The sequence below is a fragment of the Chiloscyllium plagiosum genome, unplaced genomic scaffold (genome assembly GCF_037043375.1).
Source record: "Chiloscyllium plagiosum isolate Xiang-an unplaced genomic scaffold, Cpla_swu_hap1 HiC_scaffold_35, whole genome shotgun sequence".
Lineage (NCBI taxonomy): Eukaryota > Metazoa > Chordata > Chondrichthyes > Orectolobiformes > Hemiscylliidae > Chiloscyllium > Chiloscyllium plagiosum.
The window spans coordinates 57,669,327-57,808,089 of record NW_028270173.1 but is presented as its reverse complement, the minus strand read 5'-3'; the positions used below and the strand labels follow the sequence as shown (position 1 = coordinate 57,808,089).

General features: G+C 48.3%; 1 protein-coding gene across 1 annotated transcript; it reads right to left on the bottom strand.

Moving 5' to 3' along the window:
* Window positions 1-22,533: 22,533 nt before the first annotated feature.
* LOC122541155 (RLA class II histocompatibility antigen, DP alpha-1 chain-like) lies at window positions 22,534-119,054 on the bottom strand. The gene is made up of 5 exons (XM_087979719.1): window positions 118,895-119,054; window positions 103,010-103,258; window positions 56,936-57,217; window positions 54,977-55,124; window positions 22,534-22,918 (listed from the first exon to the last, which is right to left on the bottom strand). The coding sequence occupies exons 1-4, from the start codon at window positions 118,959-118,961 to the stop codon at window positions 54,979-54,981; spliced, it is 744 nt and encodes a 247-aa protein (XP_087835845.1). The 5' UTR covers window positions 118,962-119,054; the 3' UTR covers window positions 22,534-22,918; window positions 54,977-54,978.
* Between the last annotated feature and the right edge of the window lie 19,709 nt (window positions 119,055-138,763).

Here is a 138,763-nt window from a genome sequence, read left to right as displayed (position 1 = left end):
ATATCTGATTGGCCTTATACGTCACTACCTAATTAGTGATTGGACATTTCCTGCACGATGTTGATTGGTTTCCGCAACTCCCTCGTTAGGTCCATATACCCCACCAACTTCTCCACAACTGGAACATTATCTGCGGCCGCAGGAGGTGCAAAACCTGACCCCCACAACTCCGTCCAAGGTCCCAAACAATCATTCGAAGTCCAGGAGAGATTCACATGCATTTCTTCCAACCTAATTTATTGCAGCTATTCCTCCAGATGTGGTCTCTTCTACATTGGAGAGACCGAACACAAACTCGGGAACTTGTTCAGGGAGCGTTTATGGTCCTTACGCTCCATTCAACCCTACCATCCATCCATGTGTCATCCACTTCAACTGCCCCAATGTCCAAGCTGGGCCTCCTCCACCATCAAAATAAGGCCATACACAAACTTTCACCTAGGAGCTTACAACCACATGACCTTAACATAGAAATCACTAGTTCCCAAATCTTCCCAGGTCCAGCCCTCCTTCTTGGTCTACCAGCTCAACCCGACCCTAACTGTCTATTCACACCACCCAACACACTGACCCACCACAATCACCTACTACCTATACCTACCTATCACTCTTCCAGCCCCACCTCCTCCCTCTTTATTTTGGAGCCCCCTTGCCAGTCCTGATGAAAGGTTCTGGCCTGACATGTCAACCCTCCTGCTCAACCTACTTTGTTTTCTCTAGCTCCACATTTTATTGACTCCTGACTTTCTAGCATCTGCAGTCCTCACTATCTCCAAGTTCTTAAAGCTCCAGTTTGATTGGGCAGTCTATTCTCCTCTCTGAGTTATGAAGAAGTGGCTCTGGACCCAAAATGTTAATTCTCTCAGAAATCATTAACTGTTACTAGACACCTCATTGGTTATTTTTTTTTCTTTTTTTTCTTTTTTTTTGCTTTAGGGGATACTCCTGTTTCTTTTTTTTTCTTTTCTCCCCCACACTACCACCTAAGTGCGGTAAACCTCATTGGTTATTAACTTAAGTAATAAAGGAAATTAAGTACACAGAAAACAAGCATTTAGTGGTCCATCCAATGGCATTGAAACGTGTGGAAGTGGAGTCATTGAATAAGACCCTATGAGAAGTGTAGAACATTCAGCCCATTGAGTCTGCTCCACTATTTAATGCAATCATGGCTGATCTGATTTCATTTAGATCTTTAATTTCATTTTCATGATATTTCCCAATAACCCTTTGTGGGATCGTGTTCAGATAGCTACTAGAATTGGTGACTGGTGAAAATAGCCTCTTTATTCAGCAATCACAGCACAAGTCTGAGGCAGCAGTAGCGTCCTGAAATGCAGTTTTTACAAGAGCCCCTTTATATCCAGTTCTTACATATCATTACTAAAGTATTACATTTTTCATCCATAGTACACAAAGGTTTGAAGGCCTTCTGTCCTGGGAGACAGGAGGTGGGTTAAAAATGTGCTAACTGCTGGTTGCTACTTCTGATGGGATGTCTGTCAGGTCTGCTTGCATAATTAGAGGTGTTAGTTATTTTGTCTTTTAAATTAGTAAATGTTAGTAAAAATACTAGGCCTATATGCTCTAAATAAGTTAGAAATTGTAATAAAAGAATAATGGATATTAAACTGATTGCTGCAGCTGTGTGGTGAGATTTATTTACTATTTACTGGTATGAGTTTCATTCATTCACGCAAGCACTGTTTTGTCAGTTAGTTTCTTAAAGGGATAATGGCCCAGTTAAAGGGTATTTAACAGTAATGTTCCATGGAGACTTGATGGGGATAGTATGGTTCTGTATGCTAAGATAAATTCTGCTTGCAGCAGGGGCTGATAAGGTGTGGAAATTCAGTAATGGGTTTGAAAGGGCTGTTCTTAAATTTGGATACTGCAAAATTGCAGTTTTAAGAATGAATGAAAGAAACCATGTTATGGTAAATAATGGTTAGTAAAGGGTTATGAATGAATGAACAGGAACCCTGTATTAATGAATACAGGGAGGTGGTGAGTGAGTTATGTTATGACATGGTGTAAACCCTTCTAATTTAAACCCGACACACAGAAAAGCTCACCTCGCCTTGTAATCTGTTAAAGTATGAGTGACAAAGAACTACCCAAATTCCACTATTTTAAAAAAAAACATTTATTCATTAACTCCAAAAATAAGAACATTAAACAACAACTATCTACACTGTCATCCTCCTTTGTCTGGTCAATTTATCTACCTCCCACTCTACGACAATATACTGATCCGATAAAATCCCCAGATTAAGTTTCACAAAACATTCAAATTTCAAAACCAGTCAGCTGTGTTGATTGTCCTGTATCTTTCTGTATTCTTTTCTTTGGTCATCTGCTTTACAAATTTCATGTGTAAAGGTACCTTTCAGAGAGAAAGGCTTTGCAGGCTATTTGGTGCTCTTTGCCATTCTGGCTAATTGTTCAAAATACCCAATTTTTTTTATTTTCCAAAACATTGGACTGTATCTTTGGTTTGATGTCATTAAAACAATAACATTTAAATTCGATTGGATTTTGGTATCTTGGGGCATAATTTAAACTGATTGGCTGAATTCAAATTTGTTCTGTAGCATAACAACTCAACTCAGCTATTTGTTTCACAAACAAATAGTCATAGAGATGTGGAAACAGACCCTTCCTATTCATATACCCATCCAAATGCCTCTTTAATGTTTCAATTGTACCAGCCTCCACCACTTCCTCTGGCAGCTCATTCCATACCTGTACTATCCTTTCTGTGAAAAAGTTGCCTCTTAGGTCTCTTTTATATCTTTCCCCTCTCATTCTAAAGCTATGCCCTCTAGTTCTGGACTCCCTGACAAAGGGAAAAGACTTTGCCTATTTACTCTATCCATACCCCTCATAATTTTGTAAACCTCTATAAGGTCACCCCTCAGCCTCTGACGCTCCAGGGAAAACAGCCCCAGCCTGTTCAGACTCTCCCTGTAGCTCAAGCCCTCCAACCCTGGCAACATCCTTGTAAATCTTTTCTGAACCCTTTCAAGTTTCACAACATCTTTCTGGTAGGAAGGAAACCAGAATTGCACGCAATATTCCAACAGTGGCCTAACCAATGTCCTGTATAGCCGCAACATGACCTCCCAACTCCTGTACTCAATACTCTGACCAATAAAGGAAAACATACCAAATGCCTTCTTCACTATCCTATCTACCAGCGACTCCACTTTCAAGGAGCTATGAACCTGCACTCCAAGGTCTCTTTGTTCAGCAACACTCCCTAGGACCTTACCATTAAGGTGTATAGTCCTGCTAAGATTTGCTTTCCCAAAATGCAGCACCTCGCATTTATCTGAATTAAACTCCATCTGCCACTTCTCAGCCCATTGGCCCATCTGGTCCAGATCCTGTTGTAATCTGAGGTAACCCTCTTCGCTGTCCACTACACCTCCAATTTTGGTGTCATCTGCAAACTTACTAACTGTACCTCTTATGCTCACATCCAAATCGTTTATGTAAATGACAAAAAGTAGAGGGCCAAGCACCGATCCTTGTGGCACTCCACTGGTCACAGGCCTCCAGTCAGAAAAACAACCCTCCACCACCACCCTCTGTCTTCTATCTTTGAGCCAGTTCTGTATCCAAATGGCTAGTTCTCCCTGTATTCCATGAGATCCAACCTTGCTAATCAGTCACCCATGGGGAACCTTGTCGAATGCCTTATGAAGGCCATATAGATCATATCTACAGCTCTGCCCTCATCACTCCTCTTTGTTATTTCTTCAAAAAACTCAATCAAGCTTGTGAGATTTCCCACGCACAAATCCATATTGTCTATCCCTAATCAGTCCTTGTCTTTCCAAATACATATACAGCTTGTCCCTCAGGATTCCCTCCAACAACTTGCCCACCACAGACGTCAGGCTCACTGATCTATAGTTCCCTGGCTTGTCCTTACCCACCCTTCTTAAACAGTGGCACCACATTAGCCAACCTCCAGTCGTCCGGCACCTCACCTGTGACTATCGATGATACAAATATCTCAGCAAGAGGCCCAGCAATCACTTCTCTAGCTTCCAACAGAGTTCTAGGGTACACCTGATCAGGTCTTGGGGATTTATCCACCTTTACCCATTTCAAAACATCAAGCACTTCCTCCTCTGTAATCTGGACATTCTGTGCCTTTCCTGGTCCGTGCCAGCTTCCACACTCTCTTAAAGGTACAGTACACATCTATACCTTCATAACACCTCCCCATTTCAGAAAAAAAATGAACCATCATAATGAGAAGATGGCTTCATTTTCTCTATTCTTTAACCATATTACCATGACATACATATGACTTTAATCTAAGTTCATATTAACTCCTTTCCACACATATATATAACATTGAATAGATACCAATCTCATCTATACTTTATCAGACATCATGATAATGCATCTGCTGTTGCATTCTTATGACTCGCAACATGTATGATTTGTAAATTAACAGTCTGTAACATAAGACTCCAATGAAATAGTCTCATATTCTTTAAAGCGTTCCAAGAATGTAAGAGGATTGTGATCAGTGTACACAACTGTCTCCAACACATTGTTCGTGACATACACATTAAAATATTGTAAGGCCAATACCAAACTCAATAGTTCTTATTCAATCATAGAATATTTTCTTTGGTGGGTGTTGAGTTTCTTTGAAAAATAACCAACTTGCATTTCAATTCCATCATCATCTTTCTGTAGCAGTCCAGCTCCAACTCCAATGTCACTAATATCGATGGCAACTTTGAAGGGTTTCAAAAAGTTTGGTGTCGCTAAAACCGGTTTGATGGTTAACATTGCTTTTAAATTGTCAAATGCCTCCTGGCACTGTTCTGTCCACCAAAATTTTGTGTTCTTCTTCAGCAAATCTGTTAACGGTGCCACTACACTGCTGAAGTTTGGAACAAACTTCCAATAGAATCTGCTGAGTCCCAAAAATTGAAGTACCTCTTTCTTTGAGGTTGGTCATGGAAATTCCTCGGTGGTCTTTGTTTTTGCATTCCTTGAGGTCAACCTTCCATGACGGATGTTATGTCCCAAGAACATCACTTCTGCTTTTGTAAATTCAGTTTTGTTTAAGTTTACTACCAGTTTTGCTTTTCTTTATTGGTCAAAGAGCTCTGCCAACTGTACCATGTGATCTTTCCCAGGACTTATTAAAGATCACTATATTGTCCAAATGACTGCACAGTTTATTAATACAGCCACAACTCTGTTCATAAGTTTTTGAAATGTGGCGGGTGCATTCTTCATTCCAAAGGGCATCACTTTGAATTGATATGGTCCATTTGAGGTTACAAATGCAGAAATTTATTTTGCCTTCTCTGATAAAGGTACTTGCCAGTAACCATGTAGTAAGTCCAACTTTATGATGTAATTGGCCTGTCCAACTTTCTCGATACAGTCCTCTAATCTCGGTACTGGATATGAGTCTGATGTTGTTACAGCATTGACTTTCCAATAATCCATGCAAAATTATTGAGTCCCGTCAGGTTTGGGAACTAAGACAATTGGTGAACTCCACTTGCTCTGGCTTGGTTCAATGATATCTTCATTGAGCATGGTCTCCACTTCCTTCTGGACCTGTCTAGCATTGGAAGGACTAAGCCAATAGGGGTGTTGTTTTATTGGAACAGCATTCCCTACACCTACCTCATGCGCAATTGCATTAGTCCCCCCCATCTTATTCTTGCATATGTCTTCATACCACAGTAACAAATCTTTCAACTGTGTTCTTTGATCCTGAGACAGATAGTTTACGAACCTGTCCCACTCCTCAAGGACTTCCTCATTGTTTAATGTATTTTGAGGCACATCAAAATCCACAACATCTGGATTTAATTCCTCACTCTGCTAGGCAGGAACCAACACCTATATTTCCAGTTCTTTCTGTCTTCTAGTTCTCGGGAGGGGACTTACACAACCATTTATAACCTGCATGAAAGGGTCTTCGAATGCAGGAATTGGCAACAAAGGTGCTGGTTTTATTACCGCCTGTGGCTTACCTATCATTTGGCATGTCTGACACGAACGGCAAAACCTAACCATATCCTTGTGCATTCCAAGCCAATAAAAATGTTTTTGGGCCTTTGCCTGAATCTTTCATACACCTAGGTGACCCCCTACAGGTAGTTTATGTGCCATAACACTTCCTGTCTGTATGCTATCGGCAACACAATCTGGTGCACTTCAGCCCATTTCTCCTCTGCACTAACCTGCTGTGGTCTCCATTTTCATCTTAGAATTCTATCTTTCAAATAATAAGCCTCAGGAATATTCTCTGCCTCCTTTTCTGAGTACGTATCAACATACATATCTTTTATTGTTTCATCTTTCTGTTGTATGTCCCTTAGCCTTCAGGGCTAAACACTTCTGGCTGACCCTCTGCCTGTTCAGGTTTTTCCTGCACCATTACATCAAACATAGTGTCCGCTAACTGAAACTCAACTCCTTCATCTTTCTCTTTAGTTTTTGCTTCATGGTGTGACTTCTGATAGAGGCATCTTGTTACTACACAATCTGGGAAAATACCAGGATATCTTTCTTTTCACTCCTCAGTTTCCTGGTCTTCCTTGGGCTTTTCCACAACAAGGGGTGTCACTCCCACCTTGGACCCTACTAAATCATTGCCAAGAACAAACTGGATTCCTGGAACTGACACTCTGTCAATCACTCCCACTGTTACTTCCCTAGTCTTGAGTTGGCACTCCAACCTGACTGCTAAATTTCTGTCCATCTATCCCAAAAATTACCACTCTCTCACATAACAGGTCAGAAAGCGTGCATATTCGCTCACCTCTTACGATTAGAGACTGGTTAGATCCTGTATTTCTCAAAATTATAATTTAGTGTCCTTCTCCCACTGTTCCTTCTGAGTAAACTTTACCCACAGAGGCGAAGCCTTTGTAGAGATCAGGCACTAACTCGATACCCAGCCTCTGCCTCGGCTGTGCACTCTCCAGCAGCTCCTCAACTTTTCTTGGGGTCTCCTTTACTACGTTCACCAATGCCACTGGCTTAGCTTCTTTTACCACATCTTTTCCCACAGTGCCTTTCTTTAATGAACAGCACTGTGACTTTACATGTCCCAGATTCTGGATTAGCACAGCAATTCAGGCAGCATCCAAAGAGCAATTACTGCTCCTCGGATGCTGCCTGAACTGCTTTGCTCTTCCATCACCACTAATCCAGAATCTGGTTTCCAGCATCTGCAGTCATTGTTTTTACCTTTACATGTCCCACTTTACCATAGTGGAAACACCTTTTCTCAGTGCCCTTCTTAAACCACCGGCACAGTAATTTTCTGTGTCCTATTCCACTACAGTGGAGGCCTTTCACCTCCTTTCCACCTCTTGGGCTTCTTTAACATGTGGTAAACAATAACCAGTGCTCTCTATTCTTGGTTTAGTAATGTAGGATCTCCTCTTTTCCTAACTTCCATCCCTCACAGGATGAAATTCTGGCCAGAAGCTTATCTTATGCACCATCTGCTAATTCTGCTGCCCTTCTCACTTCCTGAACTTTCTGTTCCTCCGTGAATTCTTACCATCTCTGGAAGTAAGTTTTTAAACTCTTCTAGCAGAATAATATCTCTTAGAGCCTCATAGGTCTTATCTGTTTTAAAGGCCGGCATCCATCTATCAAAATGACTATGTTTAATTCTTTCGAACTCAACATAAGTCTGACCTGTTCCTTCTTTATATTTCTGAACCGCTGTTTATATGCTTCTGGAACCAATTCATAAGCACTTAAAATAGCCATGTGACCTCTTCATAATCTCTTGATCCCTCATCTGACAGTGCTGCAAATTCCTTACTAGCTCTGCCTACCAGTTTAGTCCAAACTAGCATTACTCGCAAGTCCTCAGACCATCCATCTGCCTAGCTAATTTTTCAAGTGAAATAAAGAAAGCTTCGACATATTTCTCATCATAATGTGACAGAGTTTTGACATATTTGCATATATCACTACCTTCTCTTTTAACTTCCATCCTGTTAACTTGAATTTGCTGACTAAGTCGCAATTTCTCAAGTTCAAATTCTCTCTCTTTTTATTTCTGCCTTTCTTCTCTCTCTCTTTCTCTTTCTCTCTCCCTCTCTCTTTCCTCACCTTCTAACTCCATTTTCCTCAATTGTAATTTAAGCTTTTCTACCTCTACTTCACTTGTCTGTTTCTCTGACACACCTAAGTGTTTGAGTAATTCCTTCGGAGTAAGTGATAACTGGAGATGCTGAAGATCGGAGTCGAGAGTGTGGTGCTGGAAAAGCACAGCAGATCAGGCAGCATCCGAGGAGCAGGAGAATCAACGTTTCAGGCATAATTCCTGATGAAGGGCTTATGCCCGAAACGTCGACTCTCCTGCTCCTCGGATCCTGCCTGACCTACTGTGCTTTTCCAGCAACACACTCTCGACTTTGAGTAAATCCCTTACAATTTCTGCTTTACTTTTGTCCTTGGTTTAACTCAATTCTAATCTCTTTTCTAATTCTAAGAGTCTGGTCTTTCCTTTACTTTCTAAATTTTCTTGGCAAATTTGGGAATCATCTTCAAACCCCAGAACCTCTTTAGCAATTTTAAGAACCATTTCTCTCACTTTTAATTTAACCAACCACAAGTCACCAAAAGTAAACAAATTGTCTCACCTAATTTTTATTTAAAGATCTAGGACATTAACCAGCAAGTGTTTAAATCTACTGGGCTTTTTCTTACCCCAAGTCTGTTCAAATCTGTCCAAATCTCAGATCTGTCTGAATGGTTCAAATCACGGACGTCAGCACCCAAATTGTTACGACATGGGATAAACTCTTCTGCTAATTTAAACCCGACACACAGAAAAGCTCACCTTGCCTTGTATTCTGTTAAAGTATGAGTGAGAAAGAACTACCCGAATCCCACTATTTAAAAAAATTAACAATTTATTTATTAACTCCAAAAAGAAAAGAACATTAAACAACAACTATCCACACTGTCATCCTCCTTTGTCTCATCAATTTATCTACCTCCCACTCTACAACAATATACTGATCTGGTAAAAACCCCCAAATAAGTTTTACAAAAAATTCAAATTTCAAAACCAGTTAGCTGTGTCGATTCTCCTGCACCTTCCTGTCTTCTTTGCTTCAGTTGTCTACTTCACAAATTTCAAGTGAAAAGGTACCTTTCAGAGAGAGGTTCTGAAGGCCGTATGGTTCTCTTTGCCTTTCTGGTGAACTGTTCAAAAAGTCTGATTTTTTTATACCCTAAAACATTGGGCCGTCTTATTGGTTTGATGTCATCAAAACAGTAAAATTCAAATTCAATTGGATTTTGGTATCTTGGGACATAATTTAAACTGATTGACTGAAATCAAATTTGTTGTGTAGCATAACAACTCAGCTTAGCTATTTGTTTCACAACCAAATGTTGCATTTTAAAATTTTTCAGCACGGTGGCACAGTGGTTGTGGGCAGCACGGTGGCACAGTGGTAGTGGGCGGCACAGTGGCACAGTGGTTAGCACTGCTGCCTCACAGCGCCAGAGACCCGGGTTCAATTCCCGCCTCAGGCGACTGACTGTGTGGAGTTTGCACATTCTCCCCGTGTCTGCGTGGGTTTCCTCCGGGTGCTCCGGTTTCCTCCCACAGTCCAAAGATGTGCAGGTCAGGTGAATTGGCCATGCTAAATTGCCCGTAGTGTTAGGTAAGGGGTAAATGTAGGGGTATAGGTGGGTTGCGCTTCGGCGGGGCGGTGTAGACTTGTTGGGCCGAAGGGCCTGTTACCACACTGTAAGTAATCTAATCTAATCTAAAAAAAACTCTGTGCCTTTCTATGTCCGTGCCAGCTTCCACTCTCTCTTAAAGGTACAGTACACACCTACACCTTCAGAACAGTTAATAAAGATAGGCGAAATTGGGTAAATTAACGAAGATAGCCTATAATGCAATATCTCACACCTTGTTAGTTAAAATATCTGCTGATCTCAACCTTGAATATCCTTAATGACCCAGCTATGACAACCCTCCATGGTAAAGAATTCCACAGATTTGCCATTCTCTGAGAAAATCCTTCTCATGCCTGTTTGAAATGTTATTCCGTGGCGATGCCTTTTGTTCCGAGGCTGTTCTACAAAGAGAAACAACCTTCCTCCATATACTCTGTCAAGCCCCTGAAGAAACTTATGAGATCTTCTCTCATTCTTCTAAACATCAATGAGCACAGGATCTATTGTCTTAACCTCTCCTTAACTATGCCAGAATTATCCTACTGAATCTTTGCTGGATTGTCTCCAGTGCTAGTATATCTTTCCCTAGATAAGGGGCGCAAAACTGTTCAGAGTATTCTAGCTGTGGTCTGACTAGTGTCTGCTGTATTTTTTAGCAAGAATTCCTCATTTTTATACACTGTTGTCTTTGAAATAAAGACCAGCATTTAATTTACTTTCCAGGTTATCCACTGAACCTGAAGAAGGGCTTATGCCCGAAACTTCGATTCTCCTGCTCCTTGGATGCTGCCTGACCTGCTGCGCTTTTCCAGCAACATATTTTTCAGCTCTGATCTCCAGCATCTGCAGTCCTCACTTTCTCCTATCCACTGAACCTGCATACTAGCTTTTCTTAAAAGTCACTTGTCGAACCTAGCCATCGTTAGTTGACCAACATTTATTGCCCTACTGCAGTCCATGTGCTGTAGGTAGACTCACAATGGCCCAGGGAGGGATTTCAAGGATCTTGACCCAGTGATAGTGAAGGAATGTGATATTAAAAAATCCAGATAAGGATGGTAAGTGGCTTAGAGGGGAATTTGCAGATGGTGGTGTTCCCATGTATCTGCAACCCTTGTCTTTCTAGATGGAAGTGGTCATCGGTTTGGCAGGTACTGTCTATAAATCTTTGGTGAATTTCTGCTGTGCAAATTGCAGGTAATACACATTGCTCCTACTGAGCATTGATGATTGAGGAAGTGGATGTTTGTGGATGTGATGCCAAATGTATGGGCTGCATTGTCCTGGATGGTGACTGCTGTTGGAGTTGCACCCATCTATGAAAGTGGTGATTGCTCCATCACACTCCTGACTTGTGCCTTCTGGATGGTGGACAGGCTTTGGGGAATCAGGTGGTAAATTACTTGCTGCAGTATTCCTAACCCCTGATTTGTCCTGGAGCTGAGATGACTGAGCTCCAACAACCATGACTATCTTCCTATGTATCAGGTATGATTCTAACCACTGGAGATTTGTCCTAGGATTCCCATTGGTTCCAGTTTTGCTCGGGGTCCTTGACGCCACACTTGTCAAGGGTTCTCAATTTCACCTCCCCTCTGGAGTTCAACTCTTTTGTCCATGTTTGAACCAAGGCTGTAATGAGGTCATTCATGACTGCATCAGCGCCACCTTGTGCTCTCATGAGGAGGTTGAACAGTTCATCAACTTCACCAACACATTCCACCCCAACTTTAAATTCACCTGCACCATCTCTGACATCTCTCTCCCCTTCCTGGACCTCTCCATCTTCATCAACAGTGACCGATTCAACACTAACATTTTCTACAAACCGACCAACTCCCACAGCAACCTGAATTACACCTCCTCCCACCCTGCCTCCTACAAAAATGCTACCCCTTATTCCCAATTCCTCCGTCTCTGCAGCATCGACTCCCAGGATGACCGGTTCCACCACAGAACACACCAGATGGTCTCCTTCCTTAAAAACGCATTTCCCCTCCCATGTGGTTGAAGATGCCCTCCACACCTCCGCCCTTGAACCCACCACCCCTCCAACCGCAACAAGGGCAGTAGCTCCCTCCCGCCCCACCCCGGTCCTCACCTTCCACCCCACCAATTTCCGTATATATCACATCATCCTCTGCCATTTCGCCACCTCCAAACGGACCCCACCACCAGGGATATATTTCCCTCCCCACCCCTATCCACTTTCCGTAAAGACCGTTCCCTCCGCGACTACCTCATCAGGTCTACGCCCCCCCAACAACTCACCCTCCCTTCATGGCACCCTCCCGTGCCACTGCAGGAATTGCAAAACCTGCGCCAACACCTCCCCCCTCACCTTCATCCAAGGCCCCAAAGAAGCCTTCCACATCCATCAAAGTTTTACCTGCACATCCACCAATATCATTTATTGTATCCATCGCTCCCGATTCAGTCTTCTCTACATTGTGGAGACTGGACGCCTTCTTACTGAGTGCTTTAGAGAACATCTCCAGGACCACCTGCACCAACCAACCCCACCGCTTTGTGGCCAAATATTTCAACTCCCCCTCCCACTCTGCCGAGGACATGCAGGTCCTGGGCCTCCTTCACCGCCGCTCCCTCACCACCAGACGCTTGGAGGAAGAATGCCTCATCTTCCACTTCGGAACTGCCCAACCCCATGGTATCAAGGTGGATTTCTCCAGTTTCCTCATTTCCCCTCCCCCGACCCTATTCCCAGTTCCAACCTTCATGACCTGTCCATCTTCCTTCCTACCTATCTGTTTCATCCTCCCCTCCAACCTATCACCTTTACCCCCACCTCCATCCACCTATTGCACTCTCAGCTACCTTCCTCCCAGCCCCACCCACCTCCCATTTGTCTCTCTACCAGTCAATAAACACTAGCAATTCCATCTGGTTCTGTAAGAGTTCGCACTTTATTGACGGCCGGGCACAGGTTGTCCAGTAACACAGAGGTTAAACACTATGTTCTCCTTGGAGAAACTGCACACATGGCTTAAGACAAAGACATTTTTATACCTTTTTTGAAGAGAAGTACAGCCATAATTACAGAACAAGTTCAAACAATTACCAAGCAAATTTAATAAAATGGCTTTACTGACAGCAACTTAGCCCGATGATATTTCCTGGGAACCAACCTTGCTTTCCAAAACTTAAGCTGAAAATGTGTTGCTGGAACAGCGCAGCAGGTCAGGCAGCATCCAGGGAACGGGAGAATCGACGTTTCGGGCATAAGCCCTTCTTCAGGAATTACTTAAGCCATTCTTATCTCATGAACCGAGTTTTTGCACCGACACTTGAAGGTCAGTTAGGATGACCAGTAATGTCTTATCTAGTCTAGTTATTTCTGTGCTGTAAAGGAAGCATTGTCTGCTAAACTTTGTTGAGACAGACTATGGTTAGTTCAGGAATGCAGCTTTAGCAGAATTAAAAGTTCTTTGAGAAGGTGACCAAACAGATAGATGAGAGTAAACCGGTTGATGTGGTGTATATGGACTTCAGCAAGGCGTTCGATAAGTTCCCCACAGTAGGCTATTGTACAAAACAAAATGCGGAAGAATGGGATTGTAGGAGATATAACAGTTTGGATCAGTAATTGGCTTGCTGAAAGAAGACAGAGAGTGGTGGTTGATGGGAAATGTTCATCCTGGAGTCCAGTTACTAGCGATGTACCGCAAGGGTCGGTGTTGGGTCCACTGCTGTTCGTCATTTTTATAAACGACCTGGATGAGGACGTAGAAGGGTGGGTTAGTAAATTTGCAGATGACACTAAGGTCGGTGGAGTTGTGGATAGTGACAAAGGATGTTGTAGGTTACAGAGAGACATAGATAAACTGCAGAGCTGGGCTGAGAGGTGGCAAATGGAGTTTAATGTGGACAAGTGTGAGGTGATTCAGTTTGTCTGGAGTAACCAGAATGCGAAGTACTGGGCTAATGGTAAGATTCTTGGTAGAGTAGATGAGCAGAGAGATCTCGGTGTCCAGGTACACAGATCCTTGAAAGTTGCCACCCAGGTTGACAGGGTTGTTAAGAAGGCATACAGCCTTTATTAATAGAGAGATTGAGTTCCGGAACTATGAGGTTATGCTACAGCTGTACAAAGCTCTGGTGCGGCCGCACTTGGTGTATTGTGTACAGTTCTGGTCACCGCATTATAAGAAGGATGTGGAAGCTTTGGAAAGGGTGCAGAGGAGATTTACTAGGATGGTGCCTGGTATGGAGGGAAGGTCTTACGAGGAAAGGCTGAGGGACTTGAGGATGTTTTTGTTGGAGAGAAGAAAGGTTGAGAGGTGACTTAATAGAGACATGTAAGATAATCAGAGGATTAGATAGGGTGGACAGGGAGAGCCTTTTTCCAAGTATGGTGATGGTGAGCATGAGGGGGCATAGCTTTAAATTGAGGGGTGATAGATATAGGACAGATGTCAGAGGTAGTTTCTTTACTCAGAGATTAGTAAGGTATGGAATGCTTTGCCTGCAACAGTAGTAGATTTGACAACTTTAAGTACATTTAAGTCATCATTGGACAAGCATATGGAGGTACATGGAATAGTGTAGGTTAGATGGACTTCAGATTAGTATGACAGGTCGGCGCAACATCGAGGGCCGAAAGACCTGTACTGTGCTGTAATGTTCTATGTTCTAAAAGCCATTTTATGCAGCTTTTAAGCACAATTGTCAATTTGCAGCTTGGAAACCATTTGTCATGTTACTTGCATTAAGAAGTCATTTTGTTGCTGCCCATGTTAGTAAGAGCATGTATTAAATGGTTGTTCCTGACAAAAACTAGTTACTTCAGTATTCAGATTTCAGATCCTCACTAGCAGTGGCAAGTTGTTGATGTGATCAAGTTTGAAAGCGTAGAATGGTTATAAGAAGTGTTAGAGTTGGAGCTGTTGTAAGGAGCTCACAAGGAGTCGCAGGGTGTTAGTGCCATCTTGTTCATGGATGGCACATTGTAGAACAGACAAGAGGGATGCCATTGGGATGGGGTATGTAGTTACTAAGGTGCCTGTAATATCTTGTCACTAGCTCTCATCCAACCACCCAAACCCCCTACATCACTAATCTTGTATGCCCTTTGTGTTCCCCACAGACTTGCTAGGGACACCTTGCCACCTACACCTTACAGCTGTGCCAGCCACTTTCAACTCACTCAATTCCTCTCTTTCCCTCCTCACAAGAGAAAGTGGCCCAATACAGGGCACAGGGAGTCAGGGTGAGTTGTAGGGGCACCCTGAGATTCAGATCTCCACCTCTAACAGGAGAGGATCCTGGGACAGGAAGGAGAGGACGGTGATTGGACCATGGGGATGTTGAGAGCTCCATGTCCCATCAACCAGGAAGGTACCACTCCTTATCCCAGTGCAATTTATGTCTATAAATTCTGTGTCTTACGATCTTATACTCCACAACCACCTGATGAAGAAGCAGCGCTCTGAAAGCTCGTGCTTCCAATTAAACCTGTTGGGCTATAACCTGGTGTATTGTGATTTTTAACTCGGTATTTATAGAGTCATAGAGTCATACAGCACAGAATCAGACTCTCTGGTTCAACTCGTTCACCCCAACCAGATATCCTAAATTAATCTAGTCCCATTTGCCAACATTTGGCCCATATTCCTCTAAACCTTTCCTATTCATATACCCATCCAGATATCTTTTAAATGTTGTAATTATACCAACTTCCACCACTTTCACTAGCACCTCATTCCATGTACGCACTACCCTCTGCATGGAAAAGTTTTAATATCTTTATTCTCTCACCTTAAACCTCTGCCCTCTAGTTATGGACTCCCTTACCCTGGGAAAATGATATTGGTTGTTCATCCTATCTGTGCCCCTCATGATTTTATAACTCTCTGTAAGGTCACCCCTCAGCCTCTGAAGCTCCAGGAAAAACAGCCTATTCAGCCTTTCCCTATAACTCAAATCCTCCAACTCTGGCAACATCCTTGGAAATCTTTTCTGAATCCTTTCAAGTTTCACAACATTCTTCAGATAGGAAGAAGACCAGAATTGTACAGAGTATTCTAAAAGTGGTCTAACCAATGTCCTCAACAGTTGCAACATGCCATCCCAACTCCTATACTCAATGTTATAATCAACGAAGTCAAACACCCTTCTTCACTATCCTATCTATCTGTGACTCCACTTTCATGCAACAGTGCACCTGCATCCCTAGGTCTCTTTATTCTGTAACACTCCTCAGGGCTCTACCATTAAGTGTATAAGTCCTGTCCTGATTTGCCTTTCCAAAATACAACACCTCACAATTGTCTAAAGTAAACTCCAACGGCCACTCCTCAACCCATCTGATTAAGATCCCATTGTACTCTGAAATAACCTTGTTCACTGTCCACTACACCACCAACTCACTAACTATGCCTTTGACATGTACATCCAAATTTATATAAATGATGAAAAGCAGTAGACCCAGCCCTAATCCTTGGGGCACCCCACTGATTACAGGCCTCCAGTCTGAAAAGCAATCCTCCAGCACCAACTATCATTTCTACTATCAAGGCAATTTTATATCCAATTGGCTAGCTCCTCCTGGATTCCTAGCCAGTCTAGCATGCGTAAGCTGTTGAACAGCTTGCTGAAGTCCATATAGACAATGTCTACCACTCTGCCTTCATCAATTTTCGTCATCACCTCTTGAGAAAACTTAATCAAGTTAGTGAGACACGATTTCGTACACACAAAGCCATTATGACTATCCATTATTATCTCTTGCCTATTTAAATACATGTAAATCCCAACTCTCAGAATCTCCTCCAACAACTTACCCATCACTGATGTCAGGCTCACTGGACTATAATTCCCTGGCTTTTCCATACAACCTTTCATACATAATTTTCCACACCTGGAATACTATGTACAGTTTTGGTGTGCTTGACTCAGGAAAGATATCGTTGTCGCAGAAGGAGTGCAAGAAAGGTTCACCAGATTTGTTCCTGGGATGGTACAACTGACGTATGCAGAGAGATTGAGCAAACTGAGGGTGCACATATGACCGCCTACAAAATTCTGTTTACAATGCAGTGTCACCCATGCCACCTATATGCCCTTCCATTCCGTCTAGGTTTGGACTTCGGGTCTGCAGCAGGTGTGGAGGGAGGCTGCTTTGTAGTGAAGCCTGTTGGCTTTGAAGATTTAGGCAGACAAAAACCCTGGATATTTGTGGCTGAAGAGCCTGAACATTCTGACAGTACCCTGCCCAGATGCAGGCACATCCTGCTTGTCTGAACTTCCAGAGGGTTGATGATTGCAGATAGTGGGGATGGTAAGGAGCTAGAGCTCATGAGCGTCCTGAGAAGAGACTTCTGGGATGGTCCTGTGTGCACTTCCTCCTCTGTGTGGACACCAGCTGACATCGTCATGTCTATCTGAGAGGAAGGTGAACCTGGAGTGAGAGTTGAGAAGCATCCAAGGAGCAGGAAATTGGACATAGAACATAGAACATAGAACATAGAAGAATACAGCGCAGTACAGGCCCTTGGGCCCTCGATGTTGCGCCGATCCAAGCCCACCTAAACTACACTAACCCACTATCCTCCATATACCTATCCAATGCCCTCTTAAATGCCCATAAAGAGGGAGAGTCCACCACTGTTACTGGCAGGGCATTCCATGAACTAACGACTCGCTGAGTGAAGAACCTACCCCTAACATCAGTCCTATATCTACCCCCCCTTAATTTAAAGCTATGCCCCCTTGTAATACCCGACTCCATACGCGGGAAAAGGTTCATACTGTCTACCCTATCTAACCCCCTAATCATCTTGTACACCTCAATCAAGTCACCCCTAAACCTTCTTTTCTCTAGTGAAAACAGCCCCAAGTGCCTCAGTCTTTCCTCATACGATTTTCCTTCCATACCAGGCAACATCCTGGTAAACCTCCTCTGCACCCGTTCCAATGCCTCCACATCCTTCCTATAGTATGGCGACCAAAACTGCACACAATATTCCAGATGCGGCCGTACCAGAGTCTTATACAACTGCATCATGACCTCAGGACTCCGGAACTCAATTCCTCTACCAATAAAAGCCAGTACGCCATATGCCTTCCTCACCGCACTATTTACCTGGGTGGCAACTTTCAGAGATCTGTGTACATGGACACCAAGATCCCTCTGTTCATCCACACTACCAAGTATCCGACCATTAGCCCAGTACCCCATCTTTTTGTTACTCTTCCCAAAGTGAATCACCTCGCACTTAGCTACATTGAATTCCATGACACTTCAGGCATAAGCCCTTCAGCAGGAATGTTTGGGGGGGTGGGGGGGTTGGGAGTGGCGAAAGTAGCTGGGAAGGCGACAGAAGGTGGGGTTGATGGTGATAGGTCAGAGGGAAGGGTGGTGCGGAGAGATTGGAAGGAAGATGCACAGGTATTTACCTATGAGAGACAGGGTAAGTGACAGAGGTGTTGATGGTGGAGCACTTTGGGGCCAGCACCATAATTCTATTAGTTTTAAAATAGTGATGGAAAAGAATAGACCGGATCTAAAAGTTAAAGTTATAAATAGGAGGAAGGCTGATTTTGATGGTTTTAGGCAAGAACCTTCAAAGGTTCTTTGGGCGCAAATGTTCGCAGGTGAAGGAATGACTGGAAAATGGGAAGCCTTCAGAAATGAGATAATGAGAATCCAGAGAAAGTATATTCATGTTAGGGTGAAAGGAAAGGCTGGTAGGTATAGGGAATGCTGGATGACTTGAGAAATTGAGGTTTTGGTTAAGAAAAAGAAGGAAACATATGTCAGGTACAGACAGGATAGATCAAGTGAATCCTGAGAAGAGTATAAAGGCAGTAGGAGTATACTTAAGAGGGAAATCAGAAGGGAAAAAATGGGACATGAGATAGCTTTGGCAAATAGGGTAAAGGAGAATCCAAAATGTTTTATAAATACATTAAGGACAAAAGGTTAACTAGGGAGAGAATAGGGCCTCAGCTGATAAAGGTGTTGCTGGAAAAGGGCAGCAGGTCAGGCAGCATCAAAGGAGCAGGAGAATCGATGTTTCGGGCATAAGCCCGAAATGTCGATTCTCCTGCTCCTTTGATGCTGCCTGACCTGCTGCGCTTTTCCAGCAACATATTTTTCAGCTCTGATCTCCAGCATCTGCAGTCCTCACTTTCTCCTAGAGAATAGGGCCCCTCAAAGATCAGCAAGGCAGCCTTTGTGTGGAGATGGGGGAGATACTAAATGAGTATTTTCCATCAGTATTTACTGTGGAGAACAATATGAAAGATATAGAATGTGGGGAAATAAACAGTGACATATAGAAAAATGTCCAGATTACAGAGGAGGAAGTGCTGGATTCTTGAAACGCATAAAAGTGGATAAATCCCCAGGACCTGATCAGATGTACCCTAGAACTCTGTGGGAAGCTAGGGAAGTGATTGCTGGGCCTCTTGCTGAAATATTTGTATGATTAGATTGGATTTCCTACAGTATGGAAACAGTCCCTTCGGCCTAACCAGTCCACAATGACCCTCTGAAGAGTAACCCATCTCTCTCTGACTAATGCACCTAACATTGTGGCAAGAACACAATGGCCAATTCACCTGACCTGAACATTTGGACTGTGGGAGGGAACACACACAGACACAAGGAAAACGTGCAAACTCCACACAGACAGTCACCCAAGGCTGGAATCGAACCTGAGATCCTAGTGCTGTGAGGCAGAAGTGCTAACCACTGAGCCATCATGCCGCCCATATCATTGATAGTCACAGGTGAGGTGCCCGAAGACTGGAGGTTGGCTAATATGGAACCATTATTTTAAAAAGGTGGTAAGAAAAAGACAGGGAACTATTGAATGGTGAGCCTGACAACGGTGGTGGGCAAGTTGTTGAAGAGAAATCCTGAGGGACAGGATTTACATGTATTTGGAAAGGCAAGGACTGATGAGGGAGAGTCAGCATGGCTTTGTGTGTGGGGAATCATATCTCATTATTATGACAGAGTCTTTTGAAGAAGTAATGAGGAGGTTTGATGAGGGCAGAGCAGTAGACATGATCTATGTGGACTTCAGTAAAGTGCTTGACAAGGTTCCTCATTGGAGACTGATTAGCAAGGTTAGATTGCATGGAATACAGGGAGAACTAGCCATTTGGATACAGAACTGGTTGAACGTAGAAGACAGAGGGTGCTGGTGGAGGGTTGTTTTTCAGACTGGAGGCCTGTGACCAGTGGAGTGCCACATGGATTGGTGCTGGGTACACTGCTTTTTGTCATTTATATAAATGATTTGGATGTGAACATAGGAGGTATAGTTAGTAAGTTTGCAGATGACACCAAAATTGGAGATGTAGTGGACAGCGAAGAGGTTAACCTCAGATTACAATGGGATCTTGATCAGATGGGCCAATGCGCTGAGTGGCAGATGGAGTTTAATTTAGATCAATATGAGGTGCTGCATTTTGGAAAGGCAAATCAGGATAGGACTAATACGCTTAACGGTAAGGTCCTGGGGAGTGTTGTTGAACAAAGAGACCTTGGAGTGCAGGTTCATAGCTCCTTGAAAGTGGAGTCGCAGGTAGATAGGATAGTGAAGAAGGCGTTTGGTATGCTTTCCTTTATTGGTCAGAGTATTGAGTACAGGAGTTGAGAGGTCATGTTGCGGCTGTACAGGACATTGGTTAGGCCACTGTTGGAATATTGCGTGCAATTCTGGTCTCCTTCCTATCGGAAAGATGTTGTGAAACTTGAAAGAGTTCAGAAAAGATTTACAAGGATGTTGCTGGGGTTGGAAGATTTAAGCTAAAGAGAAAGGCTGAGTAGGCTGAAGCTGTTTTCCCTGGAGCAGCCTGGAGGGGTGACCTTACAGAGGCTTATAAAATCATGAGGGGTCTGGATAGGGTATTTTGGCAAGGTCTTTTCCCTGGGTTGTGGGAGACCAGAACTAGAGGTTATAGGTTTACAATGAAAGGGGAAAGGTTTTAAAAGGGACCTAAGGGGCAACTATTTCATGCAGAGGGTGGTGCATGTATGGAATGAGCTGTCAGAGGAAGTGGTGGAGATAGTACAATTACAATATTTAAAAAAACATCTGGATGGGTATATGAATAGGAAGGATTTAGAGGGATATGGGCCAAGTACTGGCAAATGGAAATAGATTAATTCAGGATACCTGGTTGGCATGGACGAGTTGGACCAAGGGTCTGTTTCTGTATTGTACACCTCCAAGACTATTTGACTCTAAAAACAGGGCAGAACAAATCCCTCTTAAAGTCATATCTTACCTCACTGATTAGAGTCATACCTTGAACATAGGAGGGTGGTTATAGTTATTGGAGGTCAGTCATCTTAACTCTAGGACATTTCTGCAGGAGTTCCTCAAAATATTGTCCTGTGGCCAACTATCTTCAGCGGCTTCATCAATGACATTATGACCATCATAAGGCCAGAAGTGGGAATGTTCACTAATGATTACACGATGTTCAGCACCATTCCTGACTCCTTAGATACTGAAGCAGTCCATGTGCAAATACAACAAGATCTGGACAATATCCAGTCTTGGGCTGACAAGTGGCAAATAACATTAATGTCACACAAATACAATTACCAATAAGAGACAATCTAATCACTGCCACTTGACATTCAATGGTGTTACCATTATTGATTCCCCCACTATTAACATCTTGGAGATTACCATTGACCAAAAACTGAACTGAACTTGCCAGATAAGCACAGTGGCTACAATAGCAGGTCCGAAGCTTTGAATACAATAGTGAGTAACTCACCTCCTGTCTCCCCAGAGCCTGTCTACCATCTGCAACTAACAACTCAGGAGTGTGATGAAATACACCCCTCTTGGCTGGATGGGTGCAACTCCAACGACACTTCAGATGTTTGACAACCTCCAGGACAAAGCAGTCCACTTGACTGGCATCACATCAACAAGCATCCACCCCTTCCACCAGTGACACTCGGAAGTTCACCAAGGCTTCTTAAACTAACTCTTCCAAACCCACAATCACTTCCAACTAGAAGGAGAAGGAACACCAAGGAGAAGGAACACCAACACCTACAAATTCCCCTCCAAGCCATTTACCATCCATACTTGGAAATATATCACCGTTTCTTGACTGTCATTGAGTCAAAATCCTGGAATTCTCTCCCTACTGGCATTGTGGATCAACCCTCAGCAGGTGGATTGCAGTGGTTTAAGAAGGCAGCTCACCATCACCTTCTCAAGGGGCAACTAGGGACAGGAAATAAATGCTGGCCCAGTCAGAAATGGCCACATCCCACTAGTGAACAAAAAAAAACTTCCTCTGCAATAAGGACTGCCACATCTTCCCTAAGCTACCCATGTAACTGAAGTCCTTCATCCTTGGAAGCATTCTTGAGGGTTGCTTAGAAAAGGGACATGTTAACTGTTGAAGATTTTCATCTTATGTCATGAAGGCAGAATTAGAAGAATACCAAATCAGAGAGGGAACAACAATTTACGTTGTGTAAGAAAAAGTGTGCTGATTGGTTAGCAAGTAGATTTTGACTGATCAAGGATAAAGCACGAGGGAAGAGTTAATAACCAAGTTAAATTCAAATCAACAAGTCAACTCTGATTGATGAAAGCATTGTCATAAGGATTGCATCAAGGTATGGTTATTCTCCACGATTTTGTTCAGCTGAAAAATGTGACAAGTGAGTTCTTTCACATGTTCTTCATATTATGGTCTTCACAGTTATCCAATAATTCACTTACTTTAAAATCATTCATTACCAACATTTGACAATAATCGCATTATACTTTTCAAATGTTATAATGTAAAAAAAATTCACACAAAGTAATTAACAGTGTTTATTGTGAATAGAATGTAGAACAGGGATTTACAGAACAATGAGAATCAAACTGAGAAAGTGAACAAAATGCAGACCCTGATTATGTTTAAGTCAATCAGGATTCCACAACCAAATTATCAATTGCTCTATTATAAGACATGACTTGAATATTAACATTTAGGAAACAGGAGACATTGTACTTAAGACAATAATAGCTAATACAAATCTGAAGTTATTAGTAGATTTTCATTGTTAGGATAATTTCTATCAGACATTATCATAAGGTAGTTTTAACCAAGTTCACAAATAATTTCTAACTTGCTGCAGTTTCATCATGAATCCTTCAGTATCAAATTTCTACATCTTATTTTTGCACCACAATGAAGGTACCTGAGCAAAAAAAGAGATAAATCACAATGAATAAATCATAAGAACACTGACCTCAGTTTGTGGCTCATTCTCCTTGTTACATAGCTTACATATAGAGTATAATTAAAAATATCATTTAGTCATATTTGCTTCATGCATGGGACTGCCAGGAATTTAAATGAATGAAATCCCAAAAGTTTATCAAACAAGCCAACCCAACATTACTGAAAAAGAATGGATATCTTTGTAGAGCTATTGACTGTTGGTAGTGAGCTCCAGATAAATGTATCTAATTGCAGTTTGTGTATTTTCATACAACAGGATTTTCTGCTATTTCTATTGTTTTTTTTCCTAATTGACGATAAGACATATTAACAACAAATGTCATAAATAACAATTATATGGCAAAGTGATGTAAGAAGAGTGTTAGAAGAACGATATTTTATCAAAAGTATTTGGACAGTCAAGAAAAGCTTAGTGAGAGAAACTGGCAAACACTTTTACATAACACGCACATTTTATTTTCTATTGATTTTAATGGACAATTTTCTTAGAATTTAATGCAAAGGTTTACACCCCTTAAAACATTTCTTAAATACAGACTGTATTAGATTAGGTGCAAGTCTTGGTTCAGTAATAGTGCTCTCACTTCAAGGATGTAAGTCCAATAGACTTTGAGCACAAATTCCAGCCTGATGTTGAGCGTAATTTAGAGAGGAGTCCACATGAACAAAGGTTCAGTCTTTCAGATAGAAATTAAATACAGAATCAAACCTGGACTTTTGAGGAGTTGCAAAGACTCTGTGGATCTTTCAAAATGTTGGTGACCCATTTTTGAAAGATCCCATTGTCCTGAGTAGGGGAAAGGCTCTGGCATAAGGGTCTGTTTCTGTATTGTACACCTCCAAGACTATTTGACTAAAAACAGGGCAGAACAAATTCCTTTTAAAGTCATATCTTATCACACTGATTAGAGTCATTCCTTGAACATAGGAGGATGGTTATAGTTGTTGAAGGTCAGTCATCTCAACTCTAGGACATTTCTGCAGGAATTCCTCAAAATATTGTCCTTATACATACCCCCTCACACAAAAGAAAGGAAAATAGATTATTGGCAGAATTAGAAGAACTGTAAAGTCAAAGGGGGAAGACAGACAATAAGACAGTGAGCTCATGGTTAGAAGGGAAAGAGAGAGAGAGAGAAAAAGAGAGAGAGAGAAAGAAACCTACACTGCTAACTGACACAGCAATGAATCTGCACCGTTACTGTTTTGCTGTTTGAGTTCATGTACCTCTGGTCATCAAAGTGCGTCTAAGAAAAAATTAACAAAGAGCCAAATTCACAGCTGACCTTGGAGGAACCTGTGAGAGCTCACAGCACAGGAACAGATAAGTGCATGGTTGTTAACACGTAACCTCACTATAAGTCTACAGTAGTGAGTAGAGTGGGTTCTTTCTTGATTATATGTTTTATTGAGATCTGTCTCTTGATTAAAGTTTGAAAAATATAAACTGTAAGTACTAAGTTAGCCTGGAGCCCTGTTTTTTAAAGCAAAAAGACGGTGCTATTTTCTGGGTCTGTAGATTATGAAGTAGCAAAGATATGCTATTCCTGTCGGGTGTGGGAGTTTAGGAGAGTTTTAATGTTACTGATGATTATGTCTACAGTAAGTGTGTTTAATTGTGAATCCTTTCAGATCGCATGGATCGGCAGTTAGAGGCAATGAGGAATTTACAGGAGCTAAGGGGCTGTGATGGATGGCAGTTACAGGAAGGGAGAAAAGCCGCAGATACAGTCAGGTAGTTGGGTTAACTCAGGAGAGATAGGAGAGGGAGGCAGGGAATACAGGAGTCTTCTGTGGCTATCCCCATTTCAAACAAGTAAGCTGCTTTGGAAAATGTAAGGGGAATCCTGAGAGAATTAGAAGAACAGCCAAGTTTCTGGTATTGAGACTTACTCTAATGTAATGAGAGGTACATTGGGTTCCAAACGATCGATTGTGATAGGGGACTCTCTAGTCACAGGCACAAACAGATGTTTCTGTGACCAGCAGTGAAAAATCAGAATGGTGTGTTGCTTCCCTGGTGCCAGGATCAAGGATGTCTCAGAGAGGGTGCAGAATGTACTGAAAGGGTAGAGGGACTATCAGGAGGTCATTGTACACATTGGAACCAATGACATAGGAAGGGAAAAGGTTGAGATTCTGAAGGGAGATTACAGAGAATTAGGCAGGAATTTAAAAAGGAGGTCCTCGAGAGTAGTAATATCTGGATTACTCCCAGTGCTACGGGTTAGTGAGGATAGGAATAGGAGGATAGAGCAGTTGAATGCATGGCTGAGGAGCTGGTGTATGGGAGAAGGATTCACATTTTTGGATCATTGGAAGCTGTTTTGGGGTAGAAGTGACCTGTAAAAGAAGGACGGATTGCATCTAAATTGGAAGGGGACTAATATACTGGCAGGGACATTTGCGAGAGCTGCTTGGGAGGATTTAAACTAGTAAGTTGGGGTGGGGGAGGGGTGGAATGGGAATAGGACCCAGGGAGATAGTGAGGAAAGGGATCAATCTGAGACTGGAACAGTTGCAAAAGGGAGTGAGTCAAATACTCAAAGGCAGCCAGGAACAAAGCTGAGAAGGAGGTAGGAGTGATAAATTAAACTGCATTTACTTCAATGCAAGTGGCCTAACAGGGAAGACAGATGAACTCAGGGCATGGCTAGGAACATGGGACTGGGATATCAGAGCAATTACAGAAATATGGCTCAAGGATGGGCAGGACTGGCAGCTTAATGTTGCAGGATAGAAATGCTACACAAAGGATAGAAAGGGAGGCAAGAGAGGAGGGGGAATGGCATTTTTGACAAGGGATAGCATTACAGCTGTGCCCAGGGAGGATATTCCTGGGAATACATCCAGGGAAGGTATTTGAGTGAAACTGAGAAGTAAGAAAGGGATGATCACCTTATTAGGATTGTATTTTATACCTCCTCCACCCCACCCCCCCAGTAATCAGCAGGAAATTGAGAACCACATTTGTAAGGAGATCTCAGCTATCTGTAAGAATAACAGGGTAGTTATGGTAGGGGTTTTTAACTTTCCAAACATCGACAGGAACTGCCATAGTGTTAAAGGTTTAGATGGAGAGGAATTTGTTAAGTGTGTACAAGACAATTTTCTGATTCAGTATGTGGATGTACCTACTAGAGAAGGTGCAAAACTTGACCTACTCTTGGGAAATAAGGCAGGGCAGGTGACTGAGGTGTCAGTGGGGGAGCACTTTGGGGCCAGCGACCATAATTCTATTAGTTTTAAAATAGTGATGGAAAAGGATAGACCAGATCTAAAGTTGAAGTTCTAAATCAGACAAAGGCTAATTTTGATGATATTAGGCAAGAACTTTCAAAAGCTGTTTGGGCGCAGATGCTTGCAGGTAAAGGGACGGCTGGAAAGTGGGAAGCCTTCAGAAATGAGATAACGAGAGTCCAGAGAAAGTATATTCCTGTCAGGGTGAAAGAAAAGACTAGTAGGTGTAGGGAATGCTGGATGACTAGAGAAATTGAGGGTTTGATTAAGAAAAAGAAGGAAGCATATGTCAGGTATAGACAGGAGAAATCGAGTGAATCCTTAGAAGAGTATAAAGGCAGTAGGAGTATACTTAAGAGGGAAATCAGGAGGGCAAAAAGGGGACATGAGATAGTGTTGGCAAATAGAATTAAGGAGAATCCAAAGGGGTTTTATAAATACATTAAGGACAAAAGGGTAACTAGGGAGAGAATAGGGCCCCTCAAAGATCAGCATGGCGGCCACAATGTGGAGCCACAGGAGATGGGGGAGATACTAAATGAGTATTTTGCATCAGTATTTACTGTGAAGAACATTATGAAAGATGAACGAAATGTGGGGAAATAAACGGTGACATCTAGAAAAATGTCCAGATTACAGAGGAGGAAGTGCTGGCTGTCTTGAAACGCATAAAGATGGATAAATCCCCAGGACCTAATCAGGTTTAACCCAGAACTCTGTGGGAAGCTAGGGAAGTGATTGCTGGGCCTCTTGCTGAGATATTTATATCATTGATAGCCACAGGTGAGGTGCCAGAAGACTGGAGATAGGCTAATGTGGTGCCACTGCTTACGAAAGGTGGTAAGGACAAGACAGGGAACTGTAGACCAGTGAGCCTGTCGTTGGTGGTGGACAAGTTGTTGGAGAGAATCCTGAGGGACAGGATGTACATGTATTTGGAAAGGCATTGATTAGGGATAGTCAACATGGCTTTGTGCAGGAGAAATCATGACTCATGAACTTGATTGCGATTTTTGAAGAAGTAACAAAGATGATTGATGATGGGAAAGCGATGGACATGACCTATGTGGACTTCAGTAAGGCATTCGATAAGGTTCCTCATGGTAGACTGGTAAGCAAGGTTAGAGGTCATGGAATACACTGGCTCAAAGATAGAAGACAGAGGGTGTTGGTGGAGGGTTGCTTTTCAGAGTGGAGGCCTGTGATCAGTGGAGTGCCACAAGGATCGGTGCTGAGTCCACTGCTTTTTGTCACTTATACAAATAATTTGGATGTGAGCATAAAAGGTATACTTAGTAAGTTTGCAGATGGGCAGCACGGTGGCACAGTGGTTAGCACTGCTGCCTCACAGCGCCAGAGACCCGGGTTCAATTCCTGCCTCAGGCGACTGACTGTGTGGAGTTTGCATGTTCTTCCCGTGTCTGCGTGGGTTTCCTCCGGGTGCTCCGGTTTCCTCCCACAGTCCAAGGATGTGCAGGGTCAGGTGAATTGGCCATACTAAATTGCCCGTAGTGTTAGGTAAGGGGTAAATGTAGGGGTATGGGTGGGTTTCGCTTCGGCGGGTCGGTGTGGACTTGTTGGGCCGAAGGGCCTGTTTCCACACTGTAATCTAATCTAATGACACCAAAATTGGAGGTATAGTGGACAGCGAAGAAGGTTACCTCAGATTACAACGGGATCTTAATCAGATGGGCCAATGGGCTGAGAAGTGGCAGGTAGAGTTTCATTTAGATAAATGTGAGATGCTGTATTTTGGAAAAGCAAATCAGAACAGGATTTATACACTTAATGGTAAGGTCCTAGAGAGTGTTGCTGAACAGAGAGACCTTGGAGTGCAGGTTCATAGATCCTTGAAAGTGGAGTTGCAGGTAGATCTAAGGGGCAACTTTTTCACACAGAGGGTGGTACGTGTATGGAATGAGCTGCCTGAGGATGTAATGGAGGCTGGTACAATTGCAGCATTTAAGAGGCATTTGGATGGGTATATGGATAGGTAGGGTTTGGAGGGATATGGGCCAGGTGTTGGCAGGTGGGACTAGATTGGGTTGTGATATCTGGTCGGCATGGACGGGTTGGACCGAAGGGTCTGTTTCCATGCTGTACATTTCTATGACTATGACTCTATGAAGAAAGTGTTTGGTATGCTTTCCTTTATTGGTACAGGAGTTGGGAGGTCATGTTGCAGCTGTACAGGACATTGTTTTGGTCACTGTTGGAATATTGTGTGCAATTCTGGTCTCCTTCCTATCGGAAGGATGTTGTGAAACTTGAAAGGGTTCAGATAAGATTTACAAAGATGTTGCCGGATTTGGAAGATTTGAGCTACAGGGAGAGGCTGAACAGGCTGGGGCTGTTTTCCCTGGAGCGTCGGAGGCTGAGGGGTGACTTTATAGAGGTTTATAAAATCATGATGGACATGGATAGGTTAAATAGACAGTCTTTTCCCTGGGGTGGGTGGTCCGGAACTAGAGGGTGAGAGGAAAACATGTAAAAGGGACCTAAGGGGCAGCTTTTTCACACAGAGGGTGGTACGTGTATGGAATGAGCTGCCTGAGGAAGTGGTGGAGGCTGGTACAATTGCAACATTTAAGAGGCATCTGGATGGGTATATGAATAGAAAGGGTTTGGAGGGATATGGGCCAGGTGCTGGCAGGTGGGCCACGATTAGGTTCGGATATCTGGTCAGCAACTCAACTGGAGCAACCTCTGCAGTGGCATGAGAGGCAGTCCTATAATCAAACAGGAACCAGAACAGTTTGGTATCGAGTGAACCAGCAGGCTGCCTCATCAACTTGCCTTCAACATTTGGACTGCTCTTTCTGCCAGACCATTGGATGATGGATGGTATGGAGCTGTCCTTAGGTATTGAATGCCATTCGACCTCAGGAAATATTCAAATTCCCTGCTGGTCAATGATGGCCTACTCTCTGTGTCTGGATTAGAGGTGCTGGAAGAGCACAGCAGTTCAGGCAGCATCCGAGGAGCAGTAAAATCGACGTTTTGGGCAAAAGCCCTTCATCAAGGGCTCGATTTTACTGCTCGTCGGATGCTGCCTGAACTGCTGTGCTCTTCCAGCACCTCTAATCCAGACTCTGGTTTGCAGCATCTGCAGTCACTGTTTTTACCTCCTACTGTTTGTGATCAATACGTCCGGGAGTTCATGTATCATGAATGATGCTTGCAGCTTCTCAATCGTCACCCCTGAGTTTACTGAACAACCTTTATGCACAGGAGAAAGTGAGGTCTGCAGATGCTGGAGATCAGAGATGGAAATGTGTTGCTGGAAAAGCGCAGCAGGTCAGGCAGGATCTAGGGAACAGTAGAATCGACGTTTCGGGCATTAGCCCTTCTTCAGGAATGAGGAAAGTTGGTCCAGCAGGCTAAGATAAAAGATAGGGAGGAGGGACTTGGGGGAGGGGCGTCGGAAATGTGATAGGTGGAAAGAGGTCAAGGTGAGGGTGATAGGTCAGACTGGGGTGGGGGCGGAGAGGTCGGGAAGAAGATTGCAGGTTAGGAAGGCGGTGCTGAATTTGATGGATTTGACTGAGACAGGCTGGGGGGAGGGGAAATGAGGAAACTGGTGAAATCCGAGTTCATCCCTTGTGGTTGGAGGGTTCCTAGCCGGAAGATGAGGCGTTCTTCCTCCAACCGTCGTTTCGCTGTGGTCTGACGATGGAGGAGTCCAAAGACCTGCATATCCTTGGTGGAGTGGGAGGGGGAATTGAAATGTTGAGCTACAGGGTGGTTGGGTTGGTTGGTCCGGGTGTCCCAGAGGTGTTCTCTGAAACGCTCCGCAAGTAGGCGGCCTGTCTCCCCAATATAGAGGAGGCCACATCGGGTGCAAAGGATGCAATAGATGATGTGTGTGGAGGTACAGGTGAATCTGTGGTGGATATGGAAGTTTCCTTTGGGGCCTTGGAGGGAGGTGAGGGGGGAGGTGTGGGCGCAAGTCTTGCACCTCCTGCGGTTGCAGGGGAAGGTGCCGGGAGTGGAGGTTGGGTTGGTGGGGGGTGTGGATCTGACGAGGGAGTCACGGAGGGAGTGGTCTTTACGGAATGCTGATAGGGGAGGGGAGGGAAATATATCCTTGGTGGTGGGGTCCGTTTGGAGGTGGCGGAAATGACGGCGGATGATGCGCTGTACATGGAGGTTAGTGGGGTGGTAGGTGAGGACCAGTGGGGTTCTGTCCTGGTGGCGGGGTTCAAGGGCGGAGGATCGGGAAGTGGAAGAGATGCGGTGGAGGGCATCGTCGACCACGTCGGGGGGGAAATTGCGGTCCTTGAAGAAGGAGGCCATCTGGGATGTGCGTTTTTGGAACTGGTCCTCCTGGGAGCAGATGCGGCGGAGTCGAAGGAATTGGGAGAATGGGATGGCGTTTTTACAGGGGGCAGGATGGGAGGAGGTGTAGTCCAGGTGGGAGTCGGTTGGTTTGTAGTAGATGTCTTTATGCACATCCAACCACTTTGGATACACATCCACGATGACCAGGAACATTGAGCCCATGAAAGGACTGGTATAGTCGACACGTAATTAAATCCAGGGTTTACTCCCCTATACCCATGAATGTGAGGGAGTTGCTGGTGCCAATTTTTGTCCTTGTTGGCACTCTGGGCACTGCCACACCAACACACCTATGTCGGCATCCAATCCTGGTAACCAGGCATAACATCTCACCAACATATACATTTTGGATTGCCCTGGTAGAGGTCAGTCAGTATCTTGCAGTGACCTTAACTTGGGACAATCACCCTTGCTCCCTCACAGTAATACTCCCCATCTACACTACTCTGGTCTTGCCAGGTCCAAAAAGGTTCCAATCCTGGCTGTGATAGCCCTTCTGTTTTCCCCATTATCACCAGCTTTTTCAATTTCACTAGGATATGTTCTTTTTGTGTCCACAGTTGGATGTTGTCTGCGGTGACTGGGAGGGTGTCCAGGAATTTTAAAAGCAAAATGGACTGTTTTGGGGAGGTACCAGTGGTGGAGTATCAGCCAGTGGGAGGTAGCTCGAGGCATCCACATTAGCTGCTTGGTTTCGTGGATGGTGTTCTAACTTGTACTCACTGAGAATAAGGGCCCAATGCTAAATTCTACCGGATGCTATAGGTGTCACTGCCTTGTCTTCCTTCAGTAGTCCTAGCACGGGTTTGTGATCTGTGACTATGACAAATTTTCACCCATAAAGGTACTAGTGGAACTTCCTCACACCAAAGGTGACCACTAAACCTTCCTTCTTTATCTTGGCATACTGCATTTGGCATCAGCCAAAGTCCGGGAAGCATACGTTATCAGGTATTTCTCTCCAATGGGCCACTGGTGATTCAACACTACCCCGATAGCATATGGTGAGGCATCGCATGTCAGCAAAGTCTCTTGCTTCAGATAACAGTGGGATAACACCTTAGATGACGATAGCTGCTTTTTCACTTCGTTAAAGGCTGCTTCTTGGCTTTGTGACCATTTCCGAGGCTGACCCTTTTATAATACCAGGTGTAAGGGTGCCAAGATGGAGGCCAGGTTACTAATGAATTTTCTGTAATAATTCTCTAACCCAAGGAAAAACCTAAGCTCAGGTACAGTTATGGGAGCCAGGGTTCCTTTGATTGCCCTCGCTTACTCTTTCGGTTTTATCAATTCTGTACTGAAGTAGGAGTGCCTGGAAGACACACTTTTCCCTTCTAAGGTGAATGTCTGCCTGGGAGAAATGTTTACACACTATGTCCAAGTTCTCCAAGTGCTCTTTCTTGATCGTTCCTGTTAATAGCATGTCATCAAGATAAATGGCAGCCTGGGCTAGCCCTTACAAAATGCTCTGCATGGAAAAGGGGCAGGCACATGATACCCCAAATGGCTGTGTTGTATAATGGTATATACCCTTATCGGTATTAATCGTGGCATATTTCTGGGAGTCATGATCTAGTCGCAATTTCAGGTAAATGAGCCTCATGTCCAGCCCTTCGTTAAATACAGCCCCCACCCCGCCAATGGTGCATGCAAGTCCTCTATGCAGGGAACGGGTATTATCCATCTGTATAAAGGTGAACTGAGCTATCATGCCTCACAATCAGTGTGACCAGTGCGTTCTATTCCACACACTGCACGGTTTGATGATTCCTTCGTTTTTCAGCCTCCTGATTTCCTCCTTTACTTTTGCCACAAGGCAAATAGCATCAGGTGGGCTTACAAAATCTCGGAATTGCATCCGGGTCAACATGTAAAGTGGCTTTGGCCCTTTCGATGGTCCCAAGCCCTTCCTGAAAGGCTCCTGGATATTTCATTAGGATTTCACTGAGGCAGTCATTTTGTATTCAGAAAATGTTGAGCAATCAAGTTGAATCTTTCTCAACCAATTCTGCCCCAACAGGTTTGGGCCTAAGCCTTTTACTACAATCAATGGTAACTGCACCAACTGCTTCTCATAGAAGACTGGAATCAAGTCGTACCCTTAATCTGCAACGACTCTCAGTCTGGCTGAGGTCATTCAGAAACCTAAGGGTTGGAGTTCCATGTGAATCTTGTTAAAGGCAGATTCTGCAACCACAGATACAGCTGTACTGGTACCAACCTCCATGGGAACTGGGTAACCATTTAACCAAACATTAATTTTAATTGGTTCCGATTTAGATGTCGCTAAGCAACTTAATTGTTCCAACTCACATGTGGGGGACCTTCCAGAGTACGCATTTTCTTGCGTAGCGACGTATGAATTTTCTTACTCAAGTCAGGCTTTGAAGGACTCCTTTGCTGTCTCAAGTCCACATACTGGCAGCAACTACAATGGCTTCCCAGCCCAGATCCTGAAGAACGTTTTAGTCACTTGGCCGAGACTCGGCTTTGATGTGGGATTGTGCTGTAAGCTGGCCTAGGTTTTCTCTACTTGGGCTATGTCCTACCCTCAAGCAGTGTTCCCTAAGCTCATTCGGATGAGTGAGGGTGTCCACTTCCATTGGGATGCCCTGTAGATCCCATGCTCCACTTGCCACATTTTTTAAAAACAAAGCCACTTGTAGTTCCTGTTTGAAGTCTATTTGGGCTTCAGCTTCTGCATGGTTACATCATTAATCCCACATACCAAATGGTCCCTCAGCACCTGATTCAGGGTTAACCCAAAATCACATGCCTCTATCAGTCATCTTAACCTTGTCAAAAATCCCGATATGGATTCCCCCCATTCTCTAGCAGCCGAATTAAACTGATAGCATCTCACAATTAGAGGAGATTTGAGGTCATAACATTCCTTAACCAACTCTAGCTCTTGGAAAGTACCTGGTGTCTCTGGGAGAGTCAAGCCTCTTATAACTGAAAATGCTGTGCGTCCGCAAGCAGTCAGAAGGATTACTCATTGCTTTACATCTTCCCGAATGTCATTTGCCTGGGAAAACTCACCCATTCTTTCCACATACTGGGCCCAGTCTTCGATAGCAGGATCAAACAAGTCAAGCTTCCAAATTGAGGCATGATTAGATTAGATTAGATTAAATTAGATTAGATTCCCTACAGTGTGGAAACAGGCCCTTCGGCTCAACCAGTCCACACCAATCCTCCGAAGAGTAACCCACCCAGACCCATTTCCCCTCTGATGCCAGAAAGGCTTGCCCCAATCTAGGATGACTGTTGTGAGCAATCATTCTTCAGGCACGTATTGTTTTCTCCCATTGCCACTGAAATAACTAAACAGAGGCCAGTGTCGCTTCACCAAGTCACCCTTAACTTACTCGGAGTCAGTCACCTGAACTGAGGAGAGTGTAAATCTCCTGGGTATATATTTTTTAAATTTCTCCTCTTGTCTGATCTGAACCAACCCCACAGTCACTGACACCAATCTCCTCCTGTTTGTTAATGAAATAACTGCACAGAGGATGTCCTAGTTATTTTTTTTTCCAGGAGGAAAGGAAACAACTGAGTGGCCTGTGACAAACAGTGCCCTTCACATCAAAGGGCAGTGCTGTGTGATCAAACAGTGAAGGGGAGAGCAGGGATTAAATCAAAATAGAGTTGGAGAGGAAAATGATGCACTCCACTCCCTGCGCCGCCCACCTCTCCCTGAACAACTCCAGGGTGTGGGTGGACACCGCGTGCTCCTTCTCCAAGGACACCCGGGCTCTAACATAACCGCGGAAGAGGGGCAGGCAGTCGGCCCTAACGACCCCCTCCACGGCCCGCTGCCTGGACCTGTTTATGGCCAGTTTAGCCAGGCCCAGGAGCAGACCCACGAGGAGATCCTCTGACCTGCCCTCTCCCCTCCACATGGGTGCTCAAAGATCAGGAGCGTGGGACTGAAGTGCAACCAAAAGCAGAGAAAGAGGTTTTTGAGGAAACCAAAAAGGGAGTGCAAGCTCCCACACCCAATATACATGTGGTCCACGGATTCCAAAGTACCACAGAACAAGCAGTTGAGCTGGGAGTCCGTGAACCACCACAGTCTGCTGTTGCAGGGGACTGCTGTGTGAAGCACCCTCCACCCCAGATCCCCAAGAGAAAGGGGGAGGACTCCCACACAGAGAGCCCTCCACTGGGGATCCCCATCACCAGGTGGCAAATGGGCACGCCAAGGCGTGTCCGGGTGGTGGATGAGGGTAAAACGGTGGACGGTGTGCAGAAGCAGTCTGTACAGGGCCTGCTATGTCATGTCCCTAAAGGGGACAAAACTAAAACTCTAGAGGCATGTCCTAGTTATATTGGTCAGCCAGTGCTTTCCTGATTGGGTCCTGGTTAACAACCCCAATCACACACCTCGTAGTCAATGAGGCCATCTTGTTCCACTGCATCTTATTAATCAAGAACCCATCCACCTCTGTTTTAAATGCACTCAATGATTTAGCCTCCTGTGGCACTGAGTTCCATTGTAAATCACCTTCTGGTTCAAGAAATTCCACCTCATCTCAGTTCCAAAGGGTCGTCCTTTCACTCTGAGGCAGTGCTGTTAGATTCCAGTCTCTCCTACTAGTGGAACTATATTTTCCACATGCACTCCATCCAGGTCTCTCAGTATTCTGTAAGTTTGAATCAGATCCCTCTATATCCTTCTAAATTCCATCGAGTTCAGTCACAGAGTCCTGAACTGCTCCTCATTTGACAAGCCCTTCATCCTTAGGATCATTCTTGGAAACCTCCTCTGGACCCTCTCCAATGCTAGCACATCCTTTCTTAGATACGAGGCCCAAAACTGCTCCCAAATTCCAAATGCGATCTAACCATAGCTTTTTACACCCTCAGCAGTACATCTTTGCACTTCTATTCTAGCCCTCTTGAATTGAAAGTTAACATTGCATTTGTCTCCCTAACTGCCCAACTAAACCTACATGTCCATCTTAAGACAATCCTGAACTAAAGCTCCCAAGACATTTGTGCTTCAGTTTTTCAAAGAGAGATCCTCAAGGTAGCTTGGAAAGTGTTTGGTGGTCATTCACAGAAGTCCTTGTGAAAGTGAGATCTAGGAAACATTTTCTCCTGGAGCAAGGAGTTAGAAAATATGTTACCTTAATGTAAGGGTTTTATTTTGAAAGTTCCAGACCAAAAGTGTTTGAGATGAGAATAGTAAATCCATGGTTCAAAGCTCACTATGAGAGAAATGGGTTCTGATTCATGGGGCTCTAGTGTCAGTACTGGGGAAGGAGAGAGCTGTCGACTGAGATAGGCTTCATTTGAACCAGTGTCTTGGCAGATCGTATAACTAGGGTTGTAGATAGGACTTTAAGTTAATTAGTGGGGGCGAGGTTTCAACTGAAGAGAATTATAAAAAATAAAGAATTACAGGATAATGAAGATGTGAACTATATTGAAATCTCTATCTGAATGCAACACATTGATGAGTTGACAGCATAAATAGAAATGAATGTATATGACTTGATAGCTATTACTGATACATGGTGACTAGGAACTCATTATTAAGGGTATCTGATTTTCAGGAGAATAAGCAAAAGGGAGGTGAGTTAACTTCGTTGTTAAAGGTTGTATTAGTGTGGTAGTGAGAAATAAGAAAGGTACAATTGATCATGATACAGAATCAGTTTGATGGAATAGCAAGAGAAAGAAGTCACAGGACGGATTCATAAATAGGCCCCTAAAGAGCTGTCTCACTGTAGGACAAAATATAAATTTGTAATTAATGGTAGCATGCAAGTATGGCACTACAATTGTTGCGGATGATTTTACACATTTACTAGGCAAATCAGATGGGCAAAATTGACATGGAAGACAAATTTTTGGAGTCATTGAGGAATTGCTTCTTAGAGCAGTATGTTGCAGAATCAATCTGGGAACAGGCAATTTTAGACCTTGTAATGCATAATGAGGTAGGATTAATAAGCGATCTCAGTCAAGAATCCTCTAGAGGACAGGGATCACAACAGTTGAATTTCAAATTCAGTTTAAGGGAGAGACTCGGAATTCAAACCAGTGCCTTCAACTTAAATAAGAGCAATTACTGAAGTATGATGAAAGAGTTGTCTAAAATGCACTGGGAAAATAGATGGGGGAAGTTCAGTGGATGAGCAGTATCAGATAATTAAGCAGATATTTCATAACACACAGCAAAAATTATTTTGGTCATACAGGAGCATGAAATGAGAAAAATCAATCACCCATGGTTAACAAAGGTAGTAAAGGAGTGCTTTCAATAAAAAGCTAAGACATACGAAGCATCACAAACTAGTGGTGGGCCAGAGGTTTGGGAGGCTTTTAGAAACCAGCAGAAGATGACTTAAAAAGCTAATAGAAAGGGAGAAAATTGATGATAAAAGTAAATTAGCAAGAAATGTGAAAAAAGAGCTTCTAAAGGTCCGTAAAAATAGAGTAGCATCAGTCTTCACAGGACATTATTTAGATCCAAAAGATAACAGATAAGCGTAGTGCTAATGGGAGGAAAGATCTTGTAACAGTCTCTATCATGAGAGACAAAATACGTGACAAAATAATGGAGCTGAAGGTAAACACCTCACCAGGACCTGACGATCTGCATCCAAGGATTTTAAAGCAAGTGGCTGCAGTGATAGTGGAGGTGAGGGTGGGAATATTCTAGAACTCACAAGATTCCAAGAAGATAATTCAGTGAATTGAAAAAATATTAATATGACTTTTAGACCATAAGACATAGGAGCAAAAATTAGGCCATTCAGCCCATTAAGTCTGCTCTGCCATATGATCATGGCTGTTAAGTTTCTCAACCCCATTCTCCCAACTTCTTCCTGTAACCCTTGATCCCCTTAACAATCAAGAACTTATCTATTCCTGTTTTAAATATACTCAATGACCTGGCCTCCACAGCCTTCTGTGGCAATGAGTTCCACATATTCACCACTCTCTGGCTAAAGAAGTTTCTCCTTATATCTATTCGAAAGAGACTTCCCTATGGCTGTGCCCTAGGGTCCTAGTCTCTCCTGCCAATGGACACATCTTCCCAATGTCCACACTGTCTAGGCCATTCAGTATTCTGTAAATTTCATTTAGATCCCCCTCATCCTTCTAAACTCCATCAAGTATAGACCCAGAGTCTTCAAACATTCCTCATATGTTAAGCTTTTCATTCCTGGGACCATTCTCGTGAACCTCCTTGAACCTGCTCCAAGGCCAGTACATCCTTCCTGAGATATGGGGCTTAAAGTTGCTCAAAATCTGTTCAAGAAGAGCAGATGAATAAAGCAGGAACCTATAGGCTAGTTAGTCTAACATCTGTTGTCGTGAAAATTCTAGAGTCCATTATGGGGGAAGAAATAGCAGGATATTTTCAAAAGCTTAACACAATCAGACAGATTCAACATTTTTTTTGAAAGGGAAATCATGTCTGATAAATTTGCTGTAGTTCTTTGTAGGTTTAACAAAGGGGAGTCAGTAGATATAGTATATCTGGATTTTCAGAAGGCATTTGATAAAGTATCACATAAAAAGTTATTACACAAGAGCTCACAAAATTGAGGGGAATGGATTGAAGATTAGTTAATACACAGGAAACAGAGAATAAGTTTGTTTTTCAGGTTGGAAAGGCATAAGTAGTGGAGTGCCACCAGGATCAGTTCAGTGGGCCTCCTCAATTATTTATTATCCGTATTAATAAATTGGAGAAGGGTCAGAGTGAAATATATCTGAATGGCATGTTGTCCTGAGATTTTCTGAGAGTTCTGTTTCCTCTCCCACCTGATTACATGTCTGAGAGTTAGGAAGTGTTTGGTAATGTAGGTCCAGCCATCACAGTACATGGAGATGGACAAAGTGGTCATTTTCTGCCTACCATTATACATGCTCTCGCCTATCTGTCTTTTTCTTTTGCTTCAGGGTCTTGGGGATGGATGTTCATAACTGAGGCTAGAAGCTCGAGCCAGGAATTTTCTTGGCTTGTTATACCCAGCAGGTAAAAGACCTCCAAGTGGTGCAATCCTCTCTGAGATGGGCAGGGATGATTTAAGGGATAGATTTCAGCTGGTCACCCTGGAAGGAGATTGGAGTTGGCCACAGGGCGGTGAAGTGCTAAAGCAGATTGATTTAAAAAACCCATCTGGGTTCTCTGGGACTTCATGCTGCTGTCTCCTCTCGCCCTGACTATCACACCCCTTCACCCTCATCCATGTACCCATGACTCCTTATAGCTTGTAAATCAACTCATGGCCCATTGATGCCCTTTCCCCAAATGTATGCCACATAAAGAACCAATAACTCACAGTGGCAGTAGCAGTGTGGAACAGGCCAGAAAAAAAACAAAGCCACTTTTAATAAAAACAGCGCCTATCCAGGACTTGAAGTGTTTCCCAGGACATTGTGAGAAGCTAGGGAGGAAATTGCGGGGCACCTAGCAGATATATTTGTATCATTGATAGCCATGGGTGAGATGGCATTAGATTGGAGCATGGATAATGTTATGCCATTATTTAAGAACAGCTGCAAGGAAATGCCTGACAATGACAGACTGGTGAGCTTAACGTCAGTGATGGGTAAGTTATTAGAGAGAATTCTGAGAGACAGGATCTACAGGCATTTGGAAAGGCAAGGACTCATTTGGGACAGTCAGCATGGCTTTGACAATAGACAATAGACAATAGGTGCAGGAGTAGGCCATTCTGCCCTTCGAGCCTGCACCACCATTCAGTATGATCATGGCTGATCATCCTTAATCAGTATCCTGTTCCTGCCTTATCTCCATAACCCTTGATTCCACTTGAGAGCTCTATCCAACTCTTTCTTAAATGAATCCAGAGACTGGGCCTCCACTGCCCTCTGGGGCAGAGCATTCCACACAGTCACCACTCTCTGGGTGAAGAAGTTTCTCCTCATCTCTGTCCTAAATGGTCTACCCCGTATTTTTAAACTGTGTCCTCTGGTTCGGGACTCACCCATCAGCGGAAACATGTTTCCTACCTCCACAGTGTCCAATCCTTTAATAATCTTATACATCTCAATCAGATCCCTTCTCAGTCTTCTAAATCAAGGGTATACAAGCCCAGTCGCTCCAATCTTTCAACATAAGATAGTCCCCCTTTCCAGGAATTGACCTTGTGAACCTACACTGCACTCCCTCAATAGCCAGAATGTTTTTCCTCAAATTTGGAGACCAGAACTGCACACAGTACTCCAGGTGTGGTCTCACCATGGCCCTGTACAGCTGCAGAAGCACCTCTTTGCTTCTATACTCAATCCCTCTTGTTATGAAGGCCAGCATGCTATTAGCCTTTTTCACTACCTGCTGTACCTGCATGCTTACCTTCAGTGACTGGTGTACAAGAACACCCAGATCTCTCTGTACTGCCCCTTTACCTAAATTGATTCCATTGAGGTAGTAATCTGCCTTCCTGTTCTTGCCACCAAAGTGGATAACCATACATTTATCCACATTAAACTGCATCTGCCATGCATCTGACCACTCACCTAACCTGTCCAGGTCACCTTGTAATCTCCTAACATCCTCCTCACATTTCACCCTGCCACCCAGTTTTGTATCATCAGCAAATTTGCTAATGTTACTATTAATACCATCTTCTATATCATTAATATATATTGTAAAAAGCTGCGGTCCCAGCACTGATCCCTGCGGTACCCCACTGGTCACTGCCTGCCATTCCGAAATGGAGCCGTTTATCACTACACTTTGTTTCCTATCAGCCAACCAACTTTCAATCCAAGTTAGTACTTTGCCCCCAATACCATTCGCCCTAACTTTGCTCACTAACCTCCTATGTGGGACTTTATCAAAGGCTTTCTGAAAGTCCATGTACACTACATCCACTTGATCTCCCTTGTCCATCTTCAGAGTTACATCCTCAAAAAATTCCAGAAGATTAGTCAAGCATGATTTCCCCTTCATAGATCCATGCTGACTCTGACCTATCCTGCTATCCAGATGTGTCGTAATTTCATCCTTTGTGTGTGGGAAATCTCACATGTCTCATGAATTTGAATCCATTTTTGAAGGACTGACCAAGAGAGTACATGGGGAAGTGTGATGATGTTGCTTACATGGACTTTAGCAAGGCTTTTGACAAGTTACCACATGGTATGTTGTTGAGTCATCTTAAATCTCATGGGATGTAGGGAGAGCTAGCCAACTGGCCTTTAGTACAGTGATATGTACTTCTTGTCAGACATGGGAGTTTAAAGAGAGTTTAAGGGTTACTGTGGATTATATCTGCCATAAATGCTGTTGGATGCGAATCTTATCAGAGTGAGTGGATCAGTTGGAGAGACAGTTAGAAGCAATGAGGAATTTGCAATAGCAACAGTATGTGATGGATGGCAGTTATAGGAAGGGGAAAAGTCTCAGATACAGTCACATAGATGGGTTAACTCCAGGAAGGGTAAGAGAGGTAGGCAGCTAGTGCAGGAGTCTTTTGTGGATATACCCACTTCAAACAGGTTTGCTATTTTATAAAATGTAGGGGGTGATGGATTCTCAGGGGAACGTAGCACGAACAGCCAAGTTTCTGGTATTGAGACTGGCTCTAATGCAACGAGGGGTATGTTGGGTTCCAAGAGATCAACTGTGTTAGGGGATTCTCTAGTCTGAGGTACAGACAGACATTGCTGTGGCCAGCAGCGAAAAAGCAGAATGGTGTGCTGTTTCCCTGGTGCCCAGATCAAGGATGTTCTCAGAGAGGGTGCAGAATGTTCTCACAGGGGAGAGGGGCCAGCAGGGGGTCATTGTCCACACTGGAACCAATGACATAGGAAAGGAAAAGGTTGAGATTCTGAAGGGAGATTACAGAGAATTAGGTGGAAATTTAAAAGGAGGTCCTCGAGAGTAGTAATATCTTGATTACTCCCAGTGCTACGAGCTAGTGAGGGCAGGAATAGGAGGATAGAGCAGATGAACGCATGGCTGAGGAGCTGGTGTATGGGAGAAGGATTCACATTTTTGGATCATTGGAAGCTGTTTTGGGGTAGAAGTGACCTGTACAAGAAGGACGGATTGCATCTAAATTGGAAGGGGACTAATATACTGGCAGGGAAATTTGCGAGAGCTGCTCAGGAGGATTTAAACTAATAAGGTGGGGGTTGGGGGGTGGAACCCAGGGAGAAAGTGAGGAAAGAGATCAATCTGAGACAGGTACAGTTGAGAACAGAAGTGAGTCAAATAGTCAGGGCAGGCAGGGACAAGGTAGGACTAATAAATTAAACTGCATTTATTTCAATGCAAGGGGTGTAACAGGGAAGGCAGATGAACTCAGGACATGGTTAGGAACATGGGACTGGGATATCATAGCAATTACAGAAACATGGCTCAGGGATGGGCAGGACTGGCAGCTTAATGTTCCAGGATACAAATGCTACAGGAAGGATAGAAAGGGAGGCAAGAGAGGAGGGCGAGTGGCATTTTTGATAAGGGATAGCATCACATCTATGCTAAGGGAGGATATTCCCGGAAATACATCCAGGGAAGTTATTTGGGTGGAACTGAGAAATAAGAAAAAGGTTGATCACCTTATTGGGATTGTATTATAGCCCTCTTAATAGTCAGAGGGAAATTGAGAAACAAACTTGGAAGGAGATCTCAGCTATCTGTAAGAATAATAGGGTGGTTATGGGAGGGGATTTTAACTTTCCAAACATAGTGTTAAAGGTTTAAATGGAGAGAAATTTGTTAAGTGTGTACAAGACAATTTTCTGATTCAGTATGTGAATGTACCTACGAGAGAAGGTGCAAAATTTGACCTACTCTTGGGAAATAAGGCAGGGCAGGTGACTGGTGGAGCACTTTGGGGCCAGCGACCATAATTCTATTAGATTTAAAATAATGATGGAAAATGATAGACCAAATCTAAAAGTTGAAGTTATAAATTGGAGAAGGGCCAATTTTGATGGTATTAGGCAAGATCTTTCAAAAGCTGATTGGGGGCAGATATTTGCAGGTTGAGGGAGGCTGGAAAATGGGAAGCCATCAGAAATGAGATAACGAGAATCCAAAGAAAGTATATTCCTGTCAGGGTGAAAGGAAAGGTTGGTAGGTATAGGGAATGCTGGATGACTAGAGAAATTGAGGGTTTGGTTAAGAAAAAGGAAGCATATGTCAGGTATAGATAGGATAGATCGAGTGAATCCTTAGAAGAGTATAAAGGAAGTAGGAGTATACTTAAGAGGGAAATCAGGAGGGCAAAAAGGGACATGAGATAGCTTTGGTAAATAGAATTAAGGAGAATCCAAAGGGTTTTTACAAATACTTTAAGGATAAAAGGGTAACTAGGGAGAGAATAGGGCCCCTCAAAGATCAGCAAGGCGGCATTTGTGTGGATCCACAGAAAATGGGGGAGATACTAAATGAATATTTTGCATCAGTATTTACTGTGGAAAAGGATACGGAAGATATAGACTGTAGGGAAATAGATGCTGGCATCTAGAAAAATGTCCATATTACAGAAGAGGAAGTGCTGGATGTCTTGAAACGGATAAAGATGGATAAATCCCCAAGACCTGATCAGGTGTACCCGAGATCTCTGTAGGAAGCTAGAGAAGTGATTGCTGGGCCTCTTGCTGAGATATTTGTATCATCAATAGTCACAGGTGAGGTGCCGGAAGACTGGAGGTTGGCAAATGTGGTGCCATTGTTTAAGAAGGGTGGTAAGGACAAGCCAGGAAACGATAGACCAGTGAGCCTGACCTCGGTGGTGGGCAAGTTGTTGGAGGGAATCCTGAGGGACAGGGTGTACATGTATTTGGAAAGACAAGGTCTGATTAGGGATAGTCAACATGGCTTTGTGCGTGGGAAAGCATGTCTCACAAACTTGATTGAGTTTTTTGAATAAGTAACAAAGAGGATTAGGAGAGAGGTAGATGTGATTTATATGGACTTCAGTAAGGTGTTCGACAAGGTTCCCCATGGGAAACTGATTAGCAAGGTTAGATCTCATGGAATACAGGGAGAACTAGCCATTTGGATACAGAACTGGCTCAAAGGTAGAAGACAGAGGGTGGTGTTGGAGGGTTGTTTTTCAGACTGGAGGCCTGTGACCAGTGGGGTGCCACAAGAATCGGTGCTGGGTCCTCTACGTTTTGTTATTTACATAAATGATTTGGATGCGAGCATAACAGGTACAGTTAGTAAGTTTGCAGATGACACCAAAATTGGAGGTGTAATGGACAGCGAAGAGGGTTACCTCAGATTACAACAGGATCTTGACCAGATGGGCCAATGGGCTGAAAAGTGGCAGATGGAGTTTAATTCAGATAAATGTGAGGTGCTGCATTTTGGGAAAGCAAATCTTAGCAGGACTTATACACTTAATGGTAAGGTCCTAGGGATTGTTGCTGAACAAAGAGACCTTGGAGTGCAGGTTCATAGCTCCTTGAAAGTGGAGTCACAGGTAGATAGGATAGTGAAGAAGGCGTTTGGTATGCTTTCCTTTACTGGTCAGAGTATTGAGTACAGGAGTTGGGAGGTCATGTTGCAGCTGTACAGGACATTGGTTAGGCCACTGTTGGAATGTTGCGTGCAATTCTGGTCTCCTTCCTATCGGAATATGTTGTGAAACTTGAAAGGATTCAGAAAAGATTTCCAAGGATGTTGCCAGGGTTGGAGGATTTGAGCTATCGGGAGAGGCTGAAAAGGCTGGGGCTGTTTTCCCTGGAGCGTCGGAGGCTGAGGGGTGACCTTATAGAGGTTTACAAAATTATGAGGGGCATGGATAGGGTAAATAGACAAAGTCTGTTCCCTGGGGTTGGGGAGTCCAGCGCTCGAGGGCATAGGTTTAGGGTGAGAGGGGAAAGATACAGAAGAGACCTAAGGGGCAACTTTTTCTCACACAGGGTGATACGTGTATGGAATGAGCTGCCAGAGGAAGTGGTGGAGGCTGGTACAATTGCAACATTTAAGAGGCATCTGGATAGGTATATGAATAGGAAGGGTTTGGAGGGATATGTGCCAGGTACTGGCAGGTGGGACTAGATTGGGTTGGGATATCTGGTTGACATGGACGGGTTGGACCAAAGGGTCTGTTTCCATGCTGTACATCTCTATCATTCTATGACTCTATAAGTGGATACAAAATTGGCTTCATGGCAGAAGTTAGTGGGTGGTGGTAGAGGGTTTTTTTTCCAGACTGTGACCAGCAGTGTTTCACAGGGATTGGTGCTGGGTCCACTCTCATTCATCATTTATATAAATAATTTGGAGGAGAATTTAGGAGGTATGGTTAGTAAGTTTGCAGTTGACACCAAGATTGGCGGTAAGCGAAGAAGGTTATCTGGAAATGCAGCAATATCTTGATTAATTGGGCCAGTGATCTGAGGAATAGCAGATGGAGTTTGATTTAGATGTTGCATTTTGGTAAGGCAAGACTTACACAGTCAATGGTCGGACCCTTGGGTTCAGGTTCATAGCTCCTTAAAAATGGAGTCACAGGTGGACAGGGTAATGAAGGCAGCTTTCAGCATGCTTGCTTTCATCAGTCAGAGCACTGAGTCCAGGAGTTGGGATGTCTTGATGCAGCTGTAAAAGACATTGGTGAAGCCACATTTGGAGAACAGCGTGTAGTTCTGGTTGCCCCACTATAGAAAGGATCTTATTAAACTAGAAAGAATGCAGAGAAGGTTTACTAGGATGCTACCTGGACTGGAAGTTTTGAGTTATAAAGAGAGTTTGCATCGGCTGGTACTTTTTCCACTGGAATGTAGGACAGTGAAGGGTGACCTTATTGGAAGTCTATAAAATCATAACAGGCATAAGGTAGATAGCCGACAGCTTTCCCCACGGTAGAGGAGTCTAAAACTAGAGGGTGTAGGTTTAAGGTGAGAGGGGAGAGTTACAAAAGAGTCCAAAGGGGCAGTTTTTGTCTGGGATGGGCTGCCAGAGGTAGTTGTGGAAGTGAGTACAACTTTATCATTTAAGAAACGTATGAATAGGTACATGGATGGGATAGGTATGGAGGGATTTGGACCAGTGCAGGCAAATGGGATGAGATTAATTGTGAAAACTGGGCAGCATGGGCAAGTTGGGCCGAAGGGCCTGTTCCCATGCTGTAGATCTCAATGACTATATATAATGCTCTAAAATAATAAGACAGGAAAATTGAAGTTTTACTTCAAGAGGTTTCAAGCTCTTCGCACCACTTAGTCTGTGACATTAAACAATGAGACATTGACAAAATAAACCACAGACAGATTAATATATAATCATTTACATATTTTGATCAAGCAAAGTTAATATTTCTCTCCAGTTGTTAAAACATCCTCCAATGAAATAATCCTTCTGTGCATCTAGGTTATTAGTTATTGGCAGGTGGACAAGGTAGAATACTTCTTGTCATCTCATCAGTAACTCTGCTTCCCACCAATTCTTTCAGGAGAAAGTGAGGACTGCAGATGCTGGAGAGTCAGAGTCAAAAAGTGTGATGCTGAAAAAGCACAGCTGGTCAGGCAACATTCGAGGAAATGATGAAGAGCTTATGCAAAAATGTCGACTCACCTGCTCCTCGGATGCTGCCTGACCAGCTGTGCTTTTCCAGCACCACACTTTTTTGAAACCAATTCTTTCACTCACATCACTGGGCCCACTGACTGTACACTGAACACCTACCTTCTCTATACATATTAATTATTTCCCTCCAATACATGCTTTTTTCACAGGTCAAATGGAGGCGAGAGGTTCCCTCACTAACTGTGTGCTTCCTAAACTCTCCGAACTGTCTTTTTTAAAAATAAAATCATCCTCCGGATGTGATTTAGGATGCATTTATTGCCCATCCCTAATTGCCATGAGTGATGAGCTGCCTTGGTAGTGATGAACTTTAGTTCAGCAGCTTTCGTTCAGTATGAACAAACAAAGTGATTTGTTGAAAAAAGATTTTAAAAACTGCAGATGTTGGAAATCAGAATCAAAACCAGAAGTTGCTGGAAAAGCTCAGCAGGTCTGGAGCATCTGTGAACAGAAATCAAAGTTAATGTTTCAGGTCCAGTGACCCTTCCTCAGAACTGATGATAGCTAGGAAAATGTCGATTTATATGCAGTAGGTAGGGTGGGGGTGATGAGGGTAAGGAATAAACAATAGGTAGGGATAGAACCCAAAGAGAGAGAAGAACAGTTGGAATGACAAAGGAGTCATTAAAGATCTGGCTGGGAGTGTGAATAGCTGTTAATGGAGACTGTTAGTGGCTAACAATAGGTAGTGTGTAATGGCAGATTGTGGTAGGAAGGTCTGGTAAGTGTGGTTGGGGCCAGGACATAGGGGCATTCAGGCCCTAAAATTATTGAACTCAATATTGAGCCTGGAGGGCTGTAGGGTCCCCAAGCAGAAAATGAGCAAGCCTGAGTCAGAGATGTTGGCCAGGGGTCAGGGTGGTGTGTTAAAGTGGCAGACAACTAGAAGCTCAGTTCTTTTTTACAGGCAGAACGTAGGTCTTCTGCGAAGCAGTCACTCAGTCTAAGTTTTGTTTCCCCACTGTGGAGGAGACCACATTGTGAGCAGTGAATGCAGTAGACTAGATTGTGAGAAGTGCAGGTAAAGTGCTACTTCACCCAGAAGATATGTTTTGGCCCTTGGATACTGAGGAAGGGGGAGATAAATGGACCTTCGGCGATTGCAGAGCTGAGGGGGCTTTTTGGGAGTGAAAAAAGAGTGGACCAACATGTCCCAGTGGGAACAGTCCCCAGGGAAAATGGACAAAAGAGGAAAGGGAAATATGTGTATCGTGATGGCATCTTGCTGGAGCTGGTGGAAATGGTGGCTGATGATTTTCTGCGAGTGGATGCTGGTGGGATGGTAGGTAAGGACAAGGGGGAGAGAAGGAATGAAGGCGTAAATGCGGGAGAGGGATTGGAACCAGTTGAGCTCCTGTTAACAATGGTCCTGGGATTCCTCGGTTGAGGAAGAAGGCGGACATTTCGGAGACTCCCTTGTCAAAGTTGACTCATGGGAACTTATGCAATGGAGACAGAGGAACTGGGAGAATGGAATGGAGTCTTTACAGGAAACAGGGTGCATGAATGTATAGTCCACGTAGCTGTGGGAGTTGGTGTGTTTATAGTGGATATTAGTGACCAGTCTATCCCTAGAAATGGAAACAGAGATATTGAGGAAGGGAAGGGAGAAGTCAGAGATGACCAAGTGAAAGTGAGGACGAAGTGGAAATTGGAAGCTAAATAGATGAACGTTTCTAATTCTGAATGAGAAAGGGAAGCAGCACCAATACCATCAATGTACCTTAGAAAGAGTTATGGATGGGAGCTGGAAGCAGACTGGAACAGGAAATGTTCTATGTACCGCACAAAGAAATCAAGTGACTGATTGAGTTTACTTTAGTAACATCTGTAACAATTTACTTTTCCTGTGAATTTTCTTTATCAATGTCTCAATGTTTATTTGGACATGATTAAAAGATGGAAAATGTTTCATGCCTCTCTTGTGATAAGTTAATGATCAGTTTGATTAATATGTTTATGGAGTTGTGGGAACAGAAAGTTTTGTTTTCAAAAAAAGGAGTATTATTTTTCTCTCAGCTATTCCATACCCACCATTATTATATAGTGGCTCACTGGTTACGTATAGAGTGCACACTGGGTGAATAGGCAAGGAAGAGGTATGAGTTGGTATGGACAATATGAGGGCCATTGGGTGGCAACTGAGACCCAGGTTTCACTTCCTGTGCCCAATCTACCAAGTTACTCCATTACCTTTTTGACATGAGAGTTAATTCTTAGCTTTTACCATCTACTCTCAACTGTCTCCTTAAAATTATTTTTGAATAAGCTTCCACCACATTTTCAGAGAGGGCCTTCCTGGACACAATAACTCACTGCATAAAAATAAGACCATAAGACCATAAGACATAGGAGTGGAAGTAAGGCCATTCGGCCCATCAAGTCCACTCCGCCATTCAATCATGGCTGATGCGCATTTCAGCTCCACTTACCAGCATTCTCCCCGTAGCCCTTAATTCCTCGAGACAACAAGAATCTATCAATCTCAGCCTTGAAGACATTTAGCGTCCCGGCTTCCACTGCACTCCGTGGCAATGAATTCCACAGGCCCACCACTCTCTGGCTGAAGAAATGCCTCCGCATTTCTGTTCTGAAATGACCCCCTCTAATTCTAAGGCTGTGTCCACGGGTCCTAGTCTCCTCGTTTAACTGAAACAATTTCCTAGCATCCACCTTTTCCAAGCCATGTATTATTTTGTACGTCTCTATTAAGTCTCCCCTTAATCTTCTAAACTCCAACGAATACAATCCCAGTATCCTCAGCCGTTCCTCATATGTTAGACCTGTCATTCCAGGGATCATCCCGTGTGAATCTCCGCTGGACACGTTCCAGTGCCAGTATGTCCTTCCTGAGGTGTGGGGACCAAAACTGGACACAGTACTCCAAATGGGGCCTAACCAGAGCTTTATAAAGTCTTAGTAGTACATCTCTGCTTTTATATTCCAACCCTCTTGAGATAAGAGACAACATTGCATTCGCTTTCTTAATCACGGACTCAACCTGCATGTTTACCTTTAGAGAATCCTGGACTAGCACTCCCAGATCCCTTTGTGCTTTGGCTTTATTAATTTTCTCACCATTTAGAAAGTAGTCTATGCTTTTATTCTTTTTGCCAAAGTGCAAGACCTCGCACTTGCTCACGTTAAATTCCATCAGCCATTTCCTGGACCACTCTCCCAACCTGTCAAGATCCTTCTGCAGCCTCCCCACTTCCTCAGTACTACCTGCCTGTCCACCTAACTTCGTATCATCGGCAAACTTCGCTAGAATGCCCCCGGTTCCCTCATCCAAATCGTTAATATATAATGCGAACAGCTGTGGCCCCAGCACCGAACCCTGCAGGACACCGCTCGTCACCGGCTGCCATTCTGAAAAAGAACCTCTTATCCCAACTCTCTGCCTTCTGTTAGACAGCCAATCCTCAATCCATCCCAGCAGCTCACCTCGAACACCATGGGCCCTCACCTTGCTCAGCAGCCTCCCGTGTGGCACCTTATCAAAGGCCTTTTGAAAGTCTAGATAGACCACATCCACTGGGTTTCCCTGGTCTAACCTACTTGTTACCTCTTCAAAAAATTCCAACAGGTAAAAAAAAATAACTTTATCTTTGAGGGTTTGTCTACTGAGTCAGTATGGGTGGAAGTCAGTAACAGGAATGAAACAGTCACTTTATTAGGTGTTTCCTGTAGACCCCTCAATAGCAGCAGAAAGATGGAAGAACAGTTGGGCAGCAAATCATGGAAAGGTGCAGATGTATCAGAGTTGTTGTTATGGGTTACTTCAACTTCCCCAATATTGATTGGAACCTCCTTAGTGCAGATGGCATGGATGGAACCAATTTTGTCAAGTGTGTCCAGGAAGGATTCCTGACTTAATATATAGATAAGCTAACTAGGGGGAGGCCATATTGGATTTGATGCTAGGTAACGAACCAGGCGAGGTATCAGATCTCTCGGTGGGAGAACATTTCAGTGACAGTGACCACAACTGCCTCACCTTTAACATAGCCATGGAGAGGGATAGGGGCAGACTTTATTGGAAGGTATTTAATTGGGTGAGGAGAAATTATACTGCTATTAGATAGGAGCTGTGGAGTATAATTTGGGAACAATTGTTCTACAGGAAAGGCACAACAGAAATGTGGAGGCTGTGTAAGAAGCACATGTTTCGAGTGTTGGACGACTTTGTCCCACTGAGACAGGCAAGAAATGGTAAGGTGAAGGAGCCTTGGATGACAAGAGCAGAGGACCTTCTCATCAAAAGGAAGAAGGAAGCTTACTTAAGGTTGAGGAAGCAAGAACTCAAAAATGAACTGAGGAGAGCTAGGAGAAGACACAAAAAAGACTTGGCGGGAAGGATTAGGGAAAACCCAAAGGCATTCTACATGCAAGTGTGGAATAAAGAATGATCAGAGAGAGGGCAGGGCCAATCAGGGATAGTGGAGGGAACTTGTGCCTGGGAGTCGGAAGAGGTATGGTAGGCCCTAAATGAGTTTTTTGTTTCAGTATTCACTAGAGAGAGGGACATTGTTGATAGTGAGAAAACTGTGGACCATATTAATAGGCTTGAACAGATTGGTATTAAGGAAGTCGATGTGCTGGAAATTCTGGGAAGCATCAAGATAGATAAATCCCCAGGGCCAGACCAGATATATTCAAGATTACTACGGGAAATGAGGAATGAGATTGCTGCCCCTCTGGCAATGATCTTTGCATCCTCACTCTCCATGGGAGTATTACCAGATGATTAGAGGAAGGCAAATGTTCCTTTGTTCAAGAAAGGGAATGGGGAAATCCCTGGGAATTACAGTCAGTCTTACGTCTATGGTAAGCAAGGTACTGGAAAGGATTCTGAGAGATAAGATTTATGACTATTTGGAAAAACATAGTTTGATTAAAGATAGTCAGCATGGCTTTGTGAGGGGAAGCTTAAAGATGTGTTGCTTGAAAAGCGCAGCAGGTCAGGCAGCATCAAAGGAGCAGGAGAATGTCCCTTTGTGAGGGGCAGGTCATGCCTCACAAATCTTTTGAGTTCTTTGAGGATGTGACAAGACAAGTTGACAAAATTCAAGCAGTGGATGTGGTGTAAATGGGTTTCAGTAAGGCATTTGATAAGGTTCCCACAAGTAGGCTAATTCAGAAAGTTAGAAGGTATGGGATACAGAGAAATTTGGCTGTCTGGATACAGAATTGGCTGGCCAAAAGAAACAGTGAGTAGTAGTAGGTGGAAAGTATTCTGCCTGGAGGTCAGTGACCAGTGGTGTCCCGCAGGGATCTGTTCTTGGGCCTCTGCTCTTTGGAGTTTTTATAAATAACTTGGTTGAAGAAGTGGGAGGGTGGATTAGTAAATTTACCGATGACACAGAGGTCGATGGTGTTGTAGATAGTATTGAGGGTTGTTGCAGGCTACAACATTACATTGACAGGATGCAGAGCTGGGCTGAGAAGTGGCAGATGGAATTCAACCTGGATAAATGTGAAATGATTCATTTTAGAAGGTCAAATTTGAATGCTGAATACAGGATTAAAGATAAGATTCTTGGCACTGTGGAGGAACAGCGGGATCTTGGGGTCCTTGTATATAGATCCGTCAAAGTTGCCACCCAACTGATAGGGTTGTTAAGAAGGCATATGGTGATTTGGCTTTCATTAACAGGGGGATTGAGTTTAAGAGCCGTGAGGTTTTGCTGCAGTTCTATAAAACCCTGGTTAGACCATACTTGGAATATTGTGTCCAGTTCTGGTCGCCTCATTATACGAAGGATGTAGATGCTTTAGAGAGGGTGCAGAGGAGATTTACCCTCAGGCTGCTGCCTAGATTGGAAGGCTTGTCTTATGAAGAGAAGTTGAGTGAGCACAGGCTTTTCACACTGGAGAGAAGAAGGAAGCGAGGTGACTTGATAGAGGTGTACAAGGTAATGAGAGGCATAAATAGATAGCCAGAGACTTTTCCCCAGGGCAGAAATGGCTGTCACGAGGGGTCATAATTTTAAAGTGATTGGAGGAAGGTATAGGGGAGGTGTCAGAACTAGGTTCTTTATCCAGAGAATGGTGGGTGCGCGGAATGCACTGCCAATGGTGGTAGTAGAATTAGAGACACTAGGGACATTTAAGCGACTGCTGGACAAGCACATGGACGGCAGTAAATTGAGGGGTGTGTAGGCTAGGTTGACCTTAGATTAAGATAAATGCTCAGCACAACACTGTGGGCCAAAAGGGCCTGTACTGGGCTGTGCAGTATGTTCTATGTTCTTTCTAATTACTTTGCAAGTTATCTGAAAACTCTCTCTTTTGGATGGTCACCTTTCTGTAAATGGATTTTTTTCATTCAGGCGATATAGATGCTGCCTGCAGACCTCACTTTCTACACATAGAGTTATGACCTGGTTGGTTAATCGGAGGGATGAATCTGGTTGTAGTTGGAAGGAAGGATCAATGAGAGGAATGGAAAGGAAGGGGAGGGGCTGGGAAGGGAGTCGGAAGATGGGGATGGAGGTTATTTGAATGTGGAGAACTCAATGTTGAGTCCTCCAGGCTGTAGGCTGCCCAGGTGGAAGATGAGGTATTGTTCCTCCAACTTGTGCTGTGGTTCATTGTGGCAATGGAGGAGGCCAAGGATGGTCATGTCAGAAAGGGAGTGGGAAGGGGAATGAAAATGTGTGGTGACTGGGAGGTCTGGTTGGCCTCTGCGAGCGTGGCTGAGATGGTCAGCAAACCTTTCCCTCAGTCCCATCTTTCGCCTGGACAATCTACAGCCTGCAGGACTCAACACTGAGTTCTCTGATTTCAAATAACCTCCCTTCCCATCCCCGACTCCATTTCCAGCCCCTCCTCCTCCCTTCCATTCCTCTCATCGACCCTTCCTTCCAGCTAACAACTGGATGCATTCCTCCCATTAACCAACCAGGTCACACCCTCTATCTGCCTTCACCTATCCCCACTTCACTACCCTGCCCCTGCCTCCCCCTTATCTGCGCCTCCCTCCACACCCAGCCCCAGTCCTGAAGAAGAGTTACACACAAAACATTGACTTCTCCATCTCCTGATGTTGCCTGGCTTGCTGTATCCTTCCAGCCTCCTGGCAGGCATTATGGATTTTATACTGAAACCATTGGATTCAATGAAATTAGAACTGCCAAATCAAAGAATCTAGTGGGACAAAGAATTGAATGGCTGTGAGTTTTGTGTCTTGTTTGTTTTTTAAGTGCTATTAACTTCATCATGAAACACATTGTTGAATGACATTTCATATTTTTGAGGGGAGAAGCATATTAGAGACCTTGCTGATTTCCTTTATTTTTCTCACTTTTAGTTTGGAACTGTGAGCTGAAGTTGAAAGTTGAACTTTGGACCATGAGTACCAGCTTGGTTTAAAAAAAGGAAATAACAAACAAATTGACTTCTTCATGGAGCTGGCCTGGAAAGTTAATTACAAGATAATTATTGATCTGAGAATGCTGCAGATATTTCAGCACCTAAAATATATCATTCTCAAGGACATGCAGTTGTCTGGATGTTATAAGGGCAATCAAAGGGAGTCTGGTTCTGACCAGATAAACAAAGAGAATGTTGGGAAAAAAAGAAATGAACTGGCTCTGACAAAATTTTGTTAAGCAGAACACATTATGATTGTGAAAACTGTTACATGGAGCTTTGGTTGCTTTCTAGTTATTCTTCAGTGATTGACTGAGTAAAAGTTCTGAGAGAAGAATTCCAGTTTGTGGAACATAAGTAAAGCTCTCCAGTAGTCTGTGAAACTGTTTGCATTGATTGGTGAATTCAAGCAAGACACAGTTCCATGTGTCAGTAAGTCAACGCAATGCTCAAGGAATTTCAATAAAGACAACATACTCATTATTGAAACGGTTATCAAACCCAATGACAACATTTTATTTTCTTTTTAATTTATCCCTTAACTGTGTCATTCTGCCTATGGATGTGAATGGGGGTTAAGATTAAAGAAGTTAGCTTTAAATCACAGATATTATTTATATTACCTTGTTAGTTAATTTTATTCTGATGTTAATAATAAATCGTCATTTCTGTTTAAGTTAGAAATGTAGTCTCTTACATTTGTTCTTCATAAATTCTGGTTAGGAACAACTGGGCAATTTTGAAGGTCATTAAATATTTTAATATCACTGTATTGTATTATCTGGTGTTAGTAAGTCTGATTGGTTCTGGCTTGTTATCCATGTGTTGTAACAACCTGCATGAAGGGATGAATGGCTTTCTGTACTACAAGATTCTAAACCATCTTCACCACAAAGATCATCTCTGTAATAGTGTCAATCTTTCCCACGGTCTTAGTTAATCTAAGCACTCAACCATGCATTTCACTACCAATACACTTAGGTATTCCAATGCTATCCTGGTTAATCTCTATTTTCCAATTCAACCAAAAACTTAATTCAACCAAAACACTTTTGCCTGTATTCTAGTCGATATGTGGCTGAACCGAGAACTAGGGGCACTGTTTTAAAAGTAGGTATCAGATATTAGGGAAATTCTTTTGTCTCAGAGGGTTGTGCTACTTTGGAACTCTCTGCCTCAGAAGATGGTGGAGGGAGAGGTCTTAAATATTTTAAGGCAGATGTTGATAGATTCTTGTTAAATTATTTAACAATGAGATTGAAAGCCTTCATTGCCTTTTATTTAAAGGCCTAGATTAAAGGAACATCAATGTATTAATATTGATTGTTATAAGTCACTAATTTAAATGATAAATAACAAGTTGTGATGCTCCATCACTTGAAAACAGAAAATAGACCTTATGGAGTTATGGGAAGACAAATCCAACAGCTAAATAAATAGCTGATCCATTTTTAATTCAGTAATGCTAATGATACACACAGACAGGAATTTCTTGTGCCCTGTACTTACCCCTAGATGCCGTGTTGCTGAGCCTGCAGCCGCTGTCTCTCTTTAATCAGTAAGATGACTCCCACAACAGCACTGATAATTCCTAGGGTGAGTCCCAGAACACAGATCACTGTCCCAGGACCAGACTTTTCTTCAGGTACTCCCTGATCTGTGTAACAAGAAAGAAAGGAATAATACTACAAAAGTGATGGACTACGTTCCTGAATATCTATAGTATACATGGTGTTGTTAGGAACGTTCACAATTTGGACCCAGTGATGAGAATGGCATACTATATTTCCAAATTTGGATGTAGAGGGGAGACTTGAGGGGAACTTGCAAGTGAGGTTGTTCGAATGCATCCTTGTCTAAGTGGTACAGGTCACATATTTGCCAAAGAAGGCAGGTTGAATTCTTACATTATGCTACGTCTTGTAGATAGCACACACTGCTGCCACTGCGCCCTCGTGGTGAACAGAGTGAATATTGAAGATGACGGCTGGGGTACCAATCAAATGAGATGCTTTGCCCTGGATGGCATCAAGTTTCTGAAGTGTCATTGAAGGCATTTTTACAAGTATTCCATTAATCTCCTGACTTGTGTTGTATTGATGGTGGACAGATATTGACAGACAAGTAAGTTATTCATGATAGAATATCTAGCTTCCAGCCTGCTCTTGCAGGCACAATATTAATGAACCTGCTCCAGTCAATGGTAACTCCCAAAGATTTTGGTAGGAGGGGAATCTGAAAATGGTGGAGTCAAGGGTTGATTGCATATGTTCTTTTTTTTATGGAGATAGTTACTTGGCAGATTTGTGCACAAGTATTACTTACAACCTAGCAGTCCAAATCAGCATGCTGCTCAAACCTTGCTGCATGGGCTGATAATTTGTAGGTAATATTTCTACATGGACTGCTTCAGTATCTGAGAAGTCATGAATGGTGTTGAACGTTGTAAAACCATTGGAAAACATTCAACTTCTGACCTTATGCTGGAGGGAAGGTCATTGATGAAGCAGCTGAAGATGGTTGGGCCTTAGACACTACCCTGAAGATCTCCTGCAGAGATGTCCTGGAGCTAAGGTGACTGATGTCCAATAACCACAACCATCTTCCTATGTGTGAGGTATGACTCCAACCAGTGAGGAGCTTTCCCTGATTCCTAGTAATTTCAATTTTATTCAGTTTCCTAAGTACTCTACAGAGTCAAAGTTTGTTATGGAGACAGCAGCAATCACTTTTACTTCACCTTACATATACATTTGGACCAAGGTTGTTTGGTCAGAAGCCAAATGGCCATGGTGGAATGCACACTGTACAGCAATGAGTAGGTTACTGCTGTATGAGTGCCTTCTCATAGCATCGATGATGGTGCCTTCCATCACATTACTAACAAGGAAATAGAGTACTGAGACTGTAACTGGCTGAATTGGAGTTATCGTTGTGGACATGCCATACCTGGGCAGTTTCCCCATTGTTGATTACATGTAGTGTTGTAACTGGTACTGTTGGCTAGAGGTGCAACTAGTTCTGAATCATAAATCTTCAGTATTACGGATGGGATGGTGTCACGATCTATGGCCTTTGCTATATCCATTGTGCTTGGCATTTCTTGGAATTAAAAAGCTTATTTTATTTATAGTGACCACAAGACTATCACCAATTATAATAAAAGCCTACCTTATTCACTGTGCACATCAGTTGAGGAAAGCTATCATTCTTACCAGGTCTTACCTATATGCTACTCTGGATCTACAGGAATGCAGTTGACTGTCCTCGAAATGGGCTAGAAAACCACTCCATTCAAGGGCATTTAGAGATAGGCAACAAATACTGGTCGTCAACATGTTAAAAAAATGCAAGTCTGATATTTGTTGATTTTTCAGATACCTTGAATTTACATTTTTTAAATTTGAGACGGAAGCTAAAATGTTCAAGCAACGCTAATGCCAATTTAGAATCAAATCTCTCACTGACCCCAGAATACAGTTACTGCCTCCTGTAGGCTCGAATGTTCCACATGACAGGAATACATGTCTCCAGGACTCGGAACAATGCTCAGGTATGAAAATCTACGATATGTAAAATCCTCTTTAATATAGAACTCAGTAATGTTATCTCCATCAGTCATTGGCTCATTGTTCCTTCTCCACTTCATGGTGATGTGCGGAGGGTAGAATCCATCAGCAAAACAGATCAACATGTTGATCTGTCCCCATTCTACAAGGTCTTCAGAATACACAGAGACTTCAGGTCGAACTGTAAAAGAAAGGTGGAACACATAAGAATGCAATACAATTACATCCAAAATTAGGTAAGCACTGTACTGTACACTGTACTGAGAATCCTAGACACGATAATGAAAGTGTGAAAGAAAAAAAACTAAATCATAGAACATAGAACTTTACAGCGCAGTACAGGCCCTTCGGCCCTCGATGTTGTGCTGACCTGTGAAATTAATCTGATGCCCATCTAACCTACACCGTTCCATTATGATCCATCTGTGCGTCCAATGCCCATTTAAATGCCCTTAACATCAGCGCGTCTACTACTGTTGCAGGCCGTCCATTCCATGCCCCTACTATTCTCTGAGTGAAGAAACTACCCCGATAACTGTCATAAATCTATCCCCCCTCAATTTAAAGCTCTGTCCCCTCATGTTAGCCTTCACTATCCGAGGATAAGGGCTCTCACTGTCCACCCTATCTAACCCTCTGATTATCTTGTACGTCTCAATTAAGTCACTTCTCAACCTTCTCTCCAACGAAAACAGCCTTAGTTCCCTCAGCATTTCCTCGTAATACCTTCCTTGTATACCAGGCAACATCCTAGTAAATCTCCTCTGAACCCATTCCAAAGCTTCCACATCCTTCCTATAATGCGGTGACCAGAACTGTACACAATACTCCACGTGCGGCTTTACCAGTGTCTTGTACAACTGAAGCATGACATTGTGCCTCTGAAGCTCAATCCCCCTACCAATAAACACCAACACTCCATATGCCTTCTTAACAACCCTATCAACCTGGGTGGCAACTTTCAGGGATTTATGCACCTGGACACCGAGATCTCTCTGTTCATCTACACTGCCAAGAATTTTACCATTAGCCCAGTATTCTGTATTCCTGTTACTTTTTCCAAAGTGAGCTACCTCACACTAAGAGAAGAAAAAAATCTAAGAATCTTGCTGCCCTAGAACATGGATTATAATCTAGCTTGACCAGCTGAAATGCTTTGGGTGAGTTATCATTACAGGAAGAGTTAGTCCCTCCACCCAACAACAATTTAGCTCATTTGACAACAATATCAGAAGACCACTCCTCTCCAACGACACTGGTGTCTACTTTAAACGCGAGTCTGCAACTAATGACACAACTGTGTTACATCTATAATTCTATCATAGCAAAATGAAGGAACACCCAATATGATTGGAAAACTGACACAATATAAAAGAGTCAGGTAGAAGCTGCTCAGTGACTCATTTGATTCAATTCACAGATAATCCCCTGATTCCATATTGCTTTTTCACCACTTTTTCCCTCAATGTACTTCAGGAATATTTTGCTATAATTAGATGTGCTGTTATTGCCACATTTATCTTGTTTGCAAAGAGCAATAGCAGCCTCAAAAGCAATTCTCAGTGAGGCACCAGATGAAGTGAGTGTGTGTGTTTTTATATGATGAACATCACAGGCAGCACTACACTGGAAGCTCAGGTCCAGAGCCTCTTTTTGGAACTATCTGAAGATCTATCCAGGAAGGGGCTATGCTTCTCCAGGCAGACTGTCTCAAACCTCTGCAAATTCTGACAACAGTACCTGTGTGTCCAGGTATTCATATTTTACCAGCAGCTCTCTATTTCACCACAACTCTCACAGCTACAATTTCTTTCTAGTCTGCAACAAGGGGATATTGACAATATCTTCCAATCTGAAATGCACAGTTTCATTTTCACTTGACTTCAGGAGTTTATTAGAGACAAAATAAACTGCAGATGCTATAATCCAAATTAGACAAACAAGAGACTGGAAGGACACAACAATCCAGGCAGCATCAAGAGGTGGAGAAGTCAATGTTTCGAGTATAACCCTTCTTCAGGAGTGGAAGTGTGGGTAGGGGGAGCTAGTGATAAAGAGTGAGATGGGGGTTTGGGATAGGGAGAGTACCAGTAGGTGAGGTAGTGTCAGGAGTATATTATCTTCCCAGTGACCTTAATTGTTGTCAGGGAAAAGCTTGGTGATTTATAGATTCCCACGTATGATCGAAGCACACACCATCAGGGCAGAATGTCAACTGCAAACAGTACTCATTATCAGATAAAGCAATCAGTATGATTGAAGCAGCTTCAAACAAATCCCAGTAAGCTGTCATGATGTTGTTACCCTTGCACATGCAACTACGCCACCAATGATTGAACCACACAGAAACAGGACAGGTTACTTGTTGGAGGTCAAGAGAAAATCTGTACAATTTTTACTCATAACACCCTACTGAAACTCATCGCTTCAAACAATTCATGCTACAATAGAAACTGTGGAAATACCAGGGTCATTAAAAATTGGATGCTGAAGATATGTTTTAGGTGTCTCACTTCAGAGGAGTCCCTCCAGTGGTGTAATGAAGAGTCTCCTTATTTTTGCCATTGGGTGCTGCATATTTCACAACCTTGTCTTAGATATTACTAATCAACGAGTTTAGTGATGTTATTACACATTCATGGAGCAGGTGGGACTTGAACCCAGGCTCCTGATCCAGAAGTAGGAACTCTATCACTGCACCACAGCTGCCTCACAACCTTGCCTTACACTGAGGTTGGCAGCAGTCACATTCCTGATCAGTAAAAGAAGATAAAGGTAGAGAGGAGAAAGCAGCAGCAAAACAAGGGCTACCAAGGCACAGAGCCAGAGTCATACAGCATGGAAACCTTTGGTCTGAGTCATCCATGCTGACTAAGCTTCCCAAACTAAACTAATCCCACTTGCCTGTGTTTGGTGTAAACCTTTGATTAGATTAGATTAGATTAGATTACTTACAGTGTGGAAACAGGCCCTCCGGCCCAACAAGTCCACACCGCCCCGCCGAAGCGCAACCCACCCATACCCCTACATTTACCCCTTACCTAACACTACGGACAATGTAGCATGGCCAATTCACCTGACCTGCACATCTTTGGACTGTGGGAGGAAACCGGAGCACCCGGAGGAAACCCACGCAGACACGGGGAGAACGTGCAAACTCCACACAGTCAGTCGCCTGAGGCGGGAATTGAACCCGGGTCTCTGGCGCTGTGAGGCAGCAGTGCTAACCACTGTGCCACCGTGCCGCCCAACATTTCTCTCTAAACATTTCCTATTCATGTACCAACCAAATCTCTTTTAAATTTTGGAACTGTACTGCATCTCCCACTTCCTCTGACAGTTCAGTCCACATATGAACCATTCTTGGTGTGAAAATGTTGCCCCTCAGGTCCCTTTTAAATCTTTCTCCTCTCACCTTAAACCTACAGCCTCTAGTTTTGAAATCCCCTACCAGAGAGAATTCTTACAAGAGATACAAGACAGAAGTGGATAGTTACCTGTTTAATCATCAGGCTTCCTCAAAGTAACTTCCTTTATTATCAATCAAACTACATTCTAACATTCAGACAGCTCCAGTACTAATGTATACTGACTGTAGATGCAGAAATGTTAAATCACACCATAGACCAGAGTGTCAAAGGCAACAGAGGCTATTTAATACAAAAGTTATTGCTCTGGTTTCTCACCTAAGTGACAATGTGCATTCTGAAGATGATTTCCTATTCTAGCACCTTTAAGCTCTCTTAGTAGCTTTGTCAGGCTGGTAGAAGACTGCAATTTTGTTTTTAGTGGGGATTGTTGAGATGGTATTGGCTGGTGAAATCTGAGTGCTCAAACTAGGATCAAGAGTACGTGATGCACTTTTTGTACAAGAAGAACTTGGAGAGGACAATGGGAGGAGATAGGACAGGTAGGAATCAGAGAGAACGGAATAATCTTGGGAATGTTTAATTTGATGGAAAATTTGAAGGGAGGGATATAGAAGAGGAAGTGGAACAGATGGTCTCAAACTCAAAGACAATAGTGTTTCTTACACTTGCACTGTTCTCAGAAGGATCCTGGAAAGGCAACTCCTAAGGAAATACCTCAGTTTGCAACTCTACCCTTCATTGCCATCTTTTGTCCTTTCTCACCTTTTTTTCCATCCTTGTTATTGTTTTAAGTTCCTGTGAGTCTTATTGTGACTGCCTGTTAACTGTTAACTACAAGTTAACTGTTCATTTGAACTGAGCATGACTTACCCTTCAATATGCCTATTGTGCAATCCTTGACTGTGTCCACAGACCAACCCAAACATGCCACTGACTATCCATATACACCATCCATTTTTCATAACCTACCATAACCAATGAATGTAGCTCAACCACACCCACTATGTTTACTCTTCAGTTTCTTCAGTAAACACTGGATCTTCCTGAATTTGGCTTCCACATTCTTGAATATCTCTGCAGATCAAGCCATGCTGTGGAGGAGCCAGTGTTGGACTGGGGTGGACAAAGTTAAAAATCACACAACACCAAGTTGTAGTCCAACAGGTTTATTTGGAAGCACTAGCTTTCGGAGCGATGCTCCTTCATCAGGTGGTTGTGAAGCAGGACCATAAGACATACAATTTATCGCAAAAAATTACAGTGTCATGCAACTGAAACAATATATTGAACAAACTGAGATTGCTGTTAAGTTTTAGACTGGGTTGCAGTTTCAATTCATTAATATGTAAATCCCAGAACTTCTTTTGACTCACATTCTCAAGATAACTTAAGGTTTTGTTAAAAAAAAAGGTGACATCTCAGCTCAGACAATGCATTAAAGGTGTGAGGTTAGAGTCTGTCTGTATCCCAATCTTGAGTCAGACTGGTTCTGTTTTCAAAGTAGGAATTTATAAATTGTCACGTGGATTGACTGCCTGCATTGACTGCCTGCAGATTGTGTGTTTTTTATGCAAAATAGAATGAATCTGCAAATACAATTCTGCAAATACAAATTCACCCCAAAGACTCATAAGTGTGCGCTCGTGCATGTGGGAGAGAGAGAGAGAGAGAGTTTGTGCATGAGTGTGTGCATGTGTGTGTGTGCATGCATGTGTGCATGTGAGAGAGCATGTGTATGAGGGTCTGCCTGAGTACGTAAGAGTGTGCGTGTGTGTACGTGCATGCATGTGTGTGAGAGAGACAGAGTGTATAGTGCAGTAGGCTCACCTGTAGTGTGACATGAACCCAAGGCCTCGGTTGAGACCATCCCAATGGGTACCAAACTTTGCCATCTGCCTCTACTCGGACACTTTGCATTGTTGCCTGTCCCAAAGTCCGCCTTGGAGGATGGTCACCCGAAGGTCTGAAGCCAAAGGTCCCTGACCGCTGACGTATTCCCCGACAGAGTGTCCCATCGTATCAGGCAATGGGACCATGTGAGAACCTCTTTTGTGACATCAAAGGCATCGTGAAACCTATTGTATAGGGCTTCTGTCGCAACACTAGGGATTTCTTACAGACACTCAGCACCCACGGACTAGCTGGACCAGGAACATTCCTTGTCAGAATTGACCTTTCAGCACTCTACACCAGCATCCCCCACAATGACAGCATCGTGGCAACAGCCTCAGTACTCAATACCAACAACTGCCAATCTCTGAGCACCATCCTACAACTCATCCGCTTTATCCTTGATCACAACGTCTTCACCTTTGACAACCAGTTCTTCATCCAGACACATGGAACAGCCATGGGGACCAAATTTACACCCCAATATGCCAACATTTTCATGCACAGGTTCGAACAAGACTGCTTCTTTATGCAGGATCTCCAACCAACACTATACACCAGGTACACTGATGACATTTTCTTCCTCTGGACCCATTGTGAGGAGTCACTGAAACATCTAGTCAGTGATGTGAACGAGTTTCATCCCACCATTAAACTCACCATGGACCACTCTCAGCTGTCTGTCTCATTCTGACACATGCATCTCCATCAAGGATGGACACCTCAGTACCTCACCACCACAAACCCACGGATAATCTCACAACACTACACTTCTCTGGCTTCCACCTTAAACTCTTCCATTTAAAGCAGCCATCCCTGATGGACAAGCCCAACACATACACAGGATCTGTTCAGATGAGGAGGAAGTTGACGGACACCTGAAGGTACTGAAGGACGCCCTCATAAGTACAGAGTACGATACTCAACTCATCGATTGTCAGTTCCGAAATGCTACAGTGAGAAACTGTAATGACTTCCTCAGGAGACAGATACGGAATGCAACTAATAGGGTATCTTTCGTTGTCCAGTACTTCCCAAGAGTAGAGTAACTACGCCATGTTCTTCACAGCCTGCAACATATTATCGATGATGATGAACACCTCGTCAAGACCTTCCTTCTACTTCTCACCTTTAAACAACCATCAAACCTTAAACAAACCATTATTCGCAGCAAACTGCCCAGCCTTCAGGAACAAAATGGACCACAACACCATACAACACTGTCATGGCAACCCTGCAAGACGTGTCAGAGTGTTGACATGGAAACCACCATTACACATGGGGACACCATCCACCACATACATGGCAGGTACTCATGTGACTCAGCCAATGTTGTCCATCTCATACGCTGCAGGCAAGGATGCCCTGAGGCATGGTACATTGGTGAGACCAAGCAGAGGCTGCAGCAACAGATGAATGGACACTGCACAATAGTCTCCAGACAGGAGTGTTACCTCCCAGTCGGGGATCTCTTCAGTGGTCAAGGACACTCGGCCTCGAACCTGCAGGTGACCATCCTCCAAGGCGGACTTCAGGACAGGCAACAATGCAAAGTGGCCGAGCAGAGGCTGATAGCCAAGTTCGGTACCCATGGGGATGGTGTCAACCAGGACCTTGGGTTCATGTCACACTACAGGTGACACCACTACACTATATGGTCTCTCACACTCACGCATGAAAGCACACATACACACTCATTCTTACATATTCACACACTCACGCAGACCCGCTGTCTCTCTCACACACACATACACACACACACACACACACAGAAACACACCACCCCCTCCAATCACAACCACATATACACCTTCTCACAAGCTTATACTTCATTACACTCACAATTTATCAAGTTTGCACACATGCAAACACACATTCTCTCATATGCATTCACTCACACACACTCTCTCATGCACGCGTGCATTGTGACATGTCTATGGGATTAATTTGCATTTGCCGAATTATATATTTGCAGATATATTCTATTTTGCTCAAAAAGTGCACAACCTGCAGGCAGTCAATACATGTAACATTTTGTAAATTCCTACTTCGGAAATAGAACCAGTCTGACTCAAGATTGGGATACAGACAGACTCCAACCTCACACATTTAATGCATTGTCTGAGCTGAAATGTCACATTTTTAAAAATAAAACATTAAGTTATTTTGGGACTGTGACCTGAAAGCAGTTCTGGGATTTACTTATTAATGAAGCAAAACCTGCAAACTATTCTAAAAGATAAAAGACTTTACAGCAAACTAGGTCTGTTCAATATGTCATTTCAGTTGTGTGACACTGTAATCTTTTGCTCTAAATTCTGTGTCTTATGATCCCATTCCAAAGGTACCTGATTAGGAGCAGTGCTCCGAAAGCTAGTACTTCCAAACAAACTTGTTGGACTATAACCTAATGTTGTGTGATTTTTAATTCTGCAGATTAAACTGTGCTTCTGCTCTGGATTACACTGTCAGATTCATCCATGATGGACTAGATTTTTGCAGACTTTGCAAACTCTCCAGACCTTTCAAAATGGCAAGAGTTACCAAAATGGATGTGGAAGACCCCATCCCATTTCTGACTGAACAAGTTTTGGCAGTAAAAAGGGTAGGGGGTGAACTCATAGGCAGGAAAAACAAATACAGCAGGGTCATTGAACTTAGTGTCAAGCCCTTATTGAGGACTACTTTTATTCCCAGGCAAGCTGGTATCGTATCAGTTCCAATAAGTTATTTGTTGTTAGTTCTCTAAGTGCTATTCATTATGAATTTTTGGTTGAGTTTCAAAGTTTTCAATGGTCTCATCAAGGGGAATGTGTTCACAGGTTGATGAGCAATTGAAGATATTTTAATTTAAAATAATCACTTTTTATAAGAGATTACACTTGTGCAAATTTTAAAACATTAATGTTTACAAAAATGGAAATGTTATTCACTGAGAACTGTACCAGATTTATAGATTGAATTCATTGCTACACGGCTCCTGAGGTCTGCCCATGATGGACACTGGGTGAATTGGCACTAAGTTAGCTTCAGGATTATGAGGAGTTATGAGGGTTGATGTGTGGCAGGCCATTGGTTGGCATGGAAAGGATGAAGGGCTATGAGAGGTGTGTTGGGGGAGGGATTTGAGGGGTGAGGGCTAGAATCTTGTAAAAAAGCTGGGAACAAATCCAAGAAAAATGAAGTGGCACTTTTAACAAGTCTACTTCAGTACTCGCTCATTCCTGTTGCAATCTAAGCAACTACTTCCAGAGTTGATGAGCTCAACATCATCACACATCCACTGCTCTGAAACAAAATTCTTATCATTAAAAGTTTTATCATGATGAGTGTGGCAAGTTGTGAAATTCCTATGCTTGAGGTACCAGTGTCGATATCCAAATCTAGCCCAATATCTCCAACTGCTTCAACTTTTAAAATTATTTTGTCATGTTTAAACATTTATTCTCAATGATTTAACATCAAGAAGAATCCCTACAGTGTGGAAACAGGCCCTTCAGCCAACAAGTCCACACCAACCCTCCAAAGAGTAACTCACCCAGACCCATTCCCCTACCCTACACATTCCTGGACACTATGGGCAATTTAGCATTGCCAATTCACCTATCCTGCACATCTTTGGAAAATGGAGCACATGGAGGCAAACCACATAGACACGGGGAGAATGTGCAAACTCCACACAGATAGTTGCCCAAGGCTGGAATTGAACCTGGGCCCCTGGCACTATGAGACAGCAGAGCTAACCACTGAGCCACCATGAAGGGCTTTTGCCCGAAACATCGATTTTACTGCTCCTCGGATGCTGCCTGAACTGCTGTGCTCTTCCAGCACCACTCTAATCCAGAATCTGAGCCACTATGCCAAGGGGAGTGAGTGGAGGAGGAGAAGGTGGAGAAGGAAATGGAAGGGATGTGGATGTTGGATTGGGTTGGGATAGAATAGGCCCTTGGATACAGATCACAAACAATCAAAGGGCCAGCCGAGTGCTGAGGCAATCTGACTCAAAGGCCCACCTCATTTCTCTGCCTCCTTTGTTACTTGTATACATTTTACACTCTTCAACCCTTGCTGCTCACACATACCCCTCTCCCACCCACTCCCCATGGACCATTACACCCCCCATACCAATTAATGCTTCTCTACCCATACGGCGACAATACACTCTGTACACAACCAATTAACCCAGAAGTAACAAACATAGAAATTGTTGGGAAAGCTCAGCAGGTCTGGCAGCATCTGAGGACAGAAAGCAAAGTTAACATTTCAGATCCAGTGACCTTTCTTCGAACTCTCTCTTCTCTTCTGAGTTTTTCCAGCAATTTCTGTTTTGTTGCTGACTTTCAGCATCTGCAATTCTTTGTTTTTTTTTTCTTGTTTAGTGTTGAACCTTAAAATAGCAATGGCATTTGGGGCACTGCTTAAAGAAGACCCATTCAAAATGTTCTCAGAAAAACTGAGCCAATGGAACAATGGGACAAAGGTTGACAACTTCATGTTATAATAAGTTTTTTTTCTATGATTACTTTTGTCGATAGCTCAATGTTTGGGGTGTACAAAATAAAGAGGTCTGAAATGCTAATAGCTTCAGTTGTAGATAATTCAGAGATCTGGTTTATTGATATTTTTATGTGTTGTAGCAGAAGAAGCTTTTTTTTTAAGAATCCCCCATTAATGCCCACCATCTGAATAGAATTAAACTTAACATACAGTTAATAACTTGGCCCTGACAGATATATGCTGAGGAGTGTTTGCAACTTCCTCTTAAATGAAGCCTCCCACCTGGTTATATTTCCTAACCATTACTGTGGAGGGGTCATCTTATAACAATTTTTACCCTAATCTGGCCCTCTGTGCTCCAATATTTCTTCCTTTGAGCATCTTGACTTTTCCCACCTCTCATAATTCACCATTCAAATCCAAGTGACATCTTATTTTCTTACCAAGATATCTTCCCTGTTTCCTTGCTTAGCTTCTACATTGAATGGTTTCTCATCTTAAGTGATTTCAATTTCCATTTAAACACATCATGTTCTCTTTCCTGAGTTCACTTACTCTTCTAACCTCCCTTAAATTTATCATCCATACAAGCTCAACCCATAAACACTTCACCTGATGAAGGAGCGTCACTCTGAAAGTTTGTGTTTTCAAATAAATAGTTGGACTATAACTTGGTGTCGTGTGACTTCTGACTTTGTCCACCCCAGTCCAACACCAGCACCTCCACATCATAATCATGGTAATCCCCTTGACCTAGCCCATTTATGCTGCTTTACTACTGTCATTGTATCAATCATAGATAAAGTCACTGATCAATTCAATGTAGCACTCCCAATTCCCCTGTAAATATACTTTCAAAAGCTGTAATTTAGCATTCCATCCACACGTTTCTGTAGCTACCAATTTATGTACTGTCACCTCCATCTTTGACTAAAACTGTTACTCTAAGGCTAAGTAATACATACTTGAAATAATATGATATGTCAGACAACTGGCAACTGACATTTACTGTTAGATCTGGCTGGACCACATAAAGCATTATCATGTCCTGTTATATGGAGCTTACAAGTACCACTGGTGCTCCCCGGATATCAAAATGTATTGATGAAGAGAAAGAAGTGTTTTACAAACGCAATCAGAACTGTAAAAGAGTTAAGCAGCACCTAACAGGTAAGCGGAGTTACCAGCTTAGTGGAAGGTGTAATTGGGTATGGGAAGGTGTGAAGTGGTACATTTTGTACAAAACGTTTAAGCAACATACATTGAAGGTTATGAGGAAATCTCAAAGTTCAAATGATGGTTCCCTGCAGGCATGCAGACAAGTTGTTATTTCTGAAATCATATGGATTTTAAAGTAACGCCTTGAAGAACAAGAGTAAAGTATCATAATGAATGTGTTCAATCTTGAATGTCCCATTAAAAAAGGGAAGTCAGAGGGAGCATGTAGCCCAGGTATAATGCACAGGGATAAGACACTGTCTTTACAAGAAGGAACTTACTATTTCTGCTGGAGCACAGGAAACAAATGATTCTTTTTAAGAAAAGGACACTTGTATATTTAAGAACATTACAAGTTGCATAATTTAAAAAAATAATTTTTGTATTGCTTCCTTTATTGCTTTTTAGACCAGGTGACATCTCAAAGCATTTACAGTCAATGTACGTTTGAAGTTTAGTTACTCATTTAATGTAGGAATCTTGCCAATCAACCTACACTTGATGAAATCTCACTAAAACCCTTTTGACTATGACCAGATAATCTGTTTTTATAATGTTGACTGAGTGATAATTATTAGCCAGGCCATCAGGAGTAAGCCCCCTGCTTCTTTTCAATATGGTACCATGTAATGTTTTACATTTCACCCAGGGAGACAGATTAGGCCTCAGGTTATGTCTCATCTGACTGACAGGACTTCCTACAGCATTGCTATACAATGTCAGCTTTAACTTATACTTAAACCCCAGGCTGAGACTTGAATCCAGAATTGTCAGATTCATAAACAGTTAAGAAAGTGTCAACTGTGCCACATTGAAGTAAAACTTCTTTTGTGCAAGAATTAGCTCAGCAGGTTTATCTGCTGTCCACTAAGTATCTAAGCCAAATAAACCAATACAATATGGCCTATTTTTAATTCAACTAGCAGTTGTTTTCATCTAAACAGTAGTGAGAACAACTAAAATCCTGGTTTAGGGAGGAGGAGAATTGCCCTGGGTTTCTGCTGATTATCACTATCTGGTAATCCCTATTGCATGTGTATAGAGATCAGATGGCAAATCAAATTTGTCAATTATATTAGGAAGATATTTGGACAGGTACATGGATAGAGCAGGGACAACTAGTTCAGAAGGAAACCTGGTTGGCATGGATGAGTTGGGCCAAACGGCCTCTTTCTGTTCTGTATACTTCTATAACTATGTCTTACTCTGTGCTGCTAAAACCTTTCACTGCTCCAGGATCACCATGTAATATCCAGTTTCTTTTCTCTATGACAAATTGTCTTAATCTGTCTACCTCACCCCCAACAATAGTTGCAAGAAGTTTATGGATTTATTTGTCATGCTGATCAAGATCATCCTATCTGTGACTTCCCTCCCTTCCACTAATCCCCTGGACAAGCTTGCATTAATGCTGTTCCCTTCCCTAGTCCTTAACTTGCATCTTGCTCTGGTTTCTCTCCAAACCCCTCATATCTTCTCTGAGCTCATTTTGTCCAAGCACCTAGAGGGTGTAGGTGGAGGGTTGTTTTTCAGACTGGAGGCCTGTGACCAGTGGAGTGCCACAAGGATCGGTGCTGGGTCCTCTACTTTTTGTCATTTACAAAAATGATTTGGATATGAGCATAAGAGGTACAGTTAGTAAGTTTGCAGATGACACCAAAATTGGAGGTGTAGTGGACAGTGAAGAGGGTTACCTCGGATTACAACAGGATCTGGACCAGATGGGCCAATGGGCAGAGAAGTGGCAGATGGAATTTAATTCAGATAAATGCGAGGTGCTGCGTTTGGGAAAGCAAATCTTAGCAGGACTATACACCGTAATGGTAAGGTCCTAGGGAGTGTTGCTGAACAAAGAGACCTTGGAGTGCAGGTTCATAGCTCCTTGAAAGTGGAGTTGCTGGTAGATAGGATAGTGAAGAAGGCGTTTGGTATGCTTTCCTTTATTGGTCAGAGTATTAAGTACAGGAGATGGGAGGTCATGTTGCAGCTGTACAGGACATTGGTTAGGCCACTGTTGAAATATTGTGTGCAATTCTAGTCTCCTTCCTGTCGGAAAGATGTTGTGAAACTTGAAAGAGTTCAGAAAAGACTTACAAGGATGTTGCCAGGGTTGGAGGATTTGAGCTATAGGGAGAGGCTGTACTGGCTGGGGCTGTTTTCCCTGGAGAGTCAGAGGCTGAGGGGTGACCTTATAGAGTTTCCAAAATTATGAGGGGTGTGGATAGGATAAATAGACAAAGTCTTTTCCCTGGGGTTGGGGAGTCCAGAACTAGAGGGCATAGGTTTAGGGTAAGAGGGGAAAAATATAAAAGAGACCTAAGGGGCAACTTTTTCCACACAGAGGGTGGTACGTGTATGGAATGAGCTGCCAGAGGAAGTGGTGGAGGCTGGTACAATTACAATATTTAAGAGGCATTTGGATGGGCATATGAATAGGAAGGGTTTGGAGGGATATGGGCCGGGTGCTGGCAGGTGGGACTAGATTGGGTTGGGAGATCTGATTGGCATGGACGGGTTGGACCGAAGGGTCTGTTTCCCTGCTGTACATCTCTGTGACAATGCCTCCTTGACTCTATTATAATTAAACTGCCAATCACTCATGTTCCCCTCCTGGTCCCCATGTTAACTTACTTTGTTTACAGTTTTCTCTCTTCAGTTATTCCTCTCTCCTTCTTATTTACCCTTAAAAAAGAAAACTGATCCCAATTTCCTTCCAATCTATCCTCCCACCTGTCATTTCTTTGCAAATCCTCCAACGTGCCAAGACTTTCCAAATTTGCTCCCACCTTTTTTCCAATTACATATTTAAGTTCCTCCAATCAGGCTTTGGTCCTACAACACTATTGAAATGTCTTTTATTAAAGTCACAAATCATGTCCAATGTGAATGTGACAAGGATGAACTATCCTGTCCTTCCTCTTCCACTGCAGCCTTTGACACAGTTGAACACCCCATCACTGTCATCCAGCTAGGATGGACCTGCTCTCACCTGGTTCCATTCTTTCCATTCAGTCATAGCCAGAGTAATCCTTGCAATCACTTCTCTTCAAAATACCTCACCAAGAACTTATTCTTGTCCCCTACATTATTTCTTAACCAAATGCAATCATCAGATGACTTCATCTGAAAAACACAGCGTTTATTTTCACATGCATATTATTTATCACAGCCCCTCATTACCCCAGGCAATACACTCCATGTCCACTACGGGCACATCTCAGGAGCTACAATGAAATTAATCAAAAATCTAAATCTGAGTTGGAGATTGAACTACAGACACTGTGATGCATCAGGGAGGGGGAATCTGAGAAGAGGAATTCCTTGTACCAACAGGCACATGACGTAGCATAATGTCTTCTCACAAGGGACAAGAGGATGTGACTGCAAGGGGATCCAGAAGACAGGAGTGTGGGACTGTCAGCCTTTGCAACTACCCAACAGGTTTGAGGTTCTCTCAGCGCATTTGGATGAGAGTGGAGCATGTGGGATGGATGAGCGGAATGACAACGACTCTGTACAAGAGGAAGCTCTTCAAGTTGACGGAGTGAAAAGGAATGTAGTGGTAGGGGACAGCTTACTAAGGGAGACTGAAACTATTCTCTGTAACAAAGAGTGAGGGTCCACATTGCTGTGTTGTCTGATCTGGCTAGAAGAAGTTTCTACATAGCCAGTATGAGAAGTTACACACTAAATTAAGAAGCAGAACCTCAAAGATAATGATGTCTGGATTACTACCTGAGCCAAATACAAACTGGCATAGAGTAAACAAGGTTAGAGAGATGAGTGTGTGGCTGAAAGACTGGTGTGGGAGAGATGGGTTCTGGATCATGGGGCACCAGGGTGGGGAGGGGGGGGGGGGGGGGGAAGGGAAGGTGAGGTCAATATGAATTTAACAGTCTAGACCTGAACCCTAGAGGGACTGGTGTTCTTGTGAACTGCAGATTCGGGAAGTAGACCCAGTTTCATATTATACAGGTGGGTAGGACCCAAATTTGCGAAAGTGCCATGAATCCAGGAGTGGAGAAAAGGCCACAAAGAAAGAAGTTAACATGAGAAGTGGTAAACAGACAACAACAGGAAGGGATTAAATTGCAAATCAGCGGATAAGACCAGAGGTTACAAAAACAATAAAAGGAAACAATTTAAGGCACTGTACTTGAATGTACAGAGCATTCAAATAAAACAGAGGACCTAGTAGTACACGTTGAGATAAACAGTCTGATTGAGAAGCCATTACTGAGATGCAGGATTGCCGAGATTGGGACCTGAACATTGCAATGGGAATGTGATGTTCAGGCTGAACAGGAAGTTAGCAAAGGATGGAGGAGTGGCTCTATCACTCTATCTCCTTCCTCTCTCTCTCACACATCCTTTCCCTCCCTTCTCACCCTCATCCTCTTTCTCCTTGCTACCTCTCTCTCTGCCTCCTCCCTCCCTCTCCTTCTGCCTCCTCCCTCCCTATCCACATTTGCTCCTCCGTCCCTCTCTACCTCCATGGTCTCTCTCTCTCTCTCTCTCTTTTGCTCTCATCGTTTCCCTCTTCCGTTTCTCCCTCCATACCTTCCCTCTGCCATCTCGCACTCTCACTCTTCAATTGCCTCCTTCCTCCCTCCATATCTCCTCCGTCCTTCCACCCTCTCTCCCTACCCCCTTTGTCTCTCTCTCCCTCTCCCTTCTCCCTCTCTTTCTCTCCCCCCCCTGCACTCCCCACCTCATTCTCTCCCCCCTCTCTCTCTTCCTCTGCCTTCTCCCTCTCTCTTTCTCCCTGGGTTTCCTTCTCCCTCTCTCTCTCTCTCAACCTCCTTGGCCTCCCCCTCCCCCTCGCCCTTCACTCTGCCTGTAACATCTCTCTCTCTCTCTCCCCCTCTGCCCTCTTCCTTCCTCTCTCCCCCTTTGCCTCCGCCCTCCCTCCTCCTTCTCTCCCTGCCTCCTCCCTCTGTCCCTCTTTCTCTCCCTCTGCCTTTCTCCCACCTCCACCCCCAGCCTCCTTCCTCCCTCTTTTTCTCTCTTTCGGCCTACTCCCTTCCTCTCTTTCTCTCCCCATGCCTCCTCCCTCCCTCCCTCTACCTCCTCTCATCCTCTGCCTCCTCCCTCCCTCCGCTTTTCTCTCTCTCTCTCTCCCCTTCTCCCCATTTGCCACCTCTGTCCCCCCTAACTCCCCCCTTTGCCTCCTCTCTCCCCCGCCATCTCTCTCTCTCACTGCCTCCCTCAACAACATCCTACCCTCTCACTCTCCCACTGCATCTCCCCCCCTCCTTCTTTTTCTCTCCCCTGGCTTCCTCCTACCCTCTCTCTGCATCCTCCCTCCTCCTCACATCCTTGGACTCCTCCCCCTCATCCTCTCTCTCCTCCCCTGCCCCCCTCTCCCCCTACCCCCTCCATCTCTCTCTCTCTCCCCGATCTCCGTCTAACCCTGCCCCCTCCATCTCTCTCTCTCCCCCTCTATCTCTCTCTCCTCCTGCCCCCTCTCTCTCTCCCCTCCCCCTATCTCTCTCTCTCCCGCCCTCTCCCTCTCTCTCTCCCCCCCGTCCCCTCCTTCTCTCTCTCACACCCCCGCCCCCTCTCTTTCCCCTCCCCCTCTCTCTCTCTCCCCTCCCCCTCTCACTCCCCTCTCCTTCTCCCCTCCCCGCTCTCTCTCCCCTCTCCTTCTCCCCTCCCCCCTCTCTCTCCCCTCTCCTTCTCCCCTCCCCCCTCTCTCCCCTCTCTCTCTCCCCGCCCCCTCCCTCTCTCACTCTCCCCTGTCCCCTCCTTCTCTCTCTCACACCCCCAACCCCTCTCTCTAACTGCCACCTTATCTCACCCCCGTCCCCTCCATTTCTCTCTCTACCCCTGCCCCCTCCCTCTCTCTCTCTCACCCCACCCCCTCTCTCTCTGTCACCCCACTCCATCCCTCTCTCTCTCTACCCCACCCCCTCCCTCTCTCTCTCACCCCACCCCCTCTCTCTCTGTCACCCCACTCCATCCCTCTCTCTCTCTCTACCCCTGCCCCCTCCCTCTCTCTGTCACCCCACTCCATCCCTCTCTCTCTCTCACTCCACCCCCTCCCTCTCTCTCACCGCCACCCCCTCTCTCTTTCTCTCATCGTGCCCCCTCCCTCTCTCTCTTACCCTTCCCCCCCTCCCTCTCTCACTCACCCCCACCTGCCCCCTACCCCTCTCTTTCACCCCGCCCCCTCCCTCTCACCCCACCACCCCTCTCTCTCACTCCGCCCCCTCTCACTCTCTCTCACCCCACCCCCTCTATATATCTCTCTCTCTCACCCTGCCCCCCCTTTCTCTCTCACCACACCCCCTCCCTCATCACCCTGCCCCCTCTCTCTCTCTCTCACCCCGCCCCCTCTCACTCTCTCACCCCTCCCTCTCTCTCCTCACCCCGCTCCTCCCTCTCTCGCTCACCCCCACCCACCCCTCTCTCTCACCCCGCCCCTCTCTCTCACTCACCCCACGCACTCCCTCTCTCTCACCCCACCTTTCCCCTGCCTCTCTCTCTCTCTCTCTCTCTCTCTCCCCCTCTCTCCCCCTGCCCCTCCCTCTCTATCACTGTCTGCCCTCTCCCTTCCCTCTCTGACTCTTGCCTCCTCTCTCTCTCTCTCTATCCTGCCCCCACCCTTCCCGCTCTTTCTCTTTCTCTCTCTCTCTCGACTTCTCCCTCTCTCTCTACCCCAGCCACCTCCTCTCTCTCTCTCCCTCCTGCCTCCTCCCCCCCTCTCTCTCTCTCCCCCCCGCCACACCATCTCTCTCCCCCCGCCACCTCCCTCTCTCTCTACCCCAGCCACCTCCTCTCTCTCTCTCCCTCCTGCCTCCTCCCCCCCTCTCTCTCTCTCCCCCCCGCCACACCATCTCTCTCCCCCCGCCACCTCCCTCTCTCTCTCCCCCTGCCACCTTTCTCTCTCTCTCGCTCTCTCCCCCGCCACCTCCCTCTCTCTCCCCCCGCCACCTCCCTCTCTCTCTATCGCTCTCTCCCCCTGCCACCTCCCTCTCTCTCTCTCTCTCTCTCCCCCGCCACCTCCCTCACTCCCTCTCTCCCTCTCCCCTGCCACCTCTCTCTCTTTCCCCCGCCACCTCCCTCTCTCTCTCTCACCCTGCCCCCTCCCTCTCTCCTCCTGCTACCTCCCTCTCTCTCTGTCTCCCCCTGCCACCTCCCTCTCTTTCTGTCTCTCACCCTGTCCCCTCCCTCTCTCCCCCCTGCCACCTCCCTCTCTCTCACCCCTGCCCTGCCCCCTCCCTCTCTTCCCCGCCACCTCTCTCTCTCTCCCCCTGCCACCTCCCTCTCTCTCCCCCTGCCACCTCCCTCTCTCCCACTCTGCCTCCTCCCTCTCTCTCTCTCTCTCCCCTTGACACCTCCCACTCTCTCGATCTCTCTCTCTCATCCTGCCACCTCCCTCTATCTCTCTCTCTCTCGCCCTGCCACCTCCCTCTCTCTCTCCCGCTGCCACCTCGCTCTCTCTCTCTCTCCCTCCTGCGCCACCTCCCACTCTCTCTCTCCCCCCCACCACCTCCCCCCTCTCTCTCTCTCCCCCCCGCCACCTCCCTTAATCCCTCTCTCTCCCCCCCCCCACCTCCCTCTCTCTCTCTCACCCTGCCCCCTCCCTCTCTCCTCCTGCTACCTCCCTCTCTCTCTCTGTCTCCCCCTGCCACCTCCCTCTCTTTCTGTCTCTCACCCTGTCCCCTCCCTCTCTCCCACCCTGCCACCTCTCTCTCTCACACACCCTGCCCTCTCCCTCCCTCCCTCTCTCTCCCCCCTGCCACCTCCCTCTCTCTCACCCCTGCCCTGCCCCCTCCCTCTCTTCCCCGCCACCTCTCTCTCTCTCCCCCTGCCACCTCCCTCTCTCCCACCCTGCCCCCTCCCTCTCTCTCTCTCCCCTTGACACCTCCCTCTCTCTCTCTCTCATCCTGCCACCTCCCTCTATCTCTCTCTCTCGCACTGCCACCTCCCTCTCTCTCTCTCTCCCTCCTGCACCACCTCCCACTCTCTCTCTCCCCCCCACCACCTCCCTCCCTCTCTTTCTCTCCCCCCTGCCCCCTCCCTCCCTCTCTCTCCCCCCTGCCACCTCCCTATCTCTCTCTCTCCCCCCGCCACCTCTCTCTCTCTGTCTGCCCTGCCACCTCCCTCTCTATCTATCCCCCTACCCCCTTCCTCTCTCTCTCTCCTTCCCCCGCCACCTCCCTCCCTCCCTCTCTCCCCCGCCACCTCCCTCTCTCTCTCTCTTTCCCCCCGCCACCTCCCTCACTCCCTCCCTCTCTCTCTCTCACCCCCACGCCACCTCCTTCCCTCCCTCTCTCTCACCCCCACCCCCACCCCCACCCTCTCTCTCTCTCACCCCGCCCCCTCCCTCTCTCTCACTCACCCCCACCTGCCCCCTCTGTCTCTCTGTCCCACCCTGCCCCTACTTCTCTCTCTATCTCACCCCGCCCCTCCCTCTCTCTCTCTCAACCCTGCATCTCCCTCTCTCTCTCTCCCCCTGAACCTCCCTGCCTCACTCTTCCCTCTCCGACTCTTGCCTCCTCACTCAACCTCTCTCTACCGCCCCCACCCCTCCCTCTCTCTCTATCTCGACTTCTCGCTCTCTCTCTTGCCCCCTCCCTCTCTCTCTCCCTGTCCCGTCCCTCTCTCTCTCTACCCCCCGCTGCCTCCTCCCCTTCTCTCTCCCCCTGCCACCTCCCTCTCCCCCTCTCTCTCCCCCTGCCACCTCCCTCTCTTCTCCCCATCCACTCCCTCTCGCTCTCTCTCCCCCTACCCCCTCCCTCTCTCATTCCCCCACCACCTCCCTCTATTTCTCTCCCACCTGCCCCCTCCCTCTCTCTCTCACCCCGCCACCTCCCTCTCTCTCACCCCGCCACCTCCCTCTATCTATCCCCCCGCCCCCTTCTTCTCTCTCTCCTTCCCTCACCACCTCCCTCCCTCCCTCTCTAACTCCCTTCCTCCCTCTATCTCTCTCCCACCCTACCCCCCCGCCACCTCTCTCTCTCTGCCCTGCCACCTCCCTCTCTATCCCCCTGCCCCCTTCCTCCCTCTCTCTCCCCCGCCACCTCCCTCTCTCTCTCTCTCACCCCCATCCGCGCCCTCTCTCTCTCTCTCTCACCCCGCCACCTCCATCTCTCTCACTCACCCCCACCCGCCCCCTCTCTCTCTGTCTCACCCCGCCCCCTACTTCTCTCTCTCTCACCCCCCCTTCCCCTGCCCCTCCCTCTCTCTCTCTCACCCCTGCCCCTCCCTCTCTCTCACTGTCTGCCCTCTCCCTGCCTCACCCTTCCCTCTCCGACTCTTGCCTCCTCACTCACCCTCTCTCTACTGCCCCCACCCCTCCCTCTCTCTCTCTTGCCCCCTCCCTCTCTCTCTGTCCCGTTCCTCTCTCTCTCTACTCCCCGCTGCCTCCTCCCCCTCTCTCTCCCCCCGCCACCTCCCTCTCCCCCTCTCTCTCTCCCCCCGCCACCTCCCTCTCTTCTCCCCATCCACTCCCTCTCGCTCTCTCTCCCCCTACCCCCTCCCTCTCTCACTCCCCCACCACCTCCCTCTCTCTCTTTCTCTCCCACCTGCCCCCTCCCTCTCTCTCTCACCCCCGCCACCTCCCTCTCTCTCACCCCGCCACCTCCCTCTCTCTATCTATCCCCCCTGCCCCCTTCTTCTCTCTCTCTCCTTCCCCCGCCACCTCCCTCCCTCCCTCTCTAACTCCCTTCCTCCCTCTCTCTCTTCCACCCTGCCCCCCCTGCCCACCTCCCTCTCTCTATAGAGGAGAAAGTGAGGACTGCAGATGCTGGAGATCAGAGCTGAAAATGTGTTGCTGGAAAAGCGCAGCAGGTCAGGCAGCATCCAAGGAGCAGGAGAATCAACCTTTCGGGCATGAGCCCTTCTTCAGGAAGGGCTGAAGAAGGGCTCATGCCCGAAACATCGATTCTCCTGTTCCCTGGATGCTGCCTGACCTGCTGCGCTTTTCCAGCAACACATTTTCAGCTCCCTGTCTCTATACCTCTGCCACCTCCCTCTCTCTCCCTGCCACCTCCCTCAATCTCCCACTCACCCCGCCCCCTCCCTTTCTCTCCCTCTGCCACCTCCCCTTCTCTCTCTCTCTCCCCCGCCCACTCCCTCTCTCTCTTGCCCTGCCACCTCCCTCCCTCCCTCTCTCTCTCTCCTCCCCACCACCACCCTCCCTCTTTCCCTCCCCCTGCCACCTCCCATTCTCTCTCTCTCTGCATCTCTCTCCCGCCCTGCCCACTCCCTCTCTCCCCCTGCCACCTCCCTCTCTCTCTCGCCCCCTGCCACCTCCCTCTCTCTCTCTGTCTCTCCCCCTGCCACCAGCCTCTCTCTCTCTCCCCTGCCACCACCCTCTCTCTCCCTCTGCCACCACCCTCTCTCTCTCTCTCTCCCCCCCTGCCACCTCCCTCTCCCCCCTACCCCCTTCCTCTCTCTCCCCGCCCACTCCCTCTCTCTCACTCGCCCTGCCACCTCCCTCTCTCTCTCTCCCCCCCTGCCACCTCCCTCTCCCCCCTACCCCCTTCCTCTCTCTCCCCCGCCCACCCTCGCTCTCTCTCTTCCTGCCACCTCGCTCCCTCTCTCTCCCTGCCCCCTCCCTCTCTCTCTCTCTTTTCCCCACCCCATCTCTCTCTTACCCCGCCCACTCCCTCTCTCTCCCCCCTCCCACTCCCTCTCTCTCCCCCCTCCCACTCCCTCTCTCTCCCCCCTCCCACTCCCTCTATCTCTCTTTCCCCCGCCACCTCCCTCTCTCTCTCTCACCCTGCCCCCGCCCACTCCCTCTCTGTCTCTCTTCCCCCGCCCACTCCCTCTCTCTCTCCCCCGCCCACTCCCTCTCTCTCTCTCCCCCCGCCCACTCCCTCTCTCTCTCTCTCCCCCCGCCCACTCCCTCACTCTCCCCCGCCCACTCCCTCTCTCTCTCTTCCCCTGCCCACTCCCTCACTCTCTCTCCCCCCACCCACTCCCTCTCTCTCCCCGCCTCCTCCCTCTCTCTCCCCCGACCCACTCCCTCTCTCTCCCCCCACCCACTCCCACTCTCTCCCCCCACCCACTCCTCTCTCTCCCCCCGCCCACTCCCTCTTTCTCCCTGCCCACTCCCTCTCTCTCCCCGCCCACTCCCTCTCTCTCCCCCCGCCCACTCCCTCTCTCTCTCCCCCGCCCACCCCCTCACTCTTCCCCCACCCACTCCCTCTCTCTTCCCCCGCCCTTTCTCTCTCTCTCTCTTCCCTCGCCCTCTCTCTCTCTCTTCCCCCGCCCACTCCCTCTCTTCCCCGCCCACTCCCTCTCTGTCTCTCTTCCCCGCCCACTCCCTCTCTCTCTCTCTCTCCCCCCCGCCCACTCCCTCTCTTCTCCCGCCCACTCCCTCTCTCTCTCTTCCCCTGCCCACTCCCTCACTCTCTCTCCCCCCACCCACTCCCTCTCTCTCCCCGCCTCCTCCCTCTCTCTCCCCCGACCCACTCCCTCTCTCTCCCCCCACCCATTCCCACTCTCTCCCCCCACCCACTCCCTCTCTCTCCCCCCGCCCACTCCCTCTCTCTCCCCGCCCACTCCCTCTCTCTCCCCGCCCACTCCCTCTCTCTCCCCGCCCACTCCCTCACTCTCCCCCCGCCCACTCCCTCTCTCTCTCCCCCGCCCACCCCCTCTCTCTTCCCCCGCCCACTCCCTCTCTCTTCCCCCGCCCTCTCTCTCTCTCTCTTCCCCCGCCCTCTCTCTCTCTCTTCCCCCTGCCCACTCCCTCTCTTCCCCGCCCACTCCCTCTCTCTCTCTCTCCCCCCGCCACCTCCCTCTCTCTCTCCCCGCCCCCTCCCTCTCTCTCTCCCCCCCACCACCACCCTCCCTCTTTACCTCCCCCCCACCCACTCCCCCCTCTCTCGCCTTGTCACCTCCCTCCCTCTCTCTCCCCCCGCCACCTCTTTCTCTCTCTCCCCGCCCCCTCCCATTCTCTCTCTCTCCCCTGCATGCCCCTTCCTCTCTCTCTCTCACCCTGCCCCTCCCTCCCTCTCTCCCCCCGCCACCTCCCTCTCTCTCACTCCTGCTCTGCCCCCTCCCTCTCTTCCCCACCATCTCCCTCTTTCCCTCTCTCCCACCCTGCCACCTCCCTCTCTCCCACCCTGCCTCCTCCATCTCTCTCTCCCCCGACACCTCCCTCACTCACCCCGCTATCTCTCTCTCTCTCTCTCTCGCTCCCTGCCACATCCCTCTCTCTCTCACGCTCTCCCCTGCCCCCTTCCTGTCTCTCTCTCTCTCTCCCCCCCGCCACCTCCCTCCCTCCCTCTCTCCCCCGCCACCTCCCTCTCTCTCTCTCTTTCCCCCCGCCCCCTCCCTCACTCCCTCCCTCTCTCTCTCTCACCCCCACGCCACCTCCTTCCCTCCCTCTCTCTCACCCCCACCCCCACCCCCACCCTCTCTCTCTCTCACCCCGCCCCCTCCCTCTCTCTCACTCACCCCCACCTGCCCCCTCTGTCTCTCTGTCCCACCCTGCCCCTACTTCTCTCTCTATCTCACCCCGCCCCTCCCTCTCTCTCTCTCAACCCTGCATCTCCCTCTCTCTCTCTCCCCCTGAACCTCCCTGCCTCACTCTTCCCTCTCCGACTCTTGCCTCCTCACTCAACCTCTCTCTACCGCCCCCACCCCTCCCTCTCTCTCTATCTCGACTTCTCGCTCTCTCTCTTGCCCCCTCCCTCTCTCTCTCCCTGTCCCGTCCCTCTCTCTCTCTACCCCCCGCTGCCTCCTCCCCTTCTCTCTCCCCCTGCCACCTCCCTCTCCCCCTCTCTCTCCCCCTGCCACCTCCCTCTCTTCTCCCCATCCACTCCCTCTCGCTCTCTCTCCCCCCACCCCCTCCCTCTCTCATTCCCCCACCACCTCCCTCTATTTCTCTCCCACCTGCCCCCTCCCTCTCTCTCTCACCCCGCCACCTCCCTCTCTCTCACCCCGCCACCTCCCTCTATCTATCCCCCCGCCCCCTTCTTCTCTCTCTCCTTCCCTCACCACCTCCCTCCCTCCCTCTCTAACTCCCTTCCTCCCTCTATCTCTCTCCCACCCTACCCCCCCGCCACCTCTCTCTCTCTGCCCTGCCACCTCCCTCTCTATCCCCCTGCCCCCTTCCTCCCTCTCTCTCCCCCGCCACCTCCCTCTCTCTCTCTCTCACCCCCATCCGCGCCCTCTCTCTCTCTCTCTCACCCCGCCACCTCCATCTCTCTCACTCACCCCCACCCGCCCCCTCTCTCTCTGTCTCACCCCGCCCCCTACTTCTCTCTCTCTCACCCCCCCTTCCCCTGCCCCTCCCTCTCTCTCTCTCACCCCTGCCCCTCCCTCTCTCTCACTGTCTGCCCTCTCCCTGCCTCACCCTTCCCTCTCCGACTCTTGCCTCCTCACTCACCCTCTCTCTACTGCCCCCACCCCTCCCTCTCTCTCTCTTGCCCCCTCCCTCTCTCTCTGTCCCGTTCCTCTCTCTCTCTACTCCCCGCTGCCTCCTCCCCCTCTCTCTCCCCCCGCCACCTCCCTCTCCCCCTCTCTCTCTCCCCCCGCCACCTCCCTCTCTTCTCCCCATCCACTCCCTCTCGCTCTCTCTCCCCCTACCCCCTCCCTCTCTCACTCCCCCACCACCTCCCTCTCTCTCTTTCTCTCCCACCTGCCCCCTCCCTCTCTCTCTCACCCCCGCCACCTCCCTCTCTCTCACCCCGCCACCTCCCTCTCTCTATCTATCCCCCCTGCCCCCTTCTTCTCTCTCTCTCCTTCCCCCGCCACCTCCCTCCCTCCCTCTCTAACTCCCTTCCTCCCTCTCTCTCTTCCACCCTGCCCCCCCTGCCCACCTCCCTCTCTCTATAGAGGAGAAAGTGAGGACTGCAGATGCTGGAGATCAGAGCTGAAAATGTGTTGCTGGAAAAGCGCAGCAGGTCAGGCAGCATCCAAGGAGCAGGAGAATCAACCTTTCGGGCATGAGCCCTTCTTCAGGAAGGGCTGAAGAAGGGCTCATGCCCGAAACATCGATTCTCCTGTTCCCTGGATGCTGCCTGACCTGCTGCGCTTTTCCAGCAACACATTTTCAGCTCCCTGTCTCTATACCTCTGCCACCTCCCTCTCTCTCCCTGCCACCTCCCTCAATCTCCCACTCACCCCGCCCCCTCCCTTTCTCTCCCTCTGCCACCTCCCCTTCTCTCTCTCTCTCCCCCGCCCACTCCCTCTCTCTCTTGCCCTGCCACCTCCCTCCCTCCCTCTCTCTCTCTCCTCCCCACCACCACCCTCCCTCTTTCCCTCCCCCTGCCACCTCCCATTCTCTCTCTCTCTGCATCTCTCTCCCGCCCTGCCCACTCCCTCTCTCCCCCTGCCACCTCCCTCTCTCTCTCGCCCCCTGCCACCTCCCTCTCTCTCTCTGTCTCACCCCCTGCCACCAGCCTCTCTCTCTCTCCCCTGCCACCACCCTCTCTCTCCCTCTGCCACCACCCTCTCTCTCTCTCTCCCCCCCGCCACCTCCCTCTCCCCCCTACCCCCTTCCTCTCTCTCCCCACCCACTCTCTCTCTCTCACTCGCCCTGCCACCTCCCTCTCTCTCTCTCTCTCCCCCCCCTGCCACCTCCCTCTCCCCCCTACCCCCTTCCTCTCTCTCCCCCGCCCACCCTCGCTCTCTCTCTTCCTGCCACCTCGCTCCCTCTCTCTCCCTGCCCCCTCCCTCTCTCTCTCTCTTTTCCCCACCCCATCTCTCTCTTACCCCGCCCACTCCCTCTCTCTCCCCCCCTCCCACTCCCTCTCTCTCCCCCCTCCCACTCCCTCTATCTCTCTTTCCCCCACCACCTCCCTCTCTCTCTCTCACCCTGCCCCCGCCCACTCCCTCTCTGTCTCTCTTCCCCCGCCCACTCCCTCTCTCTCTCCCCTGCCCACTCCCTCTCTCTCTCTCCCCCCGCCCACTCCCTCTCTCTCTCTCTCCCCCCGCCCACTCCCTCACTCTCCCCCGCCCACTCCCTCTCTCTCTCTTCCCCTGCCCACTCCCTCACTCTCTCTCCCCCCACCCACTCCCTCTCTCTCCCCGCCTCCTCCCTCTCTCTCCCCCGACCCACTCCCTCTCTCTCCCCCCACCCACTCCTCTCTCTCCCCCCGCCCACTCCCTCTTTCTCCCTGCCCACTCCCTCTCTCTCCCCCGACCCACTCCCTCTCTCTCCCCCCACCCACTCCCACTCTCTCCCCCCACCCACTCCTCTCTCTCCCCCCGCCCACTCCCTCTTTCTCCCTGCCCACTCCCTCTCTCTCCCCGCCCACTCCCTCTCTCTTCCCCCGCCCTCTCTCTCTCTCTCTTCCCCCGCCCTCTCTCTCTCTCTTCCCCCGCCCACTCCCTCTCTTCCCTGCCCACTCCCTCTCTGTCTCTCTTCCCCGCCCACTCCCTCTCTCTCTCTCTCTCCCCCCGCCCACTCCCTCTCTCTCCCCGCCCACTCCCTCTCTCTCCCCCGCCCACTCCCTCTCTCTCTCTTCCCCTGCCCACTCCCTCACTCTCTCTCCCCCCACCCACTCCCTCTCTCTCCCCGCCTCCTCCCTCTCTCTCCCCCGACCCACTCCCTCTCTCTCCCCCCACCCATTCCCACTCTCTCCCCCCACCCACTCCCTCTCTCTCCCCCCGCCCACTCCCTCTCTCTCCCCGCCCACTCCCTCTCTCTCCCCGCCCACTCCCTCTCTCTCCCCGCCCACTCCCTCACTCTCCCCCCGCCCACTCCCTCTCTCTCTCCCCCGCCCACCCCCTCTCTCTTCCCCCGCCAACTCCCTCTCTCTTCCCCCGCCCTCTCTCTCTCTCTCTTCCCCCGCCCTCTCTCTCTCTTCCCCCTGCCCACTCCCTCTCTTCCCCGCCCACTCCCTCTCTGTCTCTCTTCCCCCGCCCACTCCCTCTTTCTCTCTCTTCCCCGCCCACTCCCTCTCTCTCTCTCTCCCCCCGCCACCTCCCTCTCTCTCTCCCGCCCACTCCCTCTCTCTCCCCCGCCAACTCCTTCTCTCTCTCACCCTGCCACCTCCCTCCACCCTCCCTCTCTCCCCGCCCCCTCCCTCTCTCTCTCCCCCCCACCACCACCCTCCCTCTTTACCTCCCCCCCACCCACTCCCCCTCTCTCTCGCCTTGTCACCTCCCTCCCTCTCTCTCCCCCCGCCACCTCTTTCTCTCTCTCCCCGCCCCCTCCCATTCTCTCTCTCTCCCCTGCATGCCCCTTCCTCTCTCTCTCTCACCCTGCCCCTCCCTCCCTCTCTCCCCCCGCCACCTCCCTCTCTCTCACTCCTGCTCTGCCCCCTCCCTCTCTTCCCCACCATCTCCCTCTTTCCCTCTCTCCCACCCTGCCACCTCCCTCTCTCCCACCCTGCCTCCTCCATCTCTCTCTCCCCCGACACCTCCCTCACTCACCCCGCTATCTCTCTCTCTCTCTCTCTCGCTCCCTGCCACATCCCTCTCTCTCTCACGCTCTCCCCTGCCCCCTTCCTGTCTCTCTCTCTCTCTCTCCCCCCCGCCACCTCCCTACCTCCCTCCCTCTCCCCCCGCCACCTCCCTCTCTCTCCCCCCCTGCCACTTCCCTCTCTCTCTCGCTCTCTCCCCCTGCCACCTCACTCTCGCGCTCTCCCCGCCCCCTCCCTCTCTCTCCCCGACACCTACCTCTCTCTCTCTTTCTCTCTCTCACCCCGCCACCACCCTCTATCTCCCCCTGCCCCCTCCCTCTCTCTCTCTCCCCCTGCCATCTCACTCTCTCTCTCACTCTCTCCCCCTGCCCCCTCTCTCTCTCTCACCCTGCCCCCTCCCTCTCTCCCACCCTGCCACCTCTCTCCCTCTCTCATCCTGCCCCCTCCCTCTCTCTCCGCCTGCCACCTCCCTCTCTCCCACCCTGCCACCTCCCTCTATCTCTCCCCCTGCCACCTCCCTCTCTCTCTCCCATTCGCCATCTCTCTCTTTCTCTCTCTCCCTGCCACCTCCCTCTCTCTCCCCCCCGCCACCTCCCTCTCTCTCTCCCCCACCACCTCCCTCTCTCTCCCCATGACACCTCCCTCTCTCTCTTGCGCTCTCCCCTGCCCCCTTCCTGTCTCTCTCTCTCTCTCTCTCTCACCCCCCGCCACCTCCCTCTCTCTCTCCCCCTGCCACTTCCCTCTCTCGCTCTCCCCCTGCCACCTCCCTCTGTCTCTCGCTGTCTCCCCCTGCCACCTCCCTCTCGCGCTCTCCCCCCCTGACACCTCCCTCTCTCTCTCTCACCCCACCACCACCCTCTCTCTCTCCCCGTGCCACCTCACTCTCTCTCTCGCTCTCTCCCCCTGCCTCCTCTCTCTCTCTCTCTCCCCCTGCCACCTCCCTCTCTCCCACCCTGCCACCTCCCTCTCTCTCTGTCTCCCCTGCCACCTCTCTCTCTCTCTCTCTCTCTCTCCCCCTGCCACCTCCCTCTCTTCCACCCTGCCACCTCCCTCTCTCTCTGTCTCCCCTGCCACCTCCCTCTCCCCCCTACCCCCTTCCTCTCTCTCCCCCGCCCACTCCCTCCCTCTCTCTCTTCCTGCCACCTCGCTCCCTCTCTCTCCCTGCCCCCTCCCTCTCTCTCTCTCTCTTCCCCACCCCATCTCTCTCTTACCCCGCCCACTCCCTCTCTCTCCCCCCGCCCACTCCCTCTCTCTCCCCCCTCCCACTCCCTCTATCTCTCTTTCCCCCGCCACCTCCCTCTCTCTCTCTCTCTCACCCTGCCCCCGCCCACTCCCGCTCTCTCTCTTCCCCCGCCCACTCCCTCTCTCTCTCCCCCGCCCACTCCCTCTCTCTCTCTCTCCCCCCGCCCACTCCCTCTCTCTCTCTCTCCCCCCGCTCACTCCCTCTCTCTCCCCAGCCCACTCCCTCTTTCTCCCCCGCCCACTCCCTCTCTCTCTCTTCCCCTGCCCACTCCCTCACTCTCTCTCCCCCCACCCACTCCCTCTCTCTCCCCGCCTCCTCCCTCTCTCTCCCCCGACCCACTCCCTCTCTCCCCCCACCCACTCCCACTCTCTCCCCCCACCCACTCCCTCTCTCTCCCCCCGCCCACTCCCTCTCTCTCTCTCCCCGCCCACTCCCTCGCTCTCCCCCCGCCCACTCCCTCTCTCTCTCCCCCCGCCCACTCCCTCTCTCTCTCCCCCGCCCACCCCCTCACTCTCCCCCCACCCACTCCCTCTCTCTTCCCCCGCCCTCTCTCTCTCTCTCTTCCCCCGCCCACTCCCTCTCTCTTCCCCCGCCCTCTCTCTCTCTCTCTTCCCCCGCCCTCTCTCTCTCTCTTCCCCCTGCCCACTCCCTCTCTTCCCCGCCCACTCCCTCTCTCTCTCTCTCTTCCCCGCCCACTCCCTCTCTCTCTCTCTCTTCCCCGCCCACTCCCTCTCTCTCTCTCTCCCCCCGCCCACTCCCTCTCTCTCTCTCTTCCCCGCCCACTCCCTCTCTCTCTCTCTCCCCCCGCCACCTCCCTCTCTCTCTCCCGCCCACTCCCTCTCTCTTCCCCCGCCCTCTCTCTCTCTCTTCCCCCTGCCCACTCCCTCTATTCCCCGCCCACTCCCTCTCTCTCTCTCTTCCCCCGCCCACTCCCTCTCTCTCTTCCCCGCCCACTCCCTCTCTCTCTCTCTCCCCCCGCCACCTCCCTCTCTCTCTCCCGCCCACTCCCTCTCTCTCCCCCGCCAACTCCTTCTCTCTCTCACCCTGCCACCTCCCTCCACCCTCCCTCTCTCCCTGCCCCCTCCCTCTCTCTCTCCCCCCCACCACCACCCTCCCTCTTTACCTCCCCCCCACCCACTCCCCCTCTCTCTCGCCTTGTCACCTCCCTCTCTCTCTCTCCCCCCGCCACCTCTCTCTCTCTCTCACCCTGCCCCTCCCTCCCTCTCTCCCACCCTGCCACCTCCCTCTCTCCCACCCTGCCTCCTCCATCTCTCTCTCCCCCGACACCTCCCTCACTCACCCCGCCATCTCCCTCTCTCTCTCTCTCTCTCGCTCCCTGCCACATCCCTCTCTCTCTCACGCTCTCCCCTGCCCCCTTCCTGTCTCTCTCTCTCTCTCCCCCCCGCCACCTCCCTACCTCCCTCCCTCTCCCCCCGCCACCTCCCTCTCTCTCCCCCCCTGCCACTTCCCTCTCTCTCTCGCTCTCTCCCCCTGCCACCTCACTCTCGCGCTCTCCCCGCCCCCTCCCTCTCTCTCCCCGACACCTACCTCTCTCTCTCTTTCTCTCTCTCACCCCACCACCACCCTCTATCTCCCCCTGCCCCCTCCCTCTCCCTCTCCCACCCTGCCACCTCCCTCTCTCTCTGTCTCCCCCTGCCACCTCCCTCTCTGTCTCTCACCCTGCCCCTTCCCTCTCTCTCACCCTGCCCTGTCCCTCCCTCTCTCTCTCTTCCCCCTGCCACCTCCCTCTATCTCTCCCCCTGCCACCTCCCTCTCTCTCTCTTCCCCCTGCCACCTCCCTCTCTCTCTCCCCTTCGCCATCTCTCTCTTTCTCTCTCTCTCCCTGCCACCTCCCTCTCTCTCTCGCCCCCGCCACCTCCCTCTCTCTCTCCCCCACCACCTCCCTCTCTCTCTCTCTCTCTCTCTCCTCCCCGCCACCTCCCACCCTCCCTCCCTCTCTCTCTCCCCCACCACCTCCCTCTCTCTCCCCATGACACCTCCCTCTCTCTCTTGCGCTCTCCCCTGCCCCCTTCCTGTCTCTCTCTCTCTCTCTCACCCCCCACCACCTCCCTCTCTCTCCCCCTGCCACTTCCCTCTCTCTCTCTCTCTCCCCCTGCCACTTCCCTCTCTCTCTCGCTCTCTCCCCCTGCCACCTCCCTCTGTCTCTCGCTGTCTCCCCCGCCACCTCCCTCTCGCGCTCTCCCCCCCTGACACCTCCCTCTCTCTCTCTCACCCCACCACCACCCTCTCTCTCTCCCCGTGCCACCTCACTCTCTCTCTCGCTGTCTCCCCCTGCCACCTCCCTCTCGCGCTCTCCCCCCCTGACACCTCCCTCTCTCTCTCTCACCCCACCACCACCCTCTCTCTCCCCGTGCCACCTCACTCTCTCTCTCGCTCTCTCCCCCTGCCTCCTCTCTCTCTCTCTCTCCCCCTGCCACCTCCCTCTCTCCCACCCTGCCACCTACCTCTCTCTCTGTCTCCCCTGCCACCTCCCTCTCTCTCTCTCTCTCTCTCCCCCCTCCCTCTCTCCCACCCTGCCACCTACCTCACTCTCTCTCTCTCTCTCCCCCCGCCACCTCCCTCTCTTCCCTGCCCCCTCCCTCTCTCCTACCCTGCCACCTCCCTCTCTCTCTCTCACCCTGCCCCCTCCCTCTCTCTCACCCTGCCCACTCTCTCCCTTCCTCCTACCCTGCCATCTCCTTCTCTCTCTCTCTCCTCCCCGCCACGTCCCTCTCCCTTTCTGACCCCCCCGCCACCTCCCTCTCTCTCTCCCTCCCCCCTCGCGCCCTCCCTCTCTCTCTCTCCCCCTGATACCTCTCTCTCTCTCTCTCTCCCTGCCACCTCCCTCTCTCCCCCTGCCACCTCCCTCTCTCTCCCTGCCCCCTCTATCTCTCTCTCCCTGCCCCCTCTATCTCTTTCTCCACCTGCCACCTCCCTCCTCTCTCTCTCTCCCTCTCTCTACCCCACCCCATCCCTATCTCTCTCTCCCCTCGCCACCTCCCTCTCTATCTCTCTCTCCCCCCGCCACCTCCCCCTCCCTCTCTCCCGTGCCACCTCTCTCTCTCTCCCCCATTTTCTATCTCATTCTCCGACCCTGCACCCTCCCTCTCTCTCTCTCTATCCCCCGCCCCTTCCCAGTCTTGCTTTCTCTTTACCTTGCCCCCTCTGTCTCTTTCACTCTCCCCCGACCCCTCCCTCTCTCTCCCCTACACCCCGCCTTCTCTCTCTCTCCCCTACACCCCACCCTCTCTCTCTCTCCCCTACACCCTGCCCTCTCTCTCTCTCTCTCCCCCGCCTCTCTCTCTCTCCCCCCGCCCAACCCTCCCTCTCTCTACACCCGCCTGTCCCCTCCCAATCTCTCTCCCTGCTCCCTCCCTCTATTTCGCCCTGCCCCCTCCCTCTCTCTTGCCCTGCCCTCTCCCTCTGTCTCTCACTCCCACTGTCCCCTCCCTCTCTCTCCCCCGCTTGTCCCCATCCTCTCTCTACCCCCACCAACCCATCCTCTCTCTACCCCCGCCCATCCACTCCCTCTCTCTCTCCCCCCGCCTGTCCCCTCCTTCTCTCCCCCTGCCGGTCACCTCCTTTTCTCCCCCCGCCTGTCCCCTCCCTCTCTCCCCTCCACCCAACCCTCCCGGTCTCTCTCTAACCCCGCCGGACCCCTCCTTCTCGCCCCCGCCTGTCCACTCCCTCTCTCTCCTGCCCATCCCCTCCACTCCCTCTCCCCCACTCATCCCCTCCCTTTCTCTCTCCCCCCACCCGGCCCCTCCTTCTCTCCCACTGCCTGTCCCCTCCCTCTCACTCTCCCACTGCCTGTCCCCTGCCTCTCTCTCTCCCACTGCCTGTCCCCTCCCTCTCTCTCTCCCACTGCCTGTCCCCTCCCTCTCTCCCGCACCCGTCCCGTCCTTCTCTCTCCCGCCTGTCCCTTCCCTTCTCTCTCTCTCTCTCTCTCTCTTCCCCCACCTGTCCCTTCCCTCTCTCTCCCCCAGCCCGTTCCCACCATCTCTCCCCCATCCATCCCCTCCCTCTCTCCCCCGCCTGTCCCCTCCTTCTCTCCCCCCGCCGGTCACCTCCTTTTCTCCCCCCGCCTGTCCCCTCCCTCTCTCCCCTCCACCCAAACCTCCCTGTCTCTCTCTAACCCCGCCCGACCCCTCCTTCTCGCCCCCGACTATTCCCTCCCGCCCTCTTTCTCTCCCACTGCCCGTACCCTCCACTCCCTCTCCCCCACTCATCCCCTCCCTTTCTCTCTCCTCTCACCTGTCCCCTCCTTCTCTCCCCCTGCCCATCCCGTCCTTCTCTCCCCCCACCTGTCCCTTCCCCCTCTCTCTCTCCCCCTACCTGTCCCTTCCCTCTCTCTCTCTCTCTCTCTCTCCCCCCGCCTGTCCCTTCCCTCTCTCTCTCTCCCCCGCCTGTCCCCTCCCTCTCTCTCCCCGCCTGTCCCCTCCCTCTCTCTCCCTCCGCCCGTCCCGTCCTTCTCTCCCCCCGCCTGTCCCTTCCCTCTCTCCCTCTCCCCCCGCCTGTCCCTTCCCTCTCTCTCTCTCTCTCTCCCCCTGCCTGTTCCTTCCCTCTCTCTATCGCCCCCTGCCTGTCCCTTCCCTCTCTCTCACCCCCCTGCCTGTCCCTTCCACCTCTCTCTCTCTCCCCCCGCCTGTTCCTTCCCTCTCTCTATCTCCCCCCGCCTGTCCCTTCCCTCTCTCTCACCCCCTGCCTGTCCCTTCCCTCTCTCCCTCTCTCCCCAGCCCGTCCCGTCCTTCTCATCCCCCGCCTGTCCCTTCCCTCTCTCTCTCTCCCCCTGCCTGTCCCCTCCTTCTCTCTCCCTGCCTGTCCCTTCCCTCTCTTGCATTCCCCCTGCCTGTCCCTTCCCTCTGTCTCTCTCCCCCTGCCTATCTCCTCCCTCTCTCATGCCAGTCCCGTCCTACTCTCCCCCCGCCTGTCCCCTCCCTCTCTCTCACCCGCATGTACCCTCCCTCTCTCTCCCCCCGCCCGTCCCCTCCTTCTCACCCCCCATCTGTCCCCTCCTTCTCTCTCCCCCGCCCGTCCTCTCCTTCTCTACCCCCCACCCGTCCCCTCCCTCTCTCTCCCCCGCCCGTCCCGTCCCTCTCTATCACCCCGCCTGTCCCCTCCCTCTCTCCCCCGCCCGTCCCCTCCCCCTCTCTCCCCCGCCCGTCCCCTCCACCTCTCTCCCCCACCCATCCCGTCCCTCTGTATTCACCCGCCTGTCTCCTCCCTCTCCCCCCCGCATCCGTCCCCTCCACTCCCTCTCCCTCCCTCCACCTGTCCCCTCCCGCTCTATCTCTCCCGCCTCTACCCTCCCTCTCTCTCCCCGCTTGTCCCCTCCCTCTCTCTCCCCCCGCCTGTCCCTTCCCTCTCTCTCCCCCCGCCTATCCCCTCCTCTCCCCCTGCCTGTTCCCTCCCTCTCTCTCCCTCTGCCTGTCCCCTCCTGCTCTCTCCCCCCACCTGTCCCCTCCCTCTCTCTCCCCCGGCTTGTCCCTTCCCTCTCTCTCTCTCTCTCTCCCCCTGCCTGTCCCTTCCCTCTCTCTCTCTCTCCCCCTGCCTGTCCCCTCCTTCTCTCCCCCTGCCTGTCCCTTCCCCCTCTCTCTCTCTCCCCCTGCCTGTCCCTTCCCTCTCTCTCTCTCTCTCTCTCCCCCCCACCTGTCCCCTCCTTCTCTATCACCACCTGTCCCCTCCTTCTCTCTCTCCCCGCCTGTCCCCACCCTCTCTCTCACCCCGCCCGTCCCCTCCCTCTCTCCCCCCACCTGTCCCCTCCCTCTCTGCCCCCACCCGTCCCCACCCTCTCTCTCCCCCACCCGTCCCCTCCACCTCCATCCCCCGCCCGTCCCCTCCAACTCTCTCCCCCGCCCATCCCCTCCACTCCCTCTCCCTCTCCCCCCACCTGTCCCCTCCCTCTCTCACCCCGCCTGTCCCCTCCCTCTCTCTCCCCCCGCCTGTCCCTTCCCTCTCTCTCCTCCCCCGCCTGTCCCTTCCCTCTCTCTCCCCCCGCCTGTCCCCTCCTTCTCTCCCCCTGCCTGTCCCCTCGCTCTCTCTCCCCACCTGTCCCTTCCCTCTCTCTCCCCGCCCGTCCCATCCCTCTCTCTCCCCCAGCCCGTTCCCACCCTCTTTCCCCTACCCGTGCCCTCCCTCTCACCCCCCCGCCCATCCCCTCCCCCTCTCTCTCCCCCCGCCCGTTCCCACCCTCTTTCCCCCACCCGTGCCCTCCCTCTCACCCCCCCGCCCATCCGCTCCCCCTCTCTCCCCCCGACCGTCCCCTCCCTCTCTCCCCCGCCTGTCCCCTCTCTCCCCCCCGCCCGTCCCCTCTCTCTCACCCCCCCCGCCCGTCCTCTCCCTCTCTCTCCCCTGCCCATCCCCTCCCTCTCTCTCCCCGCCCCTCCCCTCCCTCTCTGTCTCTCCCCCACTCATCCCCTCCCTTTCTCTCTCCCCCCGCCTGTCCCTCCTTCTCTCCCCCTGCCTGTCTCCCCCCTCTCCCCCTGCCTGTACCCTCCCTCTCTCCCCCGCCTGTGCCCTCCCTCTCTCCCCTCGCCCGTCCCCTCCGTCTCTCCCCTCGCCCGTCCCCTCCCTCTCTCCCCTCGCCCGTCCCCTCACTCTCTCTTCCCCCACCTGTCTCCTCCCAATCTTCTCCCGCCGTCCCCTGCCTCTTTCTACCAGCCTGTCCCCTGCCTCTCTCTCCCCCCGCTCGTCCCCTGCCTCTCTCTCCCCCCGCCCGTCCCCTCCATCTCTCCCCCTGCCTGTCTCCTCCTCTCTCCCCCTGCCTGTCCTCTCCTTCTCTCCCCCCGCCTGTCCCTTCCCTCTCTCTCCCCCAGCCTGTCCCCTCCCTCTCTCCCCCGCCCGTCCCGTCCTTCTCTCCCCCGGCTTGTCCCTCTCTCTCTCTCTCCCCCCGCCAGTCCCCTCCTTCTCTCCCCCTGCCTGTCCCTTCCCTCTCTCTCTCCCCCCCTGCCTGTCCCCTCCTTCTCTCCCCCTGCCTGTCCCTCCCCCTGCTGTCCCTTCCCTCTCTCTCTCTCTCCCCCCGCCTGTCCCTTCCCTCTCTCTCTCTCTCTCTCTCTCTCCCCCTGCCAGTCCCTTCCCTCTCTCTCTCTCTCCCCCAGCCTGTCTCCCCCTCTCTCCCCCCTGCCCATTCCCTCCCTCTTATCTCCTCCCCCGTCCCCTCCCTCTCTCTCCCTCCCCGCTCGTCCCCTCCACCTCTCTCCCCCACTCATCCCCTCCCTTTCTCTCTCCCCCCACTTATTCCCTCCTTCTCTCCCCCTGCCTGTCCCTTCCCTCTCTCTCTCCCCACCTGCCTGTCCCCTCCTTCTCTCCCCCTGCCTGTCCCTTCCCTTTCTCTCTCTCCCCCCGCCTGTCCCTTCCCTCTCTCTCTCTCTCTCCCTTCCCTCTCTCTGCCAGTCCCTTCCCTCTCTCTCTCTCCCCCCGCCTGTCCCTTCCCTCTCTCTCTCCCCCCCTGCCTGTCCCCTCCTTCTCTCCCCCTGCCTGTCCCTTCCCTCTCTCTCTCCCCACCTGCCTGTCCCCTCCTTCTCTCCCCCTGCCTGTCCCTTCCCTTTCTCTCTCTCCCCCCGCCTGTCCCTTCCCTCTCTCTCTCTCTCTCCCTTCCCTCTCTCTGCCAGTCCCTTCCCTCTCTCTCTCTCCCCCCGCCTGTCCCTTCCCTCTCTCTCTCCCCCCCTGCCTGTCCCCTCCTTCTCTCCCCCTGCCTGTCCCTTCCCTCTCTCTCTCTCCCCCCGCCTGTCCCTTCCCTCTCTCTCTCCCCCTGCCAGTCCCTTCCCTCTCTCTCCCCCAGCCATCCGCTCCCTCTCTCTCTCTCCCCCCGCCCATCCCCTCCCTCTCTCCCCCTGCCCATCCACTCCACCTCTCACCTGCCCGTCCCCTCCACTCCCTCTCCCTCTCCCCCCACTCGTCCCTTCCCTCTCTCCACCCCCGCCCGTCCCCTCCCTCCCTCTAACCCCGGCCATCCCTTCCCTCTCTCTGCCCCCGCCTGTGCCCTCCATCTCTCCCCCGCCACTTGTCCCTTCCCTCTCTCTCCCCCCCGCCTGTCCCCTCTCTCTCCCCCAGCCCATTCCCACCAACGCTCCCCCATCCATCCCCTCCCTCCCTCTCCCCCCGGCCTGTGCCCTCCTTCTCTCCCCCACCGCCTGACCCCCACTCTCTCCCCCCGCCTGTCCCTTCCCTCTCTCTTTCTCTCTCTCTCCCCGCCTGTCCCTTCCCTCTCTCTCTCTCTCTCCCCCCTGCCTGTCCCTTCCCTCTCTCCCTCTCCCCCGTCTGTCCCTTCCCTCTCTCCCTCTCTCTCTCTCTCTCTCCCCCTGCCTGTCCCTTCCCTCTCTCTCTCTCTCCCCCCGCCTGTCCCTTCCCTCTCTCTCTCTCTCTCTCCCCCTGCCTGACCCTTCCCTCCCTCTCTCTCTCTCACGCCCGTCCCGTCCTACTCTACCCCCGCCTGTCCCCTCCCTCTCTCTCCCCCCGCCTGTCCCTCCCTCTCTCTCCCCCGCCTGTCCCCTCCCTCTCTCTCCCCCCGCCTGTCCCTCCCTCTCTCTCCCCTGAGTGTCCCCTCTCTCTCTCTCTCTCTCCCCCCCTCCCATCCCCTCCTTCTCTCCCCCCCGCCTGTCCCCTCCCTTTCTCTCACCCCGCCTGTCCCCTCCCTCTCTATCCACCCGTTCGTCCCTCCCTCTCTCCCCCTGCCTGTCCCCTCCCTCTCTCTCCCCGCACCTATCCCCTCCCTGTCTCTCCCCCGCATGTCCCCTCCCTCTCTCTCCCCCCGCCTGTCCCCTCCTTCTCTCCCCCTGCCTGTCCCCTCCCTCTCTCTCCCCCGCCTGTCCCCTCCTTCTCTCCCCCCGCCTGTCCCCACCCTCTCTCTCCCCCCGCCCGTCCCCTCCACTCCCTCATCCCAACTGTCCCCTCCCGCTCTCTCTCCCGCCTGTCCCCACCCTCTCTCTCCCCCCCGACCTGTCCTCACACTCTCTCTCCCCCCCGACCTGTCCCTTCCCTCTCTCTCTACCCCCGCCTGTCCCCTCCTTCTCTACCCCCGCCCGTCCAATCCTTCTCACCCCTGTCTGTCCCCTCCCTCTCACCCCCCACCTGTCCCCTCCCTCTCACCCCCCCACCTGTCCCCTCCCTCTCACCCCCCCACCTGTCCCTTCCCCTCCCTCTCTCTCCCCCCGCCCGTCCCCTCCTCTCCCCCACCTGTCCCCTCCCTCTCTCTCCCCCGCCCGTCCCCTCCTTCTCTACCCCCCACCTGTCCCCTCCCTCTCTCCCCCGCCCGTCCTCTCCTTCTCTACCCCCCACCCGTCCCCTCCCTCCCTCTCCCCCGCCCATCCTCTCCTTCTCTACCCCCACCCGTCCCCTCCCTCTCTCTCCCCCGCCCGTCCCGTCCCTCTCTCTTCCCCCGCCCGTCCCCTCCACCTCTCTCCCCTGCCCGTCCCCTCCACCTCTCTCCCCCGCCCGTCCCGTCCCTCCTTATCCCCCCGCCTGTCTCCCCCTCTCTCTCCCCCAGCCCGTTCCCACCCTCTTTCCCCCGCCCGTGCCCTCCCTCTCACCCCCCCGCCCATCCCCTCCCCCTCTCTCCCCCCGCCCGTCCCCTCCCTCTCTCCCCCGCCTGTCACCTCTCTCTCCCCCGGCCCGTCCCCTCCCTCTCACCCCCCCGCCCGTCCCCTCCCTCTCACCCCCCCGCCCGTCCTCTCCCTCTCTCTCCCCCGCCCGTCTCCTCCCTCTCTGTCTCTCCCCCACTCATCCCCTCCCTTTCTTTCTCCCCCGCCTGTCCCCTCCTTCTCTCCCCCTGCCTGTCTCCCCCCTCTCCCCCTGCCTGTACCCTCCCTCTCTCCCCTGCCCGTTCCCTCCCTCTCTCCCCTCGCCCGTCCCCTCCCTCTCACCCCCCCGCCCGTCCCCTCCCTCTCACCCCCCGCCCGTTCTCTCCCTCTCTCTCCCCCGCCCGTCCCCTCCCTCTCTGTCTCTCCCCCACTCATCCCCTCCCTTTCTTTCTCCCCCGCCTGTCCCCTCCTTCTCTCCCCCTGCCTGTCTCCCCCCTCCCCCCCTGCCTGTACCCTCCCTCTCTCCCCTGCCCGTTCCCTCCCTCTCTCCCCCGTCACCTGTCCCTTCCCTCTCTCTCCCCCCCACCTGTCCCCTCCCTCTCAACCCCCCACCTGTCCCCTCCCTTCCTCTCCCCCACCCATCCCATCCTTCTCTCCCACCCGGCTGTCCCCTCCTTCTCTATCACCGCCTGTCCCCTCCCTCTCTCTCTCCCCCAGCCATCTGCTCCCTCTCTCTCTGTCTCCCCTGCCTGTGCCCTCCGTCTCTCCTCTGCCACCTGTCCCTTCCCTCTCTCTCTCCCCGCCTGTCCCCTCCCTGTCCCCCAGCCCATTCCCACCCTCTCTCTCCCCCAGCCCGTCCCCTCCCTCTCTCTCCCCATCCATCCCCTCCATCCTCTCTCCCCCGCCTGTGCCCTCCTTCTCTCCCCCCCCGCCTTTCCCCCCCCTCTCTCTCCCCCTGCCTCTCTCCCCCGCCCGTCCCCTCCACTCCCTCTCCCCCACTCATCCCCTCCCTTTCTCTCTCCCCCCACCTGTCCCCTCCTTCTCTCCCCCTGCCTGTCCCTTCCCTCTCTCTCCCCCCGCCTGTTCCTTCCCTCTCTCTCTCTCTCCCCCCGCTTTCCCTTCCCTCTCTCTCTCTCTCTCCCTGCCTGTCCCTTCCCTCTCTCTCTCTCCCCCTGCCTGTCCTTTCCCTCTTTCTCTCTCTCCCCCCGCCTGTCCCTTCCCTCTCTCCCTCTCCCCCCGCCTTTCCCTTCCCTCTCTCTCTCTCTCCCTGCCTGTCCCTTCTCTCTCTCTCTCCCCCTGCCTGTCCCTTCCATCTCTCTCTCCTGCCCGTCCCGTCCTTCTCTCCCCCCGCCTGTCCCTTCCCTCTCTCTCCCCCTGCCTGTCCCTTCCCTCTCTCTCTCTCCCCCTGCCTGTCCCTTCCATCTCTCTCTCCTGCCCGTCCCGTCCTTCTCTCCCCCCGCCTGTCCCTTCCCTCTCTCTCTCCGCCTGTCCCTTCCCTCTCTCTATCTCCCCCCGCCTGTCCCTTCCCTCTCTCTCTCTCCCCCCGCCTGTCCCTTCCCTCTCTCTCTCTCTCCCCCCGCCTGTCCCTTCCCTCTCTCTCCCCCAGCCTGTCCCTTCATTCTCTCCCCGGCCCGTCCCGTCCTTCTCACCCCCCGCCTGTCCCTTCCCTCTCTCTCTCTCTCCCCCTGCCTGTCCCCTCCTTCTCTCTCCCTGCCTGTCCCTTCCCTCTCTCTCTCTCTCCCTGCCTGACCCTTCCCTCTCTCTCTCTCCCCCTGCCTGTCCCCTCCTTCTCTCTCCCTGCCTATCCCCTCCCTCTCTCTCTCTCTCTCTCTCACGCCCGTCCCGTCCTACTCTACCCCCGCCTGTCCCCTCCCTCTCTCTCCCCCCCGCCTGTCCCTCCCTTTCTCTCCCCCGCGTGTCCCCTCCCTCTCTCCCCCCGCCTATACCCCTCCTTCTCTCCCCCCCGCCCATCCCCTCCTTCTCTCCCCCCCGCCTGTCCCCTCCTTCTCTACCCCCGCCCGTCCCCTCCCTCTCTATCCTCACGTTCGTGCCCTCCCTCTCTCCCCCTGCCTGTCCCCTCCCTCTCTCTCCCACGCTCGTCCCGTCCTTCTGTCCCCCGGCCTGTCCCCTCCCTCTCTCTCCCCGCGCCTGTCCCCTCCCTGTCTCTCCCCCGCATGTACCCTCCCTCTCTCTCCCCCAGCCTGTCCCCTCCTTCTCTCCCCCCACCTGTCCCCTCCCTCTCTCTCCCCCCGCCCGTCCCCTCCACCCGGCCAGTCCCCTCCACTCCCTCTCCCTCTCCCCCCAACTGTCCCCTCTCGCTCTCTCTCCCGCCTGTCCCTTCCCTCTCTCCCCCGCCACCTGTCCTTTCCCTCACTCTCCCCCTGCCTGTCCCTTCCCTCTCTCTCTCTACCCCCGCCTGTCCCCTCCCTCTCTCATCCACACGTCCCGTCCTTCTCTCCCCCTGCCTGTCCCTTCCCTCTCTCTCTCTCCCCCCACCTGTCCCTTCCCTCTCTCTCTCTACCCCCGCCTGTCCCTTCCCTCTCTCTCTCTCCCCCCTCCTGTCCCTTCCCTCTATTTCTCTCCCCCGCCTGTCCCTTCTCTCTCTCCCTCCACCTGTCCCTTCCCTCTCTCCCTCTCCCCTCGCCTGTCCCTTCCCTCTCTCTTCCCCCGCCTGTCCCTTCCCTCTCTCTCTCTCTCCGCGCCTGTCCCTTCCCTCTCTCTCTCTCCCCGCGCCTGTCCCTTCCCTCTCTCTCTCTACCCCGCCTGTCCCTTGCCTCTCTCCCTCTCCCCCCGCCTGTCCCTTCCCTCTCTCCCTCTCCCCCCGCCTGTCCCTTCCCTCTCTCCCTCTCCCCCCGCCTGTCCCTTCCCTCTCTCTCCCTCTCCCCCCGCCTGTCCCTTCCCCCTCTCTCTCTCTCCCCCTGCCTGTCCCTTCCCTCTCTCCCCCCGCCTGTCCCCTCCCTCTCTCTCCCGCCCGTCCCATCCTTCTCTTCCCCCGCCTGTCCCTTCCCTCTCTCCCCCCCGCCTGTCCCTTCCCTCTCTCCCTCTCCCCCCGCCTGTCCCTTCCCTCTCTCTCTCACTCTCTCCCTGCCTGTCCCTTCCCTCTCTCTCTCCCCCTGCCTGTCCCCTCCTTCTCTCTCCCTGCCTGTCCCTTCCCTCTCTCGCTCTCCCCCTACCTGTCCCTTCTCTCTCTCTCTCTCCCCCTGCCTATCCCCTTCCTCTCTCTCTCCCATGCCCGTCCCGTCCTACTCAACCCCCCCCCGTCCCCTCTCTATCTCCCCTGCGTGTCCCCTCCATCTCTCTCCCCCGTGTGTCCCCTCCCTCTCTCTCCCCCCGCCTGTCCCCTCCTGCTCTCCCCCGCATGTCCCCTCCCTCTCTCTCCCCCGCCCATCCCCTCCTTCTCTCCCCTGTCCCCTCCCACTCTCTCACCCCGCCCATTCGTCACCTCCCTCTCTCCCCCTGCCTGTCCCCTCCCTCTCTCTCTCCCACGCTCGTCCCGTCCTTCTCTCCCCGGCCTGTCCCCTCCCTCTCTCTCTCCCACGCTCGTCCCGTCCTTCTCTCCCCGGCCTGTCCCCTCCCTCTCTCTCTCCCACGCCCGTCCCGTCCCACTCTACCCCCGCCTGTCCCCTCTCTCTCTCTCTCCCCTGCGTGTCCCCTCCATCTCTCTCCCCCGCGTGTCCCCTCCCTCTCTCTCCCCCGCCTGTCCCCTCCCTCTCTCTCCCCTGCCCATCCCCTCCTTCTCTCCCCCCGCCCATCCCCTCCTTCTCTCCCCCTGTCCCCTCCCTCTCTCTCACCCCGCCCGTCCCCTCCCTCTCTATTCCCCCGTTCGTCACCTCCCTCTCTCCCCCTGCCTGTCCCCTCCCTCTCTCTCTCACGCTCATCCCGTCCTTCTCTCCCCCGGCCTGTCTTCTCCCTCTCTCCCCACGCCTGTCCCCTCCCTGTCTCTCCCTCCCGTGTCCCCTCCCTCTCTTTCCCTCCGCCTGTCCCCTCCTTCTCTCCCCCCGCCTGTCCCCTCCCTCTCTCTCCCCCCACCCGTCCCCTCCACCCCGCCCGTCCCCTGCCCTCCCTCTCCCCCCAACTGTCCCCACCCTCTCTCTCCCCCCGACCTGTCCTTTCCCTCTCTCTCCTCCCCCGCCTGTCACCTCCCCCTCTCTACCCTCGCCTGTCCCCTCCCTCTCTCCCCCGCCACCTGTCCCCTCCCTCTCTCTCTCCCCGCCCGTCCCCTCACTCTCTCTTCCCCCGCCTGTCCCCTCCCAATCATCCCCCGCCATCCCCTGCCTCTCTCTCCCCCATCCATCCCCTCCCTCCTTCCCTCTCCCCCCGACTGTCCCCCCCCTCTCCCCGTGCCTGTCCCCTCCTTCTCTCCCCCCGCCTGTCCCCTCCCTCTCTCTCTCTCCTGCCCGTCCCGTCCTTCTCTCCCTCCGCCTATCCCTTCCCTCTCTCTCCCACGCCTGTTCCGTCCCTCTCTCCCCCGCCTGTGCCTTCCCTCTCTCTCTCTCTCCCCCCGCCTGTCCCGTCCCTCTATCTCTCTCCCACTGACTGTCTCTCCCTCTCTCTCCCCCACGCGGGTCCTCTCTCTCTCTCCCCGCATGTCCGCTCCCTCTCTATGCCCCCGCCCGTCCCCTCCCTCTCTCCCCCCGCCCGTCCCCTCCACCCCGCCAGTCCCCTCCACTCCCTCTCCCTCTGACTGTCCCCTCCCGCTCTCTCTCCCGCCTGTCTCCACCCTCTCTCTCCCCCCCCGACCTGTCCTTTCCCTCTCTCCCCCCCCGCCTGTCCCTTCCCTCTCTCCCCCGCCACCTGTCCTTTCCCTCACTTTCCCACTGCCTGTCCCCTCCTTCTCTACCCCCGTCACCTGTCCCTTCCCTCTCTCTCCCCCCACCCGTCCCCTCCCTCTCTCTCTCCCCCAGCCCGTTCCCACCCTCTCTACCCCGCCCGTCCCCTCCCTCTCACCCACCAACCTGTCCCCTCCCTCTCACCCCCCCACCCGTCCGCTCCCTCTCACCCCCCCACCTGACCCTTCCTCTCTCTCCCCCACCCATCCCATCCTTCTCTCCCCCCCGCCTGTCCCCTCCCTCTCTATCACCGCCTGTCCCCTCTCTCTCTCTCCCCCAGCCATCCGCTCCCTCTCTCTCTCTCTCCCCCCGCCCGTCCCCTCCCTCTCTATCCCCCCGCCCGTCCCCTCCCTCTCACCCCCCCGCCCGTCCCCTCACTCTCTTCTCTCCACCCCGGCTGTCCCCTCCTTCTCTATCACCGCCTGTCCCCTCCCTCTCTCTCCCCCAGCCATCCGCTCCCTCTCTATGCCCCCGCCCGTCCCCTCCCTTTTTCCCCCCCCGCCCGTCCCTTCCACCTCTCTCCCTCTCCCCCGGCCTGTCCCTTCCCTCTCTCTCCCCCCACCTGTCCCCTCCTTCTCTATCACCGCCTGTCCCCTCCCTCTCTCTCCCCCAGCCATCCGCTCCCTCTCTATCCCGCCACCTGTCCCGTCCTTCTCTCCCCCGGCCCATCCCTTCCCTCTCTCTCACCCCACCCGTCCCCTCCCTCTCTCCCCCCCCGCCTGTCCCGCCCTCTCTCCCCCTGCCTGTAGCGTCCCTCTCTCCCCCCGCCTGTCCCCTCCTTCTCTCCACCTGCCTGTCCCCCCCCTCTCTCCCCGTGCCTGTACCCTCCCTCTCTCCCCCGGCCTGTCCCTTCCCTCTCTCTCCCCCTGCCCGTCCCTCCCTCTCTCTCTCCCCAGCCCGTTCGCTCCCTCTCTCCCCTCGTCCATTCCCTCCCTCTCTCCCCCCGCCCGTTCCCACCCTCTCTCCCCCAGCCTTCCTCTCCCTCTCTCTCCCCCCCACCATCCCCTCCCTCTCTCTCCCCCCGCCCGTCCCCTCCCTCTCTCTCCCCCTGCCCATCCCCTCCACTCCCTCTCCCTCTCCCAACTGTCCCCTCCCTCTCTCTCCCCCAGCAATCCCCTCCCTCTCTCTCCCTCCCGCCTGTCACATCCCCCTCTCTCCCCCCGCCATCCCCTCCCTCTCTCTCCCCCGCCCGTCCCCTCCACTACCTCTCCCTCTCCCCCAACTGTCCCCTCCCTCTCTCTCCCCCAGCCATCCCCTCCCTCTCTCTCCCCCCCGCCTGTCACATCCCCCTCTCTCCCCCCGCCATCCCCTCCCTCTCTCTCTCCCCCGCCCGTCCCCTCCACTCCCTCTCCCTCTCCCCCAACTGTCCCCTCCCTCTCTCTCCCCCAGCCATCCCCTCCTTCTCTACTCCCGCCCGTCCCGTCCTTCTCTCCCCCGGCCTGTCCCTTCCCTCTCTCTCTCCCCGCCCGTTCCCTCCCTCTCTCTCCCCCCGCTCGTCCCCTCCATCTCTCTACACCAGCCCGTTCCCTAACTCTCTCTACCCCCCCCCCGTCCCCTCCCTCTCTCTCCTCCCCGCTCGTCCCCTCCATCTACCCCAGCCTGTCCCCTCTCTCTCTCTCTCTCTCTACCCCAGCCCGTACTCTCCCTCTCTCTCTCCCCCCGCCCGTCTCCTCCCCCCCCCCGCCTGTTCCCTCCCTCTCTCTCCCCCGTCCTGTCCCCTCCCTCTCTCTCCCCCGTCCTGTCCCCTCCCTCTCTCTCCCCCGGCTGTCCCCTCCCTCTCTCTACCTCCGCACATCCCCTCCCTCTCTCTCTCCCCCCGCCTGTCCCCTCCCTCTCTCTCCCCCGCCCGTCCCCTCCACTCCCTCTCCCTCTCCCCCAACTGTCCCCTCCCTCTCTCTCCCCCGCCCGTCCCCTCCCTCTCTCTCCCCCGCCCGTCCCCTCCCTCTCTCCCCCCCCGCATGTCCCCTCCTTCTGTCCCCCCCGCCTCTCTCCCCCTGCCTGTACCCTCCCTCTTTCTACCTCCGCACATCCCCTCCCTCTCTCTTTCCCCGCACATCCCCTCCCTCTCTCTCCCCCCGCTGATCCCCTCCCTCTCTCTCCCCCGCTCATCCCCTCCCTCTCTCTACCCCTGCCCGTTCCCTCCCTCTCTCTACCCCGTATGTCCCCTCCCTCTCTCTCTACCCCCGCCCGTCCCCTCCCTCTCTCTAATCCCGCCCGTCCACTCCCTCTCTCTACGCCCGCCCACCCCTCCATCTCTCTCTCCTCCCGCCCTTCCCCTCCCTCTCTCTCCCCCGCCCGTCCCCTCCACTTTCTCTCCCCCACTCATCCCCTCCCTCTCTCTCCCCCGCCCGTCTCCTCCCTCTCTCCCCCTACCCGTCCCCTCCCTTCCTCCCACGCACATCCCTTCCTTCTCTCCCCCCCTCCCGTCCCCTCCCTCTCTCTCTCTCCCCCTGCCTGTCCCCTCCTTCTCTCTCCCTCTTTCTCTCTCCCTCTGCCTGCTCTCTCTCCTCCTGCTCCCTGTCCATTCCGAATTCTCACTGTCTCCCTCCTTACACCCTTTTCCCTTTTTTTTCATCGTGTCTTTCCAAGCAAAACCCACACGGGATTGTAGATTAACCCTTTCTGCACATTGACAGTATAAGAACCAGGAGCAGGAGTAGGCCATCCCTGTCCTTCGAGCCTGTTCCACTATTCATTAAGGTCATGGCTGATCTTTTCGCGGACTTTCATAAAGTATCCACTATTTTTTCCAGAGCGGAGTGGCTGATCCCGCCAATCTGTGTGAAAAGGAAACCTCTACACCAGCACCATCATTGGTGCCTACTTCCTTGGCTAACATTCCCTGGTGAAATCAAAGCGGATGTTCACCCCCCCGAGACGTACAGCACGGAACCAGGCCGTTCGGCCCCTCTGGAACAGTCATCTAGCCGCAGCCTGCAGACAGCTCTCCCAGCCCCAGTCAGTGTCTCTGCCAGCCTGGGTTTGGGAGGTTTCTACCTCACCCCCTGCCCGGGCTGTGAGCCCAAATCAGCCCCCAGCCCCCGGCCAGGATCGGGCTGTCATACCCCAACCTTACCTTTCGGTTCCAGGGTCCCGCGGGACAGGTTCATGGCAACCTTCAAATTATTTTTCACGATGGCGATATTGGCTGAGATCCCCGCCTCTCCTCCCTGCATGACCTGATTGTTAAACTCAGGGATCCGGGCCACCTCCTTCTTCAGGTTGAAATCCATGTAGAAAACCTCATCTCCGTCCTCCTCCAGGTCAAACTGTTTATCGGGGCTCTGCTGCTGCACGAAATATATCTGGCTGTAATCGTACAGATCTGAAAGAGACAGGGAGACAGATCAAACCAGGGAATTCCTGCTGACTGTGGTTATCACAGAGTGAGCCCTGAGCTTCAGGAACTCAGACCCTGATCCCCAGCTCCCTCCCTCCCACCGCCCGCAGTTTCCACCCTCTCCTCCCAGCTCCTTTCTCAGGCGCTCCCCCATCAGCAGGTTCTGCCCCAGAACATGGACTGAGCTCCGGTTTCCCCCAGCTTCCAGCTGCTCACCGGGGGGGGGGGGGGGGCACTGACAAAATGTGTTCTTGATGACCTTCATATTTTAAATCGTTGGTATGTTAACGATTTCAGAGAGTTCTTTTGTGCGTTTCCTGCCATAAATGTTTTCGTTGTTGAGATATAAATGGATGCAATGGTCCGGAGGGTGGTGACTATTGAGAGAGACTGGGAGCAGGAGTTGGCCATTCGGCCCTTGCAGCCTGTTTTGCCAGCCGGTAGGAGCACAAGGTAGACAGGCAGGAGGCTAGAAGAACACAGCAAGCCAGTCTGCAGCAGGAGGTAGAGAAATCATCCTTCTTGGAATCCTAAAGAAGGGTTGTATCCAAAATATTGACTTCTCCACCTCCTGATGCTGCCCGGCTTGCTATGATCTTCCAGTGTCCTGCTGACCTACTTTGGATTCCAGCATCTTCAGTTTTTTTTTGTCTGTAATCCAATAGGATCACAGCTGATCCTCCAGCTCAGTTTCATTTCATGCTTTCTCCCCTTGATGCCTTTAATATGTAAAATTTATTGATATGTTTCAATATGTTCAGGGATTTGGCCTCCACAGGCTTCTGTGGTAAAGAATTCCCTTTGGGGAAAGAAGCTTTTCCTCATCTCAGTCCTGAATGGCCTCCCTGTAATCTGAGATGGTGTCCCCTGGTTCTAGACTCCTCCCTGTATCTCATCTGTCCAGCCCTGTTAGTTTTCTATCCTTCAATCAGGTCCTCTATTCAATGATGACGGTTTGAGTTATGATGGTTTACTTATTGTCACGTGTACCTAAGTACAGTGAAATGCTTTGTTTGAGAGCAGTAAAAAAAGATCATAGTCAGCAAAGAATGTACAATCATAGGGTGAATAAAATTTGTCCTGAGTAAGGCACATGGTTTACACGAAGCAAAATCAGCATTAACAAGATCAGTATTTTTTTGAAGTTGGACAGTCCATTTATGAGTCTAATAACAGTAGGGATGAAGTTGTCCCTGAACCTGCTGGTGTGTGTGTGTATGTATATGTGTGTGTATGTATGTGTGTATGTGTGTGTATGTATGTGTGTGTGTATGTATGTATGTGCGTGTGTGTGTATGTATGTGTGTGTGTTCAAGCTTCTGTACCTTGTGTCTGGTGGAAGAGGTTGTAGGAGAGCATCACTGAGATGGGTCTTTGGTGATGTTGGCAGCCTTTCTGCGGCAACAAGACGTGTAAATGAGTCAGTGGATGGGAGGTTGGCTTCTGTGATGGTCTGGACCGTGCACACCACTTCCTGTAGTTTCTTATGGTCCTGGGTAGAGTAGTTACTGTACCAAGCCATTACGCATCCAGACAGTATACTTTCTATGGTGCATCTGTAAAACTTGGTGAGAGTCTTAATGGGGTGGCATGGTGGCTCGGTGGTTCGCACTGCTCCCTCATAGCGCCAGGGACCTGGGTTTGGTTCCAGCCTTGCGTGACTGTCTATGTGGAATTTGCACATTCTCCCCATGCCTGCATGGGTTTCCTCCCACAATTCAAAGATGTGCAGGTTAGGTGAGCTGGCCATGCTAAATTGCCCATAGTGTTCAGGGATGTGTGGGTTAGGTGCATTAGTCAGGTGTAAATGTAGAATAATAGGGTCGGGACTGGGTCTGTGTAGGTTACTCTTTGGAGGATCAGGGTGGACTTGTTGGGACAAAGGGACTGTTTCCACACAGTCGGGAATCTAATCTATTCTAATTGCCACCTGAGGAAGTAGAGGTATTATTGTTGCTTCTTCACCGTAGCATCCACATGGGAAGCCCAGGACAGGTTGTCGGTTATCATCATTCCCTGGAACTTGACACCGTCAATACGTTCAACCTCTGCTCTGTTGATGTAGATGGGGGCATATTCTCCTCCTTTCTTTCTGGAGTCAATGATCAAGTATTTAGTTTTGCCAACATTGAGAGCGAGGTTGTTATCATTGAACCCAAATCCTCTTGTTATAAAGGTCAATATGCCATTTGCGTTCCTAATATCTTGATGGGCCTGCCTGATTTAATTGTCCGAAGTACAAAGACAGCCAGATCCCTTTGTATGTCCACACTTCCCAATCTAGCACCATTGAAATTTTACTCTTCCTTTCTGTTTTTCCCATGAAAGTGTACAACTTCACATTTCGCCACATTGTGCTGCTTCTGCCACGTGTTAGCCCACTCACTCAACTTGTCTAGATCATCCTTGAATCCTCCTTGCAACTCATAATCCTGCCCAGGTTTGTGTCATCATAAAATCTGGAATATTGCTTATGGTTCTCTCATCTGGGTTATTTAATTAATATAAATACTTGTAGTGAATTGATCGGGGCCAAGCACTGATCTTTCAGTACTTCACTTGTCACTGCCTGCCACTTGGAAAGGGATCCATTTATTCCCCCTCTCTGTTTTCTCTCTGTATACTAATTTTCAATCCATGCCAATATATTATCGCAAATCCCATGCATCTTAATTTTCCCCACTCATCTCTGGTCAAAAAGCCTCCTGAAAGTCCAAATACAGAACATCCACTGATTCTCCCTTACCTCATCCTCTAGTTACGTTCTCAGAAAAAAACTCCTGTAGATTTGTTAAGTATGATTTGCTTTTCATAAACCCCTGCTGGCTTTGTCCAGTTCTGTTAATGTTTTCCAAGTGTTCTGTTTTCACATGTTTCAGAATAGTCTTAAGTATTTTCCCTACTACTAATGTTAGGCTAACTGTTCTGTAATACTCTGTTTTTTTTTTCTCCTTCCCTTTTTAAATGTTGGGATTGCATTTGCCACCCTCTAATCTGTAGGAACGGCTCCAAAGTCGACAGAATTTTGGAACCTGACCATCAAGGCATCCCATATTTCCGGGGCCACTTCCTTCAATACTCTGTCAGACCGTGGACATTTGTCAGTCTTTAATCCCATTAATTTCCCCAGCACTATTTTCTTGCTGATACAAATTTCTGTCAATTCCTCCCACTTACTTGACCCACGATTCCCTAATATTTCTAGGAGGTTACTTGTACCCTCTTATGTGAAAGCAGACACAAATATGCATTCAATTCTTATGCCATTTCTTTGTTCCTCATTGTAATTTTTCCTGGCTTCTGACTGTAAGGGACCTACTTTTGTCTTTACTAACCTTTCCCTTTTCATGTAGTTTTAGAGGTTTTTGCAGTAGTTTTATGTTCCCTGCAGTTTTAACTCTTATACACTATTTTTCCTGACTTAGTCTTAGAGTCATAGAGATGTACAGCAAGGAAGCAGATCCTCCGGTCCAACTTGTCCATGCTGACCAGATATCCCAACCTAATCTAGTCCCATTTGTCAGCACTTGGCCCATATCCTTCTAAACCCTTCCTATTCATATACCCATCTGGACGCATGGGTGACTCTGAATGGATTGCTTACTGGACCTAACAGCTAGCCCAGAACCTGTCAAACAGAGGTAGGGAGTAAGACATCCTTGAGTCTTTGATGTATTTGGGTGATCAAACATTTTTGCTAACTTTTAAGTTGCTCTCACTCCTCAAGCTTGCTGCTCTTTCTGGTCATTTTGTAGTCTCTTTGGATCTAATGTTATCTCCAATTTACTTTGTAAGCCATGTTTGTACCACTTTTCCTCTTTTATTGGTATCCCAAAAGGAATGAGTAACTGTTGAAATTCATGCACATAATCTTTAAATATGGCAGCTGCCTATCCACTGTCAATTCTTTTAGTAAGGTTCCCCAATATAGCCTTGCCAATTCACACACTATACCTTCATAGCTCCCTTTATTTAGATTCAGGACCATGGTTTTGGATTTCCTGTAATCCCAGGAGATAGAGCCATGGATCTCCCATGATAACACAAAAATACAGACAGTGCTACAACAGACCTATCATGAAGGACTGCACAATCCGTCTGGGGCTGACCCTGAGTCTGTGAATCTGTGGGTAGTGAATCTGCACCAACCGACGAATGCTTGCATTTCACTCTTCACATCAATGAACAAGGCGGAAGTGGGGACTGCAAATGCTGGAGATTAGAGTCAAGATCAGTGTGGTGCTAGAAAAGCACAGCAGGTCAGGCAGCATCCGAGGAGCAGGGAAATCAACGTTTCGGGCAAAAGCCCTTCATTAGGAATGAGGTTGGGTGCCATTGGGGTGGAGAGATATTAATGAAGAATTCTATTGGTTTTCCCCAGCAAGACCCACACAGGATTGTAGATTAATTCTTTCTGCACATTGGCAGTTTCACTCCCCCTATGTAAGAACTAGGAGCAGGAGTAGGCCGTCTGGCCCATCGAGCCTGCTTCACCATTCAATAAAATCGTGGCTGATCTTTCCATGGCCTCAGCTCCACTTACCCGCCCTCTCACTATATCCCTTAATTCCTTTATTGTTCAAAAAAGTATCTACTTTACCTATAAAAACATTTACTGAAGTAGCATTAACTACTTCACTGGGCAGGGAGTTCCAGAGATTCACAACCCTCTGGGTGAAGAAGTTCCTTCTCAGTTCCATCCTAAACCTGCTCCCCCTAGCTTTGAGGCTGTGCCCTCTTGTCCTAATTTCCCCCGCCAATAGAAACATCCTCTCTACTTCTGTCTTAACTATTCCCTTCATAATTGTATATGTTTCTATAAGATCCCCCCTCAATCTTCGAAATTCCAATTAATATAATCCCAGTCTACTCAGCCTCTCCTAATAAGCCAACCCCCTCAACTCCAGAATCAACCTAGTGACCCTCCTCTGCACCCCCTCCAGCGCCAGTACATCCTTTCACAAGTAAGGAGACCAAAACTGCACACAGCATTCCAGCTGTGGTCTCACCAGTACCCCGTACAGCTGCAACATTATATCTCTGCTTTTAAACTCAACCCCTTTAGCAATGAAGGACAACATTCCATTTGCCTTCTTAATTCCCTGTTGTACCTGGAGACCAACCTTCTATGATTCATGCACAAGGACACCTAGGTCCCTCTGCATAGCAACATGCTGCAACTTTTTTACCATTCAAGTAAAAATGCTTTTTACTGTTACTCCTACCAAAATGTTCACATTTATCAACATTGTATTCCATCTGCCAGACCTTTACCCACTCACTCAATGTGTCTTGCCCTTCAAGTGGCAGTTGTAAGGAACAGACCATCACACACTTCTTTCTGGAATTTTCATTTGCAGAGCAGGTCTGAAAAGAGTGGATTTTGTTGAGTTTCATCCCAAACAGCTCAACAATGAAAATGACTAGGTCCTGTGTGCTCAGTAGGGTTATTCCCATGCACACAGATTGAGATAGCAGTGGCCTGCTGCTGGAGAACCAGCAACATGGTGAAAGACAATCTTCTGTCTCTCTGAAACTCACTTGTCCTCTAGCACAAAGAGCTGTGGATAACTGAGTGTTACAGATTGGCTTGTTCCATTACCATGTGCTGAGTAAAGCTTGTTGCAGATTCTATAAAGACTCAATGGAAAAAAGCCGATATATCCCTTCCACCGTCATATACTGCACTAGAAACTGTGAAAAATTGCTCAGGCTGTTTGTTTAACATGAAATGTGGGTTGTAAATATGTCCTATAGTTGTAATGAAGTACCTCAGAACGACACATTCTGTATTGTAAAGTATTGATCTATTTTGCATTTTCTGTAGTTTTACATTGGCATTATCGTGTAATATATCTTTACACATTTTACAAATAAAGTATGTCTTCGTAAAATAAAATGCAGATTGGTCAGTACAAAACAAGACAAATAACCACCTCATTAGAAGCTGAGGTCACTCCCTATTAAATGGTGATTTGCATGTGTAACCTACAAGATTTGCTGCTTACTTATTCCATTTGGGATCGACTGTTAACTCTTTTATATTATTTTCAATTGGGATCAATTTGGTCATCCACTTTGAGAGTTCAGAAAGTGCCTTCCGCTAAGGAGATGAGACCATTAATGAATAAATTAAAAATAAGTTAAATGAAGCTTAAAATAAAAATTTGGTCCCTGAGTGGATGATCCAGTCCTATCCCTCCCATGGTCACTGATAATGGAAAGCCTGAAGAAATGAACACCATGTGCTCCAAGGATGACTAAGCACAGACAGACACATTGAGTCAGGCCAAACAGTAGTGTCAACTGAAGACTGCCTGATGTACAAACTTACTAATGGTCACCTTGGTCACAGTCGGGCTTATTGGTTTCAATGTTGTATTAGATAGGATGATGCCTAATGTTATTTAGTTATTCTACAAGAGAAGGATACAGAGAGCAGGAAACTACAAGCCAGCTAGCTCATAGCCATTGGAAAATTATTAGAAGCCATTAAAGAAATTATAGCAGGGCACTGATAAGTTCAAGGAAATCAGGCTGAGCCAACATGGTTTTGTAAAGGGGAAATGTTTAATCCATCTGTCAGAGTTCTTGGAGAAAGCAATGTGTGCTGTGAATAAAGGGGAACCCATGAACGTACTGTATTTTGATTTTCTGTTGACATATTATAAAACGTCAGATCAGAAGTATTTATAGGAAATAAAAGATTGCAGTGAAAGGCATTGCCCATTGGAATGGATAGAAGACTGACTAAGTAACTGGAAACAGAGCATAGGCACAAATGGGTCTTTTGTAGGTTGGCAGCATGTCATGAGTGGCATGCCACAGAGATCTGCTGTGACCTGAATTGTTTACTATTTATAAACATCTTTTGGATGAAATGAGTGAAGATATAGGTATTGCCAAATTTGCGGATAACACACAAAAAAGGAAGTAACATTTGAAGAGGACAAAAGGAGATTATGAGAGGCAAAGATCTGGCAAATGGAATATCAGGTGAGAAAATGTGACATTGACCTAAATGATGTTGGAGGTGCTAGTGTTGGACTGGGGTGGACAAAGTTAAAAGTCACACAGCACTATGTTATAGGACTGTGGATGCTGGAGATCAGAGCTGAAAAATGTGTTTCTGGAAAAGCGCAGCAGGTCAGGCAGCATCCAAGGAGCAAGAGAATCGACGTTTCGGGCTTAAGCCCTTCTTCAGGAATGAGGGAGGTGTGCCAAATAGGCTAAGATAAAAGGTAGGGAGGAGGGACTTGGGGGAGGGGCGTTGGGAATGCAATAGGTGGAAGGAGGTTAAGGTGAAGGTGATAGGCCGGAGAGCGGATGGGGGCGGAGAGGTCGGGAAAAAGATTGCAGGTCAAGAAGGCGGTGCTGAGTCTGAGGGTTGGGACTGAGATAAGGTGGGGGGGAGGGGAAATGGGGAAGCTGGAGAAATCTGCATTCATCCCTTGTGGTTGGAGGGTTCCTAGGCAGAAGATGAGGCACTCTTCCTCCAGGCGTCGTGTTGCCATGGTCTGGCGATGGAGGAGGCTAAGGACCTGCATGTCCTTGGTGGAGTGGGAGGGGGAGTTGAAGTGTTGAGCCACGGGGTGGTTGGGTTGGTTGGTGCGGGTGTCCCAGTGGTGTTCCCTGAAATGTTCTGCAAGTAGGCGGCTTGTCTCCCCAATGTATAGGAGGCCACATTGGGTGCAGTGAATGCAGTAAATAATGTGTGTGGAGGTGCAGGTGAATTTGTGATGGATATGGAAGGATCCCTTGGGGCCTTGGAGGGAAGTGAGGGGAGAGGTGTGGGCACAAGTTTTGCATTTCTTGCGGTTACAGGGGAAGGTGCCGGGAGTGGAGGTTGGGTTGGTGGGGGGTGTGGACCTGATGAGGGAGTCGCAGAGGGAGTGGTCGCTCCTGAATGCTGATAGGGATGGGGAGGGAAATATATCCTTGGTGGTGGGATTCATTTGGAGGTGGTGGAAATGACGGCGGATGATACGATGTATCTGGAGGTTGGTGGGGTGGTAGGTGAGGACCAGTGGGGTTCTGTCCTGGTGGCGATTGGAGGGGCAGGGTTCAAGGGCGGAGGAGCGGGAAGTGGAGGAGATGCACTGGAGGGCATCGTCGATCACGTCTGGGGGGAAATTGCAGTCTTTGAAGAAGGAGGCCATCTGGGTTGTACTGTTTTGGAACTGGTCCTCCTGGGAGCAGATACGGCGGAGACGAAGGAATTGGGAATATGGGATGGCGTTTTACAGGGGGCAGGGTGGGAGGAGGTGTAACTCCGCCGCCTACTTGTAGAATGTTTCAGAGAACATCTCTAGCCCCTCCCCCAAGTTCCCTCCTCCCTACCTTTTATCTAAGCCTGCTTGGCACACCCTCCTCACTCCTGAAGAAGGGCTTATGCCCGAAATGTCAATTCTCCTGCTCCTTGGATGCTGCCTGACCTGCTGCGCTTTTCCAGCAACACATTTTTCAGTACTATGTTATAGTCCAACAGGTTTATTTGGAAGTACTAGCTTTCGGAGCGCTGCTCCTTCATCAGGTAGCTGTTGGGACAGGATCATAGGACACAGAATTTATCACATAAGATCAACTGATGCAATATATTGAACAAACCTAGATTGCTGTTAATTATCTGATGAAGAAGCAGTGCTCCGAAAGCTTGTACTTCCAAACAAACCTATTGGACTCTAACTTGGTGTTGTGTAAAAATGATCTAAATGGTGAACATTGAGATGCAGAGAATCTGGGTGTCCTAAAGCATTAATCACAAAAGGAACAAGAAATAATTAGGAAATATACAAGATTCCAATAGGGCTTGTTTGGATAAATGTTGAGAAGATGTTTCTACTACTGAGGGTGGAAAAAAAGGTTATAATTTACTGCAAAGGGAATTGAATACAAAAATAAAGAGGTGCTGCTTCAGCTACACAAAGTACTGGTGAGACTGCATCTGGAGTACTGGTCACAGTATTGGTCATCTTATTACAGGAAGGATGTAAATGCATTGAAGACTTACTTATACATTTACCTGGAATTGTGTGGGTTATTTTATGTGGAAAGGTTATACAGGCTAAGCATGTATCCACTAGAGTTTGGATGAGTAAGAGGTGACTTGATTAGATTGGGTTGGGATATCTAGTCGGCATGGACGGGTTGGACCGAAGGGTCTGTTTCCATGCTGTACATTTCTATGACTCTATGACAGAGTAGACATGGAGAGGGTGTTTCCAGGTAGAAGCAGAAACCTTGAATATTTGTAAGAAACATTTGGATAGATTCTTGTTAATTAAGGGAGTGAAAGGTTAGCGGAGTACACGGGAGTATAGATTTGAGGTTGCAGTCATGATCTTACTGAATGGTGGAGCAGGCTCATAAGAACATAAGAAATAGGAGCAGGAATAGGCCATTTGGCCTCTCAAGCCTGCTCCAACATTCAACAAGATGTAATCTGACTCAGACCTCAATTCTTTGATGTTTCAAAAACCAATCTACCTCCTCTTTAAATACTTTAAGAAATCTAGCACAGACAACTCTCGAGGATAGAGAATTCCAGATAGTCACTAGTCTCTGAGAGAAGAAATGCCTTTGTGTCTCAGTTTTAAATGAGTGTCCCGTCTCCTATAATTGTGTCCCCTATTGTGAGATTCCCTCAGTAGTGGAAACATCTTCTCAACATTTATCCAAACAAGCCCTATTGGAATCCTGTATATTTCAAAAATATCACTCTCATTCTTCTAAACTTTAATGAAAAAAGGTCTGACCTATTTGTTCATTCATGACAAGTGAACCTCATCATACCAGGAATCAGCCAAGTGAATCTCTTTTGAACTGTCTCCAATGTCAGTGTATTCTTTCTTAAACACAGGGACCAAAACTAGACACAGTGGCCTCATCAACACCTTGTACAGTTATAACAAGACCTCCTTATTTTTAAACTCCAAGCCCCTTGCAATAAAGGCCAAAATCCCATTTGCCGTTTTCATTACTTGTTGCACCTGCATGTTAACATTTTGTGTTTCATACACAAGAAAGCCCAGATCCCTCTGTTACTGAAATTTATTTGGAGTCTCCTTGAAATTTAAATAAAGCCTGACTCTTGATTCTTCCCATCAAAGTGCAAGACCCCACACTTTCCTTCACTAAATTACATCTGTCATGTTTTTGCTCATTCACCCAACCTATTAACTGCCTCATACGTATTTCTTATTTCCTCATCACATCATGTCCTCTCACCAATTTTTATATCATCAGCAAATTTGTGCACATTATGCTCTACTGTCTTCTCCAAGTCATTAATATAGATAATAAATAATTGAGGCCTGAGGACAGGTCCTTGTGATACACCATTAGTTATGACTTTCCAATTTGAAGAAGACCATTAATCCCAACTATCTGTCTTCTATGTGTGTTAACCAATCCTCAGTCCATGCTAATACATTAGCCCTAATACCAAGAGACCCTACCTTGTGCAAACCCTTTTACATGGCACCTTATCAAATTCTTTCTGGAAGTCCAAATACACCACATCTACTGGTTCACCTTTATCTGTTTGTTATATCCTCAAAGAACTCTGGCAAATTTGTCAAACATTTCCCTTTCACAAAATCAGGTTAGCTCTGTTTGATTGCTTTAAGCAATCTATCCAACAATGGTTGTTAGGCTAACTGGCTTATAATTTCCTAATTTCTGATTTTTCTCTTTTCTTGAACAGAAAAGTCACATTGATGTTTTTCCAATTCACCAAATTATTCTCTTGGAACATTGTGAATTCTGGAATATTTCCACCCTCACTTTCACAGCCACTTCCACTTTCACAGCCATTTTCTTAAAATCCCTTGGATGCAGATAATCAGGTTCTGGTGAAGTGTCTACCTTCAATCTCATTAGTTTGACATGTATTTTGACTCTCATGATAGAAACTGTGACAAGATCTTTCCTCTCACTTGCTTATCTGTTGTCTTTGGATGTTATTAGTGTCCTCTATATTGAAGACCGATGCAAAATATTGTTTTAAATTGTTGGCCATTTACCTATTCTTTTATCAATTCCCCAGTTTTGACCTCGTTTTCTTATTTTAGGTATTCTCTTTTTATGTACCTTTAGAAAGTCTTGATGTTTTGTTTCCATATTTCATGCTAATTTATTAGCATAATCGATTTTCTCCCTCTTTATTAGTTTTTTAGCCAACTGCTGCTTGCTCCTAAAATAATTCCCAGTCCTCTGGCCTACCGCAAGTTTCTGCCACTTTGTATGCTTTTATTTATTAGATACTCTCCTTTAGTGCCTCTTTTAACTACAGTTGGTTCATCCTTCTCATTGAATCCTTCCTTCTGACCTGAATTAACATTCTCTGAGTATTATGAAGTATTTTCTAAACGTCTGCCACTGCTCCTCTGCTAACTCTAGTACTGAAGAAGTACAGATGTTCTCTTGTGATGGGCTTCATTTGAACCATGATGGCACCCGTGTCCTGGCGAACTGTATAATTTAGTATATTTTCCAGGCCAACTCTTGCACAACTCTTTCTTCACATTTCTGTTTGCTCTCCCTCAAACTGAATTTGAAATTCTACCATATTGTGATCACTATCCCCAAGTGAATAATTAACTTTGAGATCTCTGATCAATCTTACTTCCTTACAAAAACTAACCTGTTCATGGGAAGGCTGTGCAATGTACTACTCTAAGAAACAGTTCCTAATGCATTCTACAAACTCAGCTTCCACGTTACCCTTGATCACCTGATTTGTCCACTTGACACGCAGATTAAAATCACCCAAGACAATTGTAGTGTTCTTCTTACACAGCATCATTATTTCTGCTTTATACTTTATCTATCAGAGAGACAATTCTTCAGGAGCCTTTACATGACCCCCACCTGTATCTTCTATCCCTTGTTATTCCTATGTCTACGCTAACTGATTCCATATTGTTATCTGTTGCACCTATAGCACTAATTACCATGATATTGTAGTGGTCCTTTATTAAAAATGCTACCCCATTACTTATTTCTTTCTGCCTATTCTTCCCAAACATTGAATATTCTTGAATATTAAATTACTAGTCTTATCCTTGCAACCACATCTTGGTAGCAGCTATAATCATCATTTATTCCTGTTTGTGCCATCCAGTCATCTATCTGGTTACAAATGTTGTGTGCATTTCGATAATGAGCCTACGCTTTGACAATCTGCTATTATTACATGCATTGGTTCGAACCTGTTGTTATCTTCTGTATATATTTTAGACCCCTTCCTATCACATAGTGATTATTGTTCACCTTGGCACTAACCTGTACCTCTGCTCTCTGTTTTCTTTTTGATTTTTTTAAGTGCACCTTTCTACCCTTCCATTAATCAGTTTATCTGCAACCCTTGTTATATGATTAGCTAGGACATTGGTGAAGCCCATTGCAAGAGAACAGCTCTTTTCCCAGTATTGGTGTCAGTGTTCCCTAAATCAGAATCTATTTATCCCACACTAATCTGTGAGTCATATATTTAGCTATTTAATGTTATTTACCCAATGACAAATTTGCATGTGGTTCAGGTAGCAATCTGGAGATTGTTACTGTGTGTTGCTGCTTTGTAATTTAGCAGAGATGTTCATAAGCAGAATCTCTTTCCCAGTCCTACCCACGTTGTTGGTACCTACGTAGAGCTTAACAATTGGATGCTTCTTCTCCCTTTTCACGTTCCTCTCTGGCCCTGAATTTTGATACAGCCTTCAGTCTTTGTTGTAGAGAATAGTATCAGGAGTAAGAATCTTGTACCTATTGAACTCCTGAAACTCCTCCAAAGCTAAATTCTGGATCTCTATACTTGTCCTACTCATAGTCATATCCTGCTCCTGCAATTTGTCAACTGCTGTACTCCGACTCCTTCCTCATATATTTGCTGAGGAGAGTTTGCAATTGGCTCCTTATTGTTTCTGGTGAACTAGTTAACTACATTTTAATTGTAAAGAGACATACGGCCTTATACTTGGAAAAAAAGAATTTTAAACATTTGTTGTTGCTAACTGAGCAGCTTGACAAGGGAGGAATTCATTCACCCTCCTCACCTGGTCATTGGAACGGGATCTAGGATCTTAAATTTTTCTGCCCCATAAGCCCTTGCAATTAGCTCAGCCTCTTTAAGCAAACACCTTCCCAGCCAATGAGAAAGGGAACTGATACTTCCACCACCAATAGGAAGTGAACTAGCTTTTTTTCCCATCGTCAAAACTTGTATAATTTAGAAATGAAAATCTTTATAGAAGTAAGGCTTGCATAATTTTGGTGGATGGCTCTCAGATTTAACACCAAGTGTTTGCAAGTTGATAATTAATTTGTTTGGGTAAGTTACGGACACGGAGGAGAAAGTAAGGACTGCAGATGCTGGAGATCAGAGTTGAGGATGTAGTGCTGGAAAAGCCCATCAGGTCAGGCAGCATCCAAGGCAGCATTCCTGATGAAGGGCTTATGTTCGAAACGTTGACTCTCCTGCTCCTTGGATGCTGCCTGACTGGCTGTGCTTTTCCAGCAACACACGCTCGACTATGTTATGGACACGTATATCATGGCATGGAACCTCTGGCTCAGAGGGAGGAGTACTACGTACTGCACAATGTTGTCTTCAGTTAGAGAAAGGCATTGGATAATACACAATGAGTTTTGGATAATATCCCACAAACGTATAAATTTTACAAGTCCAAAATGTAAAATCCCAGCCATTATCTGTTATTTCTATACGTGGTTGGTCAACTATTAAAAGGCTTGTTGAATGAAGGAGGACTTTGTAGTGAAGATTGAGGTATTAATAATGATAAGCTACCACCAGAGTATTGCTGATTAATAATTCAAACACTTTGGTACTGTGTGAAGAAAATTCAGGTTAAGAGGTTGACAGTCTTAGGACATAAGTCTTTGACTATTCAACTTCTTATCTTAGTACTGGTAACATCATACAACTTAATTTGACAGTCAAATACCATAATTTGGGGTCATATTACTTCTGTAACTGTCATTTTTGACCATTTTCTCATGGAAACTATTGGGAAAAATTTCTCTTTTTTAAACAGACTGTACAATATCCAAGATTAAGATGATGGTTCTGCAATTCTCGCTAAATAAGATGTTTAATGGCCAACAATTGTACTCCTCTCATAGACTGTACATGGCAAACTATTTGCAAGCATTTTATAGCAATTGGAAAAATGCTTCACATTCCTTGAATCATTTTTGGCTGTGAATAGCAAATATAAGATAGAGGTTAGAATACAGATGTGTAAAGTCAGAGAAATATAAATTAGGGCACAGCTTTGTCAGTTAGGCAGCAAAAGACTGAGAAGGATGAAATACAAGAGAAATGACTCAGAATTAGGTACAGAAACATGACCTCTCAGTGAAGGGAGGCCAGCCGAGCAAGTTCATTTTATATTGTGCGAATTTTTATTATCTTGACAATAAATTATTACTCCAAATTGTACAAACACTAAAATCAAGCAGTATATCATATCTCACTATACTGTCTCTGTGATTTCCGAATGAATGCTTTTCTGAACGACAGGCCTCCAGTTTAGCCCGAGCCTGCTCTTTGCTTTTAATTTCCTATCTCCCCAAAATACAACCTTCCAATCAATCATCTTCAACTACTACCACAGGCTTACTGTCAATACTCTAATTGGCCTCTTCTCGAAACTGTTGAACTATCAGTTCACTTTAATCAGTGACTGGAAATTGAGCTTTATTGAATTGACCCGAATTTTCCAGGTCTGTATGTGACAGTGTCAGAGCTCAGCTTGGTCAAGGAGGACATCAGACACCACTACACATGTCAACACAAGTGCAATAAAGTGCTGGATTCAGAAAGGGCTGATTTGAAGGCTCTGCTTTGCGCTGCTCCTCACAGTCTCGGAATTAATTAAAACAAATGAAGGGTATGAAGTTACAGTACTTCTCCACAAAGGATTCCTTAAATGGGTCAAAAATCTTAATCGCAACCAAATAAACATTTTGGAACTGAAAATCAACTTCTCGAAGCACAGAGTCCCATTCCTTCAGATTTTAATTAAAGTCGGAGATTTTTCAAAAATCCATGTTATTTTTTCTTTCAATCTTGCTTATCCCTTTGATACCACATTTCTTCTTCTGTGTATGTGTATAATTTTACATTGGATTAAATATTTCACATATCCAGGTGTAGACTGTGTATTTCAGAGAACATTCAACAGCTGATTGCTCGCCCTGATCCTAAATGCTACAGCTTGCGTCCTGAATAAGATCTTTAAATACAGACGGCGCAAGGACTCAGGGACTCTGTGCTTTTGTTGGCGAGCACAAACTCCAGAGTAACACCTTTCAAGGTTTCACACGACTGGAAAATCCAGGACAATTTTAAAGAAAAAGATTCTGAGGAAACAAAAATCGTATTACTGTGACATTCCATGCTTTAAATGGAATTGGGCGGGACGCAACACTTGCTATAATGTACCAACTCAGGTTGAAAAGAACATCACTAACACCACACTGTACCCAGTGAGGTCAGGGTTATTGATATAAAAAAAACCCACAGGCTGCACTCCCAGTAATCAGAGAACATGTGTTGATATTTATAATATATTTATAACTTGTCGTTTTAAAACTCACATTTTCCAGCCCAGGCTCCATGAATCAAAACCAGCACCAACACAGAAAAGTAATTCCTTGCTTCCATTCTGAGTTTCTTGATTCTGTGAGAGGCGACAGTGTACACTCGGTGCCAGCTCCTCCTGGATTGCTGTGTTTTTCTCTCTCTCAAGTTAGTTTCTATCTCACTCACTGTAGTGAAGTATATTTGTGTAATTGACGTGTGGTTTAGCATTAATAAGCCAATCACAAATAGAGATCTCCTCCATCAGCTGTTTCCAGGTGAAATCCAAGCCTGTTCTGACTTGCTCTGAGCCCTGAGCTTTATTCGAGAATAAATAGCAGTGAGATGAAGATATTTTGTGTAGAGATCTTTGGATGTGAAGAGATATCTGTTTACTTGTATTGAACTAATAGGTTATGGTAATAATGTTACTGTCTTCAGTATCTGCTAATTTCCTCCATGTCTGTTCCAAATTCTCAGGTGAGACCCCACATCTATCCATTAAATGAACAGTCTTTACAGGGTGAGGAAAACAGAAAATTATAGAAATGATAGAAAATTTCAGCAAATATTCAGAACTCTCCCCTCTTTGTTGCTTTTTCTCCTTTCCCCTTTGCTGAAGATGTTTCTAACGGAGGGTGCAAGGTTAATATAAGGTGGGACAGACGCATCAGTCAGTCAAAATCACAAAATCGCAAGGGTTGAAAATATTTCAGGTTTGAGTTTGGGGACTTTGCTCCTTTTAATCGATGGTCAGTTGCTGTCATTACTTCTTCCCAATCTCTTCTTCTTTGCCTTGTGACAAGCATAAATATACTTGATCCTGACAAACTCTTGATGATGTGTATATGTTTATGATGATGTGTATATGTTTACTGCCAGCATTGCTTCACCTTTTGAACCTATTACACACATGGTCTAAAGCGATCACATTCCCAGTGTCCCATCATGTTCCCAAAGCAATTAATCATCCAGCAACTGGCTGAAAAATTACAAGACCGGAGTTTTCCCCCCAGCATTGCCTATATCAGAGGTGGGCTTGAAGCATCAGAATGAATTAAATATGAGTGGATGTATCACATTGACTGTCTTCGTTGGAAGTCTGATCAGCTATCAGATTCGGGGTAGCAAATAAAATATAGAAATCTGCCGCTGGAGGTGTGCAGAATGGATGTTACCAAATTTGTAGTTGCTTTTACATAATTTCACGTCCCCTTTTCCATTGAGCTGATTGATTCAGTAAGCGAGTGATGAAATACACTATTGGTTGTTTTACACAGATGAAGTCCACTTTGTATCCCAGTGAATGCTGAGCAGAGACTTGGACACTGTGGCATCAACTCAACAGCAAGAATGTTCATACAATTTTTGACTGGGAAGCTGATCCATTTTCCACATCATGAAGAAATGATAATTCTCCTGAGCAACATTCCGAATTGCCCAGGATTGTCGTATGTGGAGTCCAGCTTACTCTATAAACTAATTCAAATACAATCTGGCTGTTACTGGGTCAAATGTTGAATCCAAATTCACACAGAATGTTGAAATTGAACTTCAGTTTGTGAAACAGAGTGCCTTTACAATGTCTCCCCCTGCAGGAGTAATTTTGCATTCTCTTACCAATCCATGATGTGGATTGAGGTGGACAAAGTTAAAAATCACACAACACCAGTTATAGTCCAACAGGTTTATTTGAAGCACGAGGTTTTGGAGCACTGGTCCTTCATCAGGTGGTTGTGAAGTAGGACCAGAAGACACAGAATTTATAGCAAAATAACTACAGTATCAAGCAGCTGAATTGATATATCAAATCTAAATTTGTTTAAGTTTAACTTCCAAATAAATATGATGGATTAAAACCTGGCGTTGTGTGATTTTTAACCTCACCAATCCAGTGAGTCTCTGAGTACGAGTCCTGAACAACAAGACTCGTAGGATGTGAGCATCACTGGCTGGGCCAGCATTTATTGAGGTCCCACATTGCCATTGAGAATGTGATGGTTAGTTGCCTTCTTGAGCAACTGGACTTCATGTGTTGTATGTTCACCTACAATGCCGTTTGGGAGGGAATTCCAGGATTTTAACCCAGCAACAATGAAGGAATGGCAATATGTTTCCAAGTCAGGATGGTAAGTGGCTTGGAGGGAAACCTGAAGGAGATGGTGTTCCCATGAGCTGCCCTTATCCTTCTAGATGGAACTGGTTGTGGGTTTGGAAGGTACTGTCTAATGATCTTTGGTGAATTTCTATGGTACATCTTGTAGATAGTACACACTGCTGCTACTGAGCGCCGGTGATGGAGGGAGTGGATGTTTGTAGATGTGGTGCCAATCAAACAGGGTGCTTTGTCCTGGACGGTGTCAAATTTCTTGAATGTTTTTGGAGCTGCATCCATCCAGGCAAGTGGGGAGTATTCCATCACACTCCTTACTTGTGCCTTGTAGATGGTGGACAGGCTTTGCGAGATTCAGGAAGCGAATTACTTGCCACAGTATTCCTAGTCTCTGACCTGCTCTTGTAGCCACTGTATGTTCAATGTTGGACTCATATTATTTTCCCAATTTTCTGCCTGTGCCCATGTTATTCAGTGCCTGGTAAGATTCTGCCTAATGATTCACACAACCTGCACCATAAGTAGTCAGGAGCGACCATTCTGACCATAACCAGACACTATGGCAACAAAATTATTAAACAACAAAACAAAAGTATTACAAGGCTGAATGTTACAGCCAATATCATCTTCAAGTAAATTAATAGAAAGAGAATGGGACATTGTGTAAAGCAGACTGCTCCTTAACTATTAGGCCTTTTGAAGCTCCTGGCATGGACCAATCTCACACACAGGACTGAATTAATTGTGGGTCTACTTATAGCACATGGACTGCATTAGTTCAGGAAGGTGTCTCACCCCTACCTTCTCAAGGGGCAACTAGGGACAGGCAATAAATGCTGGTCCAGCCAGTGACACCCAAATCTCATGAAAGAATGCAAACAAACTGAAGATGTTCCCTATGTCTCGAGCAAATTGTCATATTTTCCAACCAAGTGTTGAATAACAAGTTGAGATTCTCCCCAGTAAATAGGGAGAGGTCTGTTTGCCTGTGTTAACATGCATTAAAATCTTATCATTATTTAATCAGCTCCATTAATATGCAGTTTCCCGTCTGCCAGACAGAAACTAAATGGTGACAATTCCTGACATGAAAGTCAGGCTGCTAATCTGGTGATTCTAGCTCACCAGTTGTCTCTCTGGAACATATTTAGAAATCAACATCTCAGGACACAATTCATGGACAATGACTGCCACTTAGCCTCCGTCCACTAGGATGTCCATGTCCCTGTTGGCAAAACAGGATACCCCAATTACCTGTGTAGTACACATCTGGAGCAATTGATGGGAACTGTGAAGGGCTGCAGAAAGCTGTCAGGGTTTTACTGGGTTCAGGACTTCACTTTAGAAATAGCAAGGCCCGGGAACTCCAGAAGATCCCATAAGTAGCTAGTCCTTCTGCCTGTGGTGAACGTGAAAATACAATGCCATAGGAGTGTATTTTATATGTAATAAGATGAGTTTGGGAAGAATAGCATGAGAAAACTCTCTAGGTCTCACAAAGAGAAACCCTCTATGAAACTTGCCAATATTGACACTTTGAGCTGATTTCTAGTAAATTTCAGCCGACAGTGTTGTGGTGAATGATAAGGAAGACCTGTGAACATACTAATTAGGATGAGGAGTAGGTAATTTCCCCCTCGAGTATGCTACGCCATTAAAACATTTCATGGCTGAACCGTTTGCAACCTCAACTCTACATTCCTTCGGCCATTACCTAAGATAAAAGAAGCTCATATCAGGTTTCCTCAAAACGCAAGAGAATAATCTTATTTATTATAAATAAAATTATCCTTTAACATATTGGAAATTGGATTCTTACTGATTAATTAGTAAATTTAAACCAGACCCCCTTTAAATCCTAGTACTCATGCACAGCGTAGATAAGACAAAGCTTTGCAAAAGTATCGGGGTGGGAAACATAAGCAAAAGGAAACAAATTCCATGGATCAAAAATCCCCACCTTAAGAATGGAATGAGGTAACTTCCTCATACTTATTTCACTATTTAGAGGTAATAGCAAATTGTTGTTGACAGCAGAGAATTTCTGATTTAGGAGCTGGTTAGTTGAATGCAGGTTTTGATTTGAGGTAGAAATTTGTCTTTCCTGAGGCTTTGAGTATTGGGTTTCATCCACTCACAGAGGGAGAAAGAAAGGGACCTGTTTTGGTTTGCATGCTTTCTGAGTACAATTGACCCTCGAGTCTGTGACCATCTGCAACTTAAAGCTAATCTGAAAGTGTTAATGGACAGTTTTTTCACTCAAAATACTTGGTGTGAGCATGTCTCACAAAATATCAAATTCAACTCCTTCAAAAGTTACATGACCATGTGTAACCAACAAGTGAACAATTTCTACAGTTCTACTTTTGCTTCCGGTTGTTTAAAAATAAATAGCAAAGTAATAGTTAAGAAAAAGTGCATTCTCTGCAAAACAGTTCTTTAATTCTCCCTGTTTATATTTCCAAAATAACAGTCCTTTTTTGCTGCTTTTTTCTTGAAGTGTAGTGAAGGGTCTAAAAGTGTGGTGCTGGAAAAGCACAGCCAGTCAGGCAGCATCAGAGGTGCAGGGGAGTCGATGTTTCAGGCATAAGCCCTTCATCAAGAAAGGGTGGGGAAGGGGAGGGGTGTGGGTATTGGGGGAGGTGGGTAAGGGGTGGTGGTGGTGGTTCAAGGGAGCTGAGAGATAAATGGGAGGGGGGTAGGGCTGGGGGGAAGGTAGATGGGAATGTGATAGGTAGATGGAGGTACGGGATGATGGTAATAGGTCAGAGAGGAGGGTGGAGCGGATAGGTGGAAAGGAAGATGGACAGATATGACAGGTCATGAAGGTGGTGCTGAGTTAGAGGGTTGGATCTGGGATAATGTGGGGGGAGGGGAAATGAGGAATGTGGTTGCAGGGTCCAAAGCGGAAGATGAAGCGTTCTTCCTCCTGGTGTCAGGTGATTAGGGCTTGGCAGTGGAGGAGGCCCAGGACTTGCATGTAATTGGTGGAGTGAGGGGGGACTTAAAGTGTTTGGCCATGGGTCAGAGGGGTTGGTTGGTGCATGTGTCCCAGAGATGTTCTCTGAAACATCCTGCAAGTTGGCGTCCTGTCTCCCCACTGTAGAGGAGACCACATCGACAGCAACGAACCCAGTAGATGAGCTGTTTGGATGTGTAAGGATCCTTTGGGGCCTTGGGTGGAGGTGAGAGGGGAGGTGTGGGTGCAGGTTTTACACCTGTTGTGGTTCTGTTCGCCGAGGGAATTTGTGTTGCAGACGTTTCGTCCCCTGTCTAGGTGACATCCTCAGCGCTTGGGAGCCTCCTGTGAAGCGCTTCAGTGGTGTTTCCTCCGGCATTTATAGTGGTTTGTCTCTGCCGCTTCCGGTTGTCAGTTCCAGCTGTCCGCTGCAGTGGCCGGTATATTGGGACCAGGTCGATGTGCTTATTGATTGAATCTGTGGATGAGTGCCATGCCTCTAGGAATTCCCTGGCTGTTCTCTGTTTGGCTTGTCCTATAATAGTAGTGTTGTCCTAGTCAAACTCATGTTGCTTGTCATCTGAGTGTGTGGCTACTAAGGATAGCTGGTCGTGTCATTTCATGGCTAGTTGGTGTTCATGGATACGGATTGTTAGCTGTCTTCCTGTTTGTCCTATGTAGTGTTTTGTGCAGTCCTTACATGGGATTTTGTACACTACGTTGGTTTTGCTCATGCTGGGTATCGGGTCCTTTGTCCTGGTGAGTTGTTGTCTGAGAGTGGCTGTTGGTTTGTGTGCTGTTATGAGTCCTAGTGGTCGCAGTAATCTGGCTGTCAGTTCAGAAATGTTTTTGATGTATGGTAGTGTGGCTAGTTCTAGTCCAAAGGACTAGCCACACTACCATACATCAAGAACATTTCTGAACTGACAGCCAGACTACTACGACCACTAGGACTCATAACAGCACACAAACCAACAGCCACTCTCAGACAACAACTCACCAGGACAAAGGACCCGATACCCAGCATGAGCAAAACCAACGTAGTGTACAAAATCCCATGTAAGGACTGCACAAAACATTACATAGGACAAACAGGAAGACAGCTAACAATCCGTATCCATGAACACCAACTAGCCACGAAATGACACGACCAGCTATCATTAGTAGCCACACACTCAGATGACAAGCAACATGAGTTTGACTAGGACAACACTACTATTATAGGACAAGCCAAACAGAGAACAGCCAGGGAATTCCTAGAGGCATGGCACTCATCCACGGATCCAATCAATAAGCACATCGACCTGGTCCCAATATACCGGCCACTGCAGCGGACAGCTGGAACTGACAACCGGAAGCGGCAGAGACAAACCACTATAAATGCCGGAGAAAAGATCACAGAAGCGCTTCACAGGAGGCTCCCAAGCACTGAGGATGTCACCTAGACAGGGGATGAAACGTCTGCAACACAAGTTCCCAGCTCGGCGAACAGAACCACAACAACGAGCACCCGAGCTACAAATCTTCTCACAAACTTTGAAGGTTTTACACCTCTTGCGGTGGAAAGGGAAGGTACTGTGAGGGGAGGGGGGTTTGGTGAGGGGTGTGGACCTAACGAAGGAGTCACAGAAGAAATGGTTTCTGCACTGATAGGGGTGGGGAGGAAAATATATCCCTGATGGTAGAGTCTGTTGTAGGTGATGGAATTGGTGGAGGATGATGCAGTGTATCCGGAGGTTGGTGCGGTGGAAGGTGAGGACCAGGGGGGCTCTATCCTTGTTGCAATTAGAGGGGCGGGGTTCAAGGGCAGAGGTGCGGGAAGTGGAGGAAATGTGCTGGAGGGCATTGTTAATCACACGGGAGGAGAAATTGCAGAGGGGAAATTTGAAGTAGGAGGCCATCTGGGATGTGGTGAAATAATGAGTCTGCAAGAGGTTTACATTTATGCTTGAATAGGTCCTGTGCCTCTTGGTCATTTTCACTAAACCAATCTCAATGTTTCCTGGTAGAGTGGTCAAATACGAATGCTTGCTACTGTAGACATTGGAACCAGCAATTCACTCTGGGTACAGTGTAGTTCCTGGTTGCTGGGGGATGAGGGCTAGGCTGTGAGGTGGTGACTGAGAGGGCTATCTTGATGGAATCTTTGAGGGCTTTGATGTTAATTTTCTTGCAGCATTGCTTCTGCTGTCTCTGCTATTTAGCAGCCAGTATGATGGGAATGATTGATTGAATAAGGTGGCAATGGTCCAACAGTGCTTAGAACTTGTCATAGATCAGGTGATGTGGACATCTCTGTGATCCCTTCTGGAAAGATGATATAGCCAAGCAAGTGCCAGTGCTTAAACCATGGGTGCTGCCACAATGTTTTTATGATCTTGGGGTACAGGGCACAATTTCAAAATTTGCAGATGATATTTACTTGGAAGCATTGTGAACTGTGAGAAAGATAGTGTAGAAGGTCAGACTGGTTGGTAGAATGAGTGGACAGGCAGCAGATGAAGTTCAAAGTAGCGAAATGTCTTCTTTAGGCAGTGAATAGGGAGCCAAAAAGAATCAGGGGTACAATTCAAAAGGAGGAGCAGAGAGACCTGGGTATACTGTCAATAGGTCATTGAAGATGCGTTTAATAAAGTGCACAATATTTATTCATAGGGCATAAAGTGCAAGAATAAGGAGATAGGAAGGATGTTAAGGCATTCAAAGAAATGGAGTCGATGGTAGTTATGATTTGGAGATGCCGGTGTTGGACTGGGGTGTACAAAGTTAAAAATCGCACAACACCAGGTTATAGTCCAACAGGTTTAATTAGAAGCACACTAGCTGTGAGGTCTACACCAAGTTAAGTAAAGAGAAACCATGCTCAGGATTCAGAACAAGTGTAAACAGATTTAAATTAATTGGCAAGAGAAATAAACGTGACATGAGAAAAAGCTTTTCATGCAGTGAGTGGTTTGAAATGCACTGGCTGAGAGTGGAGGCATGTTCAATCAAGACACTCAAAAGAGAGTTAGACTGTTGTTTGAAAAGGAACAATGTGCAGGCTTATGTACAGAAGACAGGAAAACAGCACTGTGAAATTCTCCATTGGAGAGGCAGGGAGGACGTGATGGGCACTGCCCTTCTGATGAAAATCATTCTAAACAGTATCAGATCTAACCAAAGGTTAGGTCCTATTTTAAAATGCCATTGATTGCTACACTCCCTTCCCTGTCCCACATCTGTTCTTTATAAGCTGTAGATTTTTCCCACAAATGTAGCTTCTACATTCCTACACTTCTCTGTACATGAAGGCTCCATTTGTGGATTGCAGCATAAAACTCAGCTGCTATGTCTCTGACCTGCTGCTCAGTCATTTAGATATTAAAGTATAGAGTGTAGGTTTGCTCGCTGAGCTCTAGGTTTGATATCCAGACATTTCATTACCTGTCTAGGTAACATCATCAGTGGCGACCTCCAAGTGAAGCAAAGCTGTTGTCTCCTGCTTTCTATTTATATCTTTCTCCTGGATGGGGTTCCTGGGGTTTGTGGTGATGTCATTTCCTGTTCGTTTTCTGAGGGGTTGATAGATGGTATCTAGATCTGTGTTTGTTTATGGCATTGTGGTTGGAGTGCCAGGCCTCTAGGAATTCTCTGACATGTTTTTGCTTAGCGTCCCAGAATAAATGTGTTGTCCCAGTCGACATGGTGGTTTTTTTCGTCCGTGTGTAGGGCTACGAGGGAGAGAGTGTCATGTCTTTTTGTGGCTAGCTGGTGTTCGTGTATCCTGGTGGCTAACTTTCTTCCTGTTTGTCCTACATAGTGTTTGTGGCAGTTCTTGCATGGAATTTTGTAGATGACGTTGGTTTTGTCCATGGGTTGTACTGGGTCTTTTAAGTTTGTAAAGTATCTTTGATTGGTTTACATTCCCCAGCATGCAGTGGAGCAGTATGTGAAACAGAACTGAATGAGGCTTCAGTGACTGTCAAGCACTTCAACTATAGCTTATTACAAATGAATTAATAATACTGTAGGTATTAGTTTGCCTGAAATTCTGGGTGCTATGAAATAAACTCTTTGCGAAGTAGATGCAATCAGAGCAAACATGTTGCAAGGGGGAGGGGGGGGGGCATGGTCAATTTGATGATCAGGCACTGTTTGAACAAATTCACTTTTGTGCACAGTAAACAATTTTGGAAAATCAAGCATCAATGACTATGAATCCACTTATGAATGTACTGATATTTAGCTGGATAGTACTCCATTTCCCGTTACCATGATCACCAGTCATTAGTCAACTTTAGAATTAACTGCTACTTTGTTAAAAGGGCTGTTGCTGTGAGAAGGGTTCAAGTGGGGATACCAAGGACAATAGATTGGTTAACCAGTAGCATCTCCTGAAAGACAAATGGCTTCAGGTTTCAATATCAATCAAGAGACTTGATTTGGAGGTGCTCGTGTTGGATTGGGGCGGACAGAGTTAAAAACAACACCAGGTTATAATCCAACAGGTTTATTTGGAAGCACTAGCTTTTGTAGTGCTGCTCCTTCATCAGGTAGCTAGTGGAGCAGGATCATAGGATACAGAATTTATAGCAAAAGATCATAGTGTCATACAACTGATGTGATATATTGAACAAACCTAAATTGCTGTTAAGTCTTTCATCTTTTAGAATGGGTTGCAATTTGTCTGATGATTTCCTCCGTGCCTGCTTCAGAATTCCTACTTTGGAAATAGAACCAGTCTGACTCAAGACAGGAATACATACAACCTCTAACCTCACACCTTTAATGCACTGTCTGAGTTGAGATGTCACTTTTTTCATAAAACCTTAAGTTATCTCGAGAATGTGACCTGAAAGAAGTTCTCAAATTTACACATTAATGAATTGAAACCTGCAACCCATTCTAAAAGATGAAAGACTTAACAGCAATTTAGGTTTGTTCAATATATCACATCAGTTGTATGACACTATGATCTTATGCTATAAATTCTGTGTCTTATGATCCTTCTCCACTAGGAACCTGATGAAGGAGCAGAACTCCGAAAGCTAGTGCTTCCAAATAAACCTGTTGGATTATAAATTGGTTCTGTGTGACTTTTACCTTAACCAAAAGACTGATAGCTAATGATGAGTTTCTGCTTTAGTCCTACAATTAGTACCCAGGAATGAATTATAATCTAAATCAGACTGAAAGGGGAATAGACAAGGTGATGAGAGTAGGAGAAAGTGAGGACTGCAGGTGCTGGAGATCAGAGTCGAGAGTGTGGTGCTGGAAAAACACATCAGGTCAGGCAGCATGAGAAGAGCAGGAGAATCGAAGTTTCAGGCAAAAGCCCTTCTTCAGGAATAAGGCTCATGGCTTAAGGTGCTGAGGAGATAAATAGGAGGGGGGTGGGGCTGGGGGGAAGATAGCTGGGAATGTGATAAGTAGATGAAGGTGAGGGAGAATGTGATAGGTCGGAGAGGAGGGTGGAGTGGATAGATGGGAAAGACTATGGACAGGTCAAGAGGGCAGTAATCCCATCCACAGCCTCCAACTTCATTGTCTGTGAACCCCACACTGCCTGATTCTACCTCCTACCAAAGATACACAAACCTGACTGCCCCGGCTCGACCCATTGTCTCGGCCTGCTCCTGTCCCACTGAATTCATCTCTTGACACCATCCTGTCTCCCTTAGTCCAAGAACTCCCCCCCCCCACACGTTCATGATACCACCCACATCTTCACCTCCTCCAAGATTTTCGTTTCCCCAGCCCCCTTGGCCTTATCTTCACCATGGACATCCAGTCCCTGTACACATCTATCCGCCATCACGAAGGCCTCCAAGCCCTTTGTTTATTCCTCTCACACTGTCCCAACCAGTACCCTGCCACCGACACTCTCATTCGTTTGACTGAACTGGTCTTCACCCTCAACAACTTCTCCTTCCAATCCTCCAACTTCCTCCAAACCAAAGGGGTAGCCATGGGTACCCGCATCGGCCCCAGCTATGCCTATCTCTTTGTCGGCAACATGGAACAGTCTCTCTTCCACAGTTACACTGGCACCACTCCTAACCTTTTCCTCCACTACATCAATGACTGCATCGGCGCCACCTCATGCTCCCGCGAGGAGTTGAACAGTTCATCAGCTTTGGGGTGGGGTTCGAGGGCAGAGGTGCAGGAAGTGGAGGAGATGTGCTGGAGGACATTGTTGACCACGTGGAAGGGGAAATTATGGTCTTTGAAGAAGGAGGCCATCTGGGATGTCCTGGAGTGGAATTGGTCCTCCTGGGAATCGATGCGGTGGAGGCGGAGGAATTGGGAATAAGGGATAGCATTTTTACAGAAGACAGGGTGGGAGGAGGTGTAATCCAGGTAGCTGTGGGAGTCGGTGGGTTTGTAGAAAATGTCAGTGTTGAGTTGGTCACCATTGGATGGAGAGGTCCAGGAAGGGGAGGGAGATATCTCAGATGGTCCAGGTGAATTTGAGGTCAGGGTGGAATGTGTTGGTGAAGTTGATGAATTGCTCAACCTCCTCGCGGGAGCATGAGATGGCATTGATGCAATCTTCAATGTAGAGGAGGAAAAGGTGGGGAGTGGTGCCAGTGTAACTGCGGAAGATAGACACATAGCCAACAAAGAGACAGGCATAGCTGGGGCCCATACGTGTGCCCATGGCTACCCTTTCATCTGGAGGAAGTGGAGGATTCAAAGGAGAAATTGTTAAGGGTGAGGACCAGTTCAGCCAAACGAATGAGAGTGTCGGTGGAAGGGTACTGTTGGGGACGTCGGGAGAGAAAGAAACAAAGGGCTTGGAGGCCCTGGCCATGGCGAATAGAAGTGTAGAGGGATTGGATATCCATGGTGAAGATGAGGCATTCAGGGCCAGGGAAATGGAAGTCTTGGAGGAGGTGGAGGGCATGAGTGGTGTCCTGAAGGTATGGGGTGAGTTCCCTGGACCGGGGGAATAGGACAGAACTGAGGTGGGTGGGGATGAGTTCTGTGGGACAAGAGCAGGCTGAGACAATGGGTCAGCCAGGGTGGTCAGGCTTGTGGATCTTGGGAAAGAGGTAGAACCGGACAGTGCGGGGCTCCCGGACTATGAGGTTGGAAGCTGTGGGTGGGAGATCTCCTGAGCTGATGAGTTCTGTATGGTCTGGGAGATGATAGTTTGGTAAAGGGGGGTGGGGTCATGGTCGAGGGGGCAGTAGGAAGAGGTGTCTTCGAGTTGGCGTTTGGCTTCAGCGGTGTAGAGGTCAGTGCGCCAGACTACCACTGCATCCCCTTTATCTGCTGGTTTGATGGTGAGGTTGGGATTGGAGCAGAGGGATTGGAGGGCTGTGCGTTGTGAGGGTGAGAGGTTGGAGTGGGGGAGGGGGGTAGACAGGTTGAGGCGGTTAATGTCCCGGCGGCAGTTGGAAATGAAGAGGTCGAGGGCAGGTAATAGGCCAGCGCGGGGTGTCCAGGTGGATGCAGTGTGTTGGAGGTGGACAAAGGGGTCCTCGGAAGGTGGGCGGGAGTCCTGATTGTGAAAGTAAGCTCGGAGGCGGAGGCAATGGAAGAATTGTTCGATGTCACGGCGTGTATTAAATTCATTGATGCGTGGACAGAGGGGGATGAATGTGAGTCCTTTGCTGAGGACTGATCGTTTGTTGTCAGTGAGGGGGAGGTCTGGAGGGAAAATTCAGCAGGGCTGGGAGCTGGGATCTGGGATAGAGCTGGGAATGGGAGTGGTAGTGGGGGTCAGGGGGGTGACGTCATTTACAGAAGTGACACTCACACGGAGCATTGGGGGAGGTGGAGGTAGTGACTAAAATCTATGGGGAGGTGAGTCAGCAGTGTTCAGGTGGGGGTGGGAGTGTTTGCGATGGCGGCAGCTACTGGGGCAGAAATTGTGGAACACGTGGCGTCAGTGATGTTGGTGGGGGCAGAAGTGACTGCAACATCAGCAACAAAGGGGGCGGAAATGCTGTTCCAGTTAGGCCTCACGTTGGTTTCAGCAGCAGCGGATCTCATAGCGGTTGTCTGGCTGGCAGTCGCAGAGGTGACATGGTCAGCCATGGCTATGGGCTGTCGGGTGGCAGGAATGGAATTGATGTCATTGTTCGCCGTGGTGATGATGGCTGGCATGGCCTCGTGGTTGATGGCGGCCGAGGAGTTCTGGAGACTTGGGGAAGCTTCTTGAATGGTCGAGGAATCCTGATTATTGAGGTGGGTACACAAACGTTTGTTGTGTTTACAGTTTTTGATGTCCAATATGGTGTAGAAAAAGCATTTGTTGAGCATGTGAATTCTTCTGAGGATGTAAAACAGCAGAGGTCCTTTGCATTTCTGAGAGAGTATGGCCCTGAGCTGAGGTAGGGCTGACTGTCTTTCTTATACAGATAACTGAAATCTCCTTATAAATCTGTTTCTCAATTTACCACTGACTATTGAGGTGTCTATATGACAGTCCCAATAAGGTAATTATCCCTTTCTTCTTTTCAGTTCCACCCAAAAACTTTCCTGGACATATTCCCAGGAATATTCTCCCTAAGTACAGCAGTACTTTCTAAGTAATTTCTGATAGAGGCACAGACAGACATTTCTGTGGCCACCAGCGAAAAATCAGAATGGTGAATCGTCTCCCTGATGCCAGGATCAAGGATGTCTCAGAGAGGGTGCAGAATGATCTCACGGGGGAGAGGGGCCAGCAGGAGGTCATTGTACACATTGGAACGAAGGACATAGGAAGGGAAACGAATGAGATTCTGAAGGGAGATTACAGAGAGTTAGGCAGAAATTTAAAAAGGAGGTACTTGAGGTAGTAATATCTGGATTACTCCCAGTGCTATGAGCGAGTGAGGGTAGAAATAGGAGGTTAGATGAATGCATGGTTGAGGAGCTGGTGTATGGGAGAAGGATTCACATTTTTGATCATTGGAAGCTGTTTTGTGATAGAAGTGACCTGTACGAGAAGGATAGATTACACAAGAGTTGGAGGGGACTAATATACTGGCAGAGAGATTTGCTAGAGCTACTCAGGAGAATTTAAATGAGTAAGGTGGGGGTGGGACCCAGGGAGATAGTGAGGAAAGAGATCAATCTGAGACAGGTACAGTTGAGAACAGAAGTGAGTCAAACAGTCAGGGCAGTCAGGGACAAGGTAGGACTAATAAATTAAATTGCATTTATTTCAATGCAAGGGGTGTAACAGGGAAGGCAGATGAACTCAGGGCATGGTTAGGAACATGGGGCTGGGATATCATAGCCATTACAGAAACATGGCTCAGGGATGGGCAGGACTGGCAGCTTAATGTTCCAGGATACAAATGCGACAGGGAGGATAGAAAGGGAGGCAAGAGAGGAGAGGGAGTGGCATTTTTGATAAGGGATAGCATTACAGCTGTGCTAAGGGAGGATATTCTCGGAAATACATCCAGGAAAGTTATCTGGGTGGAACTGAGAAATAAGAAAGGGATGATCACCTTATTGGGATTGTATTATAGACCCCCCAATAGGCAGAGTGAAATTGAGAAACAAACTTGTAAGGAGATCTCAGCTATCTGTAAGAATAATAGGGTGATTATGGTCATGGATTTTAACTTTCCAAAACATAGACTGGGACTGCCATTGTGTTAAAGGTTTAGATGGAGAGGAATTTGTTAAGAAATTTTGTACAAGACAATTTTCCGAGAAGGTGCAAAACTTGACCTACTCTTGGGAAATAAGGCAGGGCAGGTGACGGAGGTGTCAGTGGGGGAGCACTTTGGGGCCAGCGACCATAATTCTATTCGATTTAAAATAGTGATGGAAAAGGATAGGCTGGATCAAAAAGTTAAAGTTCTAAGATGGAGGAATGCTAATTTTGATGGTATTAGGCAAGAAGTTTTGAAAGCTGATTGAGGGTAGATGTTCGCAGGTAAAGAAACGGCTGGAAAATGGGAAGCCTTCAGAAATGAGATAACAAGAGATAACAGGAGTCCAGAGACAGTATATTCCCGGTAGGTGTAGAGAATGCTGCATGACTAAAGAAATTGAGGGTTTTGGTTAAGAAAAAGAAGGAAGCATGTGTCAGGTAGAGACAGGATAGATTGAGAGTATAAAGGCAGTATGAGTATACTTAAGAGGGAAATCAGAAAGGCAAGAAGGGGGTATGTGATAACTTTGGCAGTTGGAGTTAAGGAGAATCCAAAGAGTTTTTACAAACACATTAAGTACAAAAGGGTAACTAGGGCGAGAATAGGGCCCCTCAAAGATCAGCATGGTGGCCTTTGTGTGGAACTGCAGGAGATGGAGGAGACACTAAACAAGTGTTTCACAACAGTGTTTACCATGGAGAAGGACATAGAAGATATAGAATATAGGGAAATAGATGGTGGCATCTTGAAAAATGTCCAGATTACAGAGGAGGAAGTGCTGGATGTCTTGAAATGCATAAAAGTGGATAAATCCCCAGGAATGGATCAGGTGTACCCGAGAACTCTGTGGGAAGCTAGAGAAGTGATTGTTGGACCTCTTGCTGAGATATTTGTATCATCGATAGTCACAGGTGAGGTGCCGGAAGACTGGAGGTTGGCTAACATGGTGCCACTGTTTAAGAAGGGTGGTAAAGACAAGCCAGGGAACTATAGACCGGTGAGCCTGACCTCGGTGGTGGGCAAGTTGTTGGAGGGAATCCTGAGGGACAGGATCTACATGTATTTGGAAAGGAAAGGACTGATTAGGGATAGTCAGCATGGGATTGTGCATGGGAAATCATGTCTCACAAACTTGATTGAGCTTTTTGAAGAAGTAACAAAGAGGATTGATGAGGGCAGAGCGGTAGACATGATCTATATGGACTTCAGTAAGGCGTTTGAAAAAGTTCTCCTTGGGAGACTGATTAGCAAGGTTAGATCTCATGGAATACAGGGGGAACTAGCCATTTGGATACAGAACTGGCTCAAAGATAGAAGACAGAGGGTGGTGGTGGAGGGTTGTTTTTCAGACTGGAGGCCTGTGACCAGTGGAGTGCCACAAGGATCGGTGCTGGGTCCTCTGGATCGTCATTTATACAAATGGTTTGGTTGTGAACATGGGAGGTTTATTTGCAGATGACACCAAAATTGGAGGTGTAGTGGACAGCAAAGAGGGTTACCTCAGATTACAACAGGATCTTGATCAGATGGGCCAATGGGCTGAGAAGTGGCAGATGGAGTTTAATTCAGATAAATGTTCTGCATTTTGGAAAGGCAAATCAGGCCTGGATTTAAACACTTAATGGTTATGTTCTGGGGCGTGTTGCTGAACAAAGAGACCTTGGAGTGCAGGTTCATAGCTCCTTGAAAATGGAGTCGCAGGTAGATAGGATTGTGAAGAAGGCGTTTGGTATGCTTTCCTTTATTGGTCAGAGTATTGAGTACAGGAGTTGGGAGGTCATATTGTGGCTGTACAGGATATTGGTTAGGCCACTGTTGGAATATTGCGTGTAATTCTGGTCTCCTTCCTATTGGAAAGATGTTATGAAACTTGAAAGGGTTCAGTAAAGATTTACAAGGATATTGCCAGGTTAGGAGGATTTGAGCTATAAGGAGAGGCTGAATAGGCTGGGGCTGTTGTCCCTGGAATGTCGGCGGCTGAGGGGTGACCTTGTAGAGGTTTATAAAATTATGAGGGGCATGGATAGGATAATACACAAAGTCTTTTCCCTGGCGTCGGGGAGTCCAAAACTAGAGGGCATAAGTTTAAGTTGAGGGGAGAAAGGTTTAAAAGGGACCTAAGGGGCAACGTTTTCACACAGAGGGTGGTACTGGTATGGAATGAGCTGCCAGAGGAAGTGGTGGAGGCTGGTACAATTACAACATTTAAAAGGCATCTGGATGGGTATATGAATAGGAATTAGATGGATATGGGTCAAATGTTGGCAAATGGGACTTGATTAACTTAGGATATCTGGTCAGCATGGACAAGTTGGACAGAAGAATTTGTTTCTGTGCTGTACATCTCTGTGAATCTCAGTGCAGTAAGGGCAAGAGAGGTCATCTTTGTATTAAACCTCAGGAGATGGGAGAGATAGTAAATTAATATTTCGCATTAGCTTTCACATTGGGGAAAGAAATGCAAGCTTCAGAACTCTGTGAAGTAAATATTGATGTTTTGAAACTGTTCAAACCATTACAAACCAGGAAGTGCTGATGATCTTAGAATATAAAGGTGGATAAACTTCTGCGATCTGATCTAGTGTATTCCAGGATTTTGTGGAAAGTTAGTGAGGAAACTGCAGGGCTCCTTGCAGAAATATTTGTATCATTGACAGCTAAGGGTGAGCTGCCAGATGACTGGAGAGTGGCTAATGTTGTGCTTTTGTTTAAGAAGAGATGTAAGGAGAAACGTGGGAACTATAGACCTGTGAGTCTGACTTCAATGGTGGATAGGTTATTGGTAGTGATTCTGAAAAATAGCATTTATAGGTATTTGGAGAGGCCAGGAGTGTCATTGTGGATTTAGGAATAGTCAGCATGGTTCTGTGTGAGGGAAATTGTGTCTCAAAATTGCTTGAGTTTTTTGAGGAAGTAACCAAGACACTTGAGGTCAGAGCAGTAGAAATTGTTTACTTGGATTTTAGTAAAGCCTTTGACAAGGTTCTGCATTGTAGATTAATTAGTAGAGTTAGGTCACATGGGATTCAGGATGAGCTTGCCAATTGGAGACAAAATTGGCTTATGGCAGGACCCAGAGAGTGATGGTGGAGGACCACTGGTGTTCCACAGGGATGTTTGTGATTTGTATAAATGATTTAGATGAGAATATAGAAGACATGGTTAGTAAGCTTGAGAAGAACACCAAAATTGATAGTATAATAGTCAACAGAGAAGGTTCTCTCAGCTTACAAAGAGATCTTGATCAATTGGGTCAATGGGCTGAGGAGTGGCAGATGGAGTTTAATTTGGATAAATGTCAGATATATGATTTTGGAAAAACAAACAAGGACAGGGCTTATACAATTAGAATTAGGGCCTTGGGTAGTGTCAAAGGATTATGTACATGTTTTTTGAAGTTTGTATCACATATAGATAGGATGGTTAAGAAGGTGTTTAGGGTGTTTGTCTTTATTGTACAGACCTTTTGAGTGTAGGGGTTGGAACGTTATATTGAGGCTTTACAGGAGGTTGGTGAGGTCTCTTCTGGAGTACTGTATCCAGTTCTGAATGCCCTGTTACTGGAAGAATATTATTAGGCTGGAGAGGGATCATAAATGATTTACCAGGAAGATTTTGGGAATGGAGGGCTTGATTTTTGGGTGGGAGATTTCAAGATGAGGGGGCATATTTTTAAGGTGAGGGAAAGGATTTAATTAAGACATGAAGGGCAATCTTTTTACAGAGTTTGGTTCATGTGTGGAATGAACTTCCAGAGGAAGTGGTGGATGCAGGTATCGTTGCAACATTATAAAAGATATTTGGATGAGTACATGAATTAGAATGTTTGGACGGATATGGACCAAGCGCTAGCATGTGGGATTAGTTTAGCTTGGGATTATGGTCAGCGTGGACTGGTTGGACCAAAGGGTCTGTTTCCATGCTGTATGACTCTCCGGCTCACTCTCGTATGTAATCACAGCTGATTATTCTCTCCATCTCTCCATCTCTCTCCATCTATCCTCTGTAATCCTGGCTGGTTATTGTCCTCCCTATGCCCTCCCCCTCTCTCCTGTATTATCCCAGCTGACTACTGATTCACTCGCATGCATTCTCTCTCTCTCCCATGGTCTCGCTCTCGTTCTTGATCTCTCTCCCTCTCTTTCTTGCTCTCCATCTCTCCTGAGTAATCACAGCTGGTTGCTGACCTGATCTCTCGCTCCCTCTCTGTCTCTCTCTCGCTTGTTTATCCCTACATTCAATAAGCAGACTAATACACAATCTCGTATTGAATCTAATGTATTCTACACAACTCCATGAATGTTTACCTAATATATATTCTTTTTATCTTGTGTCTATTATACTTACTTATTAAATGCCTTTTTAACCTCCAAATATACGACATCAAGGGCTTCCCTTTATCTATTTTTCTGATCATGTCAGCTTTTTCTGATAGCGCTATGATTTTCTAAGAGCATTTTTAAACTTTCCTAATTTGAGAATCCGGCATTTTCCACATGATGTTTAGTTAATTAGCCATCGTCTCCTTCTTTCACTCTCTCTTCTTTGTTGAACAGTGGTGTTATATTTACTGACTGCCTATTCCCTGGGACTGTTACAGAATCTAGATTAGCGTGCTGGAAACGCACAGCAGTTCAGGCAGCATCTGAGGACCAGTAAAATCAACGTTTCGGGCAAAAGCCCTTCATCAGGAATACAGGCAGAGAGCCTGAAGGTGGAGAGATAAATGAGAGGAGGGTGGGGGTGGGGAGAAAGTAGCATAGAGAGGAAATGACCTGGGAGTTGCAGAGGGAGAGGGACTCCCTGAGATTCTTGTAGAGAGAGGAGGAAATCTTCTTCGAGGCAGGCATCCTTGCAAGAGGATTCACAGTAGAGTTAAAATCAACTAGGTAAAAACACTTTCTCCCCACCCCCACCCTCCTCTCATTTATCTCTCCATGCTTCAGGCTCTCTGCCTCTATTCCTGATGAAGGGCTTTTGCCCGAAACGTCGGTTTTCCTGCTCCTCGGATGCTGCCTGATCTGCTGTGCTCTTCCAGCACCACTCTGATCTAGAATCTGGTTTCCAGCATCTGGTGTCCTTGTTTTTACCTTGTTACAGAATCCAGAAAAGTTAGGAAAATCATTATCTTTACAGCTATCTCTTTTAGAACATAAGCCATATGGCTGTTGGGATTTGTTGAAATTTACTCCCTTACATTGCACTCATACTTTCTGTGATAATATTG

Coding starts and splice junctions, on each gene's coding strand:
- LOC122541155 (XM_087979719.1), bottom strand. CDS start 118,961: ATGGAAGCAAGGAATTACTTTTCTGTGTTGGTGCTGGTTTTGATTCAT. Junction 103,259..118,894: donor TGGAGCCTGGGCTGGAAAAT/GTGAGTTTTAAA, acceptor TGTCTCTTTCAG/ATCTGTACGATTACAGCCAG. Junction 57,218..103,009: donor CGGGACCCTGGAACCGAAAG/GTAAGGTTGGGG, acceptor TTTCTTTTACAG/TTCGACCTGAAGTCTCTGTG.